Source organism: Scleropages formosus, chromosome 1 (genome assembly GCF_900964775.1).
Source record: "Scleropages formosus chromosome 1, fSclFor1.1, whole genome shotgun sequence".
Lineage (NCBI taxonomy): Eukaryota > Metazoa > Chordata > Actinopteri > Osteoglossiformes > Osteoglossidae > Scleropages > Scleropages formosus.
In genome coordinates, this window is record NC_041806.1 from 21,868,209 (window position 1) to 22,012,387 (window position 144,179).

Sequence of the window (144,179 nt, forward strand, 5' to 3'; positions counted from 1 at the left end):
TTCTTCATAAGACACAAAAAAATCACAGCCTATGTTAACTGCAGAAATGATACTGAAGGGAAGGTAAAGGGAGGGAAAGGTAATGGACAGATGTGTTCAGTACAGAATGCAGTGTTTGGGACTTTTAGCCACAAAAGAATTTAATATGGTTCTTCCCTTCATTCTTTCATCACAGTATTGCATTGTTAAACCAGTACATTATTTAAATTTCCCTGCCCAGGCTGTACGCCCCTTCAGCCTTACACTCTGTGATTCCAGAATAGGCTCTGGACCCCCATGACCCTGATCAGGACGAGCGGTTAATGAAAGTGGATCCACAGAGCAATGACCACGATAAACATTAACGTGGTAAAAGCTGTTAATAGATTGCTGAGAACACGTGTTTATTGCGTAGAAAATTATATTTGAAATGTTAGCGTTGATTTCACCATACCGCTGTGCGTCAGCCTGCTTTTGTCCTTCGTGAGCTGCCTGGCAGTCAGATCCTCATGCCGGACGGCTGTTATATAACAGAGCTGGAGACGTTATGGAAAATGAAAATGGCTTTTCAAGATGTATGGCTCCTCAGCTGTTTTTCCAGTGATATGCTGGGTGTGTGTGTTGGTCACCTGCACGCGATTACAGCGAGACCGTTTCCTCGTGGGCCTCTGAAGGTCGCTGCCATGTCTCTCGGTCCCCTGATGGACATTTCGGAGAACTGATTGGCTGGGCCTGGACACGCAGCATGCCCAGAGGAAGCTGTGTACCTCATTTATCTGCGCCCTGCAAGCAGCATGCATCTGCGAAGTGCATACATCTTCCGATACAGGCCATTAAGCAATATTGACACACTAGAAACGTAAAAATATGGGACAAAAAAACCTTTAGTGTTTCATATTCTGCTGTTTTCTTAAGAGCGCAGAAATATTTGTATAGATAAACAGCAGTTTCTGTCAAGCTTCACTTGATTCAAGGGTAACAAAAAGGGGACCCTTGGGGAACTGAACTCTAAACACACACACACACACCTTTGCTAAAGCCACTTGTCCCAAGCTGGGTCGCGGCGAGCTGGAGCCTAACCCGGCAACACGTGGCGCAGGGCTGGAGGTGGAGGGAACACACCCAGGACAGGGCGCCAGTCCATCACAAGGCACCCCAAGCAGGACACGAACCCCAGACCCAACCAGAGAGAAGGTCCTGGCCAAACCCCCTGTGCCACCACACCCCCCCAACTGTGAACCTACTTTTTAAAATATTTTCCATAAACAAATTGCACTCAGGTACCTAGGTGATGCAGTCATGACTCATATTGTTTCTGCACCATTAATCTTCTCAAATTGTGCTTTATTTGGATTAAAAAAAGTTTTCATCAGATGTCTGAGGCCTTCAGCAATGTAGTGATATTAGTCAAACGGATTCATTACTTAATGCTGTCGTTCGACTTCCAACACACATCAGACATGGTAAAGAAAACGTAAAGAATCATTGTTTGGACTAGTGCTGCGTTTTCTCCAAGGGAAATCTAAATGAGGCTCTTGAGCGGCATCGTGGCACCTGTGTCTGTTGTTAATTGTCCTACAGAGGCTGGAAAATAGGCTCCCGCGGCCAAAATTTAGTCCATGTGCAACAGAGCGCAGATTTAGAAACAAGGGACTTTTTCAGGTCGGCCGTCTTTCTCCAGCGACAATTAAACTCTCTGGCACATCATCGGCTGCCTGTCATTGCTCATAATAGGACTTTTACTTTGTAGTGCAGCCACATCTGTGTTTATCTCTGGCTCCCGTTATCAGACAAATGGCCTGGAGGTTCTTTTCAGCACCAGAGGAAGTGTAATCAGTAATGGGACATGTCACCCAGTACATCGTGTTAGGCCCCATGACCCCTACGTCCAACAATAATGAAGGCTTGTCGGTCATATTGATACAAATTTTATTAATCTTGTTATTACACAGGAATCTTTAATCCACCTAAAGCCGTACTCTCACTGTTAATAATCCCTCAAATCACTGAGCATGTCCTTGATGATGGCATCAGACTTCTCCCCGTTACCAAAAGTGCGCTTGCGTCCTTCTGCAAAGCCGCGGGCGACTTTCCGAGCACGGCATCGTGGCCGCCGACCCACCTTGTCAGGACCAATGTTCCGAGAAATACATCACGGAGAAAATTAGTGGAAAAACGGTCTTTGCTTCCAAAGCTGTGGAGTACATGGTGAGAAATTAGCAAACGTGGGGGGATCCCAAAGGAGGAGTCCGGAGGACGCACAGAATGACTTGTGGCAAATGAGAAATCTTATTAATCCTGCAAATTATTTCCAGTACTGTAACTGCAGCAACACTTGTCCTCTACTGGAAGCAATTACCAACGACTGGCAGGTCAATATGTTGTGCCAGATAGTCGTGTCATGGCTCACATGTTAACTGTGCACTCAACGTAAATTTCGATGTACAGTTTATATTGGTTATGTGGTGCTACAATTGTTCAGTGGTTCAGTAACATTATCAATGGGAGAGATGCATATAAATTGTCAGTTTAATTATTTGCTTCCATTGTTCCCGACGTCTCAAAAATTAAACGGATTTTGATTAACTGAATAACATCACATTCAATCGATTATAAGCAGGTAGCCATTTACGTCCAACTAACCACACGCATGTGAGACATGGACCATCGATGTATGGGTTTGTTCCCATATCTACCCATGTGTGTGTGATGGGGCTTGTGCTCACACCATGTGACCAAAGATCCGTTTTCACTGTGAGCGTTAAATGTGTGGTCTTGATAACCAGGGGAAAAAAATTAAGGAAACATTGAAAGGTTTTAAACTTATTTTGCAATTTTACTGTAGTAGTTTTTTCTTTTCACTTTTGCACAGAAGAAATCCAGGTGAAGTACTCCATTCTTCAGAGTGGCCCCTTTCACTCAGGCCATTATGCCATCTGAGCTGCTGCTCTGCACGTCAGAATATCCCTTTGTAAAAAGATTAATGTTTCCATATGATCCGAAACGCTGCGCACCCTTTACCCGGGCTTGAAAAGGACAAAGGGAACCTTTATTTTTTTCCACATAAGGTTTATTTGCGTTAATCATCCTTGACGGCAGGAGCAAGAACAGCCCTTTATGATCCTATTTCAAGCTGCTGTTAAAGCAAATGGAGGCACATTATAGCGTTTCTCTTTGTCCCCTCAATGCCTTTAGTTTTGTGCTACATTGCCTTTGTGTTTGCCACTAATAAGACTATTAATGAAATTCATGAGAAAAACTTTTACAAGAACCTTTATGTAAGTTTTTGGGAAGTATGTGCTTTTAGCCAGAAACATACTGAACTCACTGTTCAACAGTCTAACCACCAAACTACAGCTTTTCTCTTTCTTTCAGGATCCCAACACACTGGATTCCATCTTTCACTTGAGAACATACTGCTCTGTGTAGCTGAGGCTTGTTTTTCTCCCATCTCCCATTTTTTGTTTTCATTTCCTCAGTTGCCTGACTTCTGAACAGTAGACGAGCAAACTACCTCCTGGATTCGCTGTCTCTTCGCTTTCTTTTATTGTCACTTACATGTCACTGTCAGTAGCAATTGTTCAATGCTCTGTGGTGCTTTGTTGAGAAGTGTGTTTTATAAATGTAAATTGAATTAAACTGAATGTATTTCAGCAGGGGGTGCGGTGGTGCAGTGGGTTGGACCACAGTCCTCCTCTCTGGTGGGTCTGGGGTTCGAATCCCGCTTGGGGTGCCTTGCGATGGACTGGCGTCCCGTCCTGGGTGTGTCCCCTCCCCCTCCGGCCTTACGCCCTGTGTTGCCGGGTAGGCTCCGGTTCCCCGTGACCCTGTATGGGACAAGCGGTTCTGAAAGTGTGTGTGTGTGTGTGTGTGTGTGTGTGTGTGTGTGTGTGTGTGTGTGAATGTATTTCCTGATCTGGATCTGATAGTTGGTATCTTTCAATCTCCCGCACCAGTTCCGGCTCCTTCCTCATTGCGGGGAAGGAGCCGGGATTGGCGCCGGAAGTTGAGAGATACCAACTAGATATAGTTGGCCTCACCTCCACTCACAGTGTTGGCTCTGGAACCAAACTCTTCGATAGGGTGTGGTCCCTTTCCTATTCAGGAGTTGCACGGGGTAAGAGACGCCACGCAGGTGTGGAGTTACTCACAAGCCCCTAGCTGGCTTCCATACAGTTGCACTTTATCCTGGTGGACAAGAGGGTCACATCAATGCGACTTAGGGTCCCAGAGAGGAAAATTGTGACTGTTGTGTGTGCTTATGCACCAAACAGCAGTTCAGAGTATTTGACCTTCTTGGAGAGGGTGGGTGGGGTTCTGGACAAGGCCCCACTACAGACTCCATAGTCTTGCTGGGGGACTTCAGCACTCACATTGGCAATGACTGGGAAATCTGGCGGGGGTGATTGGGAAGAACGGCTTGCCCGATCTGAACCCGAATGGTGAAATGTTATTGGACTTCTGTGCTAGTCATGGTTTGTCCATGACAAACACCATGTTCGAACACAAGGATGCTCATAAGTGTACTTGGTACCAGAGCTCCTTGAGCCAAAGGTCAATGATCAACTTTGTAGTCGTTTTTTCTGACTTGAGGCCAAATGTTCTTGACACTCGGGTGAAGAGAGGTGCTGAGCTGTCAACTGATCACCATCTGGTGGTGAGTTGGATCAGATGGTGGGGAAAACTGATGGACAGACCCGGTAGGCCCAGGGGTTTAATGAGGGTGCGCTGGGAACGACTGTCAGAGGACCTTCTCTGGAATGATTTTAACTCGCACCTCCAGGAGAGCTTCTCCCGTGTCCCAGAGTTGGTAGGGAACATAGAGTCTGAATGGACCCTGTTCAAAAGCTCCATTGTGGAAGCAGCCGGGCACAGCTGTGGCCAAAAGCTGGTTGATGCCAGCCAGGGCGGCAACCCGAGAACCCGCTGGTGGACACTGGTGCAGAGGGAAGCAGTCAAGCTGAAGAAGGAGGCCTTTAGGGCCTGGTTGGTTCTGGGGACTCCTGACTCAGCAGACAGGTACCGGCAGGCGAAAAAGGCAGCAGTGGCTGCGGTTGCTGAGGCAAAATCTGGTGCATGGGAGGAGTTTGGAGAGGCCATGGAAAATGACTATCAGTCATGTTCAAAAAGGTTCTGGAGAACCATCCTGCAGTTCAGAAGGGGTCGGAGGAGCTTCGCTGAGGCTGTGCTCAGCGAGAGTGGAGAAACTCTAACGTCTGATGAGGACATTGTCGGGAGATGGAAGGAGCACTTTGAGGAACTCTTAAACCTGAGTGATATGCCTCCCTTACAGGAGTCAGGGCCAGAGGCTTCCGGGCTGTCAGAGTCCATTTCCTTGGTGGAAGTCAATGAGGTAGTTTGTAAGCTCCACGGTGGGAAAGCACCAGGGGTGGATGAGATTTGCCCGGAACTGCTTAAGGACCTGGATGTTGTAGGACTGTCATGGCTAACACACCTCTGCGGTGTTGCATGGACCTCGAGGACAGTGCCTTTGGATTGGCAAACTGGGGTGGTGGTCCCTATCTTTAAGAAACGGGACTGGAGAGTGTGGCAACTATCGGGGTTTCACACTTCTCAGCCTCCCTGAGAAATTCTATGCCACGGTGCTGGAAAGGAGGCTCTGGCCGATAGTTGAACCTCGGATTGAAGAGGAACAATATGGATTCCGCTCTGGCCATGGAACAGTGGACCAGCTTTTTACCCTCTCATAGATAATTGAAGGGGCATGGAAGTTCGCTAATCCAATCTACATGTGTTTTGTGGAATTGGCGGAGGCCTATGACCGTGTTCCCTTGGGAAATTCTGTGGGAGGCGCTTAAGGAGTACGGAGTACCGGGCCCACTACTGCGGGCCATTCGGTTTCTGTACATGCTGAGCGAAAGCTGTGTCCGCATACTCGGCATAAAGTCAAGCCTGCTCAATGTGGGTGTTAGACTCCGCCAAGGTTGTGCCTTGTCTCCACTCCTGTTTGTGGTTTTCATGGAAAGGATATCAAGAGGCAGTCGAGGTCAGGAGGGCATTCTGTGTGGGAGTCGAAAGATGATGTCTCTGCTTTTTGCGGATGATGTTGTCTTTTGGCACTGTCACATGCTTGCCTTCAACACGCACTGGAACAGTTTGCAGCCGAGTGTGAAGCGGTTGGGATGAGGATCAGCACCTCAAAGTTTGAGTCCATGGTTCTCTCATGGAAAAGGATGACATGCCCCCTCCAGGTAAGGGAAGAGAATTTGCCCCTGGTGGAGGAGTTTAAGTATCTTGGGGTCTTGCTCACGAGTGAGGAAAGAAGGGAGTGTGAGATTGGCCGCAGACTGGGAGCAGCGGCAGCAATAATGCGGTTGCTGTACCGGACTGTAGTGGTGAAGGCAGAGCAGAGCCATAAGGCGACTCTCTCCATTTATCGGTCGATCTACGTCTCTACCCTCATCTATGGTTATGAACTTTGGGTAATGACTGAAACAATAAGATTGTGGATACAAGCAGCCGAAATGAGTTTTCTCCACAGAGTGTTGGGACTCACTCTCTGTGACAGGGTGAGGAGTCCGGACATCCGGGAGGAACTCAGAGTAGAGCTGCTACTCCTCCACATTGAGAGGAGCCAGTTGAGGTGGTTTGGGCATCTAATAAGGATGCCCCCTGGGCGCCTCCCTTTGGAGGTACACCAGGCACAGCCAACTGGGACGAGGTCCCGAGGTTGGCCCAGGACCCACTTGAGGGATTATATCTCACAGTTCGCCTGGGAACGGCTAGGGATCCTGCAGGCTGAGCTAGAGGAAGTTGAGGGGGACAGGAGTTGGTGGGCCTCTCTGCTCTCCCTGTTGCCACCGTGACCCTACTAGGACAAACGGGATAGAAAATGGATGGATGGATGGTATTTCCTGATCTGTATTGGCCCTTGTGTAGGGTGTGTTTTGTTTATGGAAAGTCTCATTATCCAAAAAATGTCTTAAAGTCTCCACAGGAACACATAACCCTTTTTTCTTTATGGTATTAAGGGTACAACTCCAAAAAGAACAAAAAAAATCCGCTACACAACAAAAGAGCAGCATCTGATAGCATAGTGTACAGCTGCTCCTTTCAGATCCAAAGGTTACAGGTCTGAAACTCGTCTAATGCCATAGTACCCTTAAGCGAGGTACTTAACCTGAATTGATACAGTTAAAAAAGTTACCCAGCTGTATAAATGAATAAATTGTTGTAGGCAGCTTAGCAATGTAAGTCACTTTGGAGAAAAGCATGAGCTAAATGAGTAGCTGTAAATATAATGACTTGGACAGTGTAATTTTATGACTTGTGAGAGCCAATGACCAACCTCATAGTAGATTACTTACAAACAACATTGCTTTTAATGAGTGTTTTCTTTCATCCAGTATGTCGTTGCCCCATTTTAGTTATTTTTTTGTCGTTTCCTGAACAAATGTCAAGAGCTAATGGTTACTTTTACATGTTCACTGACCTCACCTTTCCCTTAGCTATCATCCTTCAGATACATGGTCCACTGTAATACTGAACGAGCTCAAAGATTTTCCTCATTTAATTATTCAGACCTGTGATTTTTGTTTTATTGCAGACTTGCAACCTCTCTGTTTTTTAGCTTATTAGTGTGACTTAATGTGCTCGCTGTTGGTCCTTTCTAAAGATCTGCCAGATGGGCATTCCAACATGGCTCTAAGGCTCTCGTCTTTGTGCTTGGTTGAAGTTCTTGCTAAATGTGGGGATTCCTGCATTGGGGGAAAAGGTCCACAGAATTGGCATTGAGCAGAACAGGCCCAGAAAAGTTCAAGAGTCTGGAAAACCCCTTAGGACACAAGGTGTTTGAGAAGAGAGGCCAGCCCTCACTGTTGCTGTGGAAAGGAGAAGTTAAGTTCTATCATAGCCATGATACCTGACTGCCATCAATAAACCCTAACAAATCCTAATGAACCCCAGAGTGTTCTTCAGCAATGTGTGTAGTGCTGCAGGGCTCCGTGCACCTTCATTATTGCAATGTTTCAGTTGTGAAACACTGTGGAAATAACATTTATTCATTTAGCTGGTACTTTTCTCCAAAGGAAGTCACAATGTTAAACTAGTTACAATAGTTTATCCATTTATACAGTTGGGTAATTACAGGTAATTTCAGCTTAGTACCTTTCCCAGGGGGTACTACAGCAGGATGGAGCATTCAAACCTGTGGTCTCTGAGCCCAAAGACAGCAGAAGTAACCACTATGCCACCTGCTGCCCTTAACTGAAGTTTAACCGGGTTGTTAAAATTGCCTAAATTGATTTATTCTTCCTGAACTCATATCCCAGGAAACAAATCTCTGAATTTGTCTTAATTTAGTTTGTCATTCAATCATTGGGTCTTTTGGAATACTTCTGTGTAACATGCAATTCAGATGCATACAGTATGAATTTGCTCTGGTTTGGGTTGAAACAAAGTCGAAAAACAGAAAATTTGGCATGTCCTTTGTTTTTACATATTTGCCTTATTTCCCAATCTACATCCTTTAAGGTTTTACTGTACTGTAACTGTTTTCTGCAGATTTCTTGAGTAACCTCATGCACTGTCAGCTGGGAAATGCTGATGCTATGGATATTATTCAACACTTCTGTTATTGTTTTCAACCTTGATTGTTTTTCCAATTTGTCCAAGGGATGGTGTAATAAAGTACGTCAGAATGTGGGACAGTGTTTTGCAGAATGTTGTGAAATGACACACCACAGCAAATTTCTGCCCAGAGTCTGTTTTCCATCTCAAGGTCTAGTGTGTAATATTATTTTGTTGTGATTTATTTGCCACAAAGGTTAGGGGTTTTTTCATTTGATTCTGGGCCCAGTGGTGCCCAGAGAAGGTCATAGCCTACACTTCTCCTCCTCTTTCTGTGACACAAGTGTGAAGAACCATGTAAGACAATGGCTTGCATAAGGCACACACCCATTAACAAGACCATGTGTCATCAGGGAACAACTGAATCGATCAGTTTCCCACAGATGTACGCAAACACGAAATAAAATAATTAAAACCACTGAAGAACCGAGCTGATATTCTGTTCGTCACACGCTGACAAACAAGTGAATCACCTGTGTTTTTGTGCTTGCATTTCAGTGTTTTTCCCATAAATGCATCCTCTCCCTTTGTTTGATGTGTCAACATGAACACTAAACAGGGTGGCTGATCCTTTGCCATTCTCAGAAATGTTCTAGTTATAATTTATCAAAATGTTCTAATTAGAATTTTTGAATATAACAGTGCAAACATTTTTTTTCAGACTTTTTGTTTAACAGTTGTCCTGAAGTTCTGCCAGTTACGGAGCAAAAGTGTTTCTTTTTTGGATTGGTGTTAAACAAATAAAACCTGATCTGCAGAGAAATTGTATGTAAATGTTGTATTTTCAGTAGGCTCATAATTTGATTTTCAGATAAGTTTTTTGAATGAGGTCAAGCGATCCTTGAATTATTTGACTTAAATATGTTTTTTCAAAATTTAATTCTACATCAGAGTATATAATGTCACATGCTTTTTATTTAGGCTTCATGTTTATTGCATCATGTTTCTCTGTACTTGTCCCTGGGTGTTGATGCAAGAATAATGGACTGCTTGTCATGAGCTCCTTCCAAATATCTAAAAAAGAATAATGGACTTGAGCAAGCTATTCCGCAGCAGGCAACCACAAATAAATTATAAGCATTGTATTAGGAAATGGAAAGACTCAGATCATTTTTTGTTCCTAACCTACAAGATCCAGATGGTTCAACAACGAGAACTGACTAGGGTGTGTGGTGAAAAGCTGGGCCACATGGGAAACGTTGGTGGGAAGATTCCAAACCACTCAACCTGCTAACCAAAGACATGCCTCAGGCCTTCTAATTTAATAATTTGAGGTATGTGCTGTGGCCCACATTCACAAGTGAGTGAGCCATGTTTCCACTTGGTTCATTCAGCAATCCTTCTTGGGAATTGCTCTAGAGAAGTTCGTAAATCTCTTCACAGACGGCCACCCCGTGGCCTGCCAATAGCACTGGATGACGCCAGGATGAGAAACTGCTCAGAAGACTTTGTGAAAATGAAACAACTTAAGAGGACTCCTGTGTGAGGTGAGATGGCTTGCTGGTCACAGGTGAAACACCTTGGCGTGTTAAGAAGTTTAGGAAAAGAGAACAATCTCAATTACTAAGCCAGGCTTGGCATCTTCTCTGACCTCGATTGCCCTCAGCTTTCTTTCATGTTTGCGGGATGGCGGGATGCATCCCTTGGTGCTGGTTTTCACAGCATTTTCATCCCTGATATTCCAGGTGCAGAACACATCCCTGCAAGGGATTGGGCCTACAGTTCCCAACTATGACCCGCTCTTCTGTTTTAACAAGGGCCAAGGGAGGCCCCACAACTGCAGGCCATGTGTAATCATCATTCATACTGTGTCAGACAAGCTCAGAGTTCTAGAAAGCCATCCATAACCCAAAATAGCATTGGGGTATGTCAGGTTGGTGCTCCTATTGCCCAGAGGAGTCTTCAGCTCAAGGGATGAATGAACTTCTCTGCATCAAAGTGTAGATGAAGATGATGTAAATGAAGTCACCAAGGATTGTTTACTGCACATTTAGGCATGCATTCCGTGGGCTACACTACAACTTAAGGATCTGTGGCTGAAAACACCAACAGACTGATGGTTTGCTGCCATAACTCTGGGCAGCATTCTGCTCTGAATGTGAAACAGAGTGAAAAAGTAAAGGATGTTTCTTGAAACCCTGAATGAAGGTCATTGAATTTCAAATTCCACAACACATAGAATGAACCCACTACATTCCTCATAAAAGATAAGTTCTTGAAAAACAAAAAGGCAGCAAATTCAAAGAAATGGATCAGCTGCTGAGCGGAGTGTTATGCCATCCTGTTCAACACCTTCACTGGTTGCCTTGCAAGTATAAATGTTTTTTGCGCCTGCCCATTTTTTGTTATCATGGAAGCCCTAAATAAAGAATACGTGTCTTGCTCATTAGGGGAATCCCTAGAATATTTTTATTTCTTCTTTCATAGAAGAAAGGAACTGTGGGGCTTCCTTTATCTGTTTTTCATCTGCTTTTTGGCAGCTCGCTTCCCTGCTGATGGAAATATCAGCATTTCCTTGAAGTCTCTACATCAGTTCCACCATCAAATTACAAAGACTTCAAATCTGGCTCTGTGCAAAAGGTCATATAATGTTTGCTAAATACATGAATGTGCAGTACATGTAAATCGAAATAAAAAAGCAATTTATAGGATTTTAGTAATGCATTACTTGATGCCAGAGTGAAAACTTCACTAGCTAATTTGGGAGTTTCCACCTATGAATTCATATGAATTAAAGTACCATTAAATGTATTGTGTTGTGTTTGAGTGTTTTTAGGGGAGCAAGAACAATTTGGTCCTTATCAGTTTGTGAAGTAACTGTGCTGTCTTCAGTTGTGTAGGAGTTACTCATTAAATCTTTCTCCTTTTCTGTATGAGCAAGGCCACTGTTGCATTATGAACACAGTCTTAGAACATATTTTTATGTTACCTCTCTAGTTATATACTGCTGGACTAGAATGCATGAACTTTTTTCTTTAATTTTTAAATAGAAATCTGTCTTCATATCCTAAAATCATTGGAATGAGTGGAGGAGTAAACCTTGCCATAAGAGGTGTGGACCAGTATGTGGACAGAACACATTTTCCTGGGGAATGAGCCAGTAGAACTTATAATCTCCGTAAAGGTGGTGTATAAAGTGATGTGTTTGTCATGTGTGTATTCATTTGTCTTAGTGTTTGTTGACAAGAGACAGCAGACAACCCCTGTTTTATCTAAATACATTTACATTTATTCATTGGTCTGATGTTTTTCTCCAAAAGTGGCTTAAGATGTTAAGCTACCTACAGTTATTACCAATTTATGCAGTTGGGTAATTTTATCGGATCAATTAAGGGGAGGGTCCTTGTTCAGGGATTCTTCAGCTGGAGGTGGGATGCAAACCTTCGACTTTTGGGCCCAAAGGCAGCAATTCTAACAACTACGCTACCAGGCAGCCCATACAAGGGCCTTCAGTGATGCTGACACTAAAAGATATATTCTCATTTGCTGTTGATATGATAACATGTTATACCATAACTGAGAGAACTGCCCTCTTAGTAGTGAAGTCTGCTGGCCCCAAAGAGGAATTGAAGACAATTCCTCAACCAGTCCTCAATCTTTGTGTCCTTCAGTTTGCACTTTCTGGAGTGATAAATATGACACCTGTTGAAGTGTTTTTCCACCTGGTTAATTTCTTTCATTGATTTGAGACCATGTAGACTCAGAGTTCAGAGACCCACTGCATATTTCAGCCACATCCTTTGAGGCCTGGTATAATGAATATGGATCGAAACTACCAGGATGTTACACGTGCAAAATAGGCTGCATGTCTCAGTGACATATGTACTGGCTTTCAGGTGACTGTGACACCAGGATGCACTGAAGAAACCGAAGGGATACATCTCAGGAACTTACATAAGTACAGGTTTCCATTGGAGTCAGATTTTGCATGGAAGTGAAGCCGAGGTGTACTGGTGCAGTTTGGGAATGCATAGGGGCACTTCACATGAAACATGATTTTATTAATTTATTATTTCATATTTTGAACTACTGAGGGGGTGTGGTGGTGCAGCAGGTTTTGCCTATACCTGCTCTCTGGTAGGTCTGGGGTTCAAATCCTGCTTGGGGTGCCTTGTGATGGACTGGCGTCCCATCCTGGATGTGTCCCCTCCCCCTCCAGTCTTATGCCCTGTGTTGGCAGGTTAGGCTCCGGCTTGCTGCGACCCTGTTTGGGACAAGCAGTTTCAGACAATGTGCATTTTGAACTATAGAAGCTTGACTGAACATAGAGTGCATACTGATCATGGACATGTTAGTAAGTGGCGGATGAGGGAAAAAGACCTGAGGCATGTATTAGTATTTAATAATGACATTAGTAATTTTTGTGCAGGATTAAAAGTAATGCAGTACTGTAGATTAGCACTGTAATGTTTTGTGCCAGTGGTTAAGGTTCAGCTGCAAATGGGGTGGATTTTGTGAACTGTCCTGGTCTAGCAGGAGTGCCCCCCCATTCTCCACTCAGAAGTGATGAAAAAAAGACTATCATAGCAAAAAGAAATGAGAAATCTGGGCAAAGGCAAGCAGTGTGACGGGTTCGGATTGGGGAGTGGGAAATTAAACCTCCAGATGCTGTCAGTTTATGGAGGTGTGACCCCACGAGACCCCTCCCTCTTCTGGTTATAGATGCGGGCCGGACCCTCGACCGACATCACTCAAGAGTTGTGCTCGCTGAGCTGAACAAGTGCTACGAGTCGTAGAGCTGCCGCATTGGAGAAGCTGTCCAGCGTCCTGCACTGACTCCAGACACACACACACACACCATGTTGCTGCGAGCTGCTTTCCTGCTCTTTGCTGGGATTGTACTAATCAGCTATGTCTCTGCACAAAGAATCAGAGGTAAGTCTGCTAGAGCTATTATAGCAAAATTGAATAAATCATAACACTATAAAAAGATTCTCTCCTAGATTTTTTCTGCTGTTACTGGTATGCTTGTTTAAAAATGTAAAATACTTATCCTGGACACATGCTGCAGTTTTCTGTAGGTGCTGCAGTGCTAAATAAAAAATATTCTGTACCTATTGCATAAGAACCTGCAGAAACATAAATAGACCCATATTTGTATAGAAGTAGGAGGCTGTTGAAAAATCCATGTTGTGCAGCAGCTGCCTCATAGTAATTCTATTATTGCCATCTCACCTGTAGCCCTCAGAAATATTCCCTGGGTGCTCATAATTGCAAAGAAATGCCACTTGCATATAGTGTGCTGTTTGCATGCAAGGATAACAATGAAGATTTTTTTGAACTTCAAGGTTTTACTGCAAACATAAACAGTGACAGTGATGTCAAATGAAGATTCAGGTATTTCAATTATGCATCACACAAATATGACATCTGGTTAAATTTTCCTCTCCAGAATTACTGATAATATAGCAAACACACTAAAATAATTTAGGTAACTGTGAACGAGCTGTTTTTCAGTTTAAAGTACAATGAAAATGCTGTGAAATAACCAGTTAAATTGTCCTAAATACCATCCCCCCGATGCATGAGTAAGAGTAAATTCCAAGCAGATGCTTCAGTACATTAAAGTGAGAGCAAACTATATTTAAAATGCAGCTTCTTTTGACATGGTTGGCTAAAAATTGATTTCTGAAAACATAAATGCAGAATTTTGGAATACAGAAAAAAATGCAATCCATAAAAACTTTGTGATTTCTGCCTGTGGTTTGTATTGGCTTCACATGGTTTTTACTAACAGCTTGGAGTTCTGCTTGTTCTAGTCATTATTCATGTTGTTGAAGTAAAAAGCATGTCAGCCTTTGACCAGAATGCAGTTACAACATGAGGAAAAAGTACGGCCAATTTGAGTGTCACGAGTGCACTGTGTGACTGTGTCTGTGCCCATGAAGACCTCCTCGAGAAGATATATTTCACGGTCCTTGACCAGCTCCATCAGAGATGAGAAACCATCTATGAAGATTTTTGTGACTGTAGATGTTTGTATGGGGCAGAAGGTTGCATCATAGTCAGTGCTGCTGTTGCCTTTGGACTTAGAAATCACAGGTTCAAATCTCACCTCTTTCAGCAGTTCCCTTGAGTGAGGTACTTGCTCTGAACTGACATGGTACAAATCCCACCAGCTGTATAAAAGTAGGGTAAAATAGTGAAGGGGGCTTAACACTGTGAGCTGGTCTGGAGAAAAGTATCAGGTAAATGAATACATGTTATGTAAACAGTATAAGGCTCTTTGAACAGCTGGTGTTTTAGACCATCAAGAATTGTGCTTGTGTTTGACATCTACATGTTATATCTCATTTTTTACCTGTGTCTCATATGTCAGTGTCAAACATGTGTTTTGGCTGCATTGTGTGTGAGATGGGTTTGATGCTCTGCTTCATAGCTGCATTTGTCATCCAAGAGTTTCATATTGCTTTGTATGACACCCCATTAGTTGGACTGTGTTCAGCAGACGACTGTTTATTTTCACTGTGACAAACACATTTAATGCATTAGTGGTTCGGCTGTGCTTGACAAGCCGGTGTTTGGGTGCTTTTTCATAGGCGGGTGATCAAGATGTGTGTGATAAATTGGTGTTTGAATCATATTTGTTCCCCTGCCCCTGCTGGAAGCTGTGTCTCTGTGGTCTGCTGGTACCGTCATCATGCACGTCAATTAGATTCTGACTTAATCACAAGCAGTTCTGTGAGGGAATGAGGGCCCTTAAGTCAAGCACATGTGCTTCAGATGGGACGGGGGGGGGGAATGATCCCATGAGATGCGATCAGAAGAGCTGTGGTGCACAAATGCTGCAGAGCTGTGCACTGTTAGGCTTGGGATTCTTTTTTCCTGATACCTAACAGACCTTCCTGTGCATGTTTTCCCAAAGAAAGTTCTATATATTAGTTATCAAGACATGATAAACCAACGACAAGGAAGGCTGTTGTTTTGGTTGGAATTTGTCCCTTCCCTTATCTCCAAAATGAGTTATTTTGTAAGCTGTTTCCTCTCTTAAATCCCACAAAATGGTTTTATAGCTGTACACTATTCATAGATTGCTCAGTATCTCTGATTAGATCATAGTTGCTGGTGCAACAGGATTTTAGATCTGACTGTGGAACCTGTCCAGCAGCAAGCAGTGTTCCTCTGTGGTTGAACACAGTGATTCTTCATTCACGTCACTGTCTGTTTTGTCATGATCACTGCCTATAACTATGCAAAAATACCCTCCTGTGCACCAGACGCGTTTCAGTCAATGAAACAATTGCTTCACTGCTGAACACTGTTGAACAAGGCAGAGATATAGACTCTTTGTGTAGTCACTGGATGGAGATGCTCAAAGCACCCTGATGTGGCTGTATTTATCACCACTGCTGGAATGTGTCTTTGGAGTGCGGAGCATAGATAGGACCTGTGAAAAGACAGCCATTGTCTCTGGGAGATGTGCTGCTTAGCCTGCGATGCTCTGCCAGGTCCCCTTTGGTTGTTGGTGTTGGAGCTTGGGTTGTTGCAAGCACCCCTTGGTATATGCTATTCCAAAAGATACTCAGATGAGTCCTAGTCATTCATCCTGCGTGTCCACTCTGTACTATGATGTTAGCCTCTAGGATCCAGCTAAGGAAACTCTGTGTTCTGTGCTCTCTTCATTGCCTCTGCATATTTGAGGCTTGAGTATGAAATTTTTCAGTTAGATCCAGCAAGACCTGACCCAATATACTCAACCTTGTTTTTAATGGGTTTCGTCCAAATTCTTTGTTTAGAAAGGACTGATCAGCTGGAAAATAGGTGCAAGAACCTGTTGGATGGAGTCATTCAGAAGACCAGAACTGTTAATGTTTTTCACCCTCTGGCTCAGGATTACTTGAAACCAGCTCATTTCAGGCTCAGACAGTTCAGCTATAAAAACCATGCAGGGAAGTACGAAGAAAGGACTTGAGTGACAGTGGGCGCCAAACTGTCAAAACTGAAGATAAGCCTTCTCTCATGAGCAGCAGGGAGCCAATAAATTCAGAATAAACTAACAACATTTGATTAGATGCTTTCATTGGATGGGATCTGTATGTCAAGAACATACTTCATTGTTTGCCAGAGAAGTTGGATTAAAAAAAATCACACCAACCCCAAAAAATAGCAGATACCAATAATAATTTAAAAAAATAAGGTCATTTATATGTCACACACAATTTGACTGTTGTTAAAGGTTTATTAAGGTAATGAAAGCTATATTTCCAAGGAGAATCAGAAACACACAACTGACAAAATACAACACACAAAAGGATGTCTGGGACATACTTTGAGTCCTCGACTTAAGGAAACAATTGGGATCAGAAGGAGCTTCTAACTCGATCTGTTTGTACACCAGAATCACTTATACTACTCTGTCACAGTCAATAACAGCTTAATAATACAGATAGCTCACACATTGGTTCTGTAAAATCCTCAGGTGAAACCGTAATTAACAAAAAATATTCTCAGTGCGGTGGTGCAGTGGGTTGGGCCACAGTCCTGCTCTCCGGTGGGTCTGGGGTTTGAGTCCCGCTTGGGGTGCCTTGCAGTAGACTGGCATCCTGTCCTGGGTGTGTCCCCTCCCCCTCCGGCCTTACGTCCTGTGTTGCCGGGTTAGGCTCCGGTTCCCCCGCAACCCCGTATGGGACAAGCGGTTCTGAAAATGTGTGTGTGTATTCTCAGTATGACATTTATTTATTCATTTTATTTATTCCAAGCAGGGGTGCAGTGGTGCGGGGGGTTTGGCCAGGGCCTTCTTTCCAGTGGGTCTGGGGTTTGAGTCCTGCCTGAGGTGTCTTGCAATGGACTGGCATCCTGTCCTGGGTGTGTCCCCTCCCCCTTCAGCCTTGTGCTCTGTGCTGCCAGGCTAGGCTCTGGCTCACTGCGACCCCACTTGGGACAAGTGGCTTCAGACAGTGTGTGTGTGTGTGTGTGTGTGTGTGTGTGTGTGTGTGAGTGAGTGAATGAGTGAGTGAGTGAGTGAGTGAGTGAGTGATTTATTCCAACCACTTATCCAGTGCAGGTTTTCAGTGGTACAGAGTCTATCCCAGAAAGATAGTGCACATGGCAGAGTACATCCTGGATTGTTTATTGTCTTTTATAATCCTGAAACAACATTAAAACTAAATCTAATTTAAAATGACTGAAAATACAAAATGTCATCTCTACAACCTCTGACTAAATGTTAATCAATGATTTATTCCATAAAATGTGCAACATTCGTCACCATCTGGCAACTTTAAACTTATACTTTTATTATCCACATAATAAAGTATTGAATATAGATTTAGTAAAAAAAATATGCTTTAAGAATTTTTCTTTTAACATTTTTATTAGCTTCGAGCTGCATTAATTTAAAACTGTTTACGAATGACTAAAAATAAATTTCTTCATTTATAGAAAGTGATTGATGACTATTGACTGACTTATCTCATAAAGACATACAATGTTCCTCATCTTACTATTGACCACAGATACAAACAGCAGACATGAGCTGTAAATGCTGGGACCAAGTTGAATTACTCTGGGCCACATTCCCATTCTGAAAATCTAACAAAAAATAAATCAGTGTTTGTATTTCTGAAAATCCTGTCTCAAACATCCTCAATACAAAGGCCCAGTGAACCCCCATACAGTGCATTCCAGCTTTCTCTGTTTCAGCAGCTTTTTCACAATAAATTCGCTCAAATCTTTGCCAGTTTTAGTCGCATATGAATGGAGAGAAGAAAGCCAGAAGTATTTCTTTTATATAATTTCCTTGTTGCAGAAGATAATGAAATGTGCAGTCATGGGTGAAACAGTAATCAGCTGAATGTAATTAATCAAATACCTTTCATGGCATTAGAGTTATATGGAGTTCAGTTCTATTATTAACAAACTGACTGGCATGCAGACATGAGGGCATGTGAACATATCTTGCAGCACTGAAACAATCAAATGTAGTTTGCCACCTGGGTTCCCCCTGGGTTCCCCTTGGGTTCCTGGTTCTGCTGTGGATATTGACCCAGCCTACCTGAGCAGAGATTTAAAAAGAGATAATTTTATAACTTGCTGCTGAACCCGTGTTGCTTTGGCCTTGACAGGGATTTTGTCCTTAAACCATTAGGTGTGTAACTTTATAACAAAAGTATAACATTTAAAAAAAACTTAAGCCACTGAGCCACTGTAGTTTTCTTCATACGTGCCCTCTGGTTGAATGCCAGATGTTTGCCAGTGTTTTTTAATATCCGACAGGAACAACGAACATTGATTTTTCACAGATATCACACCTGTCTTTTTTGGATCAGTGAAAAGTCACAACATCACCAGTATGAAGCATAATAACCATTAATATAAATGTAGTTTCCATGACTGAAGGGCTATTACAAAAAAAAACTTTGGAAAGGTGTGTGGTTTATTTTTTTTTGTACATCACCACTTGTGTGACTGTTTTCATTCCAGCAGTCCCTCGATTCCTTAATTTTCAAGCCACGAGAGACGAGAAGGAGCCGCAACACATATGTTGGCTGTTTTCATGTGGAAAAAATGTTGAAGAGGAGCCATGTGTTTTCTTTCGTCTTCTCCCTGGTTTAGGCCACATTCGTTTCAGCTGAGAATCCAAGCATCTCTCTGCACTAGCCACCCGCTTCGGCCTCTGGATGGGTCCGGTTCTGTCAGTGCCATCAGTTGTGTCCTGCACTAATCTTGTGGTCAGCTCTCCAACTGCACGATTGAGCCAGTGTCCTGGGACCGTGACCATACCGATGTCGGAGGGCTGTTGCGTCATGCTTGGCACCAAGGGATTATATCTATCGCGATGTTCACTTTCAGTGCTCAGCTTGACCTGAAGGACTCTGAATTAATAGCATTAAAATTTCCATCGGCACTGGACAACTACGCACAACTGCCTGCGTTTACTGTATATTCCTTTGACTCAAGGATTCAATGGGTTGCAGTGACCTTGGGTCATCTGTTTTTTTAGTGTGGCCTTTCGAATTTAGGCACAAAGATTTTCAAAGTCACAGAAAAGACAGAATGAAATGAATGGAAGTGTGAACTACTAAAGGTTCTAAGAAATTTGGGTCAAATCAGGACTACTTCTCCCTTCTAAAATCCAAGATGATGAAAGAAACAGCAACTTTCCCCTGAAATTAGAAATCATTATCCGTTCAATGTACCATTTTTCACTTTTTTTGCCCAGAAACAAAGACTGAAAATGAAATGGTAGCTGAGTGGAAAATGCATTGAGTCCTCTTAATTTAACCACCATGTCATAAGTTTTTACTCTGAATCAACACTGAACTGTTTTTATTTCAGTTTGCTTCTAATTTGCACTGGGAATATGACCAGAATTGTGCGCCCAGTATACCTCCTTCAGTACTCGGTTGACTTGGAAGCCGTTTGCAGCGCATGCAAAATGCACTGTTGTTTAAAAGTGTTTAAAAAACTTCTTTATTAATAGTTTTGTCAAAAGAAATGAGTTGGTGTAATAGTTATTAAATGTTATTAATAGTTTAGCACAAGTACGGTCAAGAAGTAAAGTAAAAATATAATTAAAGCTCAAAATCTTTCCTGCTCATGTTACTTTTATTTTTTAATTGTTTGAAAAGATGACGACATTAGCAAAAACTGAACAGTCCAGTATATCCCTAAACTGTATAACTTTGGAAATGTAAAAAGTCAGGATTTTGCCCTGTGCATTATGAAGTTTTTTTTCTGCACTCCATTTTAATTTAAACTCGTGGTCACGTGCTATGCATGGAAAGTTATATCCTTTTCCATCACTGTTCACACAGTCAGAAGGCAGAACATGAAGGTGAAAATCAATGCCACCGGTGACACCATCGTGCTGAAGTTCGTCCGCCCCAGTCCCGACGTCAAGCTGGAGGGCTACATCCTGGGCTACGGAAGCAGCATGTTCTCCAAACAGTTCATCCAGCTGCCTGAAGATGGGCAGCCGTACGAGACGGAGATAGGTGAGGTCATCAACCACGCGATGCCACAGCCCTTAAGTTTCTGGTTGCTGACCAAGCAGGGTCCATCTGTACAAATTTAGCTTGAGCACCAAGCGCTAAATAATGACACAGTGCAGGTCGGCTTGTTACAGTTTTTCACAAATACAACGTGTCTCACTTTGTGATCTAAGACGATGTGCGTTCAGAAAGACATTGACCTAAGATGCATTCCACTCCCATTGCTCTTCTGAACAATGGCCTTCAAAGGATCCATCGTATCAGACCGTGAACAACAGGAAATTTCCAAGAGTCTCCAGAAAACGGTTAAAAGGGAACAACACAAATAGCTTTTGTCTGCGATATTTTTCTTTCTTGTGAACCTACACTTGCTTTGTTGTGTCACAATGCACTCTCTTTCACTTTCCAAGGAAGCCTTCTGCTAATGACACATCTTAAGGAATGTCACAAATGATACTCGAGCACATTACAAACAGTACAGACCATAAAGGCCAAATCATTTATGCCTCTGGTGTTATAACGACTTAGCAATTTATAACTTTCCTGCCTTGATTGCTAACCATTCATTAAAATTACCCTCATTAGATACAGTGAGCATTAAAAAGATAAATTAACCCTATTTCAAAATACCATACACATAGTAATTTTACAAGTCTGTACCAGACTCATCATGCCAATGGCAAAGTAAATCTTGCTGTGGAATCGCACAGGCTAAAAGAGGTCAGCGCTGAATATCGAGGTCACGTCATATTACAGCAATTCATCATATTACATTATGATACATTAAATTACAACACATTGCCGAGCTCTAGCAGAGAAAAGAGAGCGTTGTGGTTTTCTTAGATATTAATATTGCTGAAGAAAATGCTCTCATCCACAGGCAACACAGCAGACTACTGTACACCCTAAATCACCAGGGGAAATCATGACAATATTTCATATCTAAAAAATTAGAGTAAGGTGATATCAGATCGTAGATTTCATAGAGATCTTGGGGAGACCGAAAAAACTGTCAGTTGAAAAATCAGTTTTCTCATAGATTCTTACACACATACTACAAATTCACATTAGATGTGCAAGAACAGATCTGTAAAACTGAAGAGTCAGGCCCCCACAGGAATATCAAACCTGCGCTGCATGCTGACACACACACACACAGTGCCTGCAACCATTTGCCCCGAATAGGGTCACGGCGAGCTGGGGCCTGACCCGGCAACGCAGGGTGCAGGGCTTGGGGGGGGAGGGGACACACACAGGACAGGATGCCAGTCCATTACAGGGCATCCCAAGCAGGACTTAACCCCTGACCCACCACAGGGCAGGCCCCAGCCAAACCCGCTGCACCACTGCACCCCACCCCACCACATTCTTATCTCTTTTTAAAAGGACTTCCACTATATGTTCAATATGTAATTAGTGAGTGCATGAAATTTGAATGTGATATTTAATGGGAACCATTTGCATAACATCCTCAAACTGTCTGTTGACCAGGGCAACTGGGGACATCACTGTCTTCGACTGAAATATCTTCATGTCATCATGTTTTTTTTTCATTTGGCAGTTTTTGGTTGCTGTTGGCAACTTGTGATCCCAAGTGCCCAATGTTCTAATATTTGGATCCGCATGTACAGCATTATTTGTCGATGTTTGTACATTTAATAATTTTTTTCAGCTCAGGCTACAAGCTGTTTTGCTTTGTCTCTGGTTGTTTCCTAAGGTCACCCTCACTTCATTTGTGCTGAAAGCCTGTATGGGGAGTCAGCTGGCCTTCCTCAACTCTCTACACCCTCATCGCACTGTCTATAAACATGAGATGTTCCTTTCCATGTATCCTGAAAAATATACTAAAAATGTGCATTTTTTTCTATGATATGAATTCAGATGCGGAGCCCAAGTACTTGATTGCCGTTCAGCCCATTCCAACCAATGATGTGAAAAAGCAATGCAGAGGTGAGCACAGGGCTCTGCTTTTTAAATGCAACATTTACATTAACAATTTACCATTTGCCTCCAGAGTTAGAGAATCAGTCAACATGTGAATGTGCGCCTCATGTGGTTACAAATCCTGGTGGGGTCGTTCATTTTCCAACCCCAGTTTCCACAAGTTCCACACATGTAAGACTGCACATGAGTTAATGATCGGGGTCAAGATGGAATTCAGGCACGCTGCTTGTGGGCAAACTACATGGTTTGTTACATCCCACATGTACCACGTAGGGGTTGCTCTGTTCTATAGGTCTGTCTGGATGACATCATTGGTTGAGATTTGCTTCTCTCGATCTGTATTTTATACTTTTTAGAATTTCTGACTGCTGAAGTATTGCCACTGTGTTCATTTAGGCAAAGTTAACTTGGAGAAGCCCCTCCATTTGATCATTGGCACAGTAACCCCTACATCAGTGCTGCTGTCCTGGGGAACCTTGCTGAAGACACCTTATGAAGAAAGTGTCATGAGTGATTGCCTGGAGGATGGGTGAGTGAATAAATATAGCCAAGGAAACGTCTGGTAGTCGCTTCACAGTCAGCCTTCCTGAATAATGTCTTTAACATGAGAGCTTCCAGTTCCAAGGAGCTGTCAGGTAGAGGCAGTGTGGCTGTTTTCCAGCATTTTAAATATCCTTTTGGTCAGAAAGTGACTACACATTTAGTTTTGATAAATCTTCTGAGCTGACATGGTCCAAAACATTTGGTGAAGCCTTGATATATTAGGAGCACATTTAAACTCCTTTGAATGTAATGGGATGAGCTCTGTAGATCCAAACTGCATCCCTACGACTGACTTAGGTCATGTGGCTTTTTCAGCTACAAGCTCAAAATCAGTTCTCTTCCAGCCTGTCATGGCATAAGTGGATATTTACATTTATTTATTTAGCAGATGCTTTTCTCCAAAGCGACTTCCTTATGCATAAGACCATGATATACGAGACCATAGATTATAAAACTCGTAGTAGTGTCATCAATTAATACTATTACTGAAGGCAATATTTGCCAAGGATATAAATAGAAAAATAATAAATAGGAATGTGGAATGATCTGTACATTTATATTTATTAATTTAGCATTTGCTTTTTGCAAAGCTAAATACAATGATTGTTATTCATGACTATTCTTATTATCTATATGTATTTGTAGACACCTTCCTCCAAGGCAGCTCACAGTCCGTATCAACTAGTGAGTACAAGATAGAAACACAGATTGCACTTGAGGACAATTATAATAGCTGAAATTTAATAAAAAAAATAGAGTGAGGTGTGAAGAGCTGCTCTGATATACTGAGAAGCCAGTCCACACTCACGTCTTCTGATTTTCCTCCTCTAGAAGGGAACGGACTGGAAAAATCACTGGAAAGCTTGACCTCAGCCTGTTCTCAAAGTGTCTCCTATGCCTTGTCTCCAAAATGTCACTCTTTTAAATTTATTGCCTGTCTACTGCTGCAAGCATTTCTTGAACACTTGAGGAAATACATGAAGGACTGAGACATGATCTGTGGATACCAATGGACTGTTTGATGTCTTTGCCAAAATTAACAGGATCCCTTATAATAAAAGATAGTTGAGCTTAACAGCTCCTAGGTTGCGGGTTTGAACTGGGCTCCAGTTCTGAGTGAACAGGTTCATGTTTCTGAAGACAGTTCTATATTCCCACCCCAATCCTCTTGTGACCCTGTGAGAATATCCGGCAACAGACTGGTATCCCATCCAGGCTCTTACAGACTCTTTTAACTGTTGGCACTATTGTAACCATGTTGTGCATCTTTCTTGGCGAAACACAGGCATTACACTGTCAGATACAGAGAAAGGAGCCGGAAGTGGAACTATCAGACCTGCCCCACGAGTGACACCGTGATCGACAACCTGAAACCAAACACTCAGTACGAGTTTGGTGTTCGGCCAAACAAGGACGAGCGTGTGGGTACTTGGAGCAAATCAGTCGTACACTCAACCAACAAGGAAGGTACAGTCTGCCGTTCGTATTCCCTCCTTTCTGGACACAGAATCTCTCTAAAGTACCACTGGTCATGTGTTCTACACACTCATATGACCAACACGGCTGTGTAATCATGCATGTACTGCCCCTCACTCAAAGCCCTGATGCAGACTTGTTCAGACCAAACATGTGGCCTTAATAAATCTTTGTAGAACATAAAAGTAAGTGAAAACTTTCATTAGAAAAAATACAGCTCAGCACTGAAGTCGGCTCTAAGATCACAGTTATATGTGGTAGAACCAACTACTGCCAACATAGATGGCGTCCAAGTTTGTACCGCCAGCATGGAAGGAGTCTGGCACCAGGACAATATTGTACGCAGAGAGCGAGCGGTCCGTGCTGAGATCAGTGTGTGCGCAGTGTACCTCAACGTTCTCTCTTGTAAAACTCATAAAACTTCATCCTGTTGACCCTTACCAGATTTTACTTTGTTGTCTGGTTTTATTTTACAGACAAAAGTGTCCAGAAACCATATAAACACAAGAAGCCAGTGGTACGTACCCCCCAGCAATGCCCGCATGCTGCTTCGTGAGAAGGCTGCAAATGATCCAGCCCCTATAAACCTTTGACTGCTTTTATAGGCCCTAGAATATCTGACTTTACCATTTCAATATTTTCACAAGCATTTCACAAGCACTATTTTTTTGTTTTGTTTTGCACCGATGGGAAAAAATAAAGCGGTGAAAGAGGCTCCGAGACTCAGTGAAGGAGGCTCAGGCCTCCGTAGCGCTGCCTTGCCTTCCCATTTGTCTCCCAGATGTGATTCCAGCCCTGTCTCTGATACAGACCTTTTAAACTGCTGCTCTCTCAATATCTTTCTGGTGCTCGTCATCTCATGGAGCCCATACTCTTGGGGCCACAGCGCCACGAAAACTGCCTCTATACACATAGTATTTTATAATAATAAATGAATTTATTAATTTATAATAATAAAATAATAAATATTAAACAATTTTTACATTTAATATTTATCCTGCTTCATAGTAGCAATATTGTACCATGGTTGCTATATTATTGCCACTCTGTCTGAAAGCAGCTGGATGTGTGTAGCAATCCTTTAACACAGTGAATCCAGACATGGCACATGGACCCTGTGCTCTTGAAAGTGGAAATCTGAATGAAGCAGATGTGTTTGGGGAGGATGCTGTTAGTGTACTTACTACACTGCTGTGCCGACAGTGCGGAATTCATGCCGGAAAGTAACATGCAGAGGAGCTTGACAACGCAGAAATAATGAGTTTCTGAGTGAATATTTGCTCCTCTTTTTCAGAAGCCAATAAATTCCGAACCTCGATCAAACTTCACCCCTAATGGTAAGAACTGATGCCTTTTTTTTTAAAAAAAAACATATGGACACTTTATTCAAGACAATAATTTAGATAGATATGGAAAGTCTGACAAGCAATCAGTTTTGCAAATGTGTAGCTGATGAATTACTGATAAGCTCCAGCACAGATTAGTGTCTACATTATGTTTTTAGATGGATTTCACATGGGACAGCTGGTAATGCAATGGTTAGCGCTACTGCCTTTGGACCCAAGTGTTATAGGTTGGATTCCCATCTCTGGCTGTAGTACCCTTGAGCAAGGTACCTACCCAAAATTGCTCTGGTAAAAACTGCCCACTTCCATGAAGTGGTAAAAAATTGTAAGTCACTTTGAAGAAAAGAATCAGCCAAGTGTCTTCTTTGTTCATTTCAATTACAGCAGTAATCATATTAATTGTTAGTTTGCTGGCCAAGAGAGTTTAAGATCCCCAACAAGGTAGAATAAATTGGACCAGTGAAGAAAAAAAACTCATTTTATGTCTCCCCCCCAGTCCTGCAGAACAGGACCCAGACCACAGTAACTACCAAAGCGAACCCAGCCCTTCCTGGAGACTCCAAGACACCCTTTGGTACTTGTCTTTTCTCCCACCAAGTTCCAGTCAACTTAGCCATATGTTCCATTAGCACAACATATTTTTTGAAATTGTTCACCTCCCCTTTATTATAACAACGAAAAATTCCTGGATATGTAGGACTAAAAGCTTTTTTCGACCAGCAGCCCTGCCATGCCTGGTCATTCTTGTGTGATTTTACTTTTACAAAGTTATAAAGACTGACACTATTTTTCTGCAGCACCACCTGCAGGCCACCCAGAAAGCCCCCCAGTCACAAGAATGGCTGTGCCTCATTGGCCACAGTTGCCCCAGGGTAACAGAAAGACACTTGCTGATGTTGACCCATTCAGCTTTAATAGCAGTGTGTCATTGCTTGGCTTCGTTTGTTGCACCGCTGTTGGGGGGGTCTGGGAGCCTTAGCTGTTGCGGCCGCATGTTCGCATGCCTTGAGTTCATAGAAAGTCCGACAACCACAGTGATGATCTCGGAGGGTCAGTCACCATAGGGTCTGTGGTAGAATTAAGTAAGTATGAGTGATCCTGGAGTCTGGCATCACTGCAGAGGATCACAAATGTTATTGTTTCATTTTATGTTTCACCCATGCTGCTTATAGGATTTTGAGAAGATTCTGCTTGTTTTTGCTGCAGCCACATCAGTCATGCTTTCCATCGCTTGTTTCACTTTGTCCTTAAAGCTGTTCTTGCCCATCAGTGTTTACCCATGCAACCATGGCAATGTTCATTGACTGTTTTATTGATTTATCTGACCTCTTATTCCCCAGTTGTCTTCTCCTGCACCATATGAATTGCTTAGTTGCTTTAGTTTTCAGTAGCCATTTACAGTCATTGATAGTAATCCGAGTGTGTCGTCTGGTTGAAATACAAAATGAGTCTACTCAACACAGTATAGCTTTAAGTCTGTCTGCTGTAGACAACTGAGATACCAAGAAGCATTCAGTCAAAGCTCATCAGCTTTATTTGATATGTACAAAATGCACTCATTAATACTTTAAAGACAGCTAGTAGTGTAGTAGTCAGTACTGCTACCTTTGGACCCAAAGGGTACAGGTTCAATTCCTACCTTCAGCTATAGTACCCTTGAGCAAGATACTTCCCCTAAATATTCACACACACACATTTTCAGAACCGCTTGTCCCATACGGGGTCACGGGGGAACCGGAGCCTACCCGGCAACACAGGGCGGAAGGCCAGAGGGGGAGGGGACACACCCAGGACGGGACGCCAGTCCGTCGCAAGGCACCCCAAGCGGGACTCGAACCCCAGACTCACTGGAGAGTAGGACTGTGGTCCAACCCACTGCGCCACCGCGCCCCCTCACTGCCCTAAATATTGTTCCAGTAAAACTGTATAACTGCATAAATAATTGTAAGTAGCTTAACATTGTACGTCGCTCTGGAGAAAAGCGTCAGCTAAATGTAAAGCTTTTTTTTATTGCGATAATGGTGTCGTTTCAATGTGCAGCCTTCGATGATCATGGCTCTTGCTGCCTCTTGTCTTCATTCACCTTTTATTATTTTCCAGTGACAGTACTGTGTTTTGAGTCTGCGTGAATGTGTTGCAAGCAAAAACCCATTTTTATCCTGAAAAAAGCATCAATCCGATCCAGCCAGACGAATCCTTCTTTTCTGTCTTACATTGCTCGTAAAATATATTTAAAATTCTAGTGTTTCCATCTTTGGAGCCTTCAGTTCCTGGCATGTGGCCTTAACCACAGTGAGGTTCAATTATGTCGAAAATTGTCTTTGTAAAATTTTGAATCTTTGACATGTCCTTAAACTAACTCCTTAAATATTTGAGGAAAAAATGACAAAGAAAAAAATTAAACAGAACAGAGTTTATGTTGGTACTTAGACTTGAAAATAATGAATCTGAATGGCACTCGGAGGTAATGGTTTCCATTAAGAGAGGGTTTTTGCTGTTGTAGGGATTTTATGTGATGAACTGCAATTCACTATGTATCTTCTTCTGAACTGTCTTCTCCAAGAGATGACATAACAGCTCATTCAGTCAAGGTTCCTTTCTCTTTCTTTCTTATCCAGGAAGAACAAACAATGCTAGAAATGTCTCATCCCATTCTGAGAGCATGCATCCCACTTCCCCCCGCCTCCTGCCCACGAAACCCCCCATTACAACCATCACCTCTGTCCCCACACGTTTTCCAAGTGAAAAGCAAAGAGCGCAGCCCCGGGCACCAAGTCCCAAACCAACCCAGAAGTCCTACAGTCCATCGGGTAAATCCACACTTGCAGATTTTACTGTTCTTGTAATGTTCTCTTTTTTTCTTACTAATAAAGGTTCTCTCTGCTGAACCAGAAGTTTCTCTGTGGCCTGCTGTGAATGAGCACTGATGAGGCACTAGCCTCCATGTGGACACCATGTGCTCCCCCCATCTACCTCAAATATAACAGCTCTGTTTCTCACCCAGCTGTTGGCGATTCATGGGAGGGACTCCCTCTGGACAAACCTGCCCCCACCAGTGGGACACCCACAGATTATAGCTGGGGTAATGGTGACATCAACATGCTAACCACCTGACCATTTCTGTTTTCACCCAGGCCCCTGCAGCACCACAGTCTTTCTCGTCTAACTGTTGTCCTCCATTAACGTTGGTCCACGTATTAACGGCTTTCCCATTTTGTTGAAACTACCCTTCCTGCAGGTGCAGTGTGTGTCTCCTTCCACCACCTCTTATCTGGCCATCTCTCAGGTTCCCCCTGTCTCCTCAATCCCCACCCTTCAAGTGCCAGTCATGCACAATCATTTGTGTCAAACTCATCTCCATTGTGCTTGCATAGCCATTTATTCTTGCAGTCCATGATCAGTATTCATTTGAGAACTTACCTTAGGGTTGGCAGAGAATTTAAGCAAAATACAAATTGGACCTAAAGCATCCAGAGGTATTATTTAAAGTTGAGACACATAAGCCAGATGGAACATGGCTTCCTGGACATCTTTGACAAAACATTGTACACAAAGCAGACATTAACTACATAATGATACTGAAGACAAAGTGTTGTCTTGACCTTATTCCAGTATCTCAGTCCCTAGGTTGTCTTAGTTGCCCATAAGACCAGCTGTCAAGAGAAAGTGAAGTCAAAGCCAAATGTAACCATTCAGAATTAGACTTTGGCAGTGAGAATGCACTGACCGTCATGTATTAAACACCTTAATCATTCAGGTTGCAAGAGTTTAGTCACAAGAAAAGGCAACGCCGAGCTCCTTTGAGGGACCCATGCTGCTGTTCTTTCTGTTCATCCAGGTAAAAATGTGCTGAGAAACGTGACCTCATCCACGGCACGTGTCCCTTCAAGCTTGGCCGTTACCGTGGCAGCCAGAAACCTGATGTCTCCAGACGGGGACATTCTTTTCTCGCCCTCTAACAGCATGAGGCAACATTTCCCACCCAGGCCGACTAATTCTTCCCAGACTATGAGGACACAAGGGGGTAATGGAATCTTTCTTCCCCCTCTAACACCATCCTCACCCTACCCACCACCCAACCATCCATTTTTTCCAAATAGCGATTCCGTGTAGCCTTCCAATGAACAGCACAAAATTTCTGTGGTCTCTTTGCTATTTTCAAAGAGATGTCTCTTCAAAGTGTCAACTCTCCGCTTCCAGGACTGTCTATGTTCCAAGGGTAGTTGCCTCCAGACATTAGTGCAAAACCATCATGGTGGCTTTGAGAACCCAGCCCCTGCCTATAGGACGTGCTGTATACCTTCGGAAGTCCTTTACCTCTAGTTACTTGTATTTCCTTCTCAAACTCTATGTACCAAGGGTATGCAGAGCCAGGTATGTGGCTGTCTGTCACACACTCCGATATGTGGTACTGATGTTCTCCCATCCTTGCTTTCATAAACAGCTTAGACTTGATGAAGACTGTTAAAATGATTAATGCCACCAGAATATGGAATGCAGTAAGGATTTGCCAGAATAAGCACCAATGGGAAGACAATCCCTACTGACTGGATGTGATGAAAATTGCAAGAAACAATTTTTTGTGCATAGACTCCAGTCTTTGTTTAAAGCTATTTCTTCATGATTTTGCTTTGTATTTGTTGCAGCTGAAGATAAAAACGGTTTTTATCTTTCTTGTTTTTTGTTTTCACCTGTCAAGTTTTGGTGTTGGACTTATGTTTTTTGGATGACTTGCAGGATTTTCACCTTTTCCTCCAACAGTTAATGGTGAGGAGTATATAGGAGCCTCTCATCCCAAACCTATCATGTGGTCCAGATTGCGACCGGGTAAAATAATTGATTATTTCTTTGTGTCTCTCACTCATTAACCCATTGTAAATAAGCTCCATTGCAGGGGTCAGTGTTGGTGTCACAACCCATCTGTGTTGTGTGCTTATGTGTGTCACCCATCCTTTTCTTGATCCATGCATTTTGTTTTCTGCTGTTTGTACATGGGGCTTCCTTACAAGCTTTTGCAGACCTGTTCTTGTTATGGGCTTCAGCAGAATATAGCCAGGATCATAAGCGTTCATCTCAGCATTGATGGCAAAGAACCATGAGGGAAAGAACAGTGTTGCTGATGAAAAGGATTTCTCACTGGTTCATTGCTCTCAGTATTGTGGGTTTAGTCCTGGCTCATGCTCAACAGCAGAAACTGGTTCAGTTTCAGAAGCCTTCAAGGAGCCCACGGGTTCACTGGAAGCTGATCTACATACTCAAACACTCAATCCCTCTGCCCACCTCTGAACGGCACAGTCAACCTGCCTGTCATTCAGAAAATAAAATATAAATTATCTGAGAAATCAACCGATAAGTTGCCTCATAGTGTAATATCAGGCAATAACAATGACACAGATTTATTGCTTTTATCTGGTTTGGGCCCATCCATGGAAAGGCATGTTTCTGTGTGGATGGATTGTGAAGTTTCCAGACTTTGGTGAAGGACACCAAAAGCTTGTGTGTGTTTGTTAGTGCACTGTTTTGCATAAAGCATGAGCTTCTAGCTCCACTCCTGTTAAAAGCAGTTTTTGTCCTTCATATACATGGTATGTCCATAGGCTGTCTTAGTGTGTTTACATAAATCTGAGCTTTCTTTGTTCTTGTTGTCAGCGTCTGTACACAATTTTTGAAACGTCTGATATGTATAAAGTGTTAAATGTCACTGTGTGCTGTAATCACATCCTTGTCTCCTTACCACATGCAGTAAAGCTACTTTTCTCAAGTACCACATTTTACTATCTTTGTGCCAGTATTTTTAGATAAAAATACAGAATACAGAAAAAATCTATATTTTGCTTCACGGGATCCATAATAAAATATTTAGCAAAGAATGAAGGTGAATCACAACATGCTGACTTGTCAAGAGCTTAAAATTGTAAAGAGATATCCTGAATAGCATTAATTCCTCAGGGCTTGTTCAACAATTGTAGAGATTAATCAAGATTATGTAAATTGTCCAGCATTATTTAATTTGGATGGGTAATATCCCATTTATTTAAATGGATGCTTTTTGTCACATTGATCCAGGGTAGCCTTTGTACAAACTACTTTCAAAGAAGCACAAATCAGTTATTTTGCTGCACCTGGTTTTAACACCAGAACTTTTCCCGCAGCAAACAACTCCTTGTTGGAAGACATAAAGCCTGAGGTCCAAGATGTTATTGGGTGGTCAGAGCCATCACTTGGAGATCCTCTCTATGGTAAAAGCATGAGCAGATGGCCTGCATCTTGTGCTGCATTCAGCAAGCGCCATTCGCATTGCGAGCTCTACCACTTTGGTCATTGCATGAGCCAACATGCTATAAGGTCAAAATCCATAATGTAAATGTAAACTTTGCCATTATTTCTTTGTGCAATTGCCATCTCCACCAAAGGCTTTGTTTGGGTCTTTGAACAATACTTTTCCTTGAAAAGTATGTTGCCTTTTTTCCATAAATGTATTTTGTGAACGTTCAAACCTTTCATCTGACATTTGAATTTCACTGCTGAAGTTCACTACCAACCAACCCAGTTGGTAATGAGGTTCTCTTTGGAAGATTTGTAATGTATTGAGATCAAGGTATTCAGTATATTGTTTGTTTGGATGTTTAGGATTTTGGTATCTTAGGTGTTAGGTGTTTAGGGTTCAGTATTTATCCCGCATGCAATGACAAAACAAGCAAATTATGGTATTTATTATTTATAATATATCAATCACATTTAAACTGTGTCGAGACACAACATGCTGTTTTGTGTAATAAAACAATACGAAGCAGTTCATTTAGTAAAGTACGCAGCATTCACAGTGTGCAAAGGGAAGAGTAACCTTGAATTAATATAACCTCGAAAATAATAATGTTACAGTTAAGCAATTTATTGTTAAATCATATGCAAAACCAGAAAAGGAAAAACATTGGAATTCTTTGGAAACTTTTAGGAAGTTAATTGAGACACTTTTTTGTACATTCCCAGGAATTACAGCATTAGAGAAATATAGGGTGATAATTCTTTCTGGGAAGACAGAATCATAAGTAGAAGCATTTTTCCTGTGCAACATCAACAGTTTCCTGTTGAACTCAATACGTAACTGCTTTGGTTTTAATACCTGATTGATACCTCCAGATAACCTGTTTTTGATGGACGGTTTAATCCTTCGTTAGATAAAACCTGTTAACCTGATACTCACAAAAATTGCTCATCACTTTCTGGTGTTACTGCAGGTAGATGGAAAAGTTAATCTTGGTATACATTATTATTACTAATAAAAATAATGTTATTTCATTTAGCTGACAGTTTTCACTAAAGTAAATTGTGGGTTAGGTTTGTGCGCTAAGCTACTTCTAATGATACTTTTGCAGCTGAATACCTTTTTTATTGTAGCAGATGAGGGTGATTGCCTGGATCTTTTACTTGCAAGATGACCGCTCTAAAAATTATTCTACTGGCTACACCCGGTAGCTACACACAGGGGACGACTGTGCCAACTGACCAAGCCTGATTTAATTCCTGATTTACAGACCACACCTCTAAGCTTTAAAACACCTTCTTCAAAACTGTTTTCTTCCAGAGGTTAATTGGATTACTAATTCTTATTTTTTTTCCAAAACTGTCTCTCCTTTCTACCATGCTGTTTACCTGTTCATTTTGTCTTGAACACGGTTCATGTCCTGGTCTTTTCATTTTTCTCACAATGCTGAATGTTTTCATTTTTTAATTATTTTATTAGGAATGAGAAATAGAAAAGAAGAACTATTCACCTAAACATTAATTTTTAAGCATCACTTTAATTGTGTGGCTGATGATGCATTTGCCTGCGTTTCCCAGGAAGCCCTGCTCAGCGCCCCCCAAACGCAGCCAACAAGAAACCCAAACTGTACGGAAAGCCTGGGGATAAGGGTAAGGCTCAATGGCTGCATGTCCCTGGTATTCATACAGCAGTATTGGGGTCATGGTACACATAAGCACAACACTGTTGGGTCAAAAGCGTCTTCATAATGTTTTTACTCATCTGAATGATCAATCTACTCATCGCCCAAAACAACGTTAGGTTCTGTACTCCTCTTTGCTATTGTTTCTAGTTCGCCTTGTTTCGCTCAGTGGAAGCCCTCATTCTCTTAGGGTTTTTCCTGCTGGTGGTGATCTTTGTTTCTCCCCATTTCTTGTCTTACTGTATATGCAGTTTGCACTGGTTGAGCCTGGTAAGATAAAAGTAGCTGCTGCAGCTGGGAGCAACAGCTGGAAATGGGTGAGAACCAGCAAAGGGCAGAGAGCTCAAAAGTGGACTTGTTCCCACAGCAAACGTTCTGTCCCAGCTGTGCGACATGCCAGCACGAGTGCAAAATGGAATTGTTATCAACAATATTAATCTTTGTCCTAGGGGAATGAGTTTGAATTTTTAAGGTTCTATGGAGTAATTTTAGTCAGGCTTTTGTCCTCATGTTGTTCTGTGATTGAAACTTCATGGGAAAGTTAGATGCCAGCACACACCTCTTCCCATTCAAGACTTTTCAGTGAAAGCCATATACATCAGCTGTACATCTGAAGGAAGAAATATTTTGATATTCCTCAAACAGTAGACTAAAGGTCAAAGGCAGACTAACTGCATTCTGAATCCCCATCTCAAGCAGGGAAAGCAAATGACCTGAAGCAAATGGAAATGACATCAGTTATGAAACCCAACCTGCCACCTGCCACACCAAAGCCCACCAAACAAGACCGGAAATACACGATGACGACAGCAACAGCCACCCAGGTGGTCAATGGTATGAGCCTCCATCAGGATCGTGACTGCTGGACAGTGTGGTGACCACCTGTGTGGGGCAGGAGAACAAAGTGTGGCCTTCAGGGCAAGAGCAGGTGCTAGATGCCTCATGAAGCCCTCAAGGTGTGAGTGGAGCTCTGGGAGAGCTGGCTGGGAACCCTAATACTCTATAACAAACAGTCATTTATCATATTGAGTGTTTCCAATTACAGGGGGGGTGCGGTGGCACAGTGGGTTGGACCGGGTCCTGCTCTCCAGTAGGTCTGGGGTTCAAGTCCCGCTTGGGGTGCCTTGCGAAGGACTGGCGTCCTGTCCTGGGTGTGCCCCCTCCGGCCTTACGCCCTGTGTTGCCGGGTAGGCTCCGGTTCCCCGCGACCCCGTATGGGACAAGCAGTTCAGATAGAGAGTGTGTGTGTGTTTCCAATTACATTTCTGGAATCCAGCTGAACATCATTTAGAGTGCAAACATGCTTCAAAACATGTTACTACAGTTAATTAAAGCAGACTTTTAAAAATTTAATGAGCCCGTGTATGTCCCACTATGAAATGATACCATTACTCTTCATTATGATAGCATAGTGGTTAGAACTGCTACCTTTGGACCCAAAAGGTGAAGGTTCACAACTCATCTCCAGCTGTGAGCAAGGTACTTACCCTAAATTGCTCCACTTAAATTACCCAGCTGTATAAGTGGGTAAATAATTGTAAGTAGCTTAACATTGTCACTTTGGAGAAAAGCGTCAGATAAATGTAAATGTATTAGTCTCCGCATGACCAGCATGTATTGACTGTAGTTCATAATATGCAGCCTCCTGCTTTCTCACAGTGACCCGGTTCGACATCTGGGACAACTCATCTGTGTTCAGCTCTCGCCCAGCATCAGACGTGGATGCAATGGGGAAGAAGCGATTTGTGGGTAAGGTAGTCCATCCTCACTTTTTTGAGCAATGAGAATGTTGCTTTTTCATCTACTTGGAAACTTAGCTTTTACATTTGAACCATTTAGACCATCATATCACGGTGCTGAAACAGTAAACACCCCCGTTTGAGATAATGTGGTTTCAGAGCTACAAGTTTTTCATTCATAGAGTATCATCTTTCTGTCACTGAGCAATTAAACCATGTTTTACAAGCTATAATTAGATATGCTGAGGCCTTGTAAGGAAGTGGTCCCAGCGGGGTTTTCACAGCCTTGTCTCTGACTGCAGCCCCTCATGTGATCTACAAGACGGACAAGAAGCCAGACGAACCCTGCTCCATCACATCTTCCCTCAGCTACTTCTCTGATGAGGAGACTGTGGAGCAGAATGTGACAAGTCCTCCTAGACTGCCACCCTCCAACCTCACTGTGGTCACTGTTGAAGGGTGCTCCTCTTTCATCATCCTGGACTGGGAAAAGAGTGACAATGAAACCACAGGTGGAGGGGATGAGGGAAAAGGAGGGAAAATTGATTGGGAGACATTTTGTGTTTACAGCTATGTAACGAGTATGTAAATAAGTAGGGCTTGGATGTATTAGTATGATTTGATTAGTTTCATATAGTGAATATGATATGATTTACATTGTGAACATTAGTGATACCAGTGCTAAGATTTATGAAAAATTAACTCCATCACTGTTGTGATACAGAGGAAGGTTTTGATTATACCAAATTTCATCTGCAACTGTTTATTCAGGTCCTTCATCATGAAACAAAATGTACAAACCAACAATACTGTGAGAACTTACATGTACATCTTCATATCAACAAGATGACTCCACTTCTTGCAGAATATGAAGTGATCTCTAGAACAAAAGGCCCAGATGGTGAGGAAGTCTCAATACTGACCACCAACCAGACGCACACAGCTGTGGAGAACCTCAAACCAGAGAGCAGGTACCATGAGATGTAGATGTCCAACATTCTGCAGCTAATGATGGAAGGAATAGAGGAAAAGCTTTGTTCTGGAGATATGGTGGTGCAGCGAGTAGCTCTGCACAGTTTGATTGGGTGTAGGTTCATTTTAAATTGGCTGTGGGAATTTTTTCCATGTATCCACAGTCCAAAGACATGTGAGTTAGGTGTGGTGTATCTAACCTTGTTTAATCATTATAAATACTAGTTATTCATTCTACGTTACTTTGGAGCCATGAAATCCATAAATATTGGAATTGCTCAAGGCTGTATCTGAACCGCTTGTCCCTGTTAATTCAGTGGAGGATGGAGAAGAGTGCAATGTTTTTCCTATTTGTGTGTGATTTTAAAAATCAATAATTTCACCGAAAATATCTGTTGATATGAAAATTTCTCCACCTCTACTTTGTTTCCACTGCCACACAGCTATGAGTTCAAAGTGAAACCAAAGAACGAGCTGGGAGAAGGCCCAGCTACTGACCCGGTGTCATTCAGCACGGAGTCAGGTAACCAACTCTTACAATAACACACGCAGATAAGAGGCCCACATCCCCAAGATGTTGTCTGCCAGCCATGCCTGCTAAATTATCCAAATAGTTGTTCTTTCAGAAATGCATGCACTTAAGTGAGCCCAATTATCTTAATCATTTCCGCATGGTCACTTCAGCGCTGCGGCTTCCACTCCATGTAGACGGTCAGACCTTGTACTTCTATTGCGCTGCTTTCTCTCATCTTCCTTAGCACAACGTCTATGAAGAAAGTGTGAACAAGCACATTCACAGTCTTGCCAAAATTATAAACGATGAGCTCCCTGATTTTCAAATATTTATTTCGGTAATATTGTTCATTCACATTGACTATTTTTCCTTTCTTCTAAGTGAAGACTTCATGTGAACACACAGTAGAATTATTGATCTCTGTGTCGCTGATGTCTCCTTGTTTTGACCCGTAGCGGATCCCAGAGTAAGCGAGAATGTCTCAGGTGAGCATCTGTGGCCATCCCGCCGACAGCTTTCCTTCCTGGTCCAAGCGGCCCCTTCTGACTAATCATTAATTCAATGGCTGGTCTAAGAACTCCTGGTGGATGTGGAACCTTTGGAGAGTCCCACTACTGAGGAACGAGCTCCCAAAGCTATGAGTTCACTTCTTCCAGACTTGACACCCAGCCAGGCCAAACACTGACAGAGGAGAAGCAAAAGAAAGCTTTCATACAGTACTTTGTCCAGGACAAGCTATTACCACACAGTACATAATTGTCCTGTTGAGGATATTATGTTATTTTGCTGTCAGCTGCATTCTACAAGTCTATATATCACATCAAACAGAAAGGTAGCTCCTAACTTTATATTTTTGACCATAACATTACTCATTGAAATCTGGTGTAAACAGGATTTTATAAACAGAAGGTAAATGAAGCAACAGTAAAACAAAGCTTAGATGGTTCACTTCTCCTTTACTCTCAGTACTGCCCTGAACTCTATGACAGCTTCTTCTCAGCCTTGCCTGCCATTACTTGTTTGAACCAGGAAAAGATGCCATCTGGACTCAGTTTCCATTCAAGTCGGATTCCTACTCTGAGTGCAATGGAAAACAGTATGTGAAGAGGACATGGTATCGCAAGTTTGTCGGCATCCAGCTCTGCAACTCCCTGAGATACAAAGTCTATCTGAGCGACTCCCTCAATGGTGTGTCTCTCTGATCCACGATCAGTTTATCCATGTCATAGTGTTTCTGTCTCAACATACACTGCCATCTTCTCCCCCTCTGTAGGAAAGTTCTACAACATTGGGGACCAGACAGGTCATGGTGAGGATCACTGTCAGTTTGTGGACTCCTTCCTTGATGGTCGGACAGGCAGCCAGCTTCTAGCTGACCAGCTTCCTTCCAGATCTGGTACTACTCCATTGATGCGATTCCTCAAAATATGCAGTTCCATTATCCATGAACATGCCACACCCATAAAATCATGACCAGATTCATATTTAATGCTCCTTTGCCACTACTCAAGAGATTTGGATTGACTGGATTTCTAGGATATACTGAATACTGTAAACATGACTGTCTAATCTGCTTAGAGAAAACCAAATAATATAATTTTTTGGAACAAGTCTGCTTGCACCTCTCATATTTTGGTTTTCCTTTTTTTTTTTTTTTAAATCTTTCTCAGGATATTACCGAGCAATGCGCCAAGAGCCAGTCAACTTTGGCCAGATAGGAGGCAACTCCCACATCACTTATGTGTCATGGTATGAGTGTGGAATACCCATACCTGGGAAGTGGTAAGAACTGCAGGTGTTCCATGGAGATGGCTTTGAGGAGTACCTCACTTGAGAGAGTACTTGGGTTGGTGGTCTTGCAGCTGCCCGAAACTGGTACGGTCATACGCCTCCATGCATGTATAGAAGTGTACAGAAATTAAACTTCAAGGACTTGTGTTACAGCTACTTAGTCACATTATTTATCAGACGTTGACAAATGACCAAATGAAATGCAAGACAAAAGTTACTTTGTAAGAATTGTGAAATGTCAGATGTAGGTAGGTAATTTAAAAAAATATGGGGAAGCTGGCTCCCTGATAGTTTTGCTAACTTGTATATTATTTATCAAACAGATGTAATTAAATATTCCTTGTGGTAACCTGCCAGAGAGGTAGAAAGAGGTGGTTTACTTTACAGTGGCTTCTTTGGAAGAGAATGGATGAATACAAACGAGTGTGGTTGTTCACAAACCAGGAGCGGAAGCCACTTCACACAAACTTCAATTCAGACCAAAAACAAACACGCATTCATATATCTGTTAGATCCAGTTGCAGCTTTTATAAAAGTTTGGCCAACCCTGGTCCTCACAAGCTACAAACAGTTAATAATAGTAGTACAAATATGTATCAACCAAGGGGTGAGTGTCTAGACTATTATATCAACAAATCATTTAAGAGCTAAGGTACAACGAAGGCCAACAGAGAATTTGGTTTTTGTGGGTTAATAACTTGTTTTAATGTGTCACACAAGGACACATACTACAAATTCACATTAGATGTGCAAGAACAGATCTGTAAGACCCCCAGTCAGACCCCCACAGGAATATCAAACCTGCGCTGCATGCTGACACACACACACACACACACACACACACACACACACACACAGCAGAACCTCCTACAATTTCAACATACCGCGTTTGTTTTGGCCTGCTCTGTCTTTTCAGACTAGGAGGTTTTACAGTTGTAATTTGCACAATTTAAATCTATTTATATGTATATGGTGTGAACATAGCATTCTCCAACACATTTTCAGGGGGCAAGGAGAACCAACCTTTGAAGCCGGTGATCCACCTTTAAAAAGTGTCTCTATGCATTTGTCCTCCCATCCAACACAGCACCTGTGCATATGTCTTAAATATATGTAGGAGCGGAGTAAAAACAACAGATGATTATACTTTGCTATCAGGGTTCTATATTTTGTACAGAAATACTCGTGATCAGTTACAAGAATTTTGATTTTTATGGAATGTGTCACAACGAAATATACGTTTTTGTTTTTGACATGTATTATCATTCATTTTGTATATGTAATTACAATAAAAACTTCCTTTGTGTCTCTTTTTGTAAATTCTTTTTTCCTCCTCTTCAATTCAACTACTAGAAAAGGAACTGACCAAAGGTCTCTTCACATTTCAAACCATTTAAATGAATTTAATCATAAATGAAAGCTGAATATTTGGACTGTGAATATTTAGACTGTATTTAGACAAAAATAAACAGTTTCTTTGGAATGTGTAGGAACACCTACTGACCTGGAGCTAAAGACAAACATCAGTCAACAGCAGCAACACCGACGGACTTAACCCATTTACAGTATACACATTCCTGCAACCTTTAAACAACAACCTTATCTAATATGAAAATAATCAAATGCATACTTCATATTTATGAAGCCATCTTCACAATCCCAAAACAACACTTTTTTTGGTTATATGAAGGATGAAATACTTCATGCTGGGTCTTAATTCCTTTATTAGCTTTCAAAGAAAATGTTAAGTTTGTATACAACTACAAGTTCAGTATGGAAACTGAATTCCAGTATTAGTAAAGATCAAATTAGAAAGAGAAATAAAATAACTAAACTAAAAACTAAAAAACTAAAAAATTCAATATCCTTAAACATACTCTAACTTCCAACTTTATTACCTATCTATGTAGTGTTTGAAAAGAAAGATGATTTGAGTCCATATAACACCAATGTGGCAAAAGTAATAAAACAAAATTGCTTATCTTTAAAATAGGGTATTTGTTTTCCTGAATGTGCATATATGGAACTGTTGAAATGAGAAAGTAAGACACAAAAAAACCAGTCCACTTCTAACAAAATGTTATTTAAAAAAAAAAAGACAAAAGAAGGGTAGAGTTGTATTTGTGGGCAGACAGAAGAATTTACTGGGTGTGGCCTCTTGACCCATGCGTATCAAGGTCAGGAACAGAGTTGGTCACTGGAAATGGATCCTTTTTTATTCTTCTTACCGGTACCCTGGGCCTGGTTGGGCATAACCCTGGCTATATGGTTGACGATTGCGAGCATAAGGGTTAGATGTACCTGGGGGGGGGGTCACTGTGCTACCTGGGGGTGGAGTGTAGGCTGGACGGGGCTGGTAGCCAGGGCCTGGCTGGGAGGTTGGGGGCATGTTGTAATTAGTGGGCTGGGAGGGCTGGGAAGTGTAGTTTTGTGGGGGGAAAGTGCCCGGGGGGAACTGCTGGGTGCCTTGAGGCTGGGGCTGCTGTGGCTGGGGTTGGGGCTGTTGGGTCTGCTGTGGCTGAGGCGGCACTGCAAAGCCTGGTGCTGTGGCAGCAGCCTGGGTGGTTGGAGGGGTGTAGTTCTGAAACTGCTGCTGCGGCTGTTGCTGTGGGGTGTAACCTGCTGTATAAGAGAAAGGAAGACAGAAAAAAGAAGGAAAAACAGGTTGAACACCATTAAGTATCTGGCAGTGGCACTGCAGACACCTCACTGTAACTCCTTCTCTCATTATCAGCGCATCAGTTCCGTACCTTTGCACCTTGTGCGTTTCAGAACGTGAAGGTGGGCTGCCATACTGTTAGGAACCTTTCATACAGTAAAGCAAAGTAATGGTAAGTACAAGACACACACTCACCTGGGTACTGCACCCCATACTGCTGCTGTGGGGGGTATCCACCTGGAGCTTGGTACTGCTGGTACATCTGACCTAGAGGGACAAGCAGCAGAATAAGAACATGAGTGATGGGGACACCAGGGGAGACCTCTGGACCAATGAACCAATTCAGAACAACAATGTGCTTCTTCAAAGTGGTTTAAACAGCTGGACTAGATTATAGCACTTGAGGTGAAGTCTCTTGCTCAGAGGTAGAACCGCTTCCCAAGCTGGACCGAATTCCATGATCCTGAGTCCAGTGCCCATTATATGTCTTCCTCTCTGCAGAAGAGCTTCAGAAAACCAGGAAAGCAGCCATGAACAGGTCAGCTGCAGCAGTTCCTAATATAAATCATGAGTGCCTCAGAAAGACTAAATAAACTGATTAAACTAAGCTATTTAACTTAAAATATTTATCTTAAAACATTTTATTGCTGAAGGGTTTTGGCCCTTCATGAGACACAGGCTATTAAAAATGTACAAGAACCACGTTGTAGTAATTACAGCTCATTCAAACTTGCTTGTGATGATAATTGGTCGATATGACACACAATCCCCAGTAGCAGGCGAGGGCAAAAGGGGTAAAAAGTTGCCTGTCTTATAAACATGGCTGAAGACACGTTGGGCCATCCAAGTAGAGGTCATGCAGGATGGGAGACAGTATGTCAGCTTCCATCCATGTGCCCCATCCATCCTGCTACGTCCCTAGAGTCAGTCATCCATATGGAGCCTTCTCTCGAACCTGTCTCAGTCCTTTTCCCTGTTGGAAGCAATGCCTGGGACTCACTCCCCATACTGGATAAGAAGGGATAAGAAGCAATGTGTCATCTGGGAAAACACACAGGGACTCCAGCTGAGAGGGTAGTGCAGTCTGATAAGAATTTCCAACATAAAGCCTGTCAAGGGTGTGAATCCTAATAGAACACAGAATTCCCTGCAGTGTACACATTATGCACTCAGTGTTTTGATTTTTCCAAAACTGTTTCCCTTTGTTTTCCATAAAAAACAGGTCACCAAATAAATACTTTCCATCAGTGGTGCCAGATTGAGACACTCAATCATAACACACAGATAAAAGGAGGGGTGTTTAAAAAAAGGAAAAAAAAAAACCAGCCTCAAAACAAACAGTTCAGTAACGACATATTCAAAAAGTGGAGATAAAGACTGAACCAAAACCAATTCGCCCATTTCAAAAAAGCACAAAGGTAATCAATGTAAAAAAAAAAAAAACTGTGGTCCACACAAATCAAGACAAAGAGAAGACAGGGGACAGAAAACAGAGGAGTAGAATCAGTTCACCGTATAAAAACAGTGTTGAGGCCGATTAATATCAGATACTTCTGGGCAAAGAGCTGGCCACACTGACCTCCAACAGCATTACATCCTCTGCCTCGGCTACTAAAAAGAGAGCAGCAACTAATATGGTACACAAAATAAAACGAGTATTTTACAGAAGGGTCCATCATTTCATGGTCCATGCCGCAAAAATAACCATGCTTTCAGCTGTTACGATCCATTGCATTTTAGCATTTCTGCAAGGAACTGTCCACTCTGCACCTTCTCCTAGGTGGCCCAACTGGACAACACACAGTTTAGTCCATAGCCCTATGGTTCCACACACCTCTGCCATGTTTTCAGTCAACAGTAGTTGTATGGACTACTGAAGGTCCTCCTTGAGGAATTACTGGCTGAGCGACGGTATAGATTATATGGTGGATCAGTTTGATCACAGACAGGTCAGACCAGGCTCATGCTTATTGCAAACACAATCTCTGCCAAACAGCTGGAAAGCAAATTTTTATGAGTTTTTTGGTTTTTTTTTTTTTTTTTGAACGCGTAAAAAATAAATGCTTATGGGTATGTGATTTATGTTTCTAACATGCACAGCAGTCAAGCAATGAGAGTCCAAGTATGCTTTCCCTGTAAAATTTCAAAATTAAGCTCTCCCAGTATGAGAATGCAAAGGTAAAGACTTCATATCAGAGTGTACTCTCACTAAAATCCACTACATCTCTAGCTTAATGTTTTGCTTACTTTTGCAAATTCATTTACTGCCCTTTCTGGTGCCAAATAAGAATGAGTTACGCAACTCCTCCTGCTGTGAAAACATCACATTACAACAATACAAGTAGTAGATATTTCCCCCAAATAGGGAATTAAAAAATAATAAAAACAATAAGAACATTTAAGACGATGTCTATGTATCTCCAGAGATTTCCTGTAAGGCAGTTCTTGTGGAAAAGGATAGATTTGAGCAGGACCACTGGTCTTAGTTTTGCTGAATCCCGAAATAATCTTGAAATTGTTTTTCCATCTGCCATAGATAAAAATTCCCAGAATTTGCATCCAAATTGGGAAAAGGTAGGACATAAAGAGGGGAGGGGGGTTGCTTTATTTCTTCAGGTAAAATTTACACTCTTCAGTATGATAAGCGCAATAGTTTTATTCATACATTAAATTCCAAAAACAATAAAATGCTTTAACATGTACTCATACCTTGCCTTTCACCTTAATGGTGGTAGTACAACACCAGTACCCCATGAATATTTACTTGCCGTTCATTTAGGGGCAGCCATGTCTACAAAAAGCACTGACTGTACTCCTAGACAGGCACACAGATGCCATCAGGCAATCTATGAAATGCCTTTTTAGGGCTTATTTTTACAGTCTACAAAGTGACAGTGATAGAGAAGGATGATGATGACAGAATGTTCTCTTTTCTTCAGAATAAGAGAGTGATGAGGAGTGCGTGCACGCATTCGCTACTCTGGAGAACTGAACTGCTCTTGCCTGCTGACCAGCTGCTTTTCGGGATGTTTTCTTTGGAGCTCAAACAAATAAAGAAACCAGTGGGCTTCCAAAGCACATCACTTAATCAGGGCAGATTCACAGCACATGCCTGCAGCCACCTTGGACCATGCTGCTGACGTTTTAAGGGGTCGATGGTTAAAACATATTGAAGCTGTAGAAACTTCAGGCCCTGATTAGCTCCACAGTGGGGGGAGACATCAAGTAGCAATAAAGAGTAGGCTGTAAGAGATAAAGGTGTAAAATCTCAGGAAAATCATTCTTGTCAGAAACCCTGGAAGGTAAACAAATGCAAAATATAGATTTATTCACAGAGAGATGTGATGAAACTGAAAGCTGCTTAACACTAGGCACTGTAAACAGGGTTGAGGAACGTAGGGCTGAAGATAGATCAGCGCCGCCACCTGAAGAATTGTCTTTAGACACAGATTGTCCAAATAAAAACATTAAGGTCACCGTGGCTGAAATTCTATACAATGCATAAAACATATCCAGCGCAAAGAGAGTTTTAAAATTGTTACAGCCCGAGTGCTGGAAAGTTCATCAAACAAAGAAATGAAGGAATGCAACAAAAAAAGCCAAAATATCTGAAAGACCGAGGCACATATTCTCTGAATTTCAATTTCCAGGAATCGGGTTTCTCCCCCCCTCCTCTTAAACAGCGGACATAAACTGAATCAAGAGGCAGGAGATGGATGACAGAACCCTTCTGCAAGGCAAAGTTACTGGTTCCTGTCTGCCATTTCTCTGATGATCCTGAATGACAGCTCAGGACCATATTACACACAGACCAAAGGTGATCGGCAGTATGGAATGTGTGTTCCTCATTTTCCAGAGAGACAGAAAAAGCTGAAATAGTTACATAAGGCTTAAAGGGCCATCTCAACAGCAGGTCTAAATGACAATCTTTTCTGACAAGAAAACGGTTCCATGTGTCGCTACTTCTACCATCAGGGGAACATAAGGATAGCATTACTGAACCACTACTGTCATAATTATAGCTCCTTATAGACCATATCCAGAAGGAATGCTGTTGAAATGAGACAGTTATAATATTTGTAGGTGAACAACTTATGAAGCGCAACTTCTGAAACATTGAAGACTCTCAGAAACACATAAAAAATATTTAAAACTGAACACCAAAGGAAAGAAAGAACAGACAGGAGGACAGAGGAAGTCCAAAGGGAGCAAGGGTAGAGGGTAGTCATCAATATACAACGGTGTCTTTTTTTTTTTTTTAAATTTAAAAAAAAAAAGAAAAAAATTAAAAACCCTAATCCTAAGTCATATCTGAAGAAGTCTGATGGAGTCCTCAGGATTTGCTTTCATATGCTCCATCTTGTTTAGCTGGGCACTGAGCCATCAATCACATCACTGTTCCTGAGAACAAGATGGGAATAAATTATCAACATAGTCAAAAAAGAGAAGAATCATTCTCAGAGCAGTAAGCAGAGTTCCTGCATCAAATAAATTATGCCATCAGGACTTCACTGCACCTGACCTACAGACTTCGGTATCTGTACTGTGGAAACTCACCCGTTCTGTTCAAGTAGAGACATACTCAAACTTTTCCTATGTGGACACTGCAGGAAACCACCACCATTATTAAAACTATTCAACAGCCTCGACTGTAAAACAGATACTTTTCTTCTGTTTGTTTTTTGCGACTCAGTTTCCAGTGAAGCACAAGAGATTTGGTATTTAAACCCTAAATGATTCTAGTGGCTTGAGGTGAACCATACATGGTTTATAAAAAAAGGCCCATGAGTTTCATCTCACACCACAATGTAGTTTTAGGGATAAAAACTGCCCAAGTTCAATGAATGCAATATGAAAACATCCTGTCAGAAATTACTTTTGAATTATGGTATTTGTGGCAACAGTGCTCCTAGCAGAATGAGCACAGACGCCCCTCGCAGTCAGTCTTGCTGTTGGCAACTCTGCTCATTTCTGGCTTTGCCCTTTTATCAATTTCTCATTGATGCAGAGCAGAAAGTCACGGGGGGTTGGGTGTGGAGATAGAGCCGTCAGTAAGCGTTCCAACCCCTTCGCGTTCTCCAAACTTTAATGTCGCACACTTTTCAAAATGGATTGAATTGATTGTTTTTTTTTTCCAGTTGACACACAATATCCCATAATGGCAAAGTGAAAATACATTTTTAGGAATTTTATCAAATTTATATTAAAAAAAGATAAAATCTGCATTTACATAAGTAGTCAGACCCTTTCTTCAGTACTTAAGAGCACCTTTAACAGAAATTACAGCTGCGAGTTTTCTTGGGTTAGCTTCCAGCAGTTTTGCCCATTCTTCCTTGCAAATCCCCTCAAGCTCTGTCAAGTTGGATGGGGGTGACTGAACTCAATGCTCAGGTCTTTAGGACATTTACAGACTGTTGTCTTGACTGTGTATTTTGGATCATTGTCACTCAAGAAAGTGAATCTTCACCGTTGTCCAAGGTTGTGTGCGCTCTGGAGCAGGTTTCCTTCAAGGACCTCTTTGTGTTTGTCTCTGTTCATCTTTCCCTCAGACTCATTTCCTGATCCCTGAGAAGCATCCCAAAAGCATGAGGCTGCCACCACCATGCATAACCGTATGGATGATATTAACCAGGTCATGAGCAGTACCTAGTTGTTGCCAGACATGGCGTTTAACATTTAAGCCAATTTTTGTCTTGTCAGACCAGACAATCTATTTTTCCTCATGCTCTCAGTGCATTTAAGTGGCCTTTGGCAAACTCCAAACTTCTGTCTAGCCACTGTGCCAGAATCAAGAGAGACCTAATCAAGAGTGCTATAGACATTTGCTTTTCTAGCAGGTTCTACTATCTGTACACAGGAACTCTGTTAGAGTGGCCACTGGACAATTTGTAACTTCAATGCCCTTGCTGTCCAAATACCCAATTTGACAATAATGGAGACCACTGTGTACCTGGTAACCTTCAATGGAATGCAAATTTTTCTAAAATATTTTTTCCCAAACCTATGCACAGACACAATTCTATACTGGAGGTCTACAGAGAGTTTCTTAAACTTCTTGGTTTGGTTTTAAATATCATGCTTGGTGAAGGGTCTGAATACTTTGAATACCGAGTACTGTCAGTGAAGGATTTGAGTTTTTTTTTTTTTTTTAAATTTCCCTTTGTAAATGTGAGGTCTTGTGTGTCAACTGATGACCAAAAAAAAATCAATCCATTTCGAAATGAGTGCGGAAAAAGGGGAGGTATCCAAATACTTTCTGCAGGCACTATAAAGTGTCTTTTATGCAACTTGCCAAAAGCGATGGGCAAGCCTCTGACAAAAAAACTTAATCTCTCAATCAAAAAAAGTTTATTGGAACTGAAGTCAGGGGTAACACCTTGAACCAGAAACTGGAGGTATTTTGAACACCTAGACGCCTCCATGCACAATAGCTGACCCCGTGACAGGTCTATCTGAAGGAAGTGTGTAATTAAACTCATGTACTTCATGTTCAGAGTACGAGTAGGACATATCTGCACGGGTCACTTTTACACCTTCACTGTACCTGATTTGCAATAAGCACAGGAGAGATTAAAAGGAAAAAACCTCAAGAAAAGAACCAATATTCAGAAACCACTAGCATTATGACATGTAAAGGTTATTTATGTACATGGAGTCCATGTGGAAGTGTCACATGGTTAGAAATCATGGCAGAATCCACAATGTAACTTCAAGCCAAAACAGCAATTGTCAAAATGTATGATGAAGCTTTTGTATGGTTTAAGGCAGATGTATGGTTACTTCATAAGAAGTAAACATGGCGTATCCATGGCCACAGAATCAAACAATGGTCACTGAAGCCTGGAAAAAAGGAATTATCATAGCCAGACTTCCCTTGGGAATGACTTGAGTGATATTACAATTTACAGCCTGGGAGAAATAATCAAGACCACCTCAACACCTCCAGTATTGTACTTCTAGAAGAATGTTTAAAAAGCAGGTGATAAAATCAAGATCATAAAATGCACCAAAAGGACCTGGAAAGAGCACGCTTCCAAATGAAAACAGCTTTCCAATGGCTCCATCAGGCCAAGGCAACATGCTGCTTCACTAAATTTTCCTCTTTCCATTCCTGACTGTCTCCAGCCAAGTTGCTTCTCTTGCTCCACTAGGAGTGAAGAGGAGAGGAGGTGACCTTGGATGTGCTCCTCACATACTGCAGCTGAACATTATAGAGGTTTCATAATGTTCAGGCTTTTCTTCTGACAAGAAAAAGAGGCATCTCTGTATAATTGAAGCATATCCTTTAATTCACAAAACAATGTTCAGAAGCAGGGATGGAAAAAAAACAAAAATAAAGCTCTGAGATACATTAATATGAGATGACATTAATGTGATCAGTAATCAGTATCGGTTATGAGATACATTGTGAGATTTATTTTTTGTAAATCATGGTGGTCTCAGACGTGACAAGTTCTGCTAAAACAAATCTCATAAAACATTCCCTTTGACTAAATTCTTTTTTCATGTACTACTAGGACCAAACTAAAGTCTTCTGCTCAGACCAAATCTTTTCTTAACCAGTCACTCACCTGAAAACAAATCTGAGTCAAATGTATTTTTCTCCAGTAGCTATGGCTGTAACACACTTTAAACAAATGGTCTCATGATGCCAGCGTAAAGTGTTGAGGTACAAATTACTTTGTCTAATGACTCATTACATGTTGATTATCCACTTTAGGTTTAGTGAATAACAACTGTCATGGAGAAACTTTTTTCAACAGCCCAGAAAACAGTTTACTGATGTGAGCTGGCTGAAGAAGGCTAAAGAAACCCACAATTTTGGATTTTCAAAGTTGTAAAAAAAGGGGAAAAAAACTTCAATCTAAAATTTACAAGATGTATTTTGAATACCTTCTACCTACAAACGCCTGCAAAGGAGCAGCCTTAGTCTCCATTCACCGTTTCTTTCTGAGCTTGACTGGGGGGCAGAAACAGATCCCCTTCATGCTGGATGACCTGACACAATGTAGATCTCAATATCTTCATGGAGCATTCCAGCCATCAAGGGCATCACTTTTCCCCTTTACTCTTCCAAACAAACAGGTGGAAGCCAAGTTACGGAGCATGTTTTTCCTGCTTCAGACATGGTATCAGCAGTTAATTCAGCTATTTTCTGCACTTCTTTCCTCTCAGTAACATGTTTACTCACTCACACTTCCATAACAGTCTCCTTACTTTAATGTTTAACTTCTAATGCAACACACCCTGTGACATCAATGATACAATTTCAACTATCTAGAAAATTTAAATCTTCATTTATTGTGGAGTATGGCACTGATGTTAATTTTGAAGAAGTTTACATAAGGAGGGTTCTTAACTGAAATGCTTCCTTCTATGAAAGCATTTTATGCTTGATTATGAAATATGGCAACACCCTATAGCCAATGTCACCTTAGCTGGTCAGTTTTTAGTTTTCAGTTTACACACACACACACACACACACACACACACACACACACACTTTCTGAACCGCTTGTCCCATACGGGGACGCGGGGAACCGGAGCCTACCCGGCAACACAGGGCGTAAGGCTGAAGGGGGAGGGGACACACCCAGGACGGGACGCCAGTCCGTCTCAAGGCACCCTAAGCGGGACTCGAACCCCAGACCCACTGGAGAGCAGGACCCGGTCCAACCCACTGCGCCATCGCACCCCCGTTTTCAGTTTATTGTTTAGGAATTTCTGTAGCAGCTGCAGTGGAAAAAGCTTTGAGTAACATGGATGCCGCAACACATAGTGAAACACAATTCTTAAACTGGATGATGCACAGAATTACTCTGGCATAGCAAAGTAGTCTTTGCAAAACCACAGGTCCATTTTCATGCTAAGAAGGTGCCGATTGGGCCTGACAGGACCTAATGAGTGCACTGCTATCTGGTTTAAGGCACCGGGCAGTCATACATGGATGGGGGACCACACTACGGCTGACAGACTAAGGGAAAACACCACAACACCTCCAAGGAACAGCCGAAGCAATGGAAAGATGACATCAGTGGGCCAATACTGGGGAATTCCACAAAACTGAAATGAATGGAAAAATCTTAACGACTCTAGAAGTCCCATGAATCTAAAATCATCAACACTAGTTCATTCCCACAGACACACGTTTGTATGCGTATGTAGTTCATTCCCTGCGACACAGCCTACACCTTAAGACACCAAAACTACAACAAACAGTTCAGCTGGGACTGTGGGAAACACTTTCTTGTAATTGTAACACTTTATAAAATTATGTGGATTTCTTAATATAGTACACCTAAATCAGCTTTAACAAAACATTCCATTTATAGTGCAGTGAAGCATGAATTTGGTACTTGGACTAATGTGTTGCACATATATCTCTGTTTAAACTGACTGAGATGTCAGTCAGGGAGACTTTTTGTTTTGGCAGAGCGAGTAGAGGGGACTCGGTCTACATCCCTCTGCTGGCTCTTTCAGATGATGCTCATCCATCTGAATCACTACAGTTTCAAGGCCAACGACTGGTGAACAAGGGAGCGATGAAACTTGAGCTTGTTCCAGGCCCGCCTTGTCTCAGAAAGCTAAGGCAGCTGTGCAATCAAAGCCTGACATGGGCTCAAAACATGTCTGAGAGCATTTGACCTCACATGATCAGCAATTACCAACAAAAGAAATAACAATAGAAAGAAAAAAAAAAAAAAGGTATGGAAGTCATTACAATCAGGATTGGAACACAATCCCATAGAGCGGAATACAATGCTAAAAAATAATTTCTGGCCAAACGGGACAATGGGCTAAACTCCGACAGCACTATCTAAACATCTGGAATGTAATACACAGCACTTGAACTTGACCAGTGCACTACATCCATAATTTCTAGGATCATTACAGACATATGACTGGGGGGCTGAAACTTAAGACAGGTAGGCAAAGCTTACTATTCCTATTAGTACAATTAGCACATTAGGGAAAGCAGGTTATTGAAGCTTATGAAATGTTTACTATGGGTTACTGTGGTAACTAGAGCAATGTTACTGAATACTACAGGATGCAATACACAAATAAAACTGCATGGGTCACAAGTTATCGAAACCAAAAGCTAGAGAGTATATATTATATACCTTGTATACACTAGTATATACCCTCTATATATGCTCTTTGCTCAAAAACTGTTTGTTTATAACTTGTCTTAGCATCTTTATAGACTGCTGTATGCTGGTATATAGGAAACTACATAAAAATACTGACCTTGTGCAAAAGTAATACTGCCTCTCCTGCATCTGGTAAGCTGAAAGTAGCTTTGACAGGATCTGGGAATCAAGCTCCTGCAACACTTAAGTAATTAAACAAACAATCTGACCCTCTGTATGGTTAACAGGTACAACGTAATGCATGCAATCAGCAAACCTGTGCCAGGACAGCCTGGCTCTCCGCAAAGCTGTAGATCTATTGGACAAAACACAGATGGCAACACGGCAAAAGGCCCACAGACCAAAGAACAATGTTGTCTGGGTCAAGGAGTGAAGACTGAGAAAGAATCCCCCCCGAAGCCAAATCAATGCATGCCTCCACTGCCAAGGGCTGGTCTCTGAGACCTCACAGTGACATTAGCAACGTGGAAAGTGGAAATGGGAAACAGTCAATACTTACATCTCGGACAGGGTAGCAGCAAGTTACTTGGTTACTATGTGGCATTAAAAACATTATTTTGCAAGTGGAGATTACTTGAGTTTAATCATGATTTCTTGCCAATGCTCAAAGATGTCAATGTTTTCCAAGCTCTCAATGGTCACACACTTCTATTTTATGGTTTCATTACAATTTCAATTTGAGGAAATAACCCAAATGACCAAAAAAAAAAAAAAATAAATAAAAATTTGCAAGCCTGTCCAGACTGATGATTGTGCTCTCCCGGTTTAGCAAATATGTGGGTTTTTTTCTGCCTAAAGTCAAAGACTGTTATTAAAGACAGTGTCTAAAACAGATAAACTGACAGTAAAGCATTGTGCTTTGAAAAAATTTTCTTTAGAAAGCTAGACTTGGCTCACAGGAGACTGCACTTCACAAGGCCAACAAATTAAATACCCTCATTTGTCACAGTATTTTAGGAGAACAAATCTTTTTCCCTGTGTCATTGCTGCTGGAGAGCGTTTAATCTCCATGTGATGAACTGTAAGAGCAACAGTGCCTGACTAGAAGAGAAACCCAAGCGGAGTGCAACAAAAGGTCCAATTCACTGATCCCTCTAGTAAATACTTAATGAAAATGCCCAAGTTGAGCCAGAGGATAATGAGACCAAAAGACCCAGGGTACGATTGAGTTACCAACACTGGGGACATATCAAATTAAGACCCCCACCTGCTTTTGGAGAGAACGTGTAGCATTTATCATTCTCTGCTGAAGTTTCTGGTAGTGTGTGCCAACCATTCTACTGATGTTTCAGGAGAGCAAGCCAGCATTTTTCAGACGCAAGTTAGAGTGAGTGTGATTGATACAGTACTATTAACCTCATCAAAAATACATTTTGGCTCACTGTATTATGTTTCAAATACTATTGGAAAGATGTGGCTGAAGTGGTAATAACTGTAGGATGCTAAAATTACTGATGTCCATGGAGGACCACACCTTCCTTGTTTCAATCAATCTTCTACAGAGCCATGTGTATTTAGACTTCTCTTAGAGTCTTGTCTAGCACTACTTCATCAGGAGATACACTCAGATCAGATGTCTACCGGCTGGGGGGGGACTCAAGAATCATTCTACTGTACATCAGAGATGTCTCCGAGATTCCGTCTAGACTGTTATACCCACACAGGATACATGTGGCTCACAAACCATGTAAAATACTGTGAAACAATCTCACATCCCAAGAAAACCATCAGGAACCTCAAAAGAGGAATATCATTTACAGGGTATAGTTAGTATAGTGTAGGGACCATTGTTGACATGCTGACGTTTCCTTGACTGGTCAGAGGAAAAAAAAGATATCAAGCTTGGTGTTTACCCAATAGTCAAATTCTTTTTCCAGTCTGGCTTACTACAAGCCTATACCGTCTACCTGTAGACTTCAGTTCAGCCCTGGTCTACTACAAGATCGTGCATCTACAGACTTCCTTCCATCTGATCTACTACAGCGAGGCTATGAGCAGGCTCATACAACAAACTGCTGACCAGACCGAGGCTGTTTAATTCCCCACCTGGGTACTCACAAGGTTAGTGGTTTATAGTGCTTTAAAACTTGTTGAACTGCCTCCCTCCTGACCTACAGCCTTGTACAGTGGAACATTGGCTTCCAGGACTCTCGGTGTGGCGCAGGTAATTTTTATGCCGCATGCCCAAATTCCACAGGGCTCACAGAGATTCATTCAGGCTTAACATTTCCAGCTGTCAAGCTCATTTACTAATGAGTTTTCAATTTTCAAATCATCCTAGGATGGTAAGGATGAAGTAATAGCACACAAGTAAGATTAGAAAATAATCCTTTAAAATATTGTCTAAACATTGAAAACTTACTGAAGTACTGGAGTGTGTAGAACCAATGGAAAAGACAAGAAATTACTATTAGCAATGCTTGTCGACAACATACACAATTCTGTATTTTTTTCATTAAAAGGATTGAGACCACTTCTGAGAAATTCCTTTCCAAGTTCACCTTCAGCACAGAATTTCCACTGTAGAGACTTACATTACACAGGTGTACAAACAGCACAGCGAGTCACATTATGCTCATCGCCAACAGAGGGCTGGCTTTTCAGGAGGGGGGAGAAACACACACACACACACACACACACACACACACACACACACACACACACACACACACACACACACACACACACACACACACACACACACAGAGGACAACTCAAATTGGATGAGAAACTCAGGAAAAGCACAACATAGACATACATAGGTAAGAAAACACCACTAAACCAAAAGGGTCACCTAACCATTTTCCATTACATAAGCTGCTAAAAACCAATTTTGTTTTGCTGAAGAAAACAGGACGTGAGGTAATGATGAATAGTAATGACAGAAAAGTGAGAGACCACTATTGTTTACTTTGCCAAGAAGCCTTTAAAATGAAAGCTATGACATCACTATACCAAATGGTGACTGATTCAGCTTCAAGGCCACAGACCGATCACACAAAATGTAGTTGTAAAAAGACGTTTTGAACTAGTGGCTACTGAAGAAATGAATGATGAATCTGAGTTATAGGTGTGTTTGTTAGCAGTCACCCATTAATATAGTGAAAACCAGGGAAATGAAATTCTATCAGTGTGTGTTTCTAAATGACAAATCATGATGTATCAACCATTTCAGAAATTTCCCGTCAATTTGGGGGAGGAGGATTTTGATTTTAAAAAAAGAATTTCTTGTACAAGACTGAAAAACAAGAGAGTGCTCTGACCATCCAGGGTGGCAGGGGGGGCCTGCTGAACTCCTGTGTAGTGGCCTTGTGGCTGGGGGGGCACCCCAGGCTGATGAGCAGCTGAGGAGGAGGAGGCAATGCTGTCAGGGGTGCCAGAACGTTCCTCAGCAGTACCACTAGGGGGACCTAAAATGTGAGATGCGAAGGTAAGATTACATTCAGTAGAATCCACAGTGGCCCCAAAGACAAAACATAAGATCAGACTTCACTGGAGTTAGGGAACTGTCCACTTTGTAGCGAGGTATGCTCCTGCCCTAACCTTAACTTTAGGCATCATGAAGGCGTTGAGGAAAGTAGCACTGCTTGACTTCTCTGACAAACGTGCTGACAACTGATGCTGAGAAAAGGTCAATTGCTAAGGTAGATATAATAATTGTGCCCTTCGGCAGTCAGTCAGGTCTGAAGCAGAGAACAACATAGCCTTAATTTATTTTTTTCTGATCATTGTTATCACATCACTTATCAAATAGCAAAAGCAGAACCTGATCCTGTCTTGCGTGAATATCTGCAGGTCTACAGCAACCATACCTGAGGCCTGGTCCTCGGAGAGGCCGAATGCTGAGATCACATTCTTGCTGACCTCATCCTGGTTCTTTAATGGGTCAAAAGCAGACATACTGGCAGCACTGACTGGGACGGCCTGCTTCTGCGTGGAGTCTGGAGCCACAGCCTTCCCTTCCCCTCCATCCACTGCCTCTGCATGTGCACACATGCACATTTATACATGCAAACAAAATTTTTTTTCTTTTTTAAATCATGAGTGGAAAAAAAAATGTTATTCTCCTTCACGCTCCCTTTGCAAACACTTTAGAAGGAAAAGTCTGCGCAGTCAGTGGGCTTTTGAACAAACATCTTGCCCATCTTATTGGTGGTCATCCTCTGGAAGGAAGGAGCTATGCAGGTCCAACTGTACTGCCCAACCAGCAGCTGGGAGTATTTCAATCAAATCCTAAAATAACTTTCTCTGCAAATGGTGATTCAGCTCTTAATTGAATAAGCTAATCCCCCCCCCCCCACATCCTCACTTGAAATGTGGAAAAATCTCACACATATCGTAATACCCAAATAAAGGATGTTCAAATTTAATCAGGGCCTCTTTCACCCCATATTCCAAGATGAACACAAAGCCCACAGAATTGTGGTCCTACCCTTTGTATTCTGTGCAGTACACCTGGCAACTTTCCCAGCCACCTGGCCTCTGCAGACTCAAAACCCTCACCTACAGACATGATTTATTGTAACAGGACACCACTCCAGCACTTATGTGACGATCCAGTTCATACAGGAAGCAGTACATTCATCAGCCCAAAGTGCAGGCCAACACAGACCTGAGTGTGCCCACAATTATGGCTTGCTTTGGATGAGACAAACCCCAGGTGAAGAAAGCCTCAATTTTGCAGCAAGCCACAGGCAGCCCAGCACTCACCTATTCTTCTCTCAAAAAAAAAAAAAATGCTGCCTTTTGTCTTGGCATAAAACTCAACTCTAAGCCACCCTAGATAAAGGTATCATCTAAATTAACATTTAGATTGAAAAAACTGGTACTTAAGATCAGTTATTGGATTTCAAATTGTTTCAATGTATGGATATTACAAAGATGGTCTCTGGGCTGTCTATGCATGTGCATTTCTGAAAGTGTTTACAAATGTGCATAAATGAATTTGTATCATACGTATCTAAATATACGTATCTATATGTGGACCAGTAGACATGCGAGTATGAATGACAATATGAACACAGATATAGGTCTGTGCATGGATGTGGGTGTGTGTGTGTGTGTGTGTGTGTGTGGGGGGGGGGGGGGGGGGGTGGGGAATACCACTGTACATATGGCTCAAATTGAGGGGATGGCATCAATGCTATACCGCTGTCTGGCGCGCTGGTAGCCAGGCTAGGCTCTGCTGGTGGCTCTAGACTGTCCAGCAGACGGTTGACTTTGTTCCTCAGCTCGATAAGCTCGCAGCGCAGGTGCTTCACCTGGCTGGACTCCAGTGGTCGTGGCTGTCCATTCACTACAGAGAAAAGAAAAGTGATTGACAGAAGTCACAAAACCAAGCAAAGTATGGGGACACAGGCCATACCACAATGTAAGTTTTTTAGATGTTAAATCTGATGTACTGATAAAATTAAAGACTTCATCAGAAAAGCAGGCAGCGTAGCAGATTTTTTTAAAAAAAAAAAAAAACACTTGCTTATAACTTGAAGGTCACGGATTCAAAGAGGGGCCTTGTCTCAGTAATCCTGAAAAAGTTTCTTAGTTTGAATTGCGTCTGTAAAAAATATGTAGCTACATAGATGGGTGAAACTTTCATGTGAACTAAGGAGCAACATGATAAAGAAGAAACAAATGCATGGAGTGAAAAACAGGATCTTTGTGACCACTAGCAACTGTGATGATTATTTCACTTGAGGCTCTCATGCATCTCCAAACCTTTCAGAAAGGAAACACTTCAGAAATGGTGAAAGAATGTCTTTGAGGAGCTAATCCACCATATACAGTAACTTAATATCACAGAAACAAAAGGCTCTGTTAAGTGTATATGTATGCATATACATATACGCACACACACAATTTCAATAATCGTGTATCACGAGCAGGGCCACAGTTATCCAGAGTCTGTCCTGGAAGCACTGGGTGCAAGGATGATGTGAGCACACCTTGAATAGGACACCAGTCAATTGCAGAGTATGTGTGTATATAGAGATGCATACACATATTATATATGTATATACACACACACACATATGGTGCCCTCCACTAATATTGGCACCCTCAGTAAATGAGCAAAGAAGGCTGTGAAAAATTGTCTGTTTAATGTTTTGATCTTTTGTTACAAAATTCACAAAAATACTCTGCTCTTATGGATACACAACACAGGTTTATCCAGGGAAGAGAAAAAAAAAAAAAAAAAAATCTTTGTTAAATATATATATGTGCCACAATTATTGGCACCCTTTTAGTTAATACTTTGTGCTACCTCCCTTTGCCAAGATAAGGGCTCTGAGTCTTCTCCTGTAATGCCTGATGAGGTTGGAGAATACATGGCAAGTGATCTGGGACCATTCCTTCATATCGAATCTCTCCAGATCCTTCAAATTTCGAGGTCGATGCTGGTGGACTCACCTCTTCGGTTCACCCCACAGGTTTTCTATGGGGTTCAGGTCAGGGGACTGGGATGGCCATGGCAGGACCTTGATTTTGTGGTCAGTAAACCACTTTTGTGTTCATTTTGATGTATGCTTTGGATCATTGTCCTGCTGGAAGATTCAACCACGGCCCATTTTAAGCTTTCTGGCAGAGGCAGTCAGGTTTTCATTTAATATCTGTTGATATTTGATAGGGTCCATGATACCATGCATCCTGACAGGTCCAGGTCCTCTGGCAGAAAAAACAGCCCCAAAACATTAAAGAGCCACCACCATATTTAACCGTGGGCATGAGGTACTTTTCCATATGGTTACCTCCCCGTGTGCACCAAACCCACCTCTGGTGTTTACTGCCAAAAAGCTCCATTTTGGTTTCATCTGACCATAGAACCTGATCCCATTTGAAGGTCCAGTAGGCTCTGGCAAACTGAATATGCTTGAGTTTGTTTTTGGATGACAGTAGAGGCTTTTTTCTTAACTTGTGGTGATGTAGGTGATGGTGGATTGTATGGAGACTTTCTGACCCCTAGACGCAACTAACTGCTGCAATTCTCCACCTGTGATCCTTGGAGATTTTTTGGCTACTTGAACCATCTTCTTCACAATATGTTGAGACAATATAGACACACATCCTTTTCCAGGTTAATTCATAACATTTCCAGTTGACTTGAACTTCTTAATTATTGCTCTGATGGTGGAAATAGGCACTTTTCATGGGCATTTTCAATGCTTTTGTTATTTTCTTATAGCCACTTCCCATTTTCTGAAGCTCAACATCCTTTTGCCGTACATCACAGATATATTCCTTGGTCTTACCCATTGTGATGAATGACTAAGGGAATCTGGCCTATATGTTACCTAATATTTATACCCCTGTGAAACAGGAAGTCATGGTTGAACGATTTCCTGTTCTCTGTCACCCAGGTATACTAAAAAATGTAAAATATCTATGGGAATATACTTCAAATATATTTTTCTTATATGAATTCATAGGGGTGCCAATAATTGTGGCACACAAATCTTTTTTTTGTTGGATGAACCTGTGTTGCACTTGCTATTGTTTGATATCCATGAGAGCAGAGTATTTTTGTGAATTTTTTGAAAAGATAAAAACATTAAACAAAGAATTTTTTTACAGCCTTCTTTGCTCATATTTACTAAGGGTGCCAATGTTAGTGGAGGGCACTGAATATGAATAAACAACTGCAAAAGACAGATGGGGAAAGTGTTCAAGTCTCAGCCAGCTAAACTATTACACTTGTGAAATACACCCACTGAGAGAGGTCAACTGGAGAAGCTGAGGAATTAATCTAAAATCCTGACTGTAAAGCTTACTTTTCTCCAGCCCCTAAATTAGTACAGCGCCGTTAGTCTCCACTTAACGCGACCTGCATGAACCACACAGACAAGAGCTATTCTGTAGAAATCAGCCATCTATCTTGGTGATTCAATGCAACCGTATTGTTTGCCAAGGAAGTGCAGCTTTGAGCCCTGTGATGACAGATGAGGAAAACAGGAACAGTCTGAGCCAAGAATTTAACAAAACACACAGCAATCTCTCTGTAATAATAAAAAAAGAAACGTTCATGGAAAGGTCTAAATCATAATAAAACCAAAATCATCACAGCCAAAACGCTACACACTTTAAAAGACTGATTTTAAAATATTCCCAAAAAAAGAGCAAACCTCATCTGACTTTCTGCTTTTGGAATTACAGTAGATGTTTTGTCAAACACTGTCATTGAAATTGTTATTTCAAAAAATCAACTGTGTGTCTGAAATGTGCTGGGGTAAGTGTTGCCTTTGAACTGATTGCCAATTCACACCCAAAACATCAGGTTTCCTATCAGAATGTTACACAAAACAGGAGAATGGTGACGGACAAGCCTACATTTTTATCCCATTCCAGCATCCAAGGAGCTTGACATCTGGAGTCAGAAAATATTGCATCACCCCTCCATGGGTTTAGATGGAAGTCAAAGTCAAGGAAATGGGCCACCTTCCATGGCGTTTCAATGCACAAGGTCTCGCTCTCCGGAGTTTTCATGACCAGACCCCTTTGTGGTTTGGAACAGACGTGTCTTAAATACTGCATCAAGCACATTAGCATCTTACAAGTTTGTTTATGGTCACCTCTACTTAAAACCACAGCACCACATAAAGAAAGAAAAACAGAAATAAAAATAATTGGTCTGAGGCAGGGCAACAAGGAGGTACATTCTAAGTAAAGCAGAAACCCAGACATCTCAAACAGGGCCAGTCGATGCCCTAAAGCCAAAACCACAGGGACCCACTCAACATCCTTGCAGTTGGGCCTGAAGTGAGAGAAGCTGCGGTCATCACTGTTACATGCAAATGATTCATGACAGGACACAAAAACAAAACAGCAGAATGGTTCACTCTGCAATACAATATTCTTTCTTCCTTTGTTATTCCAGGCTGTATAGTTATCAACACCACCTTAAAGAGATATGCTGAGCCCTCATACAAGCCCCTCCCCCCCCCGCTATAACAGTTAATGAAAATATGCACTTTTTCATGTAATGGTCTTAACTGTAACAGCATTACATGATAATTCTACTTCCACACATGTCCTTTGTACAATCTTGACAATGATGCAGCGCACAAATGCAGTCAAGCCCACATCTCTTAACTCCTCTCTCCATAATTGTGCAGTCATTCAATAGAGCAATGGAGTGGTTACAGCTGATGCCTTTGCAGGCAAAGGTCAGAGATTCAAATACCCCTCTAGCTGTAGTACTCTTAAGCACAGTACTTCCTAAATTACTCCGGTTAAATTACCAAGCTGTATAAATGGGTAAATAAGTAATGTAAGTCGCTTTGAAGAAAAGCATCAGCTAAACAATATAAATGAATAAATATTTTTTGGTAACAAGAAAATTATAAAACACAAACTCATTTTTAACTTTTATATGCCGAAAACTATTCTTAGGAGAAGGCAGCATGGGAGAGCTACTTTCTTTTCCAGGGTTAGTACCTTGGGTACTACTGAGAGAAACGATGAAACACTCATCAGCAATGCTATACACAACCTCAAAGAGCATAGCATGCACATTTTCTGCAGAATGCCAGATAGAGGCAGTGACCTTGAGCACTAATTTTTACGTCAAAACATGTTATTAAAATGTCTCATACCCTGTAACTATGGACCACTGTGACCCTGCACTGAACAAGCAGTTATTGATATTGAATGAAAGAAAAATATAACATTAAAAGCTAGATAATTTGTCACAAACATTTGCATCATCATATACAAAAATACCTTTTATTCTGGAATTTTACTTTTAGGTGACACTTTTCTTCCAAGATCCAGTCCCCCCAACCCCCAATGAAATACTGATATTTCTACATCCTTATAACAAACCACATTATGGGAGGAACAGGTGTATAATTTTTAAAAACACAGCGTTATCTCCAAAAAAAAAAAAAATTCCAGTCTAAAAATTCTACATTTTCAAATATTAAAATACAATAAAATTCATGGTCTTCTCTCCAATAACGCAGACCTGCTCTGTTATATTAACATAATTCTTCCACTCCCCTTTATGTTGGCACACAGCTTGCTCATCTGCGAGACTGGACCTCGTCTGAGAGGCCTCCCCTGCAAGCAATAACCCAAGAAGTAGACTATGAAGAACACCATCCATAATCCCCCCTCCCATTTAAACATATGCAGGGAGGGTTAAGCACATCACGAAAACAGATGCAAATAGTCATGGCTCTAATCATTACTCGAGCATGTTAAGATTCTCTTGTGGCAGGACACAAACCTCCATTTGGAGAATTGATTGCTAAGAAAGAACAGTTCTCCATATTGTTCCCCCCCCCCTTCTTCCATACCAAGTCTCTTAAGTGTTTTAAGGAGCAGAGAACATGATGGAATTTTCAGAACAGCCTAGGGACCTGCAGGAAAGGGAACAACTAGCAATCACTGCAAAGACATCCATTAACTCTCTATAGCGAATGTTAAGTCTGCAGTCAATCCACAGGATTTTAAAAGAGCTCTCACCATAATGTTGCTTGCCCTCCTTACTGTGGCACTCCACAGCTAAAATGGAGTGGCCCTGTGTACGACACAAAACACCAAGACACCAAATACTGTAACATTTAAGTGTGGCCATGTTTGTGGTATGGTGCAAGACTGGGCACAGGTGAAGCTCAGATGGTTCTCTGCATAAGGATTTTCACTCAGGTTTGGAAGGGGAACCTGAGCCCAAGAAAAATCACCTCTTACCCCCAGGACTCTGTGCTGTGACAAACCACCAAACCTGGTAGGTGGCCATCCAAACACACTGCTCCGAGACCTCCAGCTCCAATAGAGGCAACACAGTTCGTGGCAGCCATCTCTCCCTCTACTTCTCATTTGTTCCATAGCAGCCGCCACTCCACCCAAGAGTGTGCAGAGTTGGTGGAAAGCAGTCCAGACAAGCACTGAAGCTATTCAGGGACGTGTGACACAAGCCCACTGGAGGAAGCCATAGAGCCAGAAGTCAAAATGGAAAGATTCCTGTCCCAGAGCCACAAAGATGTGCCCTTGTAGCCTTTCACTACAAAGTGGTTTCTCCTCTCTCCATAACCATTTGTTTTTCACACAACATTCATCATAGAGCACTTTTCAGAAACATCTATTCAATAAAACTCAACTTATGCCAGCCAGGTTGGCTGTGATGGACTATGTATGCAGCCTCATTCATTTACATTCTTTTTTGTAGCAACTCCTACAGAACATTTCTGCACTCAAAATGATGACAGAAGACCAGTGTAAAAGTAAGAGGTTTCAGAGTTACAAGCGGTGACTGATGTCTATAATGTGTATGTCTGTTAAACTTTTAAATTAGATACAATATACATCATTCCACATAATCCGTTTTCCACTTTTGTCTTGAATATAGAAGATATCCAGCATTTAAAAAAAAAAAAAAAAAAAAAACCAAACAACTTTTCTCTGCAATTTGCAATCAAAAGTGGTTTCACATCTTGAATACATTAATCTTTCAGATTCAAAGAGGCCGACATTAAGCCATGAAAATTGGTCCAGGAAAGCAACAGAAGCCCAAAAATGCATGACATGAGCATGGCTGTTAACACCCACAACCATTCAATCACTCCAGATGTTTCAGCACAGGATAGAGGTCAAGCCCCAAAAGTTTAACAAAGACCCTAGACTACAGTGCCACTTTAACAGTCAGTACAGGATCATCACAGAGGTGAGGACTAATTAGAAAGTGACCAGAGAATCCATATCCTTCCCCATACAAGAGGTCCAATCTTGTGAGGGGGTGGAGCTGGTTCTAGCCACACAAGACTCACATGCAGGCCCACGTGAGGTCATAACTGCAGCACGTGCCGACTTTCTCTGGAAAACTGTGACCCTGCCAAACTTCCACGGTGGAATAGTCTCCTGAAAAAATATTTCTTTTTCTTTCCTATCCTTTTTAAAACCTTCCTAATATATATCTGCAGGACTATAAATGAAAGCAGAGTCAAGTGTTGACAGCGCAGGAAATGACATCATGCTACCAGGGGAGAAGAGTGAGGCACACCCACTTCAAAGCAGACTGGAGGTGAACAAAAATAATTAGATAATAGAGGCCATACAAGCTTCTCAATCCTCAGTTCTGGTCCAGCTTTAGCTAAATGTATGGAATGCAAATGCAATCACAACATTCCACAGCACATAATCATATGCACATGCTCATATTTGGTGGCAATTGTCAGCTCAGAAAAAATTCTCAGACTGTAAAATTCCCACTGAACTCACAAAGCACTGGTAGTTATCACTATGTTCTTATGCATTACCTTAAAAACTTTACACAAGGGCATACAGCAGCAGCACACTCTCTGTCCTACAGAGGTTAGATTCACTTATGTTCTGTGAGAAAACCCATCTTGAACATCTTCACTTCTAATGAATTCACTTCAGGATCAAAAGTGATGCTTTACAACACTGCTTGTAACATACAGCTCAAATAAAACCACACAGAATTATTACCACTTCTAAAAATGTGAACCTGTGAATTTCACTTCCCAGACTGTACCAGGAAGCAGATTTCTGGCTCATGCCTGAAGGAGTGCTACAAGGTCAAAATAGATCAGTAGCAGCAGTTCATTTCCTAGGGCTAAATCCACCACCACTTCAGTCCTTCCTTCCTGAAGAGAATCCTTTAACTCCATATTTCCAGGAGTGGCTCCATAAACTGACCCCAATGCAAGACAAGGACAGTGGGGGGGGGGGAACTAAGAGAAATAAGTGAAAATGAGTGTGTGATGAATGCATATTTGCCTTACAATTAAATTATTTAAGAATAATGCGGATAAATGCAGAAAACTGCACCCAACGCAAACTGCTAAAACTATCAATGTACTGTGTAAAAACCTAGAGGGGAAAAAGGCACAAACTATGTTAGAATCTTACATACAGTAAGTAAAATAAACCAGGCTATATACCCAATTTCCTGTGCCAGTGTTACATTGCTTGTAATTCTTGTTCTTAACGGACAAGTGGAAAACAGAAGGTGCCCCGCCCCCACCGTGTCAAATGGAGCTCTGTGTTATTTAGTACGCATCTAGGAGCAAAACCAAGGCTCCCGAAAGGAATACCTCAGGCTTACGATTCTTTGTAGAACACTGCTTTGCAGGTCATTGACACAAGTTACCAGTGTGCCTGGGATAAAGGATGGAGAACTGTAGAAAATGATTTTCTTGCGAGTCAGACTTAAAAACAAGAGTTCTCACTATTTTTAATATGAAAACATTAATGCAATTTCAGTAGAGGAAAAAAAAAATGTGGAGTATAAGCCCCCCCTGGTGGTATGTTCAAAATTTTCTGCTGTCCTATCAGAAAGTATCGAGGGGCGTGGGCCTTACCGAAGAGTGTCAGTTTGAGTATCCTGCTGCACTGGATGGCAAAGGAGAGGTCAGAGCTGTCAAAAATTGTGATGAGGTCATCATCTGCATAAGAAGTGACATTGAGATAAAGGGAATGAGGGGAACAGCTGTGAATACAAAACCTCAATTATTCAGCCTGCAGAGTACAAATACTGTGCTACAGGCAATCTTTCATGTGCTCAAAACAACCAAGAAAAGGCCTGTGCTGAAAAGCAGTAAATGAAAACAACTGGATTACGCCAAGCCGGTGCATCAATTATGGAAGTAAACTCTACTATAACTTTTAAAGCTTCACATTAAAGTTATTTTCAAATGCTATGAACCAACTACTTCTATAAAGATTACCGTGGTGAGCAAACCACCAATAACAACTGCAGCGGCTCACACACATATGGCCCTCATAACTGCAGTGTGCCCACCTTCATCCTTGTACTTGATGGTGACCTCATCGCAGCTCTGCAGCTTGCCCCGGAAGACTCGCTGCATCATGAGCACAAGCTCATCGTAGGTAATGTCCTCATTGTGGATGGGGATGCGCCGGATGTCGTCACCCAGCTGGGCCTTGATGATAAGCTTCCCACTGAGGTCCAACTGCCCGTTCATGGTGACCCACTGGTTTGGCTGAGTGCACAGCTGGTGGTTTTTGGAAGAGCAAGGATTCAACAATCAAAGTATCACAACACACTCACAAAAAGCATGTATATACTAACCTAACAACAAATCTCCTGGACAGCAGTATGTATGCAGGCCTTAGCTCCAATTTCTTGTACTAATGACTCATTAATAATATCTATAACATTAAAAATACTAATATTTTTGACAAATTTAAGTATTTTACTTCCATGTTTGTTCAGGTATAGCAGAGAAATGTGTCCTGACATGAGCCATGTAGAAGAAAAGCACAGGAAAAGGTTTAAAGGTATCCGTTTGTTTAAAAATCACATTTGAGAGCTCTTAGCAATGCAGTCTTGCAAAAAAAAAATATCAGCTTCAGCATGGATGAGAACTTTACACAAATTAAGTCTACTCCTAGTTTCATAAACAGCCAGATTCATTTCCACATGACAGACAGTGAGAAGCTAAAGCAAATTAAGCACATTAGACTTGTTTGTCAGAACAGAAGTGCTCAAAATACAAAACTTTATTTTTGTGGGGTAAGTAAACAATAAAAAAGTGAACAAAATCAAACCCTTTCAACTAAGCACATCCCTTCCATAGTCTTAACATGCTGTAAGAAGCAACTAACCTGTATTCTGGCATATCTGACACATATCACACTGAACCTTCCCCTGCTTACATGCTGCTGTCAGGAATTTAAGGGCTGCCACTTTTTGCAGTCCAAAGTTCAGAGGTTACAGGTGAGGTGGCTGAAAGCATCAGCTTAATGCGGACCCTTCATTCATGGGAAATGAAAATGCCAACCTATTAGACCTTTGGTATTAAACGTTAATTTATAAAACTGCATTTAATTTGTCTAAATGGATTACGTGTTTTTCTTTGTCTTTCTAAAAACGTTTATTTCAAATAAGAGCAGCAAAAGTACTACATCTGCTCAACTGGACAGTTTTTTAAACCTGCAGAAAGTAACCTCCTGAGAGCCATCCTAAATTCTATCCAGTGTAGAGGACTCAAATGGCCTAGAGTATAAATAAGAGTTCTAACCCACCTATGGTGTTATGTTATACTACATGTCTGGGGTTGGTGCTCTATATATAATAATATTATGTAATATTATTATTATTATTATTATTATTATTATTATTATTATTATTATTATTAATAAAATACACATTTCTAGAATTACAAGAAATGCATCCAAAGCCTTTTTTGCTGGATCTCAAGATAGTTGCAGTGTAAATAAAATGAAGACAAAGAGCCCATTCACACTCAGATATTGTGGTGAGAACTCTTGACAGTACACCCTCATTCCCCGAACAGATTTTTTAAAATAATCTCGTCAAAATACCTGCAAAACCAGTCTGCTGACATCAGGCGTCACCCTAAAGGCCATGAGTCACTGTGCCCCAAGCTGTCATCCTGCCACGCCAGTCACCCAGCTATTTCCGCCATGGAACTGACAGGTGCACAAAGGACTAAAACGATGGATTTAATTGAAAAGTAACTTCAAGGTGACATGCGACCCATGACACTGCTCAAGAATGGCCTCTGAAGGTCACGTTTATTCCTTTGGCTGATGCTTTTCTCCAAAGCGACTTAATGTTAAACTACTTGCAGGTATTCACACATTTATACAGCTTGATAATTTTACAGGACCTATTTAAGGTTAGTACCTTGCTCAAGGCTTACTGGAGGTGGGATTTGAACCCGCAACCTTTGGGTCCAAAGGCAGCAACTCTAGTAACCTCTACACTACCAGCTGCCAGGCTCCTCCCCTGAAAAAGGAGAGATGTACAGTCCAGAAGCAGACGATGACTGCAAACAGTGCAATACACGACACCTCTGCACGCCACCGAGTGCAGAAAGTCTTCATCCTCTGGATGCTAGCTGTTCATCCTGAGTCTCAGCGGTGTAATGTGGTGTACACTGGAGTAAAGACTGAGCACTGTCCGTCCTGCATTCACACAGACACACCCAGGCTGTTGAGCACGAAGCCCCAGGCTTGGCCCAAGGAGCTGCCATAACGGAAGATAGGGCATGGGAATCTTCATCAAAGGCTCCAAATTACAGGCCAAATGTATTCAACGTCAACTGTGCGGCCACTTCGGCGCGTTATACTTGTGTGAGTAAAACCAGAAGGATTATCCAGCTCAAAAAACAGGCCATTTCGCATTTCCCGTTCTCACTTGCCAAATTAGGAACCCGTTCGGAAAACCACGAAAACAAACCAGTCTCATTCAGAACATCGACTTCCTGCTAAATTGTGAACCCTCTCCTTTTCTCTCAACCGCTGATCGGCGGGCGCATTCAGCGCTTGTGCTTGTGTCCTTTTCAAAAACGCAACTACGTATCCTTATGTCACTTACCCTCACAAAAAAAAAGTCTCTGCTCTGGTTAGAACGTATTTAATTCCACGTCAGACTGAGGTTTGTTTCATACACAGAGAGTTAGTTACACGTCACGAGGAACACGCGTTTCGTTTCCAAATTCCAGAATCAGACGAGAATGACACGCGCACACTGTCACTACTACTACCAGTGTGCACGTGTCGATATTAGCCACAGTCTGTTGACCGAATCGCACACTCGGTATCACGCGCCCAAGTCAAGGTCCCCATACCTGTAGCAGCGGTCCGACGGATGCCGAAGCGCTCAATACTCCAGCACAAGGCGGCCCCGGCAGCTCGTGTCACCAGGAAGTTGGTACCCGCGACCTGGACGTGGCACGCGGCGCCGCGCAGACGCACTGGGTTGCAGCGTCAGCCATCGTAACAAATGCGGAGTTTATCCTCTCGCGATGGGAGTGATTTCAGTAGCTGGTCGCACTTTCGCACAAATTTGCTCTGATGGAGAAATATTATACATATTTACATATTTCAGCTATATATATTTCTCTGATTTTTTTTTTTGCAGAACTTTGCTTTCTTTCACACAAACTCGAAGACATTTTTCCCGATATTCTCTCTGCTGCTTCAGTACTAAAGTGTGCTTATGTGTAACAAACAGAGTCTAACGAGTTTTTCTGGCTACATTTTCTTTGAATCTTTATTCGAAGTTCCACACTGTGAGCATCAAATGCTGAACTGCATTAATGCGTCTGCTAAGTGAATAAACGTAAACGTTGGCTCTGGAGACGAAGGAACCCTGTGTTACCACTAGAGGGCAGTAATTGTAGCGTTTGTGTACAGCTCGTGTGGGCTGATTACCAATACCCTCCACTTGTTTATGATTTCATTCTCATTCATTATTTAATTTGTTATTTCATCAACTGACCTCAAAAAGTTTGAATAAGTATGAGGTCAAGATTTTACAAGTTGATGTCACTAAAACTGATCTTGAATAAGATATACTTATTTTAAAAAATATGATTCAATATAATAAATTGATTTTTAGTTTGCTTTTGCTGTTCTTTTCTGTGTTGACTTTTGTTCGTTGTCTTATATATAAGAGAGAAGCTTTCTTTGCCCAGGCGTATGACTGGACTTCATGTCTGAGTGGAGCTTAAGTTTGACCTTTTCACTTGTGTGCTATTTGGCTCGGATTTCTCCCTACCATCTGGCAAAAGTCCTCACTGTGTGGCTGGGACTCACTGTGCCACAGACGCTCCAACTAAAACTCTTTTTTGCCTTTTTTCCTGTCTGCATTCCATGAAGCTGAAACTCTGTTTGTGGAGATGGCTGCTGCCCTTTATAAATGTGTGCTCACCTTATTTTAATTGGGCGTTGAAGATGTTTTTAATGAAAATAGAACATACTTTTTAAATGAATTCACCTTTATTAAAAAAACACAATAACAACAATATTAATAGTAATAAAAATATGAAACATCACTACTCAGGTTATAGGCATAGCACCATTATCAGCCAAGTGTGGATAAATGAAGTGATTTTAATTATGTTTTTTTTTTTTTTATTCCATAAGGCCCTGCTGCTTCACCCACAGACATAAATCCTGGCAGTAGTCAGTAGTCAAACAAATAAATTATACACACACTTAAAGAAACCCACTGTTCTAATTCTGATAAATGTGCCGAGGACAGGTGTGTATGTTTGTGAATGTCTGTGTGATGAGGGGAGAAAGCATGGGTCTAGTTCTTGTGTGAGTACCCTCTTCCAAACTACTGTAGGATACAAATTTTTGTGAGATATTGTTGCCTGCAGCACACGTTATAAAAAAAAAAAAAAAACCCACACCTTCTGTTTTCTTGCCGCTCAAATACTTTGGCAATTGTCTCTTAATGGCACTTTTCTGAATATAGGAGAAGTTGTTCACATTTGCTTATCCATTTTGTACCTTTACAAATCTGTGCATTGAGAAGCTGATGAAGAGCCTTCTGGAAATCACCTCCACTGCATTAGGTAAACATTAAAAACTTTATGTGTATCAATGCTGACTGAGTGTCCGTCCCTCAGACTCCTCATAAATATATATATTTTTTTTAAAAAAAGTCGATCACAATGTTAAAAACTAAAAATACAAGATGTAATTGCTTATACTTGTTGCGGTTCAGCTCTTTTAGCATTTACCTCAACAACACATTCCACTTTTCAATAAATGAGAGTATTATCATTTATGACTTGTGTTTTACAAATTGTTGATTTTAACAGAGTATCATTCATCCATATTACCACAACAGCATAACCTTCTGTTCTGTATATCTTATGAATGTTATAAATTAAAAAAATATATATGTATAATTTTCCCCTGTCCTTTTTCCTCAATAAATGATTGTTTCCTTGATCCAGGCATGATGTACCTTTTATGCTCCTTGAAATATTCCTGTTTCTTACATGTCTATATTTCAGTGACCACACATAAGAGTGTAATCTAATATACCCTTGAAGAAATTTTAACCTTAGGACAATGTTTCTGAATGTTGTGAAGCCTTTTATTCCAGCTTGAGGGGAGCTGCCAGTTTCACAAAAAACTGTATAACACAGCAAAGTGTTAAAAACATAGTAGTGTATATCTACATAAATTCAAGGGGAGCTGAGTATCTCTTTAGAGAAAGTACAACAGGTGTTGTCTTTAAAAATATAAACCAAAAGAAACAGTCAGTACAGTCAAACCATTTAGTAGTTTTGCATTATGATGGAAAGTACTGCTCTTTTCATGGCTTTTGAAGAGATTATGATCTTGTATCCAGTACTATGGCAAAAAAATTCCATATACTGCATTTACCTCGACTCTCATCACATCTACTTGATATTCCCACATTCACTTTTCAGTGTTGCATTCAACAGTATAAAAGCCATTAAACAAATAAAAAAAACTATTGATGTTTACTTTGACTGTTACATTGGGTACAGCAAGAATCCAGAGAAAGATGAGTGGACATATTGGCCTGCATATAGTCCTGCAGCCTGGTCTGAAGGAAGCTGAATGTGCACAGTGTCCCCAGGCTGTAGAGGGAGCACTGCACTTCCTGATGCTTGATCCAGGAAGTTCTTCTTGTACTCATCATAGGTGTACATCACAGGCTCATTGTTCCTGTACAGGGCCACCCATACATTGGCTCCCTTGCAATGGACATGGTAAGCAAAGTAGTAAATCCCTGGAATGTCGCAGGTGAAGATGCCGGTCTGGGGGTTGTAGTTCTGGCGGCCATTGTATAAAAGCTTGTCGAACACCACAGGGGTACCCACAGGAGGAAAAGGAGTTGTCAGCTTTGCTGTGAATGCAGGCATCTCTAAGCCATTCCCACCCATTGCCTGTGCCCCGTACTTCCCCTTCGTGTAGGCCCCAAGTGGGGTCTTGACACCATCAAGACCTGGGCCCATCTCTGGCAGGATCTGTCCAAATCCAGGAAGTTCAGCTGGGGGCCCTGGTGGGCCAGGAGGGCCAGGTGGTCCTGGTTGGCCAGGTAGGCCTGGGGGTCCACTGGGTCCTGATTTTCCTGTTGGTCCCAAAGGACCCTGGAGACCGGGTTTTCCTTCACCTGGGCGGCCAGGCTGACCAGGTGGCCCAATATCACCTTTTGGTCCTGGAACACCTGGAGGCCCAATTGGTCCTCCAGGGCCCATAATTCCTGGGATGCCCTTAGGGCCTTGAAGACCTTGTTCGCCTGGCATACCCACTTCTCCTTTTGGACCAGGCATACCAGGTGCTCCTGGAAGACCTGGAAGCCCCTTGTGTCCATTTTCACCTTTTGGCCCCATGGGGCCAGGAAAGCCCCGTGGTCCTGGTTGACCTACCTCTCCAAGAAAGCCTGGCTGTCCTGGAAGTCCTGGAGGTCCTGGTTCACCCTTAGGACCTGCCTGACCCTGTGGTCCTCCAGCACCTACTTCTCCTTTAGGACCCGGGAAACCAAGACCTCCAGGCGGTCCCATTGGACCTGGTGGGCCGGGTGGTCCAATAGGCCCCTGGGGCCCAACCATCCCAGGGAAGCCACCTTGGCCTTTGTCGCCCTTTGGACCTGGGGCACCAGGTAAACCAGCCAAACCCCTGTCACCTTTCTGACCGGGATACCCTGGCTTACCAAATCCAGGCAATCCCGGAGCTCCAGGTAAGCCAGGTGGGCCCTGTTCTCCCTTTAAACCTTGAAACCCAGGTTGTCCTGGTAACCCATCAAGACCTGGTTTACCAACCCCTGGTAGTCCTTGTGGCCCTGGTTGTCCTGCTTCACCTGGTGGACCAGCAAGTCCTGGCTCTCCAGGGGGTCCTGGCTTTCCTAGTGCCCCAGGAGCCCCTGGCAGGCCATTCAACCCGGGTTTGCCAATCCCTGGAAGTCCAGCCTGACCTGGTGGCCCTGGTGGTCCGATGGGACCTTTTAAACCTGGTAATCCTGGCAGACCAATCCCTTTGTCACCTTTGGGTCCAAGCAGGCCAGGTAAACCAGGCAGACCCTTGTGGCCAGACTCTCCTCTGGGTCCTGGCTGTCCTGGTAGCCCCTGTCCTCCCTGCTTCCCAATCCCAGGCAGTCCTGGAGGGCCTGGTAGGCCCTGTGGCCCTGGCAGCCCCATTGGTCCCTCTCCACCAGCAGGACCCGCTTCACCTTTTGGCCCTGGAGGTCCAATTCCTCCTGGTTTTCCTGGCATTCCGGGCATACCTGGTTTACCAACTCCTGGGTATCCTGGGGGTCCAGACGGACCAGGCTTTCCTGGGGGTCCTGGCAATCCATGGCCTGGCAAACCTGGAGGACCCTGAGGGCCTGGAGGCCCCTGAGGACCTATTTCTCCTGGAACACCCTTTTCACCTCTGGGAACTATGTCACCTGTTCAGGATAAAAAATATTGAAAGAAAAATTCTACATTCCTCTTTTCCTCAAACTGTACTCAGCTTCACAAAAAACTTGATTCGGACACTCAAGTATACAAGAAGTCTCATCCACAAGAATTTAAATACATGATGTCAGGCCTGCATATTAATCTATAATTACTTTGCAGGTGAACAGATGTCGAGGAAACGGACCGTGTGTCGGAGGAGAACTACAAAGAGCGTGAGTGAGAGAGGCTCACCTTTGCCATTCTTGCGTGGCACCTCCTTCCCCATGTGCATTGGTATCTGTGGAAGCTCCTTCCTGTACTGCGGCATCATAGGCAGTTCTTTGCCATACTGTATGTGTGGCAGCATCTCCTTGCCCAGGTACTGTTGATGCGGCACCCCTTCCTTACCAAGGGGCATCTGAGGTAACTGTGGCATGGGCTGGAGCTGCTGGGGAAGCTGCTTGTGTCCATAATACACCCCTGCATGGACCTGGCATATCGCTGCCACTTGGAGTGCCGTCATTAAGAAGCAACTGCAGAAGGAGGGCATGGCTATAATCTGGGAGAAGAGTGAAAGTATTAATGGGACGGGATGTTAAAAACACGCTGTGTTTTTACATATTTACAGATAATATTTACAGCAGAAAACACAAACGCACCCCGCTTAAGGAAGTTGCAAAAGCAGCTGGTAACAGTATTGTTCTGCACTATCTTAAGTCAGCTAAGGGGAAATGAATTCACATGGCTAGGGTCAGTGGTGCTTTTCTGCAAGTGCTGATGAGAAACAAATGATCACAGATTGTGTGTTTTGGAAAGAAAAAGTCAGTTCGAACTGAAACCTCTGGAAATTCACCAGCGCCTGCGTGTAATTCTGGAGAGTCACAGCTGCAATCAATGAGAAAACAAACGGCGATGGCGTCCCCCACTGCTCCAACCTGGGCCTCGCATAGACTGCTTTTCAGCTTGTCTGGCTGTCAGGTGTGACCTCTTCTTTTTCCCTCTTTACCTTTCAAAGCTCAGTAAATCAGTGTATACATGTGGTGACTGCAATGGTTATAAATACATTATCAATGTACTAAAGAGGATCTGCTGGATATCTGTTTTAATTTTTCACTCCAGGAAACGCTCTCAAAAAGTTTCCTTATTTGGATACAGTCCAGAGCTGCCCATCCATTATCAATAACCAATTAAATCGCCACAATCTTTGACTTTGGTGTACTGGAGTCAGTGTTGGGGTACTAGAGTACAGGCATTTCAGAGGCTCTGCGGGATCCCAGGACCGTTACCACGACGGAGAACCCCTCTGTGAATGATGTGTTCCCTGGAAAACGAGGCAGAAGAAACAAAATCAACTCTTGCCTTGAGCAGCCAAGCCTAATAACCCTCACATGTGCAGCTGCCGACTTTTCAGCAGCTCTGTGCACGGTAACAGTGGTTATAAACTGGTGTTATTTTAATGTTCTTAGCTTCCTGCAGGCGGACACTGGCAAACCTAAACAGCAAAGCCAAGAAACACTGTCCACGTATTAGCAGCCTAAACCGCTCTTGTCTCAGCTAAGATTTGATGGAGTGCCCTCTTCTCACCAAACAACTTTAAAACGTTCCCTCAGAGATCAAATGCCTCGCAGCAACTACTTGCCCCAAAATAACATTTGCCATATCGTTCGTGACGAATAACTGCATACCAGAAAAATGTAAAAAGGAAGTGATCTGCCCAACAAAAATATAATTTCAAAGAACAAACATTGTTTCTCCTTTCCTCTGCCTCCTCTTCATTTCACTCTCTCGCTCTTCACGTTTAGTGTAAACACTGCTTTCATCGGACACATTCTTCCCAATAATCTGCATCAACTAGACTGTCTCTCAGTGCACAACAGGTAACAGGTGAACAGGCAGAAGGTTAGCTACTGTAACCTCATGGCTGCTGGGGGGGGGCTTGCTGTTTAGCCCTTGACAATAGTACTTACTCAAATTGAAATAATAATAATAATAATAATAATAATAATAATAATGACTACTGGAATTTGAAAAAAGCCAGGTGACACGTGAAATCTGACAATGTATTCTTGGCGTTCATACAATATTTTCCAACGAGAGATGCTGGACAGCACATGGAGTAGAAGAATGAAAGAAGAATTAAGGGCACCTTGTTGTCAAATCTGCAAAATATCGTTAAAGTAAAGCTATTAATGTAGGAATTGAATTAATATTCCTTCAAAGGGACATTAAGGGAGTTATCAGCTCTTTGTTAAAAAAAAACTGCTGGAAGCAGTAGATCTGTCATCCATCCCAGCCTTTGGGGAAATTCCTACCATTCCAGAGTGTGATTTTGGTTATCACGTTTTGCACAAATCAGCACAAATTTGTAGTTTGTTAAATAAAAAGGTCTGGAATTAGTTTCTGACAACATACTTTTTCCATTCCAGAAACAACATCATTTAGGAAATGAGCTACACATGCAATTCAACAAGATTAGAATTTAGTTTTTTTCTGGGGTGTAATATAATGACAATAAACATACGGTGGAAACATTTGCTAGGAGTGTTAAGCGGTATACAATGATTTAAATTACGGGAAGTGTTGTCTGAACAAACCAGCCGCCCTGATGAAAGGCAGCACTCGGTCTTGTGCAGTCACAATGATGGTGTTAATAAAAAGGAATATAAATCAGTTGATCAAAGAAGTGCATTATGAGAAACTGCACAGGTCATCTAACTCTGGGCCTTACAAGTAAGAAACTCCAAGTGAATTGTGACCTGTTACCAGAACCTAGAGCTCTCATTGTTGGGATCATTTGCCTTATCATGAAAAATGGTGGATGGGGCCCTCGAGAGTTTGCATATGATTGGAAAACCAAAGACCATCCTCTCTCAAACCTCACACGTAGTGGTGACCCTGCCCACCTTTTCATGGGTCACTGAAAGGAATGTCCCATCAAACGCTGGATTTTTACACTGACTGTCTTCGTGCACAAGGAGGTGTGTACAGGTATGTTATGTACAAGTGTGGAGGTACCACAAGTCTGTAAGGTACAGCATGTGGGCTTTTGGGACACCGGTTTCTATGTCACGGTTCTATGCCATCAGCATCACTCTTGTTTCGACCCATCAGGTAACCAAGCCTTCAATAAGCTCTATCATAAGTTATGATGGAGGACTGGAAGGAGTTTAGGAAATGGCTGTGTCCCAAAAGAGAAGATTGGAGGACTGGGAAACAGTCTTCGAAAATATCAAATTGCTGACAGTATGATCACATTACCTTGAAGATCGAAGGGTCATCTTCTACTGGTCAGCTCATCCCCACTTGTCCTTCTACACCAAATATAGACCACAGACACATCCACAAAAGTCCAAAAGCAGCCCAGTCTTACTGAAATAATCTATTTTCAGTAACACCCTGTCCCCTGTCCTCTTCGACTACTCAACCCTACGCTTGCAATAAATCCACAATGAATATGTTAAAAACAGAGAGACAAATTGAACCCCCGCAGGTGAGGTCCTATTACCAACATCGAGCTTTCTTTCTTCAGTTTTTTTCGTGAAATAAGTTGTGATGAACATAACTTCATTACCCCTCTGCAAGACACGTTTAACTTATTTTCTGTGGTTGTTTTTGTTAGTCATTTTTTCACCCTGATCCACCCTGGTTCAGCAAAGATCCAGCACATACCCCTCTATCTGCCATTTTCATATAATAAGTACTGATGTTATTTATTTGTTTCTCAGACACTTTTCCCTACTTTTCTGCTGGGTATAATTCAAAGACGTGATTGAAGGTACATGGTGAGAAATTTTTGTGTGCAGAAATGAGCACCTCATGAATCTTCCCTCCTCCTCTGTCTCTGCTGGCTGATAGTTGTTTCCTGTATCATGTTCAACACATTAGTTACAGTCTACAAGACCATTAACGGATCTGCTCTCTGATACCTCCGGGACCTGATCACTCGCTATGCCCAAACCAGACTGCTACACTCCTCCACCTCTGGTCACTTGGTATTCCAACACACAAGACGTCCAAAGTCAAAAATCCAAAGGTTCTTGGTTTTGGTTATCACAGGGTGGGATGAGCTCCCTCTTTCACTCAGAACTGCCGAATCCTTCTCAAAATTTAAGAAGTCTCAAAACACATCTCTCTTTTCTATCTTCTCCAGAAATTTCACCGCACTTTCTGTATGGTAATTATTGTCAACTCTGTATACTGCTACATGTGTAATATATGCTGGCAAAAACAACACTTAGAGACCCACGTGTCAGTGTTTCTGTGTGTTGGTGAATTTTACTTTTCTTTTTCTCAGTTGCACATATCTTTAGAGAAAAGTGTCTGCTGAATTAAAAAATAGAAAAGTATTCAGGCAGCAGTCTCTGCCATCTGCAGGCTTCAGATACACTTTCCTGATGAGTCAGTCCAGAAACCGCACCCAAGGACACAGAAGGGGAGCACAGATCCAATGTTTGCTGGAGCACAGATATTCCAGTAACCCTCTCCTTAACCTCAACCCTAACCCTAAACCTAAACAGAAGCTTCCATCTTTACCAACACATTTTAGATCTGATAGGAGAAAAATGCATCAGATATCCTTACTTCCTGTGAGTCTGGGCTGAAACAACACAGTCAATATAATATGCAATCTCAGTGTTACCAGGATGGTAAAAAGTAATTGGCTGACATATTTTGTGCTTATGAAAGTGGTAATTGTAATTGTAAAAATGATATTTTAAAACAGAACTGCCGATGATGACAGTCTTGACTTGTGCAAAATTACTTTCTGACCTTTGCTATTGTTCATATACTGTACGTATTAAGTCAAGAAGTGAAGTTATGTTGTGACTTTTGGTTACCACTAGAGGGCAGAGTTCATTAGCATGGGCTGATGGGAGCTCCAAAACCTTGTACATTGTATTACCTGAGACGATGATACACATGAAGTATATCTTTACGGAAGTGAGCTTTACACTGTTTTGTTGAGGGCACAATTTCTCTGCTTGGCCACCCTCAACTCTTGTTCATCTCCGTCTCTCTTTCTCCTGTCCTTGACCTGGTCATCCAGTGTTGTCATTTCCGGTTCTGCAGGTCGCGTCAATACTCGGGGTGGCTGATGAGTCAAATCACACATCCATCCCTCTTAGAGACTTTGAGATCCATGTACAATTCCCTACTCATTTTCTAACCATATCAGTCCCTTCTTCTCCTTCATGGCCACCAGACTACTCTCATGTGAACATCCTCCTGCACTTACAAATAATGCCAAACAAAGGCTTTGCTGCTTTTGTTGGACTCCTTCACGTTCATTCAATGAGTAAAAAAACACCAAAGGCTCATGGCTGCTAGGTTCAGATAAGAACTGACCTTGTTCCAAAAACACACTGAAGCCTGAGGGGGGTCTCTCTGCTCACAGACTGTCCGCCCTGCCATCTCCTGAAGTACGTCCTTTGGGCATTGAAAGCGCACTCTTCAAGGATATCCAAGGGAAGCTGCTATTGGAACAACACGATGTGTGTTCTCAGTGAACGTTGCAGTCACTTTACAGCGAGGTTAAACTTGGATGAGCCACGAGGCACTGCTCCTGAAGGACAGCTGAAGGGCATGGCACATGTTGCTAACGCTTAGAGCACATGAGGTGCGATATTCTTTTATCGGTACAGGGACCAAGAAAAGGTGTGGGGCAAACCTGCTCCACTCCTGTTGACTTTGACCAACAAGTTTAACGTCCTGAAGACAACCGTCAGACTGAGAACTTCAACCGTCTTGTCGGATGCCCTTCTATGTCTGCTACCTATTTTACAGCCCGTCATTTTATGTTGCTGAAGCAACGAGAAGGAAATTTGGTTTGAGATAGCAGGACTTGAGATAACGAAACCTGCAGCAAATGCCAGAGCGATGCTTGTTTCATGGGCCACATATGGTGCAGTAATCCATGTCATGGAACTCTAACCAGAAGGTTGCCAATTTAAACTCATTTTCCTACTACTTCTATAATACCGTTAAACAAGCTACCTCTTCACTCACTATGACTAACCGTTTATCCTAGGCAGGGTTTTTGGACCCTATACTGGAAGCATAGTGCCCTAGGACAGTAAGGGCACATCCCGGGCGAGACACCAGTCCATCGCAGCACCTACTTTGAATTACTCCAGTGAATACCCTGTTATATTAATGAACCATATTCTGGAAATTGCTTTGGGCGAAATTGTCTGGAAAACAACGAATTAGTAAAAACAGTTCCTAACCTAGAAGATCACCTTTCTCAAAGGATAAACTAAGCCAGCTCCTTGTCTTACTCTCAATTTCCCTGTTCTTGCTCTAGGACTCTGCAGGGTGTTTTCTTTGGCCGGTTTGTTAAGGAGTGGGCTCCCGGGCTGTCTGCTTGTATTTGGGTGGTTAAAGACACTTGTAAGCCCTTGGCACGGCGCCCGAAGCAGCCCGCGCCCTTCCAGCGATGACGAGTGAGTGCTCCTGGCGCCCTCTGACTTCTGGCGAGCCGCTGGTGATTTTCACACCAAGCCGCCATTGTTTTAGCTCTGTGGAGTGGAGGCTGTGAGCTTCAAAGGTCTCGGTGCCACTTGCCACCAGCCTGTAAATATGCGCAGACAGCTTATAAAAAGAGCTCATTGCCTGGAATGCTGTTTTCTGTCAGGAACGTGGTTGATGGGAGCAGGAACATGGATCCAAGTTTTAAGATGGTCCCTTGGAAATGAGAGAAAGGGTGCCCGTCTGGTTTCTTTTTCTTCTTCTTCTTCCTGCAGAGTCAGCACTGTCTTTCGCAGACAAAACAGGAGAAACCTGGACCCAGGAAGGTTGAATCTCCAGTAACAGTCGATTTGCAAGGAAGATTAATTAAAAATGTCCCAAAAGAAAGTGTTACATGCAACTAGTTCACCAGTCTCTGATTTCATGGGCCCCTAATGTGGAAGACTTCAAAATAAAGGGTTAGACAGAAATTTGATTGTCTTTCACCCTCTTCTTCACCTGGACAGTCAAGTTAAGGGAAGCAAGGTAAAAATTCCCCCGGAAGGAAGCAGATCAAGACATTAGAAAATTCACCTGAAATCAGACGAGTAGTAAAGTTTTCAACCCTCTGCCCTGGTTGTAGGCTTGTAGTGTCAAGGAGCATCTGTACGTTTCCAGAAGATCCACCCCACGATGGGGTCGAAGCATTGACAGGAGGAGTTCCATACCACTGTCAGGGGCTGTGTCTGATAAGAATGTGTTTACTGGTGTGTGTTTTCTGCCTGTGGTTGACACTGCACTCAGAGCGGGCACACCGCCACAGCGATGGGAAGCTGAGCTGACCACGGACGTGCCTGAGAGGGCCGTGGTCAGACAGCTATTCGCTGACCAAATAATCGCCATGTAATCGGGGTGTAATTTGTGTAGATGGTCTCAAGGGGCGGTGCGGGGGAGTAAAGCAAAGAACTAGCCTGAGTACTGCCCAGACACAGGTCAGGTAGAGTCTGAGGACAACTGGAATTGTCATCACAGATTAAACAAAAATATTTATTTTTCCAGCCTTATATCAAGATGGCAACAGTACAGTACACGCAGTACCTCTACTAAACTGCATGTTTCAGTTTTAGAAATGTTTTAGTGGTCATTCTGAGTGCTCTTCAGTGAGACCCTGCCTAGCTGTAAATACACACACACACACACACACACACACATACACACACACGTATATATACAGTCTATACAGTATACATATTGAGCCTATAACATACATATTAATCTTTACTATTTACTATTACTAAAACTAATATTACTTCCACCTCTATGCCAATATTGCAGTATTGCCTAGCTATGTGTGTAACACACAGATATACAGTGTACATACAGTATACAGCCTTGTTATTGAGTTACTTTCAGCTCTATGTCAATATTACTAAATATCAATGTAAAAAATTGTATACTATTGTTTGAAAGGTTATGGGTATCATTTCACTTTTTGTCCAGTGGCTGCAGTGAAACAGTGATTTAGGCTATTCTTTAGTCTTCAGGGGGGTGGTGTCCAGTATTGGCAAATATCTTTCTAACTGTATGTAGAATGCATGTTACACTGAAGGTTTACTCCATTGAGCACCTACACCTACCGATTACTCCAAAACCAGTAACCACTGAATTAGTGACACCAATAGTACATTGCACATTTTTGTGTATTATTTATTCTTTCTGCCTACCCTTCCATGTTGATGCTGCTCTATATGTGAAATGTGTCTTAAGGAGCGTCAGTGTGTCAGATTCCCTGTATGTGCAAACATACTTGAGCAGGAGCTTTTCTTGTTCTCCTTGTTTTTCTTATTTCTGTCACTCATTGAGAGGGAGACCGGGTTCAAAGCCACAGCATCCCCAGGGGATGGGTTTACCTTTCATACCAGGAGGGGACAGAAGGACATTAATTAAGGGGTTGGACAGAACTGTCTGCTCTCCCTGGCTCCTCTCTTTCTGCTTTCCGGCTCGCGAAAAAAATATCATTGTGTTTTATTCTTGCGAGACGCCGGTTCTTACCGCGGTGTGCGTCATGCCAAATAACTGCTTATCCACAAAACTGCCTCTAGGCAGACTTTGAGCCCGAAAGCTGAGTGTGCTGTAGGCCAGGGGGGAGACTAATTAGACTAACACTAAATGATTGTCCAAATCCCTGACGGCAAACCTGAAACATGTGGCTCAGGGTCCTGATACAACCCAGACTTGGCCATTTCTGTACCTTTGGAAAATTCTGGAACAGAGGTACTGTTTATTCTGTACCATTTTGCACAGCCATGCCGTGGTTCCTTAATAGGATTTTCTACCTGTCATCAGCTGTCATTTTTCACTGTTTCCGGAGCCCTGCAATCTGGAAAACTCCGAAGTGCTTGTGTCCAGGGACTGGAATGGATTTCACTCGCAAAACGAACACTAGTCTCACACACGAACACGCTGATGCCGGCTCCTCTCTCCCACGGGCTGGCGTTGCAAGGGGACTTATTCGTACCTGCTACTTTTCACATCCCACTAAAGAAGGGAGAACTTTTTTTCTCACAGCAGAGTGGTACCTCACAGGCGGAAGAGAAGTGTTTGCTCTGTTGTTGTCCAGAGCCCCTCCGTCTTGTCGACAAGCTCTGCTGGAGCAGCAGAAAAGGACACGGAACTGGGCTCCACATCCGGGGCAACATGGCCAGTGCGCCTCTGGAGAAAGCACTGAGTCTGAACCATTTCGGTCAATATCTGGGCAAGGGGAAAACCAGCAGGTGACTGGACTCACTTGAGTGTTTACTCATTCGACAATTCTAGGTACACATGCAGAGATCTGTACTGAACTGCAGTGGCCTGACCACGATAGAGATGGATGGATGGGCAGGTGGGTACAAAAGGAAAACAACTTGCAATCCACTCCCTCTTGATATTGTCATATTTTCACAAATGACAAATGAGCATCAGGTCACTGGTGTGTGCAGTATAATGCAGCAAGATGAACATAAGGCATCAAAATACATTATAAAACACATACACTTGTTAACTGCTAATCACTAATCTAGACACAAACAATAAAAATTCTTTGTATACGTTTTAAGGAAATATTATAATAAACTCTAATTAGAGATTTCTTAATTTTTTCTTTACCCTTACTTCCAATCCACTTTGTGTATGTCCTGTTAGTCAAAGGTCACTCCACTGAGGTCACTAAGATCTATCTGACCCTCGTGCCATTCCTGGCGTTCTTTCACATGTCAAAATCCTATTTGCAGACTGAGCTGCTCCAGGGTTGAAAGTCCACATCCACATCCTCTGGCAAAGTGGCAAAGTGTGTGACTGCTCTGAGAAGTCCTCTGAAAAGCACCCATCTTTTCGGGAGCCCAACACACAGTGATGTTCACCAGGCTCAGTGTGGTACGCTGCCTTCTCACTGCTGCAGTGACACTTCAGAGCATTATTACACTATAATGTACAATATAAGTCCAATAAAATCACCATTCCCTTTAATTCTTTTTTTTACTGGTGTTTAAAGACCAACACAGACCCTGGTGAAAACCACACATTCTCCATAAGCAGTGCAAAGCCTAAAGTGGGCAAAAAAAAGTAGTAATAAAAAATGCCAATAATACACACACAGTGGCTGAAACCACTTGTCCCAAGTGGGGTCGTGGTGAACCAGAGCCTAACTCTGCAACACAGGGCATAAGGCTGGAGGGGGAGAGGACACACCCAGGACAGGATGTCAGTCCATCGCAAGGCACCCCAAGCAAGACTTGAACCCCAGACCCACCAGAGAGCACCACCATGGCCCCTCTGCATAAACATATTTGGATGCAAATTTTGGACAGACATTAAAACAAACAAGAACAAGGAAAAGAAGAAGTAGAAGAAGAAGCAAAAGATGGGAGGTAATACAAGATATCGTAAATGAAAGACAAACAATACTTGTGATAATACAGTACGAAATATGTAAGTACTGAGATATAAACAGAACATGTGTTGTTCAGCAGCTGTAGTTAACGTAAAAAAGGAAAGATAAAAAGCAAATAGATAATTAAGTTCAATTCAATATTGCACATTATTAGGATTGCAAGAGGAATTGAGGGAAAAATGTTTGGCACAAGAAGAAGAGGAAAGCAAACAAACAAGAAAATTAGTAATTACTATATAAGCAAATTAACAACAACAATATCAATAATAATAATAATAATAATAATAATAATAATAAGATTTTTCGTATCTTTAAGAGAAACCATGAATGTGTTCCTTTGTTTGCTTGTATCTGTAATTAGTTGTATCTTCTATGGAAGTAATTGACCATCAGATTTTAAGATTTAATAATTGTTTACTAGGTTTTGTTACATTAGTGCCTTATGATAGCTCGCCGACCATCTTCCATCACATTTCGAAGTGGATCGAGGGTGTACAGTGAGCCATCTTGCAGACTTGTTTCATACGCCTCCTGCCCCTGCTCCCTGCCTTTGGCATCCAGGAGCTGTGGATGCTCTGGTGCCAAAAATGTGTCTTAATTGGAGAAGGTGATTGAGATGCAGAATTTTCTTATTAGCCCTGAGCAATGTCAGACAGAAAATCTGTTGCGTGCCTTAGAGCTGCACCACGGCCAAACTCTTTGCTAAATGCCGAAGGGCTTATATCCTGATTTGTTTTCCCCCTCTCTCTTCATTTTGGCAAAGGTTATTTTTGCCAGAAGAGAAGATTGTGGTTCTTTTATTAGGTTTAGCATCTCTTTCTTTCTATCGTGCCACCCACCCCAAGTTGAATGCAAAGGGCCGTTTTTGCATTCCAGACCACATGAGAGAGAATATTGCTTTTTCTGCTGGCCGCAGCTGTGCACCTGACAGTCATTATTAATCTCTGCGTGGGATTGAATCGGTTCGGCCCCCACACAGGAACCACATCCACATGGACCCAGTCTGATCTCTAATCATAAATAAGATAGTTAGATTTCATAACCGACACCCTTGAGGCCCAAGAAGAGGGCAGAAATGCCGCTGCATATGGCAACAGTTCCGTTGTGTGCAACCAGAACCACCTGATGGAGGATAAATTTGAACCATTTGGCTGTCAGGCCTCTTGGATTCAGGCCTCCTGTCCATCTCCTCATCCAGATCATGTCCAGTTTCAAACCGTTCTTATGATTCACTAGTCTTTTAAACTGCACAGCCAAAGTCCAGCATCAACCACAGTCCGAGGCTCAGCACTTCCAATTCTCTGTGTCTCCTTACAGTGGAGAAAACCCAAAGTTCTAAATCCATGTCACAAAAGCAAAGATCTCTTGCCCCTTTCAGAAGCAGACTCAAGATCTCCCAAGTCTGAGAAAACAAAGTCAAAAACATTTCCCTTACTTCCTAGCTGAGCTTGTGGACAAAGCAAAACTTGTGGCTCCTTAAAAACAAGTACACTGCCTCTCCTTGTTATAAACACTCGAGTTATGAATTTTCAAAGATACAAACATTTTCCAGTTTACTCACTTGTTTATACACATTTCATTTCATTTTCTGAAATGTTTGGCATGTGCAGAGTGAAAGCCACCAGCATTTCTGTGACTAGCCTTTAGCTGACAATAAGACACGCTCAGAGAGGATAGATACCAAAGAGGAGTGTAGAACCGCTTTTATTGAACTTACATCCACATTGTTTATAGGTTAAATCTGCAGTTCTTGAGTACTGGTCACCTAAAACAAGATGAGGAACATTACACATGTTTATGGGAGAAACCATCTAACAATGGGCACGGAACAGGGGGTTTGTGAAAAGAATATATATTTTGGTAATTTTAGTTTAATTTTTTAAACTAAACTACCTCAATGTTAATACACACACACACATTTTCTGAACCGCTTGTCCCAGTCGGGGTCACGAGGAGCCAGAGCCTAACCTGGCAACACAGGGTGTAAGGCTGAAGGGGGAGGGGACACACCCAGGACGGGACGCCAGTCCGTTGCAAGGCACCCCAAGCGGGACTCGAACCCCAGACCCACCGGAGAGCAGGACCCGGTCCAACCCACTGCGCCCCCTTGATGTTAATAAAAATGTTAAAATGAAAAGTCTTACAAAATATTTCCATTTTCTTTAGCTTCAGCCAAATTTTTACATTAATATTTTGCTAATAAATTGTCAGTTTTTATTGATTTTTTTAGATAAAAAAGTTGAAAGTGGGGAAAGCTGATAAATGTTGCCCATGTTCATCTGATGAATTAAGATGTTGTGTTTTTTATTTTCAGTAATTTTAAACTACACACATACACATTTTCAGAACCGCTCGTCCCATACGGGGTCGTGGGGAACCGGAGCCTACCCGGCAACACAGGGTGCAAGGCCGGAGGGGGAGGGGACACACCCAGGACGGGATGCCAGTCCGCCGCAAGGCACCTCAAGCGGGATTTGAACCCCAGACCCACCGGAGAGCAGGACTGTGGTCCAACCCACTACGCCACCGCACCCCCTAATTTTAAACCAGTCAATTTTAATTTAATGTACAGTTAATTTAAAAAAATCATATAAGTCCTGGATCATTAATGGAGAGAAGTTTTACTCAGTATTTGTATTCACTTTACTTTCCATAAGGGTTATGAGGAGTTATGAACAAAAACTGAGTTACAAACGGATTTATCCCATATCCCACAATTCCAGTTGTTTGGAAGCATATTAACTCAAAGGACTGCCATTCTGTAGTCCAAAAGATACTGTCTTTATAACGTTCACCTTATGCACGCCACACAATAAACAGTGTTCAGTATTCCATTTGCAAGGTGTGTGTGTGTGTGTGTGTGTGTGTGTGTGTGTGTGTGTGTGTGTGTTCGCTGATCTTTCTGTGTACTTTTGGCCACAGCAATAAGTGTGTAAGAAACACAGCTTTGCAAATCCACTTCTTTTCACAGTGTTACTGATTTATTGTCTGGCAGAAGTTTGTTTTCTTTTGTTCCGCCTTTCTGTCTTTCCTGAGGTTTGAAGGTCCATTGCCCAGCACAAACACACAGATCAGTCTAAATACCCTGACAGTGGTGCCCCCCCAAATGGCACTCAAGTACAACCCCTGCCCTCATGCCAGGTCCAGTCATTCCGCTTAACAATATATTTGTGACTGAATGGAGTGCTGGAATGTGGAGTTTATCAAGTACTGAGACAGATTTGCTCCCCAAAGTTTTCACAAAAAAAATGTCACATAAAAATATGTACGGAAATATTTCCTGCTCGTAATTACGGAGTAAGCGCTGTTTTAGACAGCAACAAAATAAAGGTCGCTTCGATGTCATTGCAGCTTATTAACATATAGATCAGATATAATAATAAATGTAATTTTTTACAGAAAAAAGGCTTTAACAGAGGTTATATCACTGGGCTTCACTTTGATATCCTACCATTCTGAGAAGTGGTACTGGCAGTGTAGTAGGTTACAGCTGCTACCTTTGGTCCTAGAGGTTGTGAGTTTAAATCACACCTCCAGCTGAAGTACCATTGAGCAAGGTACTTAGTGTTACTCTAGTAAAATTACCCACCTGCATAAATGGGCAAATAACTATAAGTTGCTTTGAAAAAGGTATCATCTAAATGGGAAGGTCCTACTGTGCCCTTCCTTACAGTTTTTGTAGTACCCATAAATTTCCAACAGGGGGTGCAAGAATACCAAGGCGTCCCCATCTGTGCTGTTCAACACGCAGAGCTAATGTGGTCCACCTGCCACAGCAGAAGCCCAAAAGCAACATGAAACAGACAAAGAGTTGTGGTGAACTTTAAACCAGCCGAGTGTTTGCTGCCACCGGGACGGTCCGTACGAACGCGGCGTGTGCAAGCAGTGAACAATGAACTACTGATGCTGCTGCACATTCTGGACATGACACTGCCGCCACATTCTGGCACTGGGAGGAGACTGGGCCAAGGCTCCGCCTCCATCTTACACTACCTGCACGAAAGGTGTGATGAAAGTACTCTAGAGTAAAGTGCCGGAGCTGCTGATCCTGCGCATGTGGGCTGCAGGAGGTCGAGGCAGTCATCATGTGTATGTTCCGTGCATCCATATTCCATACAGTATGTGCTGAACAATCCAGCACAATATCTACTGTGGAAATTTAAATAAAACTAAAATAGAGCAAATACAATGGTGCGGATGAACACCACGACTTGCAGTATATCTTTTTTAAACAGCAACTGATATTTCTCGCAACAGAGAAGGTTTTTTTTAAAAAAAATAAATAAAAGCAAAACAAAGAACTTCATAAGAAACAGGTCTGACCTCCAGTATGGTCATCTTTCTACACCGCTCTAAAAATGAATAGTGCACTGATTAGCCTGAAATAAATACTTTCTCTTCCTCCAATTCGGTAGACTTTTAACATGGCAGGGATTTGCAGACCATATAACTGTCTTTCCTGGATTAGTGGCTAGGCTCCTGGAATGTGGAAGATGACAAAACGGGGCACGTGAATAAAGAAACAGTAAGCTGTGTTAAAATGATTTCCTGTGCTGTGTCGTTTCTTGGATCACAGTCCCTGTACCACCTTTGTGATGAAACGCAAGCTGTCCCTCATCTCAGGACCCTCGGCAATAACCGTACCTCCGGGTTTCCTCTCTGAGACCCCACCCTTCACCACTCATCATTCAAGGCCTACCCCAGTGTCTCTGCAAGTGGGGGCGGGGGGCATCATTTCTCTCAAGTCCTGATCTATGGCACCTCCTAATCCGCAATGTACACGTATCACGCCCAGGGTGATCAGGAGCTGTTGCTGGGATGCGTGGACGAGCAGTAACATAAAAAGTATTCTAAAAAAAATGACAAAATTCAAAAAACCTATTCAAAAATAGCAAATTAACAGTCGAAAAGATCGAGGGAAGAAAAAAGAACGCTGCCATCATGAGAGAGCAAAACAACGTTGGACGCCTGTCAAGCAGAACGTGCAACATAGACGTGGACATCCACGAAAACTTCAAACGGACTGCTGGTCAGGCTGCAGAAGGGTCTTGAACACCCATCTTACTTCACATCGTCGTTGTAAATAATTTATGCTATTGCACTGAATAAATTCTTTGAATTTTCTAGTGCTTTTAATTTTACCTTTACAAGGGAATTATGTTTCTCATATGTGGAAATCTGTATGCTGCTTTAACACAAAATTATATCATGTCATACAGTCTGAGTTGTACTTTGGAGAAAAGTGTCTGTAAAATGAATGCATGTAATAAAATAAATGCAAATGGAGCACATGTGCACTTTATCATCTTTATTTAAATTTTTATGCTAGTTTTTATTATTAATTTGCCACTCTGGCTCCACACTTTGCATTACAGGGACCTGTCCTGACTTTCTCTGACTCAGAAACACTTCATTTAAGCTTTCAAGAAATGTCTGTTTTACATTTTACTTTGTTGTGACAGTGGACCTGAGTCACATAAAAGCAGATTTTCTTTTCACTGTGCTGGTTATACAGCAGAGCAGTCTGAGTGCACCTTGACATCCCATGCAGGACTGTAGCAATATTGCAGTCATATCTGCATATGACAAATGCAATACCCAGGAATGAAATGAGCTGTTTTGCTTCTCTGCAAATATTCCTCTTTCCTACAATGTTAAAATCTGCCACTTGCAAGGATGAACGAGTCATTTTAACCTCTCGCAGATTGGAGGCAAAAGCCAAAAATCTGAGCCAGGGATGTGCATGAAATCCATCTTTTAAGCATAATAAAAAGTGAACACAGGAACACTTGTGCACACAGATACTGTTTGCACTGTTTGGAAAGAGCTCAACTTTAGTAAGTGCTGCAAGCAGCGGTTCAAAACAGCTCCAACGTAGAGGAATTTTTGGTAAAAACTCATGTTTATAACAATGAGCGTGATGTAAATGTAGAGTAAAGCGCACTTACCTTTGTGGGTGGTGCAGGACACAGTGAGAGAGGGACGATCACTGTAGGCAGAGAACTTGGGAAAAGATCTCTGGACAGCAGCAAGCAACATTCACTTAGCTTTTATGTACAGGTGGGCGGGGCTAAGTCCTTCGTCCTTCGGAGGAGGAGGTGGGCAGAAAGAGAGAGGTAGACAGGACCACGAGAGAGAGACAGGATGGAGGGGAGAAAGTACAGCAGTGGGGGAAGAGAGAATTATTGTGATTATGTAAAAGAAACGGAGGTGGGAGATTCTGGGTGAAGGTAAAGTCAGTGGCGGAGGTGCTGGGAGTGTGTTGTACACACTGCAGGCCAAAAACTTGACCGACCCTCAACACTAACACACTCTGAGCTCTCTCAGAATGGGAATAAATGAGCAAACACGCACCGATACCCACAAGTGAGGGAAGTCTCCTGGATCTTGATAACATCTGGAAATTTCTTTCCAAGTTTGATGTATTTTGGTAATGAACCAGAAGGTGCAGAAGTGTCTTCAGCCTGTAGAAAAAAGTGCTGCTCCTTGCATGGACAGCTGAGCTTATGGGGAACCGGAAGGGGAATCAGCACTGCTCTGGGTGGGTGGGGGGCATGGGGGAAATCTGTAAGGTGGGATGTCTGCCATCATTGTGAATACAAATTTTCCTAATTATTTACAGTTATTGCACCTTTGGAAAAACATGGCTTCAAAATGTCTGCCTGGAGTGTTCATGCGTATGTGTGTTTATGCGTGTGCTTTATGGGGTGGGGAGTAAGAATTCAGAGGTTATTTAGTATATGACCAAATAAAAGAATGTGAGAGGGCAGTAAAAGAATACAGTATCTTTATTAGCAGTGCTACCATAAAATGACCTGGTCAAGAATCATCCCACAGTCATCGTTCATCATTATTCATTATTAGTTGTTATTCATCAGTTTGAATTATGCCTCCAGTGGCACAACACAAACATGGCATATATCATATCTGGATGATATTTGCACTCCAAAAACAAAGGTTTTTGATATAGCAAGATAACGCACTCAAACTTTCGAATATGTGGCCCAGAAAATTTAAAAAAGAGGGCAGCCTGTGCCTTTAGGGTGGTCTCAGAGAACGGGTCCTTCTTGATTATAATACTCGGGGTCACTTCTTCACTTGGGGATGTGATTGCTCCACATTGTCAATTTTTTAGGAGGAATTAGATACCTGAGATTGAGGGCATGATTAATATTAATGAGTCTGTATTTATTCTTGAAGAGTGCCCTTCCCATTTTGCCACCTCTGAGTCCACGATGCAAGTAGGAGCATTATTATATTATTATTATTATATTGAATATTGAGTTAAGACACACACGTGGAAATACTGCACTTTGTGACATCTTCAGTTGTCCTCAGATCTCCAAGCCAAGATGCCATTGCTGTTGTGTCAAAGTTGGAGTAATATTATGAATAGTGTTATTAAGTGTCCTGCTGTTTTTGTATGCTTTGGAAGGTTCAATGGAGTGACTAATGCAAGTAAGAGGATGTTCTCTTATTTTTAATTCACTTTTTGTTTGAGAAATAAGGCAAAAAAAGAATATTTCTCATTGCAACACCACATGAATACATAATTTCAATACTGTAATAGTAAACATAACACATGAGTGCAATACTACAATGATAAACTATTGATTTAAAGGCTATTTTTAGAGTTTTGTGGCTCTGTTTTATTAGATCTTCATTCCTGATCCTGGAGTTTAAATATGTATTACTGTAACACATCTTTTGTAACATGAACTGTGTTTGGCTGGAATGTATGGCTTTCAAAAAATGTTGCAAGCAAGAAAAAATGAAGCAATAACTCTTGTATAAGATCCCTGTCAAATAGCTGTGACTAGTTGCTCCCTGCTTTATCTTCCTTTATTTTATCTTCCACCTGAAACTGATCATTTCTTTCCTTTTACATCTGGGTAAGATGTTTTTCATTTAAAAAAAAAAATCAAACAATTTATTCAAAAAAAAAAAAGGTTCAAGGAGCCGGACTTAAATTTCCAGCTATGGAACAGAACACAAAGGGACAGAAGCAGGTCAGTAGGCAGTACGAACCACATGGAACTTACTTTCTGAAAACTGCCAAAGTCCTACAGGGGCCTATTCTTGTACCATTAAGAAAGGTCATTAACCTAATTTGCTTTAAGTGTCCTGTCGTTTTAGTGAAACATCCAGCTGTGAAAATTATGCCCTTTTTTATGTGTGGTTTATGCTATAAAATATCTTAAATAATCAAAAATAAGTATAACTTTACAATCCTCACCTGAATTTCTTAACATAATGAAACCTTGATTACCTAATTAACCATCATAGCCAAACAACTTGTTCTAAGAGCACAAAAACGGAGGTCTTGTGATGATCTGATGATGTCTTCCTGTCCAGTGTTGTCTTTCCTCTAGAGTTTTAGCACCAGCTCTCCATCAGTTCATCCCCTGGCCCTGCCTCTCAGCTGAAAGCTCCTGTGAACAGACTCTATGAGGTTCGCTCAGCTATTTCTGAGCAATGGGCAACAGAGCTATTTAGCATTGTCTAGGGTGACATAGTGGTGTGAACGAGTGGACTGTCCCCACACCGTCTTCCTCATGCAAACGTGATCATCACATGGTTCTCTTGGTCCTCTCCACTGAGGGGATGGGAGTGAATAGAAATAAAATTGGTGGGAAAACCACCATAGATGACAAACTGTATACATGTCCTAGAGCACCCAAACAACATAATCCTGCTTGCATCCGGCATGATCATGCAGTCTTCATCGTTGACTGTGGTCCATTGCACCTACAGCTGTTCTCCATGTAGACACCGATTCCAGTATTGCAGCTGTTGCTCAAATACTGTATTCATCTTGCGTGCTTATTATTATTGCATTATTCAGTAATTAAATATGACTTTGGCAGAATGCAGTCATTGTGCTGTAGGCTATGACTATATCTACAAATGCAGTTTTTAACAATTTGAAAATCTGTTCCTGTCGTTTTGCCCTTTTAAATCTTCAGCCACAGTTAAGAACAGCAAATGGATGCCATGTGTAACAAATGCACTTTGTCCACTGACTTGGTTACATTAGCGTATTATAAATATTAACATTCTCATTATGGTCGTCTTGCTGTTAAAAGCACCAAAACACAAGAAAAGACCCTTTTCATACTTTTTTCGTACAAGCTTTTTCGCTTCGCTGGCGCTATTTGGATAAGAGGTAAAGCACTATGAGGTCATCACATTCAAACAAAGAGCCTGTTGCTTAAGGTAAAAGGAGCGCAAAAACTGAAAAAGTCATTACTTTAAATTATCCTTATTTACTTCTCCAGATGCTGCGCATTTGACAGTATCGTTTATTGTGACCGAGGCTTTCACAGACTGCAAGTGTGATGTCGCTGGCATGTAAACATTGTTTTTTGAGCCGTTCCATGCCATGGATATGTTTTCGCAGCACAAAAATATGCTGAAAACATTATTAGACAGGGTTAAATTTCTCTGTTTCGACTTCGGTTATCGTAGTTGGGAATTCTGTCGGATGCGGAACGCACACGGTTGTGCGAAAGTTGCCATCGCAGGAGTTCGTCAAGCGGAGCACAGAAACTCAGGTGAGGCCTCTTAGTCGAACAAGAAAGAAATTCTTGCCTCTTAGACGATGGAAAATTCTAAAGCTGGATAGTCAGTATTAATTTGTTATAGTAATATTTTGTTATAGTTGCATGTCAAAAATCTTGTCTAGAAAGCCTGGAATTATTTGCCCGGAAATCTTTGCTGGAAAAGCTAGATGAAAGATAAAACCTTAAGTACTCACATCTGTTTTGTTTCCTGATGTAAATGAAGGTAAAATATGTGTTTTAGATAAACTAATGAGAAGAAGTGGTGAGTCAAAGTTGCACAGAAACGAGCAAGATTGACAATTAAGGATTGTTTGGGCAGCAGGTGGCATAACATTTAAACAAACGGATGGTGTGTCTCATTGGGTGTTGGTCCGAAACAGAGGAGCAATGTAAACTCGACCTTTAAAACAAAGCCATGCTATCAGGAATACAGGTTAGCCTTCAGTCTCAGTAAATACGAAAATAATTCTAAAATAGCATTTTTCGGTTGCAGTTCACATCACATCCTATTCATTGGCGCAGATTGTTTCGGTTGTCTTTGGTTTACACACAGCCTGGTTACGCACCAACGAAAAGGGCAGCTGCAGCAGTCTTGTTCCAACGTTAGATTTTATCGACACAAATATTTTGCAGATGTCTGCGGTTAGGATGGGAGACGTGGAGAAAAATGATGTTGTCAGATAATTACCTTGTGATTGATGTTGCTTCTGCTTGACTGATTGGTGTCTCTTGAGTCTTGTGGCAGTTCAGTTTGGTGCCGCATTCACGCAGGAGAATGGTATTAGGGCTTAATCGAGCTCTTTAAATCAAGACATCATCGACTTGGGTTCGGCTCGATCACCCCGCTCTATTTAGGAGAATTACTGCTGTCTGGCTTGGCTGCAATTCGGACACGTTTCCTTGTGAGAACATTCCACAAAATCAGGCACAGCAGCGCGAAAAGCACAGACAGCCTGCAAAACATCCTCTCAGAATGTGGCCACGCTAACAGAGTTCTTTGTGTACAACAGCAGTGTATTTTAAGAGCGCTTAGTCTTTACGCATTGAAGTAATCAACTTTTTTCAACGTTGCAACAACCCGCGTTACTGAGGGGTGTTATGTTTGAGTGGGAAAAGATGTTTATTGTAAATAGCTGGGAATTGTGGGTAAAATGTGAAATAGTTGATTAACCGCTGTGGGGGCTTACAGGGATTATGAAGAGGTGAGTGCCCATTTTACAGTGTTAAGTGAGAAGGAAAGCTTGAGAAGGGTTAAGCAGGCTGCCTTCAAGTGTAGGTCCTTGAGGGAAAGGGGTCTTCGGACCAAGGCCATTATTTCCTTGTTTTCACACCTCTGCTTCTTGGTGTGTGCTGGTGTTCCAATAAATGTTCACAAAGAATGCTGTCCGTACAATATGAAGTTTGTATAAATCATACTCTAAACAAAAAGTTGGATGAATGTGTGTCCTCCTAAACGTTTCCCTAACGCAGAGCTCAAAATGAATATCGTTTCAAAATGGAGCCGAAAACCACATCTTAGGGGACGCCCGCTGCTGAAGTCTATTTTGTGAGACATTTCTTGAACCGCTAGTCCTAAGACTGACATTAACAAAATTATCAGTAAAGCTGTTATGTGTCAGTGGCAGCGGCTGAGATGGGATTTTGTCGGGAGGACGTTCAAAGACGTCTGCCGGTAACGGTGCACTCTTCATCACGTAAAGGCCTTGAAGAACTGCTTGATCGAGTGCCATTCGACTGCACACAGGGGAAACCTTGATCCTCCTTTTTCCACCCTAGCTTAAGAGGGCTGAGAACAGGTTCTGTCAGACTTGGCTTCCAGTGAGGCCAACAACACCACGGTTCCAGTGGAAAAAGGACCAGAGACACGAGAGACCCTGATATCCAGGACACCGGATCTTTCCAGATCTGCGGCCGGCATTAGCCCTGGTCGCACGGAACGTCTTATAACCATAGAGCCTGAACTCACTAGACATCAGAGGAAAAGGAAACTGACATTATGTTGCTTGAGCACATAACTGACATAATTGGTTTTTAGAACAAGTGTGACTGAGGGACTTTGTTTTCCTCTTCCAGCAGAAATCTAGTACAGAAAAGACAAAATCAAACTTCTCTGGCCATCGCGCCAAGAAGTACATGTGTGCTCTTATTGTCCACTGCAAGATTTTGGATGTCCACAGGGATAGTAAAGATATGTTATTAGTGCATAATTCCTTAAGTATGGACTCATCCGAGTTCGTTTAGCGCCCGGAAATGAATCATGAAGTAAACGTCTGTTATAACGGTCATAAAAGGTCAACTATGTCACACACATGGCCGCAAGGAGGGAAATTGATTCACAGGGAACATCTGCAAAGTCAGGCATACCTTTTATAGGGGTTGCTTTGGCCTTGCACACTTTGTCGAAGGGAAATTTGTGGAAATAACTGCTCATACAGCATTGTTCATCGGAAGTTCAGTCCTGTTGGATCCCTCCGGTTTGCCCAATAGCAATGGTCCAAGTACCTGTATGTCACTGTTACACAGCCTTTCTCATTGGTTCTCATTGGTGAGTAAATGTTTTGTGTAAACATTTGTTAAAATACCTTCATCCTTTCATTTTTCAACTAAAAACTATTTCCATTATCAGCACAATATCTGAGTGTACAAAAAACTTCACGTTTTTCCTAACCTCTCAAGGTGAGGGCTAGGGTTAGAGAAATATAGGCTACTTCAATACTTTGCAAGACATGTGTATCTATAATTGCAAGAAAAAGTTTTTGAACCCTCTTGAATTATCTACAATACTGTACAAAAGTTTTAGGCACTTGGTTGTGGAAAAAAGCTGTCAATTAAGAATGCTTCCAAAAATAATACTCTTAATTAATAAACTTCTTACAAAGCTTAGTAACCATCCATCGTCAACAATCGCTTGTTCTGAGAGCGGTCGCGATGGGCTTGGCTGGATCCTGCTGTCTGGTGGGTCTGGGAATGGAGTCCTGCTTGGGGTGCCTTGTAATGGACTGGCATCCCATCCTGGGTGTGTCCCCTCCCCCTCCAGCCTTGCACCCTGTGTTGCAGAGTTAGGCTCCGGTTCGCTGTGACCCTGCTTAAGGACAAGCGGTCTCAGAGAGTGTGTGTGTGTATACTTTCTTTAACAACATACAAAATCCTTACTGTAATACTGTAACTTATTGCAAAAGGAATGCTTGGAAATCTAAAATAGGCTGTTTCCCATTGACACTAAGGCAGAAGACATTAAATAACCATCTAAAACAAATATTTTTGTGAAAAATCTCAGTGCCTAAGGCTGTTGCACAGTACTGTACATTTCTGCGTTAATTATTCAGAGAATGTGGTATGCTCTTCAACCGAGTGGCGATAACAGACAAAACACAATCTGCTTAAACTAATAACACAGAAAGAATTCCACTTCTTGTAAATATTGAAGACATCATTTAAGCATTCACAGTCCAAGCTGGAAAAAGTGTGTGAACCTCTGTGCCAACGACTTCTCCAAAAGCTAACTGCAGTCAGGTGTTCCATTCAGTGAGATGAGACTGGATGTATGGGTTGGAGGTGATCTGCTCTGTAAAAAGGAACTCAAAGGGTGCTTATTGACAATTGTGAGGGTTTGGATGACAGATGGAGGCAGCAGTGGAGAACAGAACTAGTAGGACCAAAAATATTTTTCTTTACTTAAAAAACTTGATCTTCAACAATAACAAAACACTTTAACCCGAGCCAAATACAAAAATAAATGAGAAAATAAACACTGACTAATAGAAGAAAATGATGCATATTAACCATGGACTTAAACCCCCTTGCACCACCAGCAATACACAGCTCTTCTTTCCTCTGTCACATCCCACGGGGTCACTGCCCCTCCTGGTCAGAGGCGGCGCCACTCAGTGCCGCTAGCTAACGCTCACCTATCACCTCACAGTCTCGTAGGACATGGAGGTATAAAAGGAGCCAGCGGAGCAGAACTAGTCGCGGATTCTTAATCAGCAGTTCTCTTGTGCTTCGTTGGCGATTGGTAGTCTCTTGTTCCCTCAGTTTGTTTTCTAGGTGTGCATGTTCCAGTCCCGAGTGCCCGTCCCGTCAGTTCCTGCCTCTTGTTCTTCAGTCCTGGTCCATCGTTCCTGTCCGGTATTTCGTCACGTCTCAGGGTTGCGGTCAGACTCACAGATTAGCGTTTCACTGTTCACCGTAGTTCCAACACCGTGTGTGTTTCCTGGTCTCGTGTTTCTTGTTTCACTTCCACCGAGCGTCTTACAATACTCACCGTACACGTCTAACCTCACACTGCACGTGAAGTCATTATATATTTCGTCTGTGTTTGGACGTAATAGCAACGCGCGTCCGTGTCGGACTCCCGTCCGGACGCTACAGAAGAATCCGCCTGCTAATATGACTTCAGCGGAATGGCGTGAGCTGGCGGATCTGACAGAGGCGAACCAAGAACGGCTCCTGGTTTGCGCAAACACCGCCAGCCGCCTCACAGATCAGTTGGAGCAGTTGACACGACTCCTCAGTCACGGTGGGCGGGGCGCCGATCCGACCAGTTCGCAAACGCATGATGATTGGCGGACATGTCTTTTTGATCGGCTTTATGCTTCCTCGGGTTCTCGCGCGGAGCCCACGAGCCCTGTGCAGACCAATGGGATCAGCGCTACTGAGCAGCTGTCCGTTCCCTTCCCGGAGGCTTTGCAAGGTAGTAGAGGTGAGAACCAGAATTACACAGAATACTCAATCTCCAGTCCAGCCTCTCTGTTCCCAGGGCCCTACTCTCCAGAGTCACCCCCTAGCCCAGACAGAAAGACAGAGAGACAGTTCTTCCCCAGCACCAAGAGTTTTCAGGCGCGTTCCAGGTCTCCAGTGGAGAAGACATCCAGCCCCCGATTGTCAAGACCACTCTCTCAGGAGTTCTCGCCGGATTACCGGAGCAACTCCAGGTCCAGCCGGACCCCGACGCCGCCAGGGCAGCAGGTGCCCTACAGCCCTGTGGACAGTGAGCCGGCTCAAGCACGCAACCTTGTCAGCTGTGCAGGGCTCGAAGAACAGTGCGTCAGACAGGGAATAATACGACTCAGTAACGGGCGTTTGACAGAGGAGGAAAGGAGGCGCCGTTTTCTGCAACGCTTGTGCTTTTACTGTGGAGCTGCGGATCACGTTCAGGTTTCCTGTCCAGTGCGGCCACCCCGTGGACCCCAACGGACCGACTTACTGGTGAGTGATGTATCTCTCCATACCTCCCTGTTGATATTACCAGTTACAGTATCCTGGGGTTTCCAGCAGCAGCAGACGGAAGCTATGGTAGACAGCGGCGCTGCAGGGAATTTCATGGATCATGATATGGCCGCGTCCTGGGGCTTGCCCTGTGCCCGATGCCCAAAACCCCTGGCTATTAAAGCTATTGATGGCGCTCCAATCGGGTCGGGGCGTGTAGAACAGCGCACAGAGCCCGTTACTATGCAGGTAGGGCCACTCCATAAGGAACAGATATGGTTCTATCTGATTAAGTCCCCTGATAACCCCATTATTTTGGGATATCCATGGTTATGCACCCATGACCCTATTATCTCTTGGAGTGAGGGGAAACTGCTGTCTTGGGGACAGCAGTGTCCCAAACACCTGGAGACGTCTTGTAACTCCACATCCATAGAGAGCCCTAATGCAGATCTTCCCCTGCAGCTTCCAAGGGAGTATGCAGATCTAGTGGCGGTGTTTAGCAAACACAAGGCTGCAGAACTGCCTCCTCATAGACCTTGGGATTGTGCTATAGATCTTTTTTCGGGCACTACACCCCCTAGGGGGCGGGTATACCCTCTTTCGCAACCTGAACATCAGGCAATGGAGGCTTATATAACGGAGGCACTAGAAGCCGGATTCATCCGGCCGTCTACCTCTCCAGCTTCCGCTGGCTTTTTCTTTGTTGAGAAAAAGGACGGGGGTTTGCGCCCCTGTATTGATTATCGGGGGCTAAATGCCATTACTGTGAAGTACCCGCACCCCTTGCCTCTTATCACGTCGGCCCTCGAACAGGTTTCCGGTGCTACCATCTTTACTAAACTGGACCTTAGGAGCGCATATAACCTGATTCGCGTTAGGGAAGGGGATGAGTGGAAGACCGCTTTTAGCACCGCCCTCGGCCATTATGAGTACCTGGTCATGCCTTTTGGCCTGGCGAATGCACCTTCCGTATTCCAGGCTTTTGTTAATGAAGTACTCAGAGAACTAATTAATCGCTCAGTATTAGTGTATCTGGATGATATCCTGGTCTTTTCTCGGTCCCGTGAGGAGCATATTGGACATGTCAGGGAGGTGTTGCAAAAGCTGGCAGCACATAAGCTGTACGTGAAAGGGGAGAAGTGCCAGTTCCATGTGCACTCTGTGGATTTCCTGGGGTACATCCTAACACCCAACGGGGTCACGATGGATCCACAGAAGGTCTCGGCAGTTCTGTCATGGCCCCAGCCAAAGACAGTAAAGGACCTGCAACGGTTCCTAGGTTTTGCGAATTTCTATAGGCGCTTCATAAGGAACTTCAGTTCCGTTGCAGCCCCGTTGACTGCTCTGTTAAAAGGAGCCCCTAGGCGCCTGACCTGGACTCCTGAGGCGAGTCAGGCCTTTGAAGACCTAAAGAAGCGTTTTACTTCTGCCCCAATCCTGAAGCACCCTGATCCCAAACTGCCCTTTATTGTGGAGGTTGATGCTTCTGAGGCCGGGGTAGGGGCAGTGCTCTCACAGCGCCAGGGAAGTCCCCTGAAGCTCTATCCATGTGCGTATTTCTCACACAAGATGTCGCCTACTGAACAGAATTATGATGTAGGAAACAGGGAGCTCTTAGCCATAAAGATGGCCTTAGAAGAGTGGAGACATTGGTTAGAGGGGGCTACGCACCCATTCTTAGTGTTAACTGATCACCGGAACCTGGAGTATCTGCAGAAGGCAAAGAGGCTCAATTCCAGACAGGCGCGGTGGGCCATGTTCTTCACCAGGTTCCGTTTCACGGTGACCTATCGTCCTGGCTCCAAGAACGGCAAGGCCGATGCCCTGTCCCGTTTGTTCGAGGTATCGCCTCAGCTCTCCCCACCAGACACCATCTTGTCCCCGACGCAGTTTGTGGCTCCTATCCGTTGGGCTTTATTGGACGATATCCAAGCAGCCCAACGTCAAGAACCCGGTCCCAACGAGCAGCCCCAAGACAAAGAATACGTCCCGTCCACTGTTCGGTCCGAGCTCCTACACTGGGCCCATGATGGTCCAAGTACAGGACACCCAGGGGTCAACCGAACCTTGAAGCTTCTCGCTGAACGCTTCTGGTGGCCATCCATGAAACAGGACGTACGAGACTTCGTCCTTGCCTGCACCACATGTGCCCAGGCCAAGGTCCCACGGCAGCTGCCAGCAGGGCTTTTAGAGCCACTCCCGATTCCCAACCGTCCATGGTCCCATATAGCGGTGGACTTCCTTACTGATCTTCCGTGTTCTGATGGAAACACCACCATATTGGTCGTCATAGATCGCTTTTCCAAGGCCTGTCGACTGATTCCTCTGAAAGGTCTACCTACAGCCCTGGAGACCGCGGAACTGCTGTTCCAACATGTCTTCCGGCTGTATGGCCTGCCAGAGGATGTCGTCTCGGACAGGGGACCCCAGTTCACCTCAAGAGTCTGGAAGGCCTTCTTTGCCCGCTTAGGAGTCTCAGTCAGCCTCTCCTCTGGTTATCATCCACAGTCTAATGGGCAAGTGGAACGCCTCAACCAGGAGGTTGGACGTTACCTGCGGAGTTACTGTGCTCAGAATCAAGCGGATTGGAGCAGATACCTCCCCTGGGCAGAGTACGCCCAGAACTCCCTGGTCCATTCGTCCACAAACTTAACTCCTTTCCAGTGTGTGCTCGGTTACCAGCCTCCGCTGTTCCCGTGGACGATGGAGACCAGTGGGTTGCCAGCTGTGGACGACTGGTACAAGAGGAGTGAGTCGGTGTGGGAATCCGCACATGTCCGTCTCCAGGAGGTGGTATCCCACCAAAAGGAGAAGGCCGATAAAAGGCGTAGGACTGTGTTGTACCAGCCAGGGCAGAGAGTATGGTTGTCCACCCAGGATCTCAAACTGCATCTGCCCTCGAGGAAGCTTGCCCCCCGTTTCATCGGCCCCTTCAAGATCCTGAAGAGGATCAACCCGGTTTCTTACCGTCTTCAGTTGCCCTCGCATTATCGTATCTGTCCCACGTTTCATGTTTCGCGCCTCAAGCCCCATTGTGTTTCCGCCCTGCAGAGCCCAGCAGTTTCTCCACCTCCACCGTTGGATGTGGATGGTTCTCCTGCCTACTCCGTCAGGGCCCTCCTGGACTCCAAACGGAGACGGGGTACGCTGTACTATCTGGTCGACTGGGAGGGCTATGGGCCGGAGGAGCAGTCTTGGGTACCAGCACGGGACATCTTGGACCCAGCTCTTATTGAGGACTTCCATGAGTGTCATCCAGATCGGCCTGCTCCGCGACGGCGGGGGCGACCGCCTACCCGCCGGCGTTCTGCGGCTGGAGCCGCCCCTGGAGGGGGGGGTACTGTCACATCCCACGGGGTCACTGCCCCTCCTGGTCAGAGGCGGCGCCACTCAGTGCCGCTAGCTAACGCTCACCTATCACCTCACAGTCTCGTAGGACATGGAGGTATAAAAGGAGCCAGCGGAGCAGAACTAGTCGCGGATTCTTAATCAGCAGTTCTCTTGTGCTTCGTTGGCGATTGGTAGTCTCTTGTTCCCTCAGTTTGTTTTCTAGGTGTGCATGTTCCAGTCCCGAGTGCCCGTCCCGTCAGTTCCTGCCTCTTGTTCTTCAGTCCTGGTCCATCGTTCCTGTCCGGTATTTCGTCACGTCTCAGGGTTGCGGTCAGACTCACAGATTAGCGTTTCACTGTTCACCGTAGTTCCAACACCGTGTGTGTTTCCTGGTCTCGTGTTTCTTGTTTCACTTCCACCGAGCGTCTTACAATACTCACCGTACACGTCTAACCTCACACTGCACGTGAAGTCATTATATATTTCGTCTGTGTTTGGACGTAATAGCAACGCGCGTCCGTGTCGGACTCCCGTCCGGACGCTACATCCTCTCTGTATGTGTCCCTAACTAGTGACCTAATACAACCTTTTATAGAAGTAAATCCACCCTTCTGGCTACACCATAACAGCCTCAACAACTAATTCCAGAATACATTTTCCCCAAAAACAATAACACCTAACAACATAAATAGAAAAACATACAAAACATTTGTCTGTTATAAATATCCCTATTTTACAATATATAAAAACATTAATCCCATTACACAGTAAAACACCCCTGTCAAGTTGGTTGTGCCCAAGGACTCGCACCTACAAATACCCTGAGTGGTTCACTCCTCCTGGTTTCGCAATACAAGCTAACCAGCACAATGGAGATGTTAAGTTGTTGAATGGTAAACAAAGAGACCACAGAAATGACCTTTGAAAACCACAACAAATACGTTCGCTCCCAACAACCAACTGCATGTACTTGTCATGCTTCCTTAATAAAACAAATGTTAATAGTTAATGACAAACATGGATACCGGTAGGCCTTTCCTGGCATCCAGCCTGGTTCAAACAGAAAATGTTAAGTGAAATAATGGACCCAAACGAACACTGAAACCGTACAAAGTGAAATGCATGTGAACAGGCAGCAGCAGCAACAAGATTCTGTATTTCATTAGTGCTATTTTTGCCCGGATCTTGCTGAATCTTTGCCACCGGCATGCCCGTCACAGCTCTGTGTGACAACAATGTTCAGGAAAGATCTGTTCGTATGAACCATGGTGCAATCAACAGAAATTGTAGAGGCCCGAAGAAGAAGAAAAAGAGGAATTGTAGAGATGAATAAAGCTACAACTTCCAAACTAAAGGCCACATTTTATGAGCAATTAATGCAGAAGACCAGATTATTCCAAAAGGTTGAAGTGCACACTGGAAATCCTATCATAGAGAATTACAGGGATTAAATAAATTATCTTATGCAAATGCTATGTTTGCTACTCAATTCTGGTCACCACTGGTTGAGCTAAGGATTCTTCAATACTCTGAGGGCCACAGCATTTTGCCCAGATCTGTCAAAGCTCAGCCATACCCCGATGGCCCTTTGAAATGTTTGTTTCAGACACTGCAAACCTTTGAGAGACTCAAACTATTAAATGTTCTCCTGCTGGCACAAAGGTTAACCAAAATTTACACAGTCACGTAACCATGGCTGTGGTGACCAGTGATCACTGTGGGAATCTGTCAGAGGACCAGAGATTTACTTCTGAGCAGCTTCGCTGGGCTCCTGGGCTTCATCAGATGTGTGTAAGGACATTGTGTATAGTACACACATACGGCAGCCCCTTCATATGAACCTTCAAGACCTTCTCCTTCTGTTTCCACAGCAGCACGCAGCAGAACTTACACGCTCACTGATGCTCTTCGTCTCACCTATTCCCGCCCTGCTCTGCAAACATTATACAGAGGCAAAATATTTCTACGTATTTGAAAAATAAAAAATGAAGCCCCGAAAGATCAGTGAACTGGTCGTTTTTCAGGTTTTTATCTTGTGGTGTTGTGTTATTTAGGACTTGTCTAGCAGTCAAAACATACTATAAACCGTTCAGGCAGTAATGTGTCTTTGTCTTTTCCAATGTATTCAGCTATAGAAAATATGTATAACAGTATATTCTTTTAAAGGTGAAGTAGGTTTAAACATGGGCAGCATGGTGGCACAGTAAGTAGTGCTCTTGTCTCACAGTGCTTGGGTGATGCGAGAGAATGGATTTGACTCCCGCTCAGTATGTGTGAAGCTTGCATGTTCTCCCCGTGTCTGAGTGGGTTTCCCCCCGCAGCTCAAAAACATGCTGTTCAGGTTCACCCATAGTGTGTGAGTGACGGAAAGTGTGTTCCACTGATGTATGGATGTGTGACCCAGTGTAAGTGGTGTATCTAGCAGTGTAAGTCACCTTGGTGAATAAGGTGTGGGCTGATAACACTACACAGAGTTCATTGGAAGTTGCTTTGGAGAAAAGTGTCTGCTAAGTAAATAAATGTAAACAGCAGTGATTTGTGGTGGCTGTGATGTGGAATTCATTAAGAACATGTATGGGGAACTTCTGAATGCTTCCCTGAAGTGGAATAACTGTGATTGCCACTACTCTCTTGTTTTTGTGCTCATTCACTTACAGAGTACTTCAGCGTTATGAAGTGTTTATGGCACATAAATTGTGCCACATTACACAGCTCTCCCTGTGTATATTGCCTGACCTTGTTTTGGCAAAAGGCTCCAGTAATTTACAGTTTCTGCCAATACAGCTCTGTAATGAGACATTTTTATCTGATATGTTCAGCAGCTCCTTTGTACTTCTGCTCTGGGTCTGGACCACTGGGAGGGAGACTGTCTTCACAGTCCTGTGGCACTCAGCTATCCTTGGCACTCTGTCCGAAATAGCTGGGTCACACATTTTTTCTCCACAAACTGCACAGTAGACAATTCACTAAATCCCTTTCCCACCAGTGCCTCTAAGGGAGGAAACACTGAGGTTGGGGGAATCACAGCAGGTTCCCAGGGACCCTGCTGAGCTTTTCACCATTAGGATCCATGGGTCAGATAGCAACTCTTGCAGGTCCTCCATCATGGCAGCGTGGAGACTCATGACATGAGATGAATCACACTGCTTGCATAAGGGTCCCCGGGAATCTCAGCAATTCAACGAGTTGCAATAGAACCCATGCAATTAGGGGGACCAGCCGTCCCTGTGTTTGCTGACTAAACACTTGAGCTCCCAGCATCTGGTTCGCTGTTTGTCATTAGGTGTGGGTTGGGGGGCTGCGTGATTTCTATGCCATCAGAAATACCCAGAAAAATTGCTCAGAATGTACTGCTGCTGACTTGAAGAGGGATATCTGATTTATGGTTGTTTGTTGCTGCAATAATTGTCTTTATTAGTGTAGCTGATGGTTTTCCCCAAAATGACTAAGTGTTAACCTACTTACAACAATTTAACCATTTATACAGCTGTGTAATTTTTACTGGAGGAATGCAGGGTAAGTACCTTGCTCAAGGGAACTTCAGCTGGAGATGGGATTCATTCCTGGGTCCTTCGAATGCAAAGCAGGAGCTCTAACCTGAATATTGTCTGGTGTCTTAGGAAGAAATTTCCACAGATGGACCATACAATGTCTACAGCCGTGGGGTTGCAGCGAGCTGGAGCTTAACCTAGCAATACAAGGCGCAAGGTTGGTGGGGGGAGGGGACACACCCAGGACGGGTCACCAGTCCGCCACAAGGTACCCCAAGCAGGACTCGAACCCCAGACCCACCACAGAGCAGGCCTGGACCATACCCTGGGTTTCAAAACGAATTGATATACGCTTACTTGATTATAGATTGCAGATATCACATGTTTAATTTTGGAGAGTTGTCATTTCAGAGGAAGACATATGTAAAATCCTAAAATGTGCATTTTCACTCTGGTTCACGTCCTACCTCTTTGGACCAGTGGGTGAAACAGGCTGAGCGAAGGTGGTGCTGCGTTGAGGTCAACCAAGGCTGCACAGAGGTGTTTATGTAAATCACGGCACTTCAATTTCATTGAGAACTGAGTTCACGGGGTTTTTGGACAGTCCTGAGTCATGGAAAGCTGAATCCACAGGGTTTTTGTTCCAGCCCAACAGGCTCATCTCAACCAAAGACGAACAATCCTGATGCAGAGAGTAGCTTCTCCTAATCAACAGTGGGAATGGAAAGACGGTAATCATAAACAGTAATTATAACGGTCCTAAAAATGGCATCTCCATAACGTATTGCTGTGACAGGACGTGTTCCTGTGGAGATGGATTTAGAGACCAGACCTCACACTATCCTCAGAATCCCACCAATTTGGATTCCATGGGTGCTGCTTTTCGGTGGAATAGCACAGGAATTTGGTGAGCAAACAGCAATGTCAAAGGTACAGCACCTCTGACATCTTGCCCAGGATGCTGAAAGGTATTTTTTCAGAAGAAAAGCAGTATAGGCATGAAATGCAAATTCCTTAAGGTGTTCTGTTATTCATTGCAACCATCTCCCAACGCTTACAGTTCTCCACTGTTAATAACGGAATTTAAGACATGCTTGTATTCAAGTGGCACAGTGGGGTAGTGCAACTCCCAACTCCTGGTCTGCGTGATCAGACATAGGTTTAGTCCCCACTCAGCATGTACAGAATTTGTATGTTCTCCCTGTGGGTTTCCTACTGGTGCTCTGATTTCTTCCCACAGTCTAAAGTCATGTTTTTTCAGGTATATTCATGAGTTATCTCTACTATTTACATTACGTGTGTGGCTACCCTTCGATGGACTGGCATCACGTCCAGGGTGTACTTTGTCAATGCTTTATGCTTCCAGGATAGGCTCTGGACCACTGTGACCCTGATTTGGACATGTGGTTATTAATAGTGAGTGAGTATGCTGAATTTGATTATTTTATAGAAGCTTTAACATATTGGTTTTAATACGTCTGTGGTTTTTTCTTTTCACTTCTGCTGGGACCACCCTCTTGGAGCCCCTGGAGACGATCTTTGTCCTGAACCATATCAGTGTAGCTTTACCAAGTCAGGATGGTCCCACAGGCCACAATGTGGGTCCCAGAACCCAAGCAAAGAATCTGAGCTTTACAATGTGTTACCATCTGTGGCTTTAGGTGGGAGTGTCAGTGCAGGTCACTTCCCACATGTGTTTCCATGTAATGGGTCAGCGCTAAGGCTGGGAGTCATAGTTGCTCATAAATCCACTTCATGCTGCTGTATTCAGGAGTCCTAGTAGTCATTTTGAATGGACTTATTGTCTATTGACCTTTTTCCTAAAAATCAAAATCCATTTTAACTGAGAAAGATGTTTTACCAGGTCATTCTTTAAGGAGAGAGTCATGTTTATTCTCGATGTCTAAAACAACAAGATCATACACCTTTTCATGACACTTTGTGGGAATCTCAGTTTCTGCCCCTAAGTAATGGGTCACTCCTTAAATATCCAACTCCAGCACTGGCAGCAGAATGGGAATCTATTAGATGATCTATTATGATAATGCAATTTACATTTTGTTATGTTCCTGGGAATCGGGTGGAGGATATATTATAACATGCAGCAGTCGATTTAGGTCATCTTCTAGTGTGTGGAATGGTGTCAGGGTTTCCCCACCGCTGCTTACTATAGCTACAGTTTAAATGAAGTTAAAAAAGAACATTTTCCATTATAAATTTGAATTTTGTGTGGAGCTGTAAAATATTTAAAAGCAGGGAACGCTCAATGAAATTAGATGAACCAATTTTACAATTTTTGACATTTTGCTGAAGTTATCTCTTCCAGTGTGGGAGCCCAAATTGGACCATATTAATTCAGACGTTTTTTCTGTCATATTCGGTCAAGACTGCAGATGGAAATCATCATCTCCACACGGACAGAACTTGCCGTGCAAGCAGTCCTCAGACCAACCCTTTGACTCTGCTCTCGTGCTGGGACGGGATTGTGTGTCGTATCGAAAACTGTCAGTAAAAATGTAATTAAAACAGCTTGTTAAAAAGGGTGGTGGCCTGAAAGAGGAAAAAAAAGCCTAAAATGTTGGGAGACGCTGTAAAAATGTGAAAAACACACGCCTGAATGCACATGATATGTAAACAAGCTGCATGGTTCTTTTAGCGTCCAACAAACATGCCCTTTCTCTGCACCCTCCTAGTGGTTAGTCTTTCTCACACAGCAGGGTTGAGGGTTCTGGCCCAGGGTCCAACCTGCTGCCTCGATGCACTGCAGCAAAGTAAGCACGTGTGTGTGGACAGTGTGTGGGTCATAGATGTCTCTATGTTTACTTGTTTTCCTGACCTGGCATGGGAACGCGTTTGGAAAAATCAGAACCATAACTGTGGAAAACAGATTTTGCGGCTTTATCATGAAGTGTTATCCTTTTCGAAGCTCTTAAATATAAAAAGTGGCAAAAGTTTTTGTTTGTTACCAGATTTCACAGATTTACGTCTTTTGTTTGAGTGGGATTAATGATGATTTATTTCTTGAACCTGAGTGTCAGAGTGAAGTCCCCACAGTGATAGGTGAGCAAACATGTACAGGTACACTTTGCACAGCTCTGTCACACACCCACCAGGCGACCCTCAGGAGACCTGCGTGGGAGGGACCAGGTTGGGTGGGGGCGGTAGAGGCGGTGATGCAAACGCCGATCCATGGTGTTCACGCATACCTTCACATCCCAAACACGTCACACTTAATACCCTTTCTGTGCGGAGCAGCTTTGTGCCCCTGGTCCACTCCACCACCTGAGGATGTCCCCAATACACCAGCTGAGGTTCGTCTCCCACTCATTGCCACTCTCGAGTATTTCTGGCCTTTCCTCATTTTTACAGGAGCTGAACTTTTACAAAAATAAAACTACACTCCTCCACCTCTGCCCACTTGATGGTCCCACACACAAAAGGTCCAAAACAAAAAGTGTGAAGCTTCTTGGTTCTTGCTCCGCTATGGTAGAACGACCTCCCCCTGTCACTCAGAACTGCTGAATCTCTGTCCTTTGGTGAAGTGGGTTGAAACTGGGGTGGCATGGTAGTGCAGTGAAAGGTGATGCTGTCTCATAGCACCTGGCTGGTACAAGAGCATGTGGGTTCAATCCCCGTTCAGTCTATGTGGAGTTTGCATGTTCTCCCATAGTCCAAAGACATGCTCTTCTGGTTCACCCATCATAGTGTGTGAGTGACACAGTGTGTGTTCAGCTGATGTATGGATGAGTGACCCAGTGTAAGTAGTGGATCTAGCAGTGTAAATGACCTTGGTGAGTAAGGTGTGAGGGCTGATAACACTACATAGAATTCATTGGAAGGTGCTTTGGAGAAAAGCATGTGCTAAATAAGTAAATATATATGTGACTAGGCATTGTTAACATTCAGATAAAGTTTTATGCAGCTACTCATGTGATGTACATTGGTTCATATGGTGGAAAATAACTGTACTTAGAACTGTACTGCATGTTTGCATCATGCTTGCATCTCCCTTTTTGCTAATGTAATGCACACATTGTATTTTCTATGAGATGTATGTCGCTTTGGAGAGAAGTGTCTGCTAAATGAATACATGTAAATGTAACTGTACGGAAATATGCAATAATTTACATTGTTGGAAGTAAAGCAATATGTGGGCATGTGCATGGTCTCATTAATCATCATGAGCAATAACTACAAATTCAGCCTCGTAAAAACATCCGTGAGACAACTTAATGACATTTGTGGACATTAAAATGTGCGAAACAGACTGGAACGAAAACATCTGCTCGTTTACAGTCAACACATTCTCATATATTTCATATGTACATGGTTTTCCAAATAAGACAAAATCTCCCTGTCCCGATCTGACAAATGAACACCTAGACAGTCCTTTTAAAGCCAACATTTTGAGCATATTTTGCAGCCAGGGCAGAAATGTAAATCAAGTCCTTGTGCCTATTTCTGACTCAGTGTGCAAATTGAAAAAAAATGCTGCATGGTGGTCACATTTGGGGTGAGGAACGGCACAGCATGATGGGAGGCTGAAAAAGTCAGAACACATCGTGGAAAACGGGGGTCAGAGCTGGAATGCAGTGGATGTGAAAGTTTGCTTGGTTTTGTGTGTTTGCTGCGAGCGCATCGGTCCTTGCTGTATATCGGCTCATATGGTAGCTTTGTATAGAAAGAGTAGTTTTTGCACCCTGGTGCTGCTGCGAAGGCCAGGGGATTCGAGGAATCTGTCACACAGTTCTATGGGTGAATCAACAGCCTGGAACATTCCATGGTGACTTCCATGGCTAACCAAGTGTCTAATGTGCAGTACTCTGGGTGTTCCTGGGATGTTCAGTGGTGTTAAACAAAGATATTTAAATATTTTGATCACTATGCTGTTCTTTTTAAAGTTAAATTCTTCTTCTTATTTTTCTTCTTCTTCTTCTTCTTCTTCTTCTTCTTCTTCTTAATATTATTATTATTATTATTATTATTATTTAATTAACAGGGGGTGCGGTGGCGCAGTGGGTTGGACCAAGTCCTGCTCTCTGGTGGGTCTGGGGTTTGAGTCCCGCTTGGGGTGCCTTGCGACGGACTGGTGTCCCATCCTGGCTGTGTCCCCTCCCCCTCTGGCCTTACGCCCTGCGTTGCTGGGTAGGCTCCGGTTTCCCGTGACCCTGTATGGGACAAGCGGTTCTGAAAAAAAAAAAAATTTAATTATTAATAGTCCCAAAAGCCAGAGTTGGCACCCGAGGTTTGGGTCGGCTGGGTACTCAGCCCCGACCACCGCCCAAATCACAACGCACCGGCCCCTTATGTTCTCTCCGGCAGGTGGTGAGCCCACCGAAGAGCAGCTCCACGTCTTGGCTTCGGGCTGAGCCTGGCCAGGCCCCGTGGGCATAGACCTGGACACCAGGCCCCCCCCCAGGCCTGTCTCCAGGGTGGGGCCCTGGTGACCCCATCCCAGGCGGGGTGAACAAGATCCTTGATTTAATAGTCATAAGGGGATTTTGAACTGGGAGGAGACCTTGGGGCAGACCCAGGACACATTGGAGAGACTACGTCTCCCAGCTGGCCTGGGAACGCCTTGGGGTTCCCCCAGAGGAGCTGGAGGAGGTTTGCGGGGAGAGGAAAGTCTGGGGGGCTCTGCTTGGACTACTGCCCCGGTCCTGGATAAGCGGAGGAAGATGGATGGATGGATGGATGGATGGATGGATTATTAATAGTGTATTATTAATATTATAGTGGGGGGTGCGGTGGCGCAGTGGGTTGGACCACAGTCCTGCTCTCCTGTGGGTCTGGGGTTCGAGTCCCGCTTGGGATGCCTTGCGACGGACTGGCGTCCCGTCCTGGGTGTGTCCCCTCCCCCTCCGGCCTTACGCCCTGTGTTGCCAGGTTAGGCTCCGGTTCCCCGTGACCCCGTAAGGGACAAGCGGTTCTGAAAATGTGTGTGTGTGTGTGTGTGTGTGTGTGTGTGTGTGTGTGTGTGTGTGTGTGTGTGTGTGTGTGTATTAATATTATATTATTAATGATGACAATAAGGGGGTGTGGTGGCGCAGTGGGTTTGACCAGGTCCTACTCTTCGGTGGGTCTGGGGTTCAAGTCCCGCTTGGGGTGCTTTGTGACGGACTGGCGTCCTATCCTGGGTGTGTCCCCTCCCCCTCCAGCCTTGTGCCCTGTGTTGCCTGGTTAGGCTCCAGCTCCCTGTGACCCTGCTTGGGACAAGCAGTTTCAGACAATGTGTGTGTGTATGTAATAATACATTATTCAAGAAAGCAAACATCACACCATGTAATCATAATTTATTATTAATTTTTACGTTTATTAATTTAGTTGATGCTTTTCTACAAATTGACTCAAAATCACAATGTTATATTTATATTCTAAGCTACTTTCCTATGTATAGAACTGAGTGCCTTTTACAATATCCATTCAGGGTGGGGGGGGGGGGTGGCGCAATGCAATAGGTTGGACCAGGTCCTGCTCTCCAGTGGGTCTGGGGTTCGAGTTCCACTTGGGGTGCCTTGCGACAGACTGGCATCCTGTCCTGAGTGTGTCCCCTTCCCCTTCAGCCTTACGCTCTGTGTTGCCGGGTTAGGTTCCAGCTCCCCGTGACCCCGTATGGGGCAAGCGGTTCAGGCAGCGTGTGCGTGCGTTCAGGGTAAGTACCTTGCACAGGGGTACTGCAGCAGGGGCAGGTATTCAAATCCTTTGTTTGCAAGACAATGGCTATAACCACTATGCCATCTGCTGCCCTTGTAAGGGTAACCATGGAGATGGAGCCAAGCTTTTAACAGTGAACAGACAAAGGGGGCCCTGGAGTAAGGTGGTGATCCGACAAACTGCAGAGACGGTGGCCTATTCTTTCTCTGTTGGATGTTTATAATTGACACTAAATCAGTAATAAAACTTTGTACTATCTGCAGTCACTGTACAGGTCATCAGTGAAATTATTTGGTTGAATCTGTCAGGATGAATTGTGTGTGTAGTAGAATAACAGAAATGGTGCAGGTGCAAAAGTAAGTGAACCCCAAGTTATATTGGCTAAATTAAATAGGTAAGTTGAATCAGGTGTGTAAATCATAAACACACACACCAACTGAAGCTGCTTGTCCCAGGCGGGGTCACAGCAAACCAGAGCCCACCCCAGGGCGGAAGGCTGGAGGGGGAGGCAACACACCCAGGACAGAACACTAGGCTATCACAAGGCACCCCAAGCAGGACTCGAACCCCAGACCCACTAGAAAGCAGTCACAGGCCAAACCCACTGCACCACCTTGAATCATAATCAAGTGCTCATTTTAGAAGTTTATTTCTTTTAGATTTACACTTTGAGTTTATTTGAATAATTCCTACAATAATGACCATGGACTCTACCTGTCATTTTGTCAAGCCCAGTGGTCACACTGAAGGCCATTGAAACCTACAATTTAAAGCAGACCAGAAGCACAGATTCTGTAGCAGGGCTTATGAATGAATGAACCACCCTTGTACACTCTGTTTTTGAGCTCTGGGAGCTATATCTGCTACGTAATTTCCACAGACTCAACATGACCAATCATTTCCAACAAGCCTGGTTTGCATCAGTGCTGGGAAAAGATATCAAGTGGCTTGTTTTCTGTTGAGCCATTCCTCTTCTGATGGTGGTGTGGCTCATTTTGTTCATACAAGATTGCCGACAAAGTCTAATTATACTTGTGGACAAATGTCACAGTGCGGACAAGTACTGTAAAAACCATACCTGTCTTCTGCATCTATCTCCAAACCCCAGGTCATTATAGACAGAACAGGCAGAGAGAAAGTGCAATTTGTAGAGGCTGTTTAACACCCGGGCAGCAAACACATTGAGGGTAAGTTCTTTCATTGATGTTATCACTCATGATCATACATGTTAATTCATCCTGGAGGGAATAATTTGAAGTTCATGAACCATAAAGTAAAACTGCAAGTAACTGAAACACTTGCAGCCCATATACAGAAAAAAACAGAAGACGCACTTAACTCGGTGTAAAGAGTCTACTTAAGGGTTTGAGTGCTATGAACCCCGGGTATGTATGAATCTAAAACAAATATGGGAGGGAACACACAAGCTTACCGAAATTTTTATACTGTAGTTATAACATGACGGATGCGTTAGGAAGCGATGTCTTATCAGCGTACCACATATTGTTTGAACAATGAAATATGTACAATTCTGATGTCATATATGACTACATCCTGACCGTGGTTTATTCCCTGTTTCTATTTCCTGGCTTCACAAAGATGTTGCAGTGGTAAGTAGTTATTGAAACCAGTATTGGGAAGACTGCAGTTGACTGGAGTCCTGCCCAAAGTGAAGCCAGCTTACTCTCGCACCCTGTGCTTGTGGGATAGAATCACTATCCAGACCGCGTGGCCACCTACCCACCCAATGAACGCTATAATATATATTAATAGAGCAAGAAGAACCAAACATTTTGTGTAACTTTACACCTTAAATCTTATAAGTTTAGGCTTTAAATAGTGTGATCCCTGTTATTCCAGGACCTGTGCTCCTAATACACAGTCCCAGAGTGAGACACACTCTCTCCTGTTCTTGTGTGCCGCTGTGCGGAAAAAATGTCAGGCTGCCGGAGCTCGAATTTGAGTACTGCGGTTTTGACATTGGGTTAGACATTGCTGTCGGCTTACTCCAGTAAAAACAAAGTTCTTTGTGTTTTCTGCCGTCTGTATTGCCAAAGTCTCTCCGGATGAGGCTGACTGTTACTGAAATGAGCACTAAGCCTCCAAAGAGTGTCTCACTTAGCTTTGTCTGGCTCACTGTGCAAACATCGCACAAGGTTTTATTCAGCTAGTTCATGTAATTATAAAATGTAACAGCTTCCTTGGCTTCGGAATCAAGCTTTGCACGACTTGTGGATGCCATATGCTTAAGAGATGATGAATGAAACCACATTAATTTAACAACTTGAGCGCCTCCTGTCTTCTTTCTGTTGCCTGTTGCAGAGGGGTCCCTTAAGGTCAGCTTTTTGGGTCGGGCTAATGGTAGCATGTACCTCAGCAGAAAGTTCCTCAAGCCTCCTGGTCTGTTGCCTGACTGCTCCACCCAAATGGAACAGATAAGCTTGGTGCTTTGGATGGTTCAGATGTTTGGGTAATACTTTTTTTGCTACCGAGACACATACCAATAACCCAATGGCCTTCTGTAAGAGCGTGGAAAAAAACAGAGAAGCCACCATGCAGAATTTTATTGCCATCTTCTGGAGTGACGGTTGTGACCTCCACAACCAGCTGGTAGCCTTGTTCTCAGGACAGCATGGCTCATGGATCACGGTACTGCACTCAGCAAAACCGGAAACAAAATCCATCTCACGTGATATCTGGTGCTTGGAAGAAGGAGACCATGGGGTAGGAGACAACACAGAGGGAGTGTTGTGAATCAATGCGAAAAAGACTTCATGAAATCATTTTTGGAAGCGGCACAAGATACTACACATGTGTAGTCATACCACAGCAAAGACCCCGAGGCATGGAGTCACATTTCAGCTCGTCGGAAAAGGAAAAGGAAACACAGTAGTGAAGGCACGTGGGCAAGTAGCTACAGCAGATTAACAAGTTCACCCTGCTGTCAGTCTACTGGGGAAGGTCTACTACGAAATTGTGTGTTTTCACCCAAATAAGAGCACATTGACATATTTTTATTTAGCTCACAGTTTTCCCCAAACCAAGTCAAGCTATTTACAGCAGTTTACCCTTTTTATACAGCTGGCCAATAATTAATGGAGCAATTTAGGATGATGACTTCTGCTGAAAAATGTTCAAGCAGTAGATGGGATTCAAGCCTGGGACCTCAGAGTTCACAGACAGCATTGTATTGTGTCATAGCCACTACTGACAAGAACAGACATGACAAGCCAACATTACTGTGGTCACTCAACAGGTCTTGCTGGTCCCACAAGGCATAGACATTGGAAATCACATTGCTGGTGGTCTGCTCTTTCAGACTCACTTCTCTCCTGACTTGCCGTTTGCTTCATAGACTTCTGCTGTACCTGCTGTATTGTATGTCCTCTTGTCCTTCGTACCCCTGCAGAAATTACAGGGTCACCCCAGTGATCTGTACACAAATCCAGTTCCTCAACCACTGCACCACCTATTCCATTCCCAGTAGACTTATGGGAAGGGCACAATGGTGACAGGTGACAGAAGGGAAGACAGAGAGCAGCTGACATTTCTTACAACAGAGCAGAGATACTTGGAATTTGCTCCACGCTCTATATTGATTCAGGACAAATATCCAGGCCAAGACCATTATGAGCCTTTTTGTATGACAAGTGGTTAGAGGTAGCAATCTGGGGGGGGGGGGGACCGTGAAGCAATACTTGTCATATATTTCTACTGCCATGTCTAATCTCATTCATTATATTGATGGTTTATCACATATTTTATCATTATTGATAACGGTCAAGAGGGGTGCGGTGGCGCAGGGGGTTGGACCAAGTCCTGCTCTCCGGTGGGTCTGGGGTTTGAGTCCTGCTTGGGGTGCCTTGCGACGGACTGGTGTCCCGTCCCGGGTGTGTCCCCTCCCCGGTGTGTCCCCTCCCGGGTGTGTCCCCTCCCTCTCCGGCCTTATGCCCCGTGTTGCCAGGTAGGCTCTGGTTCCCTGTGACCCTGTATGGGACAAGCGGTTCAGGAAATGTGTGTGTGTAATAATGGTCATCTCCATGTTAGCATATTGACATAGTATATTTTTTCAACATTATTTGAAAGAATCCTTCCATACTATATATTTGTAAACATCTATACAGTACACATATCACACACACACATACACACACACACACACACACACACACACACACACACACACAATGGCTACAACCGCTTATCCCAAACAGGGTTGCGGTGGACCGGAGCCTAACCCCGCAACACAGGGTGCAAGGCCGGAGGGGGAGGGGACGTACCCAGGACAGGACGCCAGTCCATCACATGGTGCCCCAAGCAGGACTTACCCTAACCCACCATATGGCATGCCCTGGTCAAACCCACTGTGCCACCGTGCCCATATACACACATATATATATATATATATATATGTACATATAAAATAGAAATGCACACTCAGAAGTCTCATACAACACTCTTACAGTCTCCACAGGTTGGAGGCAGTTAAAGGTACCAGTGGAGTTCCTTTAGTTAAAGTGTTTCAGGAAAGAGATAGATGTACGCCACCTGGTGGTAACAGACTGCCATGCTGACATCTCAAAGGGTGCTGCTTAATTTTTCATTATTAGCCTGATGAATTTTTGTTAATGTGTTAAAATTCTTCATATGAATGCATCTAGTGGAAAACATTATGAGTATTCAGGTAGAAATGGAATTAAAAGTTGTGCGGAACAGTCAAGAGGAAAGGTAAAGGTATCTGTCTCAAGTGCACAGTACAGTACAAGAAGCAGGCTTTTCATTCTATTTTGTTTGATGCATAAGGAGTGTTTTATATGTGGTCGGATCTTGAGAAAATCTAATGCTGTATTCTGAGCAAATAAATAGGCCCCATTTCTCCTGCCATTTTGAAGCCTTTCTGAGGTTCAGCAATGACCTGCAATGTAACTGTCACGCCCTCCACTTCCACACAACAGGGAACACCTGCGGTGGATCACGAGATGCTCGCATAAAAGGGGAGATCAGAGTGCAGCAAGACGTGGAACCTTAGTTCAGCCTTGCTAGTCGCCTGTGTATTGCATCTGCTCTCCTGTTCACCCCTGTTACCCGATCTCCTTGTCCCCATTCCCGAACCCTTCTCCCGTGTCTTCAAGTCTTCCCCGTATCTCCTCGACCTACAGCCTGCCTTTGTGGATTACGTCTTTTGGATTCTCCTTTTGCATACATTTTCCCCTCAGTGACCTCTGCCAGTTTTCTGGACAATGAGTTTTGGATTTTCCTTAAATAAAAACACCCTGAGCCCCGCACTTGGGTCCGGCGTCTGACTTCCGAGAGGAAATCATGACAGTAGCCCATACCCACCCATCATGAATGGAAATGTATATATTTGACTATGTGTCCTCAATGTCTTACACGTACTGAAAACATGGGGGAAAAAACTATTGCAGTATACACCTGAATATGTCTTTTATAGCCATTTTCATATGTGTAAATTTCAATTTTACTTGATACAACTGCAACTGCTCCATGGACTTTAAAGATGTAATATAATTACTAAAGCCATATCCTGGCTAAGAACAGAATTTAAAATATACACCCCTCCACCTGAGTCTGAACCTAATTTTCCCTGAAAATCTATTTATAAAGCTGGAGTCCAGATAAAGAAGCACACACACACATTTTCTGAACCGCTTCTCCCATACAGGGTCGCGGGGAACCGGAGCCTACCCGGCAACTCAGGGCGTAAGGCCGGAGGGGGAGGGGACACACCCGGGACGGGACACCAGTCCGTCGCAAGGCACCCCAAGCAGGACTTGAACCCCAGACCCACCGGAGAGCAGGACCCGGTCCAACCCACTGCGCCAAATAAAGAAGCTCATCCCATTATTTTCTTAGTGAAATATTTTAATCCACTCCAGGATAATATGAATTTCCTTAAAAATCACCAAAGATATACACAAACACCAATAATATTATTCTAAGCTTATTGTTACTCTTAAATTACTATATTACAAAGAAGGTTATCCTTATCAAGCTGGTTGCCCTGCTTATAAAGGTTCATGAAGTGTTACTCTGTGTATTTCAATAAAACTGAAGCAGGTGTGTTACATGTAGTCTGCCAATAGTGTGCAAGTTTCATGACAATTTATAAAATTAAATCGAAAGCATGATGCAGACTAATTGTCTCCCTACATAAGATCTGAGGAGGCCGGCCGGTGGTCACAGACACACCCCAGTGGCAACTGAAGATGATGACCAACTGCCATGATGGACGAGACGTATCATCCTGAACTGGGGATTCAAGCTACCATACAGCAGCAGTATCATTATGACTCGTAAACTGGCTTAGAATTGTTACTTAATCTAGAATGCCTGGGAGAGGTGGGCAGCTACTGGCCCTTGGACCCCCGAGAGGTTTTTTTTTTCTCCCTTGATTTTCAGTTGGGAGTTTTTGTTCTTTCCCTCTGTGGCCAGTAGGCATAGTAATAGCTCTGTAAAAGCGTTCTGTTATTATAGTTGATAGTCAACTGTCTTCTATGTGATGTGTTTGTTTTTCTTGCCTTATACCTGTGTTAAAGTGCTCTGCGTCACTGTGTGAGAAGAACGATCTATAAAAATAAATTGAATTGAATTGAATTGAATTAATGCTTACCTTATTCATCAGCAGTGTGAAATATTTGTGTGGAACAGATATGATTTAAATAGATTAACAGACTGCAAGAGAGACAACTGATCAAATTTTGCGAGCGGTTAAGGGCTGGGAATAAAGATGTGCTCATGAGAACACAGCTCAGGGTTTATTTCAGACAGGAACTCAAACGGGGCTCATCCCCACCATCTGCACCCTGTACACACACACATTTGTGAGTTCATGGGCTGAATTGGCACTGCCAGCCAGAGATATTTTGGATTTGGTGAACTTAAAAACAAGGAGTATTGATAACTGAGGGTCTTTACACACGATTAGTGTTTTGTGACCTCTACATAAGTGAGGATCTGTTCAATGAGTTTCTGTGTACCGTGGGATTTCCTCAGTATAACTACTAAAGCTACTAAAGCAATGTTATTTCTCAGACTCTGCAACTGAGGTTGAACCCTGAAAAGTAGATCCATTATACAGAAGACCATTCCCCTCACAGCCCCACGTCCCAGTAAATTCCCAATCCCATTCCTCACATCTTGGCAAGTATAACTTGTGAAAGGAACACTAATCTCTGAAAAAAAATAACTGTTGTTGTAAATCTGGCAGGCAATATAGCCTGCACCTCTGTTATTATAATTATTATTTTGGCTCTTATTTCTGCAGATCTTATTATTAGAATTGGGTGTTGATGATGAAGATATTCAATAGAGGACAAAAGAAATAAATGGAGAATATGAAATGTGACAACACATATTTATTCTAAATATGAATGTATCAAATTTTTGAGTTTTGCACAAGCTTTCATTCTTTTGATTTTTCACTAATTACATTTGATGTAAAAGTTTTAAAAAATGCATAAAACCTGTCTGTCATCGTGGCGCACTGGAAGGAAGCTGTCGGACCCAAGTGCAAAGCGTCGAAGTTTAATAGGGGAATCCAAAGGACGTAGTCACAAAACAAGCCAAGGGTCGCTGATGTACAAACGTAACCAAGGGGACAATCCAAAAGCCGTAATCTGAGAAACAAGCAGGAGATTGTGGAAACCATGGAGTCAAGACAAGCATGGTAGAGGAGACGGGAGAATAGGGTTGAGGATGGGTGGAACGGGAAAGGTAGGTAAGGCAATAAGCACACACGAAGAGTGATGAACAAGGCTGAACAAGGTTCTGCGTCTGCTCCGAACCTCCCTTTTATGCGCCTGTCCCCTGATCTGCCGCAGGTGATCCTTGTTGCTCCGAGAGGAGTGTGACAGAACCCCCCCCACGAGCAGCTCCAGCCACCCTGCCATGACCAGGCGAATGGCCTGGATGGTCCCTATGGAAGCACTGATTAGGTCCGGGTCCAGCACATCACGAGCGGCCACCCAACAGCATTCCTTCACCCCATAGTCCTCCCAGTCCATCAGGTACTGAAGGACTCCACCCCACCGCGGGAATTCAGCAGCGCTTGGACCGCATAGGCAGGCGCCCCTTCATCCTGCAGGGGAAGCAGAGGAGGCAAGTCTAGCTGTGGTTGGTGCAGGGATCCGGCGCAAGGCTTGAGAAAGGACTCGTGGAATGTCAGTGGATCCTCAGGTGCTGTGGCAACTGGAGGTGGTAGGAGACTGGAGTGACGCGACGTAGGACCTTGAATGGACCAATGTATTGGGGGCTGAATTTCTTCGACAGGTACGCCCCCTGGAGACCCCTGGTGGACAGCCAGACCCGCTGCCCGGGCAAGAAGGAGAGCGGGCACCTCCGGCAGTCTGCCTGTTGCTTCACTTGGGCCTGGCTGTGAAGGAGGTGTCATCAGTTGGTCTGTCATACCCTTGCGCTGGCCTGATACCAGGTGTTCATGGCCGGGACATCACTGGAGGCAGGTTGCCAGGGAAACACAGAGGACTGGTAACCCAACATGCACTGAAATGAGGAACATCCTGTGGAAACATGAGTCAAGGAGTTATGGGCGTACTCGGCCCATGGTAAGTAGCGCATCCACTGACGTGGTTAATCGGTGCAACAACTGCGCAGGAACCAGCTTATGTCCTGCTGCAGTGGTTCAACCTGTCCATTTTCCTGCAGATGGTACCCCGAGGTTAAACTCACAGACACTCCCAACTTTTGCCAAAAGGCCTTCCATAGTGGGGATGTGAACTGTGGCCCCGGTCAGGTACAATGTCTTCTGGTAGTCCGAAGAGATGGAACACTGCTGTCAGAGAGATGGAGTTCTGCTGTCTCCAGCCCTGTAGGGAGTTTGGTGAGGAGTACCAACCGGCAGGCCTTGGAGAACCTGTCAACCAAAGTCAGGATGGTGGTCTTACCCTCTGAGTTGGAAAAGTCTACCACGAAGTCCAGTGTGATGTTTGACCCGGGGCGATTGGGCACTGGTCGGGGTTCCAGGAGACCAGCAGGTCATTGGTTCGAAGGCTTGGCTTGGGTGCAAATCTGACATGCCCGAACGTAGTCCTGCGTGTCCTCTGCTATCGACGGCTACCAGAAATGTTTCTGCAGGAGCCTCTGGGTCTTGCTGAACCCAGGGTGGCCTGCTGCGGGATGATCGTGGACCCACTGCAGGATGGTGGCCCTCAACTGTGGCACATATTGCTTCCCAGTGGGCTTACCTGGGGGTTCGGGCTCAGTTGTCTGGGCTCGGGCGAGATCTTGAGAGAAGTCCCATTGAATGGGAGCTACGAAGCAGGTCCAGGGCAGGATAAAGCCGGGGTCTCATTCGGCAGGTTCCTGCTCGTATATGCGGGATAAAGCGTCGGCCTTGGTATTTTTACTGCCGGTCTAGTAGGTCACATGAAGTTAAACCGTGTAAAGAAGAGGGCCCACCTGGCTTGTCGGGGGTTGAGTCATCTCGCTGTTTGCAGATACTCCAGATTCTTATTATCCGTGAGGACGACGAACAGGTGTTGAGCCCCCTCAAGCCAGTGCCTCCACTCCTCCAATGCCAGCTTCACAGCCAAGAGCTCCTGGTTCCTGATGTCGTAGTTTCTTTCTGCCTGGGACATCTTTTTCAAAAAAAAGCACACGGGTACAGTTTGGGTGGATCACCCTAGCATTGGGAAAGCACGGCCCCTACCTCTGTCTCTGAGGCGTCCACTTCCACCACGAAAGGCTTATCCAGATCTGGGCGACGGAGGATGGGGCAGAGGTGAACCGATGTTTCAGGGTCTCGAAGGCTCATTGTGCCTCCTCCGTACAGGTGAGCCGCGCTGCCTTGGTGGAGGTTAAGGCTGTCAAAGGAGCGGTTAGGGTGCTGAAAGCCCTAATGAAGTGCTGATAAAAATTGGCAAACCCGAGAAAGCGTTGGAGGGTTTTCACGGTGGTGGGTCTTGGCCATTGGAGGATAGCCCGGACCTTGTCCAGGTCCGTGGCGATGCTGTCCTTACTGAGCACAAACCCTAAAAAAGAGACCTGCATTTGGTGTAAAAAGCACTTCTCTGTCTTAACGAAGAGGTGATGCTGCAGCAACCCGGCGCAGCACCTGACGAACTAGCTCCATGTGTTGTTCCAAGGAGGGGGAGTAGATGAGGATGTCATCTAAGTAAACCAAAACTCCATTACTAATGAGGTCTCCAAGGACGTGGTTGACAAAAGCCTGAAAAACACTGGGGGGCGTTAGCAAGACCAAACGGCATAACCAAATATTCATAATGACCCAGGGTGGTGCTAAAAGCAGTCTTCCATTCGTCCCCCTCCCGGATACGGACGAGATTATAGGTGCAACGTAAGTCCAGCTTAGTGAACCACTGGGCCTGATGGACGTGTTCAAGGGCAGCTGTGATAAGAGGTAAGGGGTGAGGGTATTTCACAGTCACGCTGTTCAGGACCCGGTAATCTATATGGGGTGGAGGCCCCCGTCCTTTTTTTCCACAAAGAAAAAGCCGGCCGAAGCCGGTGAGGTGGAGAGACGTATGATACCTGCTGAAAGGGCTTCAGCAATTTAGTGCTGCATGGCCTGTTGTTTGCGTATGAATAAAGGGTATACCAGGCCTCAGGGAGGTGTCACCCCAGGGAGGAGATCAATGGTGCAGTCCCAGGGCCAATGTGAAGGCAGTACTACTGCTTGCTCCTTGCTGAAGGCCTCTGCCAGGTCCTGATATTCTGGGGAATGTCAACCTGCGGGGAGAGTCTGCACACTCAACGGAAGTGGCCTGGCATGGGAGCCACAAACACGTCCCTTGATATTGTGGCTCCCATGACACCAGTTCTCCTGTACTCCATTGGAAAACCGGGTTGTGCAGGGAGAGCCACGGGAAACCGAGAATGACCGGCGCCTCAGGCAAAGAAATCAGGTAGAACTGTAACTATTTTTTGTGGCAGGCCTGCACCCCCAAGTGTAAAGGCCTTGTCTGGGTATCCACAAACCCCTTTCCCAGTAGCTGTCTGTCTAAGGCGCTCACCCTCATCCGGACCTTACACATACGTCGGGGAACTTGGTGGTTCTTCGCAAATGAGGTGTCCACGAAGCAACCAGCAGCCCAAGTCCACCAGTGCTTGGGTTTCAACCGTAGCGGTGCCCCAGGACAGAACAATGGGGTCCACGAGTCGGTTGCATGTAAGGGCTCCACTCACCTGGGGCTCTGGGGCTCTATGCCCTAGGTCTCCGCAGTGGAGACACAGGTGGCTTCGGAGTCTCCGCTGCCGTTCCTCTGCAGTGAGGCGGTCATGCCCTAGCTGCAGGGGTTCGGACGCTTTCAGCGATGGGGAACATGTCACTGGAACGGGTCTTGGGTGGGGTTCGCGGTCCCGGGTGAGGTTGTCATGCGTGACGGCCGTCTCCATAAATTGATTTAGCATCCACCTCTTGCCCCAGAACGCCAGTTCCTTTCTCAGCAGGGGGTTCAATCCGTGCCGAAAACAAGCCAGCAGAGCATTCTTATCCCAGCTGCTGCGCTCCTCCAGGATCCAGAACTCCACTGCATACTCCGCAGCGGAGCAGTCTCCTTGCTCCAGATCCAGGAGTCGCTCGTCGGTGACCTGGTCGGCAGAGGGAATACCAAACGCTGCAGTGAAGCGGGCTTTAAAATCCTGGTATGTACAATGGGCACAGCTCCTTCAGGTGGCGGCGGCCCGGTCAAACACCCAGCCGGTCAGAAGCGAGATCAAGAATGTAATCCAGCTCTGTTCTGTGCAATATACCTGGGGCAGACTAGCAAAGATGAGCTTGATCTGCATCAGGAAGCCCTTGCACCGGGATGGAGTGCCATCATACCTTGTCGGTGTTGCCAGCCGAGGGTCATGTTTGAGTGGTGGAGCATCGGCTGCAAGGGTAGGCGCATCCCAGACCAGAGCAGTAAGTGTGTGCAGTCCCTTAGCCTGCAAAGTACTTACCAGATCTTGAAATGCATTGATCAGATTGTTGAGCACCCACCCATGCTCTCCCAGCAGAGGCACCTGGTGGGAGAGCGCACGCGGGAAGCACTCTTGCTCCGCTGGGTCCGAACGTGAGGCAGAACCTTCTGTCATCGTGGCGCACTGGAAGGAAGCTGTCGGACCCAAGTGCACAGTGTCGGAGTTTAATAGGAGAATCCAAAGAATGTAGTCACAAAACAAGCCAAGGGTCGCTGATGTACAAACGTAACCAAGGGGACAATCCAAAAGCCGTAATCTGAGAAACAAGCAGGAGATTGTGGAAACCATGGAGTCAAAAGAATGATGGTAGAGGAGATGGGAGAACAGGTTTGAGGACAGGTGGAACGGGAAAGGTAGGTAAGGCAATAAGCACACACGAAGAGTGATGAACAAGGCTGAACAAGGTTCTGCGTCTGCTCTGGGCCCGCGGGGGGTGGAGGCCCTCTGCTTTCACCTGTGCAAGGGCTTCAGCAAACCCCACCCAATCGGTACCCAGGATTAACGGAAACGGGGCTCGCAGTGCAACCGCAACCCGCACTCGGTAACGTCGGCCCCACATTCGGAACATGATACTCGCGACAGGATAAATGTGGATATCCCCGTGAACACACCGCATCTTCACCGTGCCCTGCTTACGCCATGTCCCCGGCGGTACCAGGCTTTGGTGGACCATGGTCTGCTGACAACCCGAGTCCAACAAAACCCAGCAGATACCTCCTCGGAACCTTACCAGAACACGGTATCGAGGAGCTGGACCGGGAGCAGCTGCGCCGGCGGTCTCATCGGCGGCCTCTGCGGCGCTGATGTCCATGACGGGACAATCTCGCTGCAGATGTCCTGGATCCCCGCACTGCCAGCACACCGGTCCCTGCATTCCGGCCGCCAGGGGTGTCCCCCGAAGAGAGGAAAAGGAAGGGGCTAAAGGGAAAGGGGGGAGACCCCGCCAGGACGACGGATTCCGGGTCGGGCGAAGGCCCGGCATGAGCAGCGGGTCTGGGCTGGGACACCCGCGAGGTAGGGGGTTGGGGCGCTAGGGGGTTGTTGGGGTTCTCTGCCAGATGATTTTCGGCCAGGCGGATTGCATCTGTGAGTGTTTCCGGTCCGTGGCACTGGAGCCAGTCCACAGTGGTGGTCGGCATGGCCGCCATGAACTGCTCCAGTGCCACCTGCTCCACAATCCGCTCCTGGTCTTGGCGCTCCAGCTGCAGCCACCTCCGGGCAGAGTCCAGGACCCGCTGCACGAAGAGGAAGGGGCGGACCGACTTGTCCCACCGCAGACCGCTCAGGTGCTGGCGGTGGCCCTTAGTCGTTAGGCCGACACGTTCCATGATGGCCTCCCGGAGGGCGCTGTAATCAGCGGCGGCCGCGGCTGGGACCTGACGCGCTGCCAACAAGGCCTCACCCGTGAGGAGGGGAGTGAGCCGCAGAGCCCACTCCTCCGGAGACCACCAACAGGCGTGGGCGGTGTGCTCGAAGACTTCCAAGAAGGTCTCCGGGTTGTCCTCCGGCGCCATCTTCGGGAGATAGACGGGGCCGGTTGTAGGCGGGGCTGGGCGGTCCGCCAAGGTGGCCAGAGCGTCCACCAGGGCGCGGCATTCGGCGAGCTGGACTGCCAGTATCACATCGAGTGACTCTTGCTGCTGCAGCTGGAGCCTCTCAAGGATGCGTTCCAGCTGGTCTCCGTCCATTTGCATCTCGCTGGTCTCTCCCGGGTTTCAGCACCACTGTAAGAGACGAGGCAGGAAACAGGAGATGCAGTCGCCCGTAGCTATGGGCTTTTATTTGCCTAGACAGCAGAGAAGGAAGGAGATGGGAAAGGGGGAGCAGGGAACAGGTATGGAAAGGTTTCGTGCTGGCTCGGAGAGTCGGGTCGATCAGGACGTGGGCTTTGTGTCAGGGTTCGGGTCTGCGGTCGTCTCGGTCTGGTCCTCCTCCTCGGTCTCTTCTTTCTACTGCTGGGCACTGGGGAAGAAATAGGGGATGAAATCAGCCCCAGCTGTGGCTGCTTTAACCCCGTCTCCGCCCCCTCCCCGGGCGGCCTTGGCGTGCTACAGTAAGGTGTGTGGGCTGATAACACTACAGAGAGTTCATTTGAACTGACTTAGGAGAAAACACACGCACTGTCTGAAACCACTAATCTCAAGCGGGGACTCAAACCCCAGACCCGCCAGAGAGCAAGACCTGACCAAACCAGCTGCACTACCATGCCATCGCACCCGTTTTGGAGAAAAGCATCTACTAAATAAATAAATGTAAATATAAATGTAAGTGAGTGATGAAGAAGGACTGGAGACTTAGGAGTTCAGGAGTTTGAGTTTCTGCCTGCTGTTCTGAGTCTTTTCTCGAAGACAACTTGTCCAGACTGAGACCCTAAATAACGACTAGTTGAATCCAGAAACCCTGAGTTGGTGTCCTCTTGTCTGACGAAGTAGGCTGTTTGTCACAATCGTGCTGTCTCCCTGCTTGTCACAGCGGGGTACAGGCATGGGAGCTAATAATGAAAACGTCATCACAAAAGGGACACATATATTTGACATAAAGACAGGCTGACTCTCGTGGCACATGAACCAAACCACTCGTGTCTGGAAGGAATTGTGAGCCTGCTTTTCGTGATCACTCAATACAGTGATGATTTGGCAATGAGGCCATGATTCAGGAAAAGACCAGGACATGAAAAGGACATAGAGCCAAATCCTTTCATTTGTTTGTCTGTACATTGCATCTTTACCGGATGCAGAGCTGCAAGTGTGTTGCAGTCGAGGCCTTTTTTTTCCTACTAACCCCAGAAAACCAAGCGGAAAGGATGTCTGCCGAAACTTTTTCACCAGAGACTCATGTTCCGTTACAACAAATTAATCAACACAAGGGAGATCCAGGACTTGGCAACACCAAACACCATTGAATCACCGTCTAACTGTCCTGCGATGTCTGGACAGAGACTTTTTGTCGAGAATTGTCTTCTGTACCGAAATGTCCTGGGAGAGCTGGCAGCTGAAGTACTGGGAGCTAATCTTCCCTCACCCAAGGCTGTTCTCTGTTTCCATATGTCTTCTGTCCAGTCAAGACCGGTTACTGTAGCAACCCAAGTGGTGTCAGGAAGCAGGACCGTGAGCCTTTTAGCAAAATGAAAACAAAGTTTATTTGCCTTCTGCGCTCTTTGAAAAGGCTCACTCTGCCTGGCAGGTGCAAGGATGTGATTCACCCATCTCAAATACAGAGTGCAGAGCGTTCGTTTGCCAGCTGACATTAGAAACACAAATTTCTGCAGACCTCCGCGCTTGCCTACCGCTGAAGGCTCCTTGTTGCCTTTACAATATCTGGAGCTCTGTCCTGGGGTAAAGGAAGACAGTGGAGGCTGGGCGGGGGGGCTCTTCTGGAGATGCTTCTCCTTAGATCCATAACAGTTTAACTGAGGGACAAAGGCTTTGGTAAGAAGTTCCAGTGATGGATGGGGTTCTGGGAAGTTTCACATCTCATCTGTCACACGTTCAAAGAAGACAAAACAGCAGAAGAGAAACCAGACACTTTGTTTGTGGAGGTGTTCGGTGTTTCCACGAGGCTCTTTCTCCATTGTGCTTTTCAAGGAAGAGACACCCCAACATTTCAGCCAAACCCCCATCTAGATCCTCACACTGTCTCACCTATGTGACCCCAAACAACAGTGCACCACATTTCCTGGGCATTTAAAATTAGGAGTTAAAGAAAAAATATACAGAATTGGCCATTTACAGTAACATGTTAAACAAGCCAAATATGTCTGTTTTTGTTGAGAACATCTCATGAAAATTTGATTTAGGCATCTGTTTAGCCCACTGTGTTTACATGGGGATTTCACAAAGGGTGGAAAGGAAAACAGACAGCATCTGGATGTGGAATGTGACTAGGAATCCAGCAGAGAACTGCACACAGCAAGATAGATAGCTGGTCCAGTGACTGCGCATAGTGCCATGGAAGTTGGAATCAAAAAGTGAACCAGAGAAGAAGTCCAGTAACCAGCCATGCTGAGGCCCAGAACGAGTTCAATGACTGAAGAGAGTGATGCAAACACTAGGGCCATCGGCTGAATAAATGAAAGAATCTTCTCTATGGAATGCCTTTACATTTTTACAATCTCAGCAGAGGTAGCAGGTCTAATTGACCAAGGACATGTATGATGGTCAGAGAAAGGAGAACATGTGGTGGGGCAGGGACTGAACGTCACAAGACACTTGGAGATCCACATTTATGCACGCTCTGAAGCTGCTCAGAATCTTGTGGAGAGGTCAGGCACTGTTCACGGCCAGTTTACAGTAAAGCTACTCTGCGTGTTTCCCTGGACCCAGCAACCGCAACATCTCTTGGAACCAAACACATGGGTGTTGGATGAATTTGCACAACACATTCTTCTTCATTAGGCTAAGGATAATACTGAAGAGAAGCATGTCTAGAAGGGATTTTATCTGTGGAGAACTCTCCTGTTCCCAAAACCAAGACTGCAGCTTTAACTTTTGGATTCACATTGTTATTCCTCTCAGTGCCACAGATAACATGAACACATTACCTTATGGAATTTTAACTTAATATTATTATTTCCTTGCTTAGCAGCTTCCCCATTTAAAGAAATGGGTTTTTTTTTATTTTTACCCACGGCTGCAGCAAGAGAGGTCCTCTAGGGACTTGAACCAGTAGCTTTCAGGTTAGTAGTTTGTTGAGCAGCTCATTGGTGAAACAAGCAATGTTACTGTTTTTTGTGCAGAAGTCCATTAACAGCCCTAAAAAGTCCCTTCCAAATCTGTGGAGAAAGCCCCAGCAATACAATTTTTTTGCATGTTTTTGTAGTTCCTTCTCATAAAATCCCACAAAACCCAAGAGAAAAATATGTGATTGTAGCCTGCAACTGAACCGCACGAGCCCTAGCCCATGAAAGCAATATCACTGATTGATGAACCTCCTGATGGTTGTGTGGTTAAGAAGCAATGGATGGGATCCACAGCCAGAATGAGACAGAAACAGGCAACAAACCATTCCTCACATTCACTTCGGACACACATTCTCCATTAGACAGGAGACGGTCACCTAGGGCTGCCCTGGCCCACAGAGCAGCTGCATAGGATGTCAGCTTAACTGTAATCCCTCTGTATTCTCCATCTGTTGTTTCTTTTTCCCTGTCCACAGACCATAAATGATTGACAGAGATTAAAATATGATCTGTATATGGTAGGATGATGCTCATGTCACGGCTGAGAATAATGTACAGACAACAAGTTAATGGATTTCAGCTTACGATGTGGCATCTCTGGATATGTACCTCATGTTATAACTCCATGTTTTGGGATCTCGAAATGAAATGAGGAAATGAGTCCTTTCCAACAGTTTGCCTCGCTATTATTTTCCTCCATTCAACTGAAAAATGGATTATTTAAACAACCAGCCTGCTCCCCTCTCAGGTGAACTCACTGGAGACTACCAACAGTGAGCTCCAGCTCCATCTGAAGCATTCAAGGAATGCCTTATGCAATACAGCCAGACTATGACCTTGTGCTTCCGTTGTTATTAGTGCAGATTTGCAGTGACATGATAGATGGGCAGCAGTGAAGCAGTCAGAGAAAAGAATAAACCAGAAAAGGGGAATGACATCATCTGAGACAACACCAGTCCTCTGATGATCAATCACGGGTCTCCAGGTGGGGACTGGTCTCCAGAGAGAAACCCCAGAGATCTGGGAGTTTGCAGGCCTGTTGGTTGACTGCACTCGCTCTTTGCTCTTCATCTCAACCCGACTGGCACGCAGAGTCACGGTGTTTGGTGAAGCACCCCTGGCCCAAAGCTCGAGGCCCTGTGATGTTAAACACAAACTAACCTCACAGTCTTTAACACCCTGTTTCCACAAACGAGACACTAAGCCGTGTAGTTACTCCACTCTTGGAGCATACTTACTTTTTTAGGCAAATTCATTGTTATTCTCTCAATATCTCTTGCTGGTTAACCCAATTTGAGAAATGCATACATTCTCTATTCTCAAGTCAGTGATGTTTTAGTGACTCGTCGTGTCAAATTAATAAGTGCTATCTAGACTGCTTCTGTACAGATTGCCAGTGCTTGTGTGACCATCCAGAAAGTGTTTATTCCATTGTACCTAGTAAGTGGGTTCTCATCAGAAAACCACAGAAGGAATCCTCGGGGCCAGTAGAGATGGGACTTATTGGATACCATTGACTACCAATTGTGCTGTTAAAGTTGATAGCAAACCAAGATTAATTCAAGCTAGCCATCTCAAGAGAGCTCAAGAGGAGGGACATGAGGTGGAAGGTGTCTTCCGAGTAAATCGTCTAGTAAACCTGACACATCTGCACCCCAATCAAGGTGCTCTATACTGATGAAGTGTGGAAGACAGAAACATGGATGGGACTACATCCAAGTCCATCCAACTCATGGCCCGATGATACAGGTGCATTATCTGCCATTTCTGTTGAAAGCTTCCTTCTCTGGGACATGTTGAGAATAGGAGTTTTACAGCCCTTTTATGGAAAGCAGCAGCCACCATAAGTAGCCACACTATGTAATATATAGCACACCAAATGACACTATAGCATTATGCAGAGCTCCTCTCCCCCACGCTTGGCGCCCACTCTTTATACTGACTTGGTACTTAAAATAGGGCAGTGGTGATACAGTAGGTAGCGCTGGTGACTGACAGCACCAGGCTCAATGTCTGGACTTAGGTTCACATCTGTCTGTGCGGAGTTTTTATGTTGTCCTTATGTTCATGTGGGCTTCCTCGGATTTCCTCACATAGTGCAAAGACATGTTTGAGCTCAACTGGTGAATCGAAAGTTGCCTGTGGTGTGACGTGTGCCTGAATGAATGTGCATTAAACAACAGCATACTGTGTGTATAAAGACATGTAAGCAACTTGGAACAATATACTTGACCTTGTATATAAAAGTGCCTGTTGCCTGAGCTAATAATATATTCAGCATGTTCTATTCAACCGCTATCAATGGCAGCAACACTTTAATCACCTCATTTAGGTAGTGATGGAATCCTTTAACTGCCTTTTTCAGATCTTAGTGATCTTTGGAGAACATTACTGAAGACTGAATAGCCTTTGTGTGCAGAACTCCTACGGAGAACATCTTATGGCCACTAAGATCGCTAATTGTCCATTTGTGTCACAAGGAGACAGGATTAGCTGCCCAGTAAGCACACCTCCCCTCATTTCTCACAGTACTCTTCCATGGTTCTGAAGTTGCTCTTCAAGAGGGAGGTGGTTGAATGGATTGGTCCGTCATGTATCACCACTGTTTGTTGGTGTCTGACATGACTGTTTATGAATCTCTCCTCCTTGTCTGTAACCCTTCCAGCCATGCCTGCTTCCAAAATAAACCAATGGAACGTACACATATACATGTATATATACATCACACATACAGCAGACAAAATATACAATTGGACTAGTATGAATCCCAGAGGCATAGGATATATTTCCATGTACTAGAAGGATATGGGCTCATTAAAAAAAATAAAGTCTACAAATAAGTGACAAACTGGCTTTGGAAGTACAGTGTAGAGCAGACCTGGGCATTTTACGGCCTCCGGGCCACATCCGGCCCTTTGGCTATCCTGTCCGGCCCGCGAGAGATCAATCGGATGTTAGAAATCAAATGTAAATAAGTGCACGCTATGCACAGAATACAACCGCATTGCTTTTATTTTGAAAGCGACAGCTATTTTTTTTCAATTTATGTATGTGTGCGTGGCGTAATGAGAAGGATCGAGGACATCGGTCCCGAGAAATCTGGAGCTTCAGCTGCAAAACAAAGCGGACAATTTTGACTATTTCTCCTTGGCTTTGATGAGAGCTGCGAGGTCCGCAACACAGCCCAGTTACTCGTCTTTGTACGTGGGATAACGAAGGAAAGTTTAAGATTACAGAGGAGCTGGCAGCAATGCTGTCGTTGAAAGGGACGACGACAGGCAGGGAGGGATTTGTTCACGGAGGTAAATGCATAGTTGGACAAGCTGGGACTGAAATGGGACAAACTGGCAGGTATTACAACCGATTGTTGTCCAAATCTGACGGGGAAAATGTCAAACATTTGAAGCGGATGCAGGATAAAGTGACTGAAATGAACCCATAAATTGGTATTTTTACATTGTATTATATCAGGAGGTGTTGTGTAAGTCAGTGCTAAAAATTACCAATGTTACTGATGTTGTAATTAAAATAGTTAAATTCATCAGGGCATGAGCATTGAATCAGAGATAATTTGTTGCACTTTTCTTTATCCCCCTGCAGTGTGGATAATACACCCAGCGATGCTCAGCTCAAACTCATTGACCTGCAGTCTGATACACTACTGGCAGAGTACTTTTAGTCAGTATCACTGCTGGATTTTTACTCTTCTCTCAAAGAGGAGAACTTTCCACACATGAGGAGGCATGCTCAGAAGATGTTTGCTCTCTTTGGATCTACCTACATATGTGAACAAACATTTTCAGTGATGAAGTTCAACAAATTCAGATACAGATTCTCTCTCCCTCATGATCACCTGTCAGCTGTCCTTCACATATCCACCTCAGACATTCAACCAGTGCACTTCTTCAAACCCAAGACAGACTGCATTTTTCGCACTGAACACGAAAAAGAACCAAAAAACATTAAAAGCACTTATTGCTTTTTGTATAAAGTTAATTAATTGCTGGTCTTTAACATACTGTAAAGCATACACATTTTCAGTATTGTTTTTGTGAAGGTTAAAAGTATGTTAAAAATAAAATGATGGTATAATACTTGGCTTTTCTATTATTTTTTACTGCTATATTTGACCTAAGGGGGTGCGGTGGCGCAGTGGGTTGGACTGCAGTCCTGCTCTCTGGTGGGTCTGGGGTTCAAGTCCCGCTTGGGGTGCCTTGTGGCGGACTGGCGTCCCGTCCTGGGTGTGTCCCCTTCCCCCTCCGGCCTTACGCCCTGTGTTGCCGGGTAGGCTCCGTGACCCCGTAAGGGACAAGCGGTTCTGAAAATGTGTGTGTGTGTGTATTTGACCTACTCAACATTTTTGTACCCTTATCGTAAAATGTATTCTTACGCGTAGCAGCTAATCAAAACCATACAATTTACTGCTTTTTATGAAGCAATAAAATAGTATTGATCAGAATTAAGTTCAGTCTATTGGGTCGGCCCTCCACAACAGTCCCAGTTTCTCATGTGGCCCCCTGGAAAAATTAATTTCCCACCCGTGGTGTAGAGGTTGATCCATATTCCACAGGGTTCGTGGTCCATATTGACTTGACAGCATTACACAGTTTGTACAGGTCTTTTTGGCAGCACATTCATTCTGCTGACATCATGTTCCAGCTCATCCCCAGGTGCTCTGTTGGCTGGGGATGCGGGGAACTGTGCAGGCCATTGGAGTAAAGTAAAAGAAATGCCGTGTTTGTGGAACCATCCTGAGATTATGTGTGCTTTGTGCCAAGGCAGATATTAATAGGGGGAGTATCAACTTGAGAAAGGTCACCTCTGTGACAGTATTTTGGTATTGTGTAGCATTCAAATGATCCTCAGCTGGTACTAAAAAACCTAATGAGCCTAGAAGACATTCTTCACAATATTAAACCACTATAGCCAGTCTGTACTGTTGAAACCAGACAGGACCTGCCTATGGATTCATTCTTTTTAAACAAAGTTCTGACCTTGCAGTTCTGACCAAATGCAATTTTGGTGACTCTGTCCAATGAAATCTCACCTTCTTGTTCTCAGCTCAAAGGTGATAAATCTCTCAAGGCCTTCTGCTGCTGTAGCCCATCCACTTTAAATTTTGACACTTGTGAATTTAGAGATGCCTTTTTGCACACTACTGTTGTACTGAGTTTCTTGTCCTTGTGGCCGTTCTCTTAATATGCTTTCATGTCATTTTCTTCTTACATAATCAGTGAGATATTTCCACCCATAGAACCACCACTGACTGGATTTTAATTTGCCCATTACACCATTCTCTGTAAAATATTGACACAGTAACGTACAAAAATTCCAAGAGGGGGGGCCATTTCTGAGTTGCTGGAACCAGTGTGGTTAGAAACAACAATAATGCCTCATTGAAAGTCAACCACATGAACTGAATTACAACTATAAACACACTTTTTTCAAGTCTGAAGATGCTTTCTAAGATTCTAATTGGTAGAACATTTTGGAGGCACTCTATGTGCTCTAAGGGGCGGTGGGGTGGTACAGTGGGTTTGGCCAGGGAGTGCTACGTGGTGGGTCAGGGGTTCAAGTCCTGCTTGGGGTGCCTTGTGGAGGAGTAATAGACTGGCATCCTGCATGTGGTGTGTCCCTCCTGTTGCCAGATAGACTCTGGTTTGCTGCGCTCCCACTCAGGACAGGTGGTTACACACATTGTGTGTGTCTATGTTGTCATAGATTTTTACATGAACCCAAAAGCCTTGTAACAACTGTGTGTATGTGTGAATATAAACATATAAATTAAATAATCTCATCTCATCTTCTGTCCCGCTTGTCCTAAAAGGGTCGGGGTGGCAGCAGGGAGAGCAGAGATGCCCAGCCGCCCCTGTCTCCTGCAACTTCCTCCAGCTCAGCCTGGGGGATCCCCAGCCGTTCCCAGGCCAACTGTGAGATATAATCCCTCCAGCGGGTCCTGGGCCGACCTCGGGGCCTCATCTCAGTTGGCCGTGCCTGGTATACCTCCAAAGGGAGGCGCCCAGGGGGCATCCTTATCAGATGCCCGAACCACCTCAACTGGCTCCTTTCAATGTGGAGGAGTAGCGGCTCTACTCTGAGCTCCTCCCGGATGTCCGAACTCCTCACCCTGTCACGGAGAGTGAGTCCCAATACCCTGCGGAGGAAACTCATTTCGGCCGCTTGTATCCGCAATCTTATTCTTTCGGTCATCACCCAAAGTTGATGACCATAGGTGAGGGTAGGGACGTAGATCGACCGGTAAATGGAGAGAGTCGCATTATGGCTCAGCTCCCCCTTCACCACTACAGTCCGGTACAGCAACCGCATTATTGCTGCCGCTGCTCCCAGTCTGCGGCCGATCTCACGCTCCCTTCTCCCCTCACTCGTGAGCAAGACCCCAAGATACTTAAACTCCTCCATCTGGGACAAATTCTCTCCCCTTACCTGGAGGGGGCATGTCATCCTTTTCCATGAGAAAACCATGGGCTCAAACTTTGAGGTGCTGATCCTCATCCCAACCGCTTCACACTCGGCTGCAAACCATTCCAGTGCGTGTTGAAGGCAAGCATGTGACGGTGCCAAAAGGACAACATCATCCGCAAAAAGCAGAGACGTCATCTTCCGACTCCCACACAGAATGCCCTCCTGACCTCGACTGCGCCTTGATATCCTGTCCATGAAAACCACAAACAGGAGTGGAGACAAGGCACAACCTTGGCGGAGTCTAACACCCACATTGAACAGGCTTGATTTTATGCCGAGTATGCGGACACAGCTTTCGCTCAGCATCTACAGAGACCGAATGGCCCGCAGTAGTGGGCCCGGTACTCCGTACTCCCTAAGCACCTCCCACGGAATTTCCCAGGGAACACTTTCATAGGCCTTCTCCAAGTCCACAAAACACATGTAGATTGGATTAGCGAACTTCCATGCCCCTTCAATTATCTATGACAGGGTAAAAAGCTGGTCCACTGTTCCATGGCCGGAACAGAATCCGTATTGTTCCTCTTCAATCCAAGGTTCAACTATCAGCCGAAGCCTCCTTTCCAGCACCGTGGCATAGAATTTCTCAGGGAGGCTGAGAAATGTGAAACCCCAATAATTGGCACACACTCTCCAGTCCCCTTTCTTAAAGATAGGGACCACCACCCCAGTTTGCCAATCCAAAGGCACTGTCCTCGAGGTCCATGCAACACCGCAGAGGTGTGTTAGCCATGACAGTCCTACAACATCCAGGTCCTTAAGCAGTTCTGGGCAAATCTCATCCACCCCTGGTGCTTTCCCACCGTGGAGCTTACAAACTACCTCATTGACTTCCACCAGGGAAATGGACTCTGACAGCCCGGAAGCCTCTGGCCCTGACTCCTGTAAGGGAGGCATATCACTCAGGTTTAAGAGTTCCTCAAAGTGCTCCTTCCATCTCCCGACAATGTCCTCATCAGACGTTAGAGTTTCTCCACTCTCGCTGAGCACAGCCTCAGCGAAGCTCCTTCGACCCCTTGTGAACTGCAGGATAGTTCTCCAGAACCTCTTTGAAGCCGACCGATAGTCATTTTCCATGACATCTCCAAACTCCTCCCATGCCTGGGATTTTACTTCTGCAACCACAGCTGCTGCTGCCTTTTCGCCTGCCGGTACCTGTCTACTGAGTCAGGAGTCCCCAGAGCCAACCAGGCCCTAAAGACCTCCTTTTTCAGCTTGACAGCTTCCCTCACCACTGGTGTCCACCAGCGGGTTCTTGGGTTGCCGCCCTGGCTGGCACCAACAAGCTTTTGGCCACAGCTGTGCCTGGCTGCTTCCACAATGGAGGTTTTGAACAGCACCTCTCTTCACTCGAGTGTCCAGAACATGTGGCCTCAAGTCAGAAGAAACGACTACGAAGTCGATCATTGACCTTTGTCCCAAAAAGCTCTGGTACCAAGTACACTTATGAGCATCCTTATGTTCGAACATGGTGTTTGTTATGGACAAACCATGACTAGCACAGAAGTCCAATAACATTTCACCATTCGGGTTCAGATTGGGCAAGCCGTTCTTCCCAATCACCCCCGCCAGATTTCCCAGTCATTGCCAATGTGAGCACTGAAGTCCCCCAGCAGGACTATGGAGTCTGTAGGTGGGGCCCTGTCCAGAACCCCTCCCACCTTCTCCAAGAAGGCCGAATACTCTGAACTGCTGTTTGGTGCATAAGCACACACAACAGTCAAAGTTTTCCTCTCTGCGACCCTAAGTCGCATCGAGGCAACCCTCTCGTCTACCGGGGCAAACTCCAACTGTATGGCAGCCAGCCGGGGGCTTGTGAGTATCCCCACACCAGCCTGGTGCCTCTCACTTCGTGCAGCTCCTGAGTAGGAGAGGGACCACCCCCTATTGAGGAGTTTGGTTCCAGAGCCAACACTGTGAGTGGAGGTGAGCCCAACTATACCTAGTTGGTATTTCTCAACCTCCCGCACCAGTTCTGGCTCCTTCCCCCCAAGTAAGGTGACATTCCACATACCAAGAGCCAGTTTCCGTCGCGAAATTAAATATATATACATATTATACAAACAAACACAAGTCTGTTTGGTTTAATCTATATGTTTTTTTTTGTTGTTTAGTGTCATAGTTGTTTTTTCAAAATTCTTCTGGCTTCAGAGTCACACACAAAAGACAGCAGCATTGCGTAGTGAAAAGCGCATATAAACAATCAATGGGCAAATTATTCACTGATATGCTTTCATATTCTATTTCTTTATGTAATGTTCTTGGATCCTCTTAGTGATTATACAGTTCCATGTCCCGCCCTGCAGTAACCCCTCATCCACCAATACCCACACAAAACTTAAACTCATGCTCTTTATCACTTCAGTGATCCATCCATCCATCCATCTATCCATCTTCCTCCGCTTATCCGGGACCGGGTCGCGGGGACAGTAGTCTAAGCAGAGCTCCCCAGACTTCCCTCTCCCCGCAAACCTCCTCCAGCTCCTCTGGGGGAACCCCAAGGCGTTCCCAGGCCAGCTGGGAGACGTAATCTCTCCAACGTGTCCTGGGTCTGCCCCGAGGCCTCCTCCCAGTGGGACATGCCCGGAACACCTCCCCAGGGAGGCGTCCAGGAGGCATCCTGAACAGGTGCCCGAGCCACCTCAACTGACTCCTCTCGATGAGGAGGAGCAGCGGCTCTACTCCGAGCTCCTCCCGGGTGACTGAGTTCCTCACCCTATCCCTAAGGGTGCGCCCAGCCACTCTGCGGAGGAAACTCATTTCTGCCGCTTGTATCCGCAATCTCATTTTTTCGGTCATGATCCAGAGTTCATGACCATAGGTGAGGGTAGGAACGTAGATCGAGCGAAATCATTCAGACACATATTGTGCAAACATTCCTGGGGTTCAGCGCCAGTATACACATTGCCTGCCCCCCATCTGTACTCCCCACCTCATCTGGCCCGCATCATTGCATCAGGAACACAAAGGTCAAGGTATTTCTCTCCTGTCCTGTGTGATAAAATGGACAGATTTTTATCTGTGTCTTGCTCAAGGTTCAGTACTGTGGGTAACATCCTGAAAGACAGACTTCCTTTCTCACAGGTCCTTATCAGTTTGCTTCATGTTGGACAAATCCCAGTTTCACCTGCAATACGCAACAAGTGGAATCATATACCCCATTTGAGGTCATCCACGATTTGAATTTGGAGCATCCTAAGCTGGGCTTTCAGTTACTGTAATTACTAAGGCTGTGGTGTCCCTTCAAAATCATGTCCTTGTTACTAGGTGGTTTTGTTGTGAGTCACATTCAAGCAGGTCATAAAGTTTATTTATGGAAAACCGGATTGTGGGATTCCCAAAGGACCTTCACATATTGAAGGTACCTTAAGGAATTAACAAAGAGACATACAAACAAACATATTCAGCAGGGTCAGGGTCCCAGATTCAAGTGCATCAACTTTAAGAGAGGTGCATCAGAAGGCAGGTACCTGTGATAATAAAGAAAATCTCTCATTGTCTGGTTATATTCTGATTATTTCTAATGCACTTTTCAACATCAGATGCTGTCTCCTTCTCTTTTGATTCCCTCTGTAAATCAAAAATTTTTTGCTTATTTTTCAAGGTTCAGCTGCCCCACAGACTTCCTGTCCATATTTACTTTGGGGCTGCGGTTAAGATATACTTAGAGAGCCCCCAAACAACACTCTACGAGTTCACCAGAGACATAAAAAAATATATATATTTTTTTATGTGAATGCCAGGAACTGGAGCTAGAGGCACCGGTCACATGACACATTCCATGAACTGAAAAAAAAAACAGTAAACCTACACTTTTTTTTGTGCTTCTTTATTCTTAACAGTCTCTGCTTCTTGTCCTGATTCTCGGATGCCCTTTCCAAAATTTACATCCTGTAATTTTACTGGTTATGTAACTTCAATTTTTTAATAAACCTAATGGGACTACAATGGACTGTAAATGAACACAATTTTTTTTTTAATTCTACAGTGCTGCCTGAAAGTATGTGAACCCTATCAGGATGGATGTTATTCTTGCATAAAATATTACAAGAAATTTATGAAATCTAAACATTAATCTTAAACTTATCAAAAAAATAAATGATTATGATTTACACACCTGATTCTACTTACCTGCTTGCTTTAATCAAAGCAACTTGGGCTTCACTTATTTTTGCCTCTGCACTGCTTCCGTGTTTCTACTACACACATGATTTTATCTAAAGCAACATATGGAATTGCTCATTACACACCTATTATGTCACATGAGAAAGACTACTACTCATTAAATAAGAATTTTGTGGTAAAACTGAGGTACCCAAGGGGTTCACTTACTTTCCAGCAGCACTGTATGTCAGCATATGTGAAAAAATTATACCTAGACTTACAAGCAGATGTAATCTATAATGATGGCGCAAACTTATAGTTTATAGCAAGGAATGTGTCTGAGCAGCAAGCTACAAATTAATGCATGTGTACTGTGTTTCATAGGAATCAGACTTTGAAAACAAACAAAATGAGTTATACAAGTGAAGTAATGCGACTCTCCACAATATTACATTTTAAGGTATTTTTCTATTAAATGATTCAAAATGTGTCTGCGGTTCTGAAGTAACAACATGTGCAGGGCGACGGCAGTGGGGGGGGGGGGGGGGCGGTTGGCAGGGACCGTGGCCACTGAAACCGACTGCTTCACCCCCTCCGCGTGTCGGAATTCAGCCTCCCTTGCAGACAGAGTGTAAATGTTTAGTCTGATATGTTTTTATTATAATGCTCCTCTCCCCCAGCCCTTGCGTTGCAAAACTTTTCACACCACTTGTTTTACTTCTGCAGTGTTTTCTTTGTACCAGTTGTATGCTCTATATGTACTGTATGCATACCCATGTGTGCTACATTTACATTTATTTATTTAGCAGACGCATTTCTCCAAAGCGGATTCCAGTGAACTCTACGTAGTGTTATCAGCCCACAGACCTTATTCACCATGGTGACTTACACTGCTAGATACACTACTTATAATAGGTCACTCATCCATACATCAGTGGAACACACTCTCTCTGTTACTCACACACTATGGGGGAACCTGAACAGCATGCGTTTTTGACTGTGGGAGGAAACCTACGCAGACCGCTACACCACCAGCTATCCCTGTACTATATATGTATGTACGCACACATTGTCAACAACCGCTTGTCCCGAGCGGAGTCATGGCGAGCCAGAGCCTAACCTGGCAACACAGGGCACAAGACTGAAGGGGGAAGGGACACACCCTGGACAGGACGCCAGTCAGCCACAAAGCACACCAAGCGGGACTCAGACCCCAGACCTACCACAGAGCAGGCTCCTGCCAAACCCGTTGCGCCACCACATGTGTATGCATATATTCTTATTTGTATCTACATAGATTTGTGTGTGTATGTGTCTACATTAATAGCACATTCTTCATTATCTTCTGGAATTTCTGTTCACAGTCCAACCTGTGTTTACCCATCCAGCCAATAGATGGCAGTAAAGAGCACTCAGAAAGAATTGGGATGTGACGTCACCTTATTTCAGTAGGCTACCACGACACATACATCTCATGTCTGGTGCTTCACAAGATGAGGCAAGCAGTTACCATGGAGATAAAAAAACAATATTATGGAAGGCTGAAAGTGGCAAGGAGAAAAAAGTTGCACATGTTTATGGGATGAATAGATTAAATTATTATAACGTAACATGAAGTTAGCGAAAAACATTAAAATAATGTTGTCCAGAGATTTTGTCTTTTAATTTATTGCAGCAATATTTGAATTTTTGCAGTACCTAACAAGTGAATAATGTTATTAAGCTTCTATTAATTTTGATGGAGGGAAAAAAGTGAACCGGAGTTATGAACAAAATAAATTGTGGTGTCTGTTGTGCTGACCGGCTGATGAGCTAGTGTAACTTCAAAAATCTTGTAACTACAAAACATGAGCTACGACATTTTGATGTTTTCATGTCATGTATTTGTTTTTATATCTAATGAGAAAGAGACTTTGTTCTTGAAACAGGAAATTAAGAGTGAGTCAACTACTCACAAACTAAGTGAAGTGAGGATGTTGGAAAGGTGATCCAAAAGGGCTGTCAATCAGGACCACTTTGTCTTCTCCCAGTGTATATCGAACTGAGACAACGTGCTCTCGGCATGAACTAGACATAAAATATTTGGATAATCTGTGCTGTCGTGTGGATAATGTCTCTCATCTCAATGTGCATTCTTGGAGGATTACATCTGTTGCGTTTGGGCAAACCTGCTGCCGTGAGGTTTATTTATTTACTTTTTAACAGTGAATTGCCCTTCAGACACTGACTGCATCACCACATACCTCTCTTTCACAAGTCAATTTTTTTAAAATACCTTGTGCCCAAATGTGGCAATGTATTAATTGACAAGGATTAAATAATTAATAAATGGCAGGATCCTTGTGTTTGTGGAGGTTTGCTCCCGCAGTCCAGAGACATGTGATTGGCTTTCTTAATGTGTGAATCTGTGAGTGAGGGTGTGTGATTGTCTTGTGATGGATGAATTGGTGTCCCACTCAGGGTGCATCCTGAGTCATGCCCTATGTTTCCAGGATAGGCTCTGGATCGCCACGGTCCAGCCTTAGGATGAGTGGTTAACAATGGCAAGTGACTAACTGAATGAGTAAGTGATAGGAGACCCCCGCCAGAGTATGATTAGCTAAGGCAAAAGGTATTTTTTGTTGGTGCGTCATGCAACCTCCTGAGTTCCAGACCATGACCTCAGAGCTGATCGTCCCCTGACCACGCAGTTTTGCAGGCCTCATCAGTGATCCACTTTCTTATTGAACGAACCCTTTCTAATGAAAGTTGTGTGGAAAGTATTTGTAGAAAAATAAATGTGACATTAACTTTAACTTTATACCCTGAGCACTGCACGACTGGTTTTTGACATCCTGCTCATTTGCTTCCACTTTCACGTATGCCGTACGCTGAGGCCGCCGAGCTGAGTGCCGACACCAAGGCGAGTGCCACAGTCTTTCGGCAGCATGCTTTCGCCGGGTTTGACTTGGCAGGGCCACGGCAGTCATTCGCACAGCCAAACCAAACAGGCTGACGCTACTTGAAAGGACAGACAGTGCTTGAGGTATACAAACTGAAATGGAGTTGAAACGGCCGTCTTTGTCTCCAGGTTTAGTCTGGGTTTAATGTAGACACAGTATCTGCACTATCCTGACACCTAGTGGACAAGGGAGAAACAGCAGTAGCCTACAGAAGGAGAACCTAAGCATTATATTTACAGTATATTCTGTCATTCAGCTGACATTTTTCTCCAAAACAACTTAATATGTTAATTGTCAGTAACTTAGTATTTACACATTTATACAGTTGCGTAATTTCACTGGAGCAAAAGTTAAGTTTCTTGCTCTAGGGTACTACAGATGGGATTCAAACCTGCAACTTTGGATCTAAAGCAAAGCATCTCTAACCACTACACTACCAGCTGCCTCAAAAATAAACAAAACAGGACTTACTTGCAAGAATAATTTGAATAACTTAAGTACATTATAAAAAGCCTTTAATCGGATAAGCAATATTCTTAAAAACCTTTTTATTAGAACATTTTAAACAGCAGCAGGGTGATAAAGCAGGTAATGCTGGTGCTTCAGAAGTCCTCCGCTGTGGTTTTGGGCATGGGTGTGAACTCTGCTGGATCTGTGCAGAATTTGCATGTACTCTCCATGTTAATGTGGGTTTCCTGCGGATGCTCCTGTTTCCTCTCACGTGATCAGAGGAATTGGTAGTCTGCCAATTTGTCAATGTCTATAGTGTGTGTGCGTGAGAGTGAGCGAGTGAGTGAGTGAGTGAACATGTGTGCAGTTGCCCTGTTGTTTCCTGGCAACTGTTCAGGCTGAATCCTGCCCCACAACAGGACAAAGGAATATCGATAATATGGTGGTGATGATAATATAAATATTTTAGACATTATTAGTATATGTCATGTAGTCTGTATTACATTTACATTACATTTATTCATTTAGCAGACGCTTTTGTCCAAAGCGACGTACATCTCAGCAAAAGTACAATTTATGCATTGCATTAAGAGAAGGAGACATAGCTGCAGACATGAAAGTCTCAAGCAAACCTAGTTTGTTTCCTACCACTTGCTGCACCGAGGTTCATCGTTCGAGTAGGTGCATAAGACACAGGACAGACAAATCCCAATACCCTCCCACCAATTTTTTTTTTAATATTATAAGATACACAAATGAGCAAGTACAATGCCAGAGTAGTGGCTGAATAAAGGTTGTATCTGGGATGCTTATGGAGTTTCAATCCGTTAACAGTTACACCGCAAATGAGCTGGAGAGATCTTGGGCAAAGTGGATCTGGAAAAGGTGGGTTTTCAGACCCTTCTTGAAAACAGACAGAGTTTCCGCAGTTCTGAGTGACAGGGGAAGGTCATTCCACCACAGCAGACCCGGAACCGAGAACCTCCGAGCTTTGCCCATTGTACGCGGGACCACCAAGCGAGCAGAAGTAGACGAGCGAAGGGGCCTGGCTGGGGTTGTAGCGGTTGATTAAGTCTTGTAAATAGCTGGGAGCAGTTCTATTGATGCATTTGTACACAGTAACCAGGGTTTTGAATTTGATTCGGGCAGCTATAGGAAGCCAGTTCAGAGAAATGGGTAGAGGAGATACATGGGAGCACTTTGGCAAATCAGACACAACTTGTACAGCAGCACTTTGTAGAAGCTGCAGAGGTTTGATGGCATTAGCCGGAAGGCCACACAGAAGAGAGTTGCAGTAGTCCAGATGGGAAGTCACCATGGGCTGGACAAGTAGTTGGGCGGAGTCAGTAGTGAGGTAGGGACGGATTCTACGAATATTATGCAGGATGTATCTGCAGGACCAGGTTGTGGCTTCGATATGTTGAGAGAATGACAGACTCGCATCAGTCGTTACTCCCAGACTCTTAGTGAAGGAACTAGGCGAAATGAGTGAGTTGTCCAGTTTGATAGAGAGGTCGTGACACTTGACAGTACGTGGAAAATGTATTTTCACTGTCCTAACTTTAAATGTATGACTTCAATATAATTTATCCCATGCTACAGTAGGGGATGGTTTTGAGGATTTGAGTTCATAGTGAAGAATACAATGTCAGCACAGTTTATGTAATAGGAACTGATGTGTTACTATGCTGCCCTCTTCAGGCCATTCAGGGTCATCGCAACAATTGAACTGTTTTCTTTGAAAGCCACTCCATGAAGTCAGAGCTGAACTGTTCAGGCCATAAAAAGTACAAGACAGTATTAGACTATATATAATATTCAGTTTTATTCACCACTGAAGCTGAAGTACAATACTCCATAATAAATGGCAAAGCTATAGGACAGCTGATTAGAACTACTGCCTTTGGCTCCAAACGTCACAGGTTTGAATCCTATCTCTATCTCTGGTACAACTGAGCAAGGTACTTACCCTCAATAGCTCCTGTATAATTACTCAGCTGTATAAATAGGAGGAAAAACTGTAGATAGCTTAGCTTTGAAGAAAAACTGAGAGCTGAAAGAAAGGCAAGTGTGTCTTTGAGCAATGAACTAATGCCACACATATTCAGTTTGAGGCTTTTTAATAATGCCAACCTCACTCTTTTAAATTTAAAACTGGAATCTCAACATACTTACACACATCATCTGA

General features: G+C 43.8%; 3 protein-coding genes across 9 annotated transcripts; 1 reads left to right on the forward strand and 2 right to left on the reverse strand.

Annotated features, from left to right (window-relative positions):
* Positions 1-13,266: 13,266 nt before the first annotated feature.
* LOC108933164 (target of Nesh-SH3-like) lies at positions 13,267-40,421 on the forward strand. 6 transcript variants are annotated; one of them, XM_018750015.2, is made up of 24 exons: positions 13,267-13,443; positions 20,325-20,504; positions 22,383-22,451; positions 22,842-22,974; positions 24,274-24,455; positions 24,941-24,981; positions 25,759-25,801; positions 26,307-26,384; positions 26,608-26,682; positions 28,429-28,620; positions 28,815-28,892; positions 29,649-29,834; positions 30,548-30,637; positions 31,963-32,049; positions 33,653-33,724; positions 34,453-34,590; positions 35,416-35,505; positions 35,798-36,007; positions 36,361-36,466; positions 36,911-36,990; positions 37,437-37,466; positions 38,011-38,169; positions 38,255-38,377; positions 38,652-40,421. In XM_018750015.2, exons 1-24 carry the CDS (start codon positions 13,368-13,370, stop codon positions 38,765-38,767), a joined length of 2,634 nt encoding a protein of 877 aa, XP_018605531.1. In that variant the 5' UTR covers positions 13,267-13,367; the 3' UTR covers positions 38,768-40,421. The 6 variants fall into 6 exon arrangements, with proteins under 6 accessions (XP_018605531.1, XP_018605532.1, XP_018605533.1 ...); XM_018750016.2 differs by having other exon boundaries at positions 34,456-34,590; XM_018750017.2 differs by having other exon boundaries at positions 30,572-30,637.
* Positions 40,422-40,479: 58 nt separating this feature from the next.
* On the reverse strand, positions 40,480-68,280 carry tfg (trafficking from ER to golgi regulator). Of its 2 annotated transcripts, none has more exons than XM_018750022.2 (8): positions 68,163-68,280; positions 65,345-65,558; positions 64,905-64,988; positions 56,735-56,881; positions 55,398-55,565; positions 54,849-54,995; positions 41,627-41,698; positions 40,480-41,391 (listed from the first exon to the last, which is right to left on the reverse strand). In XM_018750022.2, exons 2-8 carry the CDS (start codon positions 65,526-65,528, stop codon positions 40,997-40,999), a joined length of 1,197 nt encoding a protein of 398 aa, XP_018605538.1. In that variant the 5' UTR covers positions 65,529-65,558; positions 68,163-68,280; the 3' UTR covers positions 40,480-40,996. The 2 variants fall into 2 exon arrangements, with proteins under 2 accessions (XP_018605538.1, XP_018605537.1); XM_018750021.2 differs by having other exon boundaries at positions 40,480-41,394.
* Positions 68,281-70,835: 2,555 nt separating this feature from the next.
* col8a1a (collagen, type VIII, alpha 1a) lies at positions 70,836-89,134 on the reverse strand. Its single transcript, XM_018749964.1, has 3 exons — positions 89,073-89,134; positions 72,999-73,305; positions 70,836-72,754 (listed from the first exon to the last, which is right to left on the reverse strand). Exons 2-3 carry the CDS (start codon positions 73,294-73,296, stop codon positions 70,836-70,838), a joined length of 2,217 nt encoding a protein of 738 aa, XP_018605480.1. The 5' UTR covers positions 73,297-73,305; positions 89,073-89,134.
* Positions 89,135-144,179: the final 55,045 nt, after the last annotated feature.

Coding starts and splice junctions, on each gene's coding strand:
- col8a1a (XM_018749964.1), bottom strand. CDS start 73,296: ATGCCCTCCTTCTGCAGTTGCTTCTTAATGACGGCACTCCAAGTGGCA. Junction 72,755..72,998: donor GCCACGCAAGAATGGCAAAG/GTGAGCCTCTCT, acceptor TATCCTGAACAG/GTGACATAGTTCCCAGAGGT.
- tfg (XM_018750021.2), bottom strand. CDS start 65,528: ATGAACGGGCAGTTGGACCTCAGTGGGAAGCTTATCATCAAGGCCCAG. Junction 56,882..64,904: donor ACTCAAACTGACACTCTTCG/GTAAGGCCCACG, acceptor TTTTCTCTGTAG/TGAATGGACAGCCACGACCA. Junction 54,996..55,397: donor CTCCGAGGACCAGGCCTCAG/GTATGGTTGCTG, acceptor CTCACATTTTAG/GTCCCCCTAGTGGTACTGCT.
- LOC108933164 (XM_018750015.2), top strand. CDS start 13,368: ATGTTGCTGCGAGCTGCTTTCCTGCTCTTTGCTGGGATTGTACTAATC. Junction 22,975..24,273: donor AGTGATTGCCTGGAGGATGG/GTGAGTGAATAA, acceptor GGCGAAACACAG/GCATTACACTGTCAGATACA. Junction 36,467..36,910: donor AACCTCAAACCAGAGAGCAG/GTACCATGAGAT, acceptor ACTGCCACACAG/CTATGAGTTCAAAGTGAAAC.